Consider the following 128994-nt stretch of genomic DNA (forward strand, 5'->3'; position numbering starts at 1 on the left):
TGCAATTACATAGTTGTCCCGAATGGGTGCGTTGTGTTTAATATAAGAAGATAAATAACATCGATATGAAAAGCAAATAGGAAGAGATAAAAACAATGTAAAAAATTTAGTAACTGAAATATTGATGTCATTGTCAGCTTTGTCTTCATCGTTTAAAGGACAAATAGTTTGGAAAGTAGAATAGATACAGAAAAAACAGGAATCGGTCTTCTATTTTACTGTACTATGCATGTATTACTTTACTATGCATGTATCTGCGTTTAAGTCATCCTATAAAAATAATAAATGTCATGAAACGAAGATAAAACATGGATACAAAAGTACGAGTTTTCCCAAGAAATATTGATCAATGAGCCTCAAATGTGAGTGAGTAAATACAATTTCAGACGATCATTGTTTTTACGTGTGTTTTTGAGTCACGTTGTATACATAACATCTATGACGGGTGTCTTGTTTGAATGACACATCACCCTGCTCCTGGCCCTCATCCTCACCTTCATCCTAACACACACACACACACTCTCCACCCACCTCTCCACCTCTCTCTCTCTCTCTCCCCCCCACACACACACGCATACATTCAGACTGAGGACCACGTTGTTTTACTTCCATTGTTTAAATCCTATCATAACAATAGAACTCTTCTGAGGACGTGATGATTCTTTTCAAATGACGTCTGAGGACGTGGAATTCCCGGTCTTTTCAATCCTCATTCAGATTACAAAAACAAGTGTGTACACATCAGCTCTTTTCGTGTCATGCTAAGTGCCTGATTCGTCCAATTATATATCTAATAAATGTCCTTATTTAACTATGAGAGGTTAATATCTCTTACCTATCTCTATGCCTTATCTATACAAAGTTTATAACCATTGCAAAATCCAACAATTTACTTCATCTTTAAACAGAGATCATTACTGACCTGAAGAAGAAACGTAAGATAAATAACAAATAAATAAAATAACAACTTTGAGTAAGTGAAACCATGTTATGACGGTGTCCTCGGGTATACACAACACATAAAGAATAATAAACTTCTCATAAAACATTCACGTCTAGATCAAAACTTGGCTTAAAACTTGGCTTAAACCCTGTCGTAATCCGCGCCCCATGAGACTGTGTCTTTGGGTTTCACAGCTACAAATATTAAAATGCCAATGTTGACAAGTTTCTTGCCTCTAGTCACGTTTTAAAAACAGTGGGAATATAAAAGGGCAAAAAGAACAGGGCTTTCGTCACCTCTTTAAACTCCGTGTAACGTAGAATTACAGTAATTGCCTTCAATTTTCTTACGGCTGTCTTTATAGGTGAGTAAAGTAAAGCTTTTAATTCCAAGACCAGTTGTTAAGTGAACGTCCAGTGATGCATAAACGAGGACGTAATTGTTAGTACTCTCGTCAAGACATGTGTGGGCCCTAGTTCTATTTAAGTGAACGACGAGAAACTGTTTTATGAATGAGACCTCTCAATAGGGGAAAATAAGTTTATTTACTTGACGTTTAAGGAGATTGCAAAAAGAATAATAGAATGAAATTATAAAATCTTTTGATATATATATATATATATATATATATATATATATATAAACATATATATGAACATATATATATAAACATATAAATGTATTTATATATATATATATATATATATATATATATATATACATATATATATATATATACATATATATACATATATATATATATTATATATATTATGTATGTATGTATGTATGTATGTATATATATATATACATATATATATTTATATATATATATATATATATATATATATATATATATATATATATATATATATATATATATATATATATATATATACATATATATATATTCCATCTGCAATGAGACTTCCCTTTTGTCAATCAAATTAATTGACTATATCTGTAGCTCTTTTGTTTATTATCTACATAATCTGTTTCTGTCCTCTTATCCCATATGGTCAGATTTGACAGAACTGATATCAAACGGAGTGTTTTAATGTGATTGCAAAAAACATACGCACCATTATGAATTGAATACTCATCATGTGAAACACTCGGTCAAGACAATTGGTCATATCTCGAAATGATGAACTTTCAAGATAAATAAGCCATCAGAAATTTAAAGGAGCTTTCCGCCCGTAACACAAATAATTAAATGTTTTTACTTTGTGAACAATACAGTTCGCGTACATGTCTGTGTACACTGGGTTGGCTTATAACTCAGCATATTTTCATTTATGCCACTAAAAAATTAATTTGACTTTTAATTTTTATTAATATAGGCCTATTGAAAATGAATGAAGATTTTAGATCGATATGTCAAATTAACCAATTACCTTGAATTGACTATACCGCTTATACGAAAATGGATTTATGAACCAAAGTTAACATTATAAATTATTTTGTGAAATGATATGTTACACTCCATGTATATAACTCCACAATGTGTGCTTTGTCTGACTAACTGTCCCTGACAATTTGGGGAAATATACTTTGTTTCAACTCAATGCGTTCCTTTAACTTCACCGCGGTCGATCTTAAGAGGTGGAATCTATGAATAATTACCTCCAAGTTTTCTTGACTTGACAACAACAAAGACAATCACATTTAATGACATTAGAAAGAAAGAAAAAAACATGTACCTGAACTAAGGTTTAATTAGATCAAGGTTTCTAAGAGGTTGTTTTTTGTCAAGGTTTCTGATTACATTGTTTGATGGTGCATTGAATGGTAAAGACCTGTATTTGGTAAACCTGTTCATCAGATTATTCGGTAGAATACAAACTGCGCCGTCGAGACATTTATTTAGATTGTTTTATAACCAAATATGGTAAGCAATGTTTCGCTAAGATTCATATTTCAGATAAAGATTCAACCAAGAGAAACAGAAGTACAAATTAACTATCGTTTGGCTGAAAGCAGAATCAGCAGTGACATTTATTTAACAAAACAAATTCCAAATAATGAATTATCTATCTCTAGAGACATTGACTTCAACTGCATGCTAACGCCATCTAGAGGGCAAAAAGGCACAATTTTCCATACATATTTTTGAAATTAGTTTAGCTTATATGCCTACCATTTAAACTTGGTATTATCTTAAAAGAAAGAATACAATAATTATAACACGACAAATATGTACTTAATATGTTCATATTTGCCGTGTTATTGATAAACGCAACCAAGAAATCAGGAGGGAGTGAAATGGAGCTTTCCGGGCTTCTTGAGCTTTGCTTTTAGTTTTCGCTCTGATTCTCACCAATGACTTCTGTTCAAGGGGAGCATGATAGCGTGGGCACGTCCCTGGGGCAATTTTGGCAAAAGTTCGTTTTAAGTCATGATTTAAAGTCGAAATCGTTAGTGAGGTCCTGCCTGCTAATTTCCTCCCGAATTTTAAGGTTAAATTGCCCTATTTTGAATTGTCAATGGTAATGGGCTATATGAGAAAGACGAAAACGCGAACTGAGTCGAAAATTGCTACCATGCATGTTCAGCGATATAAATAACAGGTGGCGCTATAGGGCTTTGAAACAAGGGACGCATTCGCCACCAAAGGGAACATCAGTGCCTTAGTGGCCCGACCCAGCGGGCACGCCAATTCAGAGCCGGTTAGCCAGTTCGCTCCTTAAAGGGAATGTGTAGTTATCCCTATCACCTTATTCCGCCATGAACATGTATGTTATTTGATATGCCTTTCTGTGCTGTGTGGAAATATTTTGTATTTTGTTTGCAACCTCAGTGGGTTGATTTGATTGTTTCCGTTCATGTTGTTGTTGTCAGTTGTTGTTCCTGTTGATGTTGTTCATAAGTTCATTGGTTAAAGTGAATGTCGAACGATGTCGAATTGTTTTTTTTTTTAAGTTAAAATTATTTGATCCAAGATGCAAGAGAAAGGCATACGTCCAGATAATGTCTTCTTCTTCTTTTTTAGCAAATGTGTGATTAACATATGTTTATTTCCCGATATGGCAAAGTATATCACCTTTTTGAAACGTTGAAGGCATTTTAGGCAACGTTTGTCTGTGATATTTCTATTTTGATTGATTTGCTGTTGTATGCGTGTCTCATCTTATCTGAAGGTAATGAATGGTAACAGTAGCCAACAGAGGCGATAGGTAAGAAAATATTTGAATTGAAAACTTCACTTTGAATTAAAATTGCATTAAGGCAATATATATATATATTAGTAAACATTTTTGTGTGTGATATATTCCGAAACCAGTCTCGGATAACCTGACATGATAAAATGTACTTTCTTAGACAAGGATAGAAAGTAATCACGTTTGCTTGAAAAGATCTTAAACTAATGTCCCTGCACTCTAAATCCACCACGACGGCAACCTAATCCGAGCCAAGATATTATGAGCCTAAGCCCATCTTTATGTTTCTACATAACATATTGCGGACTTACATGCATGTACCGGTAGTATACAAGAAGCCCGGCTAACTGCATATGCATCGGCTAATTCATTCCCACAGTCTCATATTGCCCTATTTATGAACGTTTATGTTAACTTTAATCTATTTGATATCTGAATAAGACAAGATGATATATGGCTTATCATACAAACAATATTTTCATCTCTGTAGATGTTGAAATTGTTTGTATACAACAACACGGCGGATTTCTTATTTAAATTTTTTCTCGTTTCGCGATATCCACTCAACCCCCCCCCCCCCTCCTTTCCACCCCACGCCAAAAAACTCCTCATTAATACTTTTCACTTATAAGTACAAAAATACATCTAGAATGGACGAACAACTTCACCAGACGAATGCAAATTAAATCATTTTGTGATACCGTGTAAATAACAAAGGCTTACATATGCGGCTGCCGTTGCCAACGAAAAATGCGCGAAATGATATATTTATCCAATGCTTTGAAATGAATTTAGATTCAATTCCGTGTTTAAATTTTTGACGTCCGTGAATAAAACCATACTTGAAAATGAATTTAATGACCACTTGTCCACATTTCTTTCCACGAAGAGCACGCTTGGACTTTGATTGACTTCACCTTGATCGGGAAACGCGATGTAGCTATACAGTCAAGGGTACTGGCATGACAGCTCTGGGTGTAGGAACGAAGTGCCCGACGTCCAACTTGAAATGTCCAGGAACGTTAAAGGGAATGTCTGCACCTTCAGCCAGTTTGGACAATTTCCTATTGCTAATACCCATCTAAACTGTACTCCAATATCATGCTTCAAAGCACTGGTATTGACAGAACAAACAGTCCCTAACCTTTGATCTGATAGAAACATGATATTCATACTGCTCGTACTGACAATACGAGTGCTCTGAGGCAGGACATGACACTACAGTATAGAACAAATTGTCCCAACTGGGCGGCACCTTATGAAATCATAAGAATAAATCCTACAAGGGTACCTAAACATTAATTAATATCTACCGTATATTAATTAATTACCATTAATTAATATCTACCGTAACAATAATTGGTATGATAATATATGGCGCCAAGGTTAGGAGAATAGATACTTAAAGGAAGAAAAGTTAACGCCACTACAACAGGTGACTGAGCTAACCATTAGTCGTTACCATGGTTCGTCCAGTCACGCCTCCGAAATGGCAAGGGCGGATATGAAGATAGCGTTTCTGAACCCACAGTGCAATCTAAGGGCCTCAGCAATGCGCTAAACTATCAATCAATGCCATCTTTCCTACACTTCTCATTTTTTCTTTATAACATGGTGCACGCGTGGAATGGATATTGGACCGCAGGAAAATGCACTATATGATATATGAACGATAGGATACTAATGTTAAAGGCAGACGTGTATAGTGAGTCTGTATTGGCGCTCCTATTCTAGCATAGTACTCGTAATCATTAGAATTGTACTCATACTAATGGATTTGTACTCGTAGTTTGTATTCGTGCTAGTTTGTAAATCTAGGATACCAATTAGTACAAGAATTTGTACTCGTTCCTTACGCGTAGAGACTGGTACTCGCACTCACAATACGATTATCTCATAGTCATGGATCTGTACTCGTTCTGACAGTCTGTTTGTTTAGATGTGACCTCTCGTACAAGAAACGAACAACACGCTACAATATGACGTAACGTAACGTCTCAAAGCTATGACGTCACAAGAGTACATTCTGACGTTCGATACATTTAAGTGAATGCATTTTTTTTTGTTTTTTTACTTATTTATTTTAGATGATTGTCCGTAATAATCCAAGAGGGCCTTCGATACAGGTGAAAATGATGACAAATGGAGAGCAGGTATTTGTAGGGAAGGGAAGAGAAGGGCATGTAGTTAATGAAGGAAATTGAATTAAGGGAGATATTGGATGGAACTAGAGAGATTCATTAACCATTTAATCTTTGCAGTTGGTCAGTCACGAGGCAATTTTTGTCACTCTCATTCACCATTAATAAAGTTCGGTCAAGTGCACTGCCATACTACGTACAATTTACATGTAAGCTGTGTAGCATATTCTGAACCGTACATACATTGAGTAGCAGAGAACATATTGCATACTTGTTTATATCTACGATCAAACTACAGAGCTTCCCCCATTTTGATATAATAGCAATGTTACGATCTTTTACTGTAACCAGGCAGGAACACAGGGGTGCCCAGTAGTGCAGCAAACTGTCCCCTCCCCCAATTTTTTTTTGCCACCATAATGTGTTTTATAAACTTCACAAGTTACAGAACATTAGTTTTGAGCCCTCTTTAAATTGTTACTGGGAATTTCTAGCTACGTGGTTGAGTAAAGCAACACACAAATCTTGTCATATTTTCAAGAAACGACAATATTTGTAAAATCTACTATACATTTGGAAGTTTTGATATCTGTGACCCTTTAAGAACTCGTCTATTTTAGGCTTCTTTTGTAACGAGCGCATGAGAAAAGAAAAAAAACGACGATCTTTTCTGATAAAAAAAAATAAATGAAATAAATACGTAAGATCTGAAGTATTCTTTTCAAAGGAAACCTGATATACTTCTAGTCGTTCTGCAGTGTGATAGAATTTACGACATCTTATCAACTTTCGTATCTGGAAGGGCTTTATCTTTACAAGATAAGTGATCCTACAGTATATGCTTCTTTACAATACAGGTATCCATCGGTCAACGTAAGAGCTAGCCAGATCAAAGTGACAAGTGCTAAACTGTCTAATGCTTTGTCAGTTTTGTTGTTGTTGTAGTTGTTAAATCTGTCAGAAAATGGCCCGCCTCCGTCTTTAATTTTATTAAAATAATCAAGATTTTCAGAGTTTTGAAGAATTGTTGAAAGAAAGAGGTAAGAGAGTATACGGGAAGTGACAGTTGTTACGTGCGACAGAATGGTGTTTTTGAATTTGTTTGATGCAAACATTTCCAAGAAGGATTGATAATAGCAAAACCAATTCGTGTAGATCTTGACAAAACTATTAAAAATGGCACAAACGGAAGATACGTGAATAAATAAACAAAATCTGAATGTTTGGAACAGAATTGCTCAGATCGGAATATGACGACTGTTTTTATTAGTTTTATCTGAATGAACGGCCCTCGTTCATGTAACCAATGGCACCGTTTCAGGGGACGGAGAGGAAGGGGATCAGCAAGGACACATTGCCACAACCGTGACTCATCGCGGTTACCGCTTGGCAATATTGATATAGTTATTGCATAGTGCGCGTGCGCGCTACATTATTGGCATTACTTGCCAAGTGATCGATACATATACATGACTGGACGTTGAAACTTCGAGTTACATATAGTCTGTGTACATTTGCAGTTTTAGAGGCTAGCTGCGAAGGCAACTTATTCTGAGCCTGTCACAGCGCTCACAGACGCCCTTACTTTGTAGGTACCCACATGACTCCCATACTCCCTGGTGTGTGTCCATCCAAACAATAACACCATGAGCAACCGGAAAGTTCTTTCTAATACTGCAAGCACTCCATCAAACTACAATACTGGGTATTTGCAGGAAAGTTCGGTTCTATAGGTTTAATCTGACATCATACGCCTGAATAAAGGATAACACATTAGTTTGTGTGTCTGTGCACTTGTTTTGTATTCCGACTGAGAACTTGAACAAAGGAATTCCAAGTCCTCGTACGTAATTTGAAAAGAAACACCAAGTCCTCAGAAGAATTCCATTGTTCAGGGTATTGTTAAGGTTAGGGTAAGTGGATTCGAACAATGAAAAAACAAAAACAAAAACAAAGGGGTCCTCAGAGTGTGTCTGGTTACAGTATCCCCTTTATGCACGAATCTATCGTATCACCGATAATGTAACCACTTTTTTTGAAAATGCAATTATTTTTATACATGATTTATAAGGCGACACTTATAAGGTAGAAATAATAGTTATATGATAATCATGGTTAATTTCCTAAACATTCATCCCAGTGATAATTATTCTAGCTAAAAATGTCAAAATACCAACGTATGGCAATGACTTACCTTAATGGAATCGGTGTACTTTTCGCAAGCGCTTTATTGATTTCACTTTCCAAAATCACTTAAAATATAAATACTATAATGTTAAGCATTAACAGTAGTAACACAAAAGTGTATTACTCATGCATGCTAATTCATCCATCAAAATATTTCGTCGTAAAGAGGGTATATTAAGTTGTCCTTAAACTTTCGTGTTCATGGTTCATCTCATTTCTTCATGATAATATTAATCTAACTTATATTTATCTAAAAAAAACATAACTTGACATAACTTAGATTGCTCTACTGAAACATGCAAGATCTTCGAAAATCTTGTAATAAAGTTAGCCCGAAAAAAAAACAGGTAGAAAAACAGAAGAAGGAGAAATGCTGGGAAGCATTCCATTCTCTACAAATATTCCAGATCTTATAAATTAAGACTAAGGGCTGCTCTCGAATCGATAATGAATTCTCTCGTCTCCGGAAACAACTAAAGTGGTTCTAATTTCTCCCAAGCCGCGCTTCCTGCGCGCACTTGGAGCTTTATTGAAGCCGGTTATGATATAACGCCGATAGGACGCGAACGCTAATGAAACGGCGGACTCTGTTACAAATGGAGGTAATTCTGTGCGGTCAAAAGAAATGAATAAATTAAACGCATATTTATTTTGAGGGCGGAGGGGGGGGGGGGGGAGGGGGCGTTCTTTACTTCGAATGTAGATAGGTGACAATGATGTCGATTCAAATACTATTGTTGCTTAGCTTGGTTTCAACAGCTATGTTCATAGAGTAAATGTATGCAGTTCCGTAACGGAGGGAGGGATTCAAACTTGTGTGTTTATAGACATAGGAAGATATAAAGGTTTTAGCCTACCGTGGTATTTCATGTATTGCTTACGGGCCTAGTGGTAAGTAATTTCGACAAATCTCAGAGACTTGATCATGCACATGTAATCAAATGAAATCATCGGACAACGGTTCGTGATCGAAGGCAAGTTTTATTATAAATTTGTTCACGTGATTGAATAGAAGAACAAAACGTAAAAAGACAAGAGAAAGTGATATTTTCGCTCAAGGGCAAAATGCTTATTGTGTCGTTTCTATGGAAACGAACTGCAAATGAGACATTCGCTAGCGTTATATACCTTTCAATTCAATGTTTAAGGTTTTACTCAATTACAAGTTTAAGCGTTTTAGAGCAGTTTAAGGTATGCCAATCTTACAACGCAACATGGGTTAAATATTGACCGCGGATAACAGTCTTCAGAATCTAGACAATTTTTTTTATCTGTGTCATGGTGTATCAGCTATGGCACCAAGTGGTTGTTGTTTTCTTCTTCTGTCCAACAACTCTCCAATAATTGGTAAGTGAATGAAAAGCACACTTAACGAACGAAGTCTTACATAGCCAAATATGAAGACTTGTGTTTCCGGCCCTGGCTAAAACTGTCAATATAGTTGTATTTCCCAATATTTCAGTAAAATATTTTACGGTATCGTGCTGATGGTGTTGTAGCCAGTACGGTACCGAGAACCATAAAAATCTGATATGTCATCTGCTATATTCATAAATTTACAGATTGCCGGGCGGTGGTAGACAATTTGAATTGGTTTCACCGCACGTTAAAGTACACACACGTATTCTGCCATTCCTAAAATTGAATTTCTTGCTAAGGGCCTGTCGTTAATTGACCGTCGATCTATCCCATCGCTTATATAATACCAAAGTTTGTTGCCAGATTAAATAAAATCAGCTTCATAAATACGTTAATTGAATATTTACCCCATTTGAGTGCAGACACTATAGCCATTCCTGAACGGTCGTGAGAATTATTTGCCTACGGCTAAATATTTCATTTATATATATTTGTTGAATCCAACACGGACGGCCCGACGGAGGAAACCTATTGGTTGATGTTTCGCATTTGAAGGGCTTTAATCGTCGTGTTCTGCAAATCCGTAAAACAAAACAGGAAGTGCGTGACATAAAAGATTCGAAATTATCAATTCTTTCCCACTAAATTTAATTTTGAAAATGGCTTGAAGTGGCTTAACAGTATCCACTACAAAGTCATTACCACGGAGGGCGGGAATGGCTCCTTTTGCAGTCCCAGAGGTACACGTGCAGGGAGTTTCCGACCAAAGAGGTGTGACACAGGGGTTTATACAATTATAAAAGGACACATCTAACAGTCAGCTTACAACATGATAACAGCATACAGAGTTGAAGATGTTATCACTCATCAAACGAGAAAACTATAAATGCATAAATGGAAATTTAATAAATGCTATTATAACAAAGATATTAAAAGAAAGACATGGTGTGTAGTCTATTATACATTAGCGATACCCGTACAAGAAAGTTATTGAATTGTTGAGATATCTATAGTACCATTGAACTAAGAGATGGGAGATTAAAATTATGGTATGTTTATTTCGCTTCCAAGAATTGAATATTGTAATTATCATATAATCTTGATACAATCTTACTCGATCGATATTTTTATGAACGATTTCTACCAGAGGTTATTTCACAAAAGTCAGAGCCTGGAGAGGAAAACTCAAAACAGCTTGATCCACTCTCAACCCCAGTCCCCTTACACCAAGACCGTAATCGCCTTACACATAAACTTAGCTAAAAGACCGGAGACGAGAAGTATTGAGTGATCTACAATGTACTGTTTACACGTGTCACATGACCGTAGCCATGATATGTTGTAACAGCATGTGCGCGAGCTTATATAAAAATCAACCAGATGCGACAATTTTGTTTGCTGCATTGTACTTCAATTGCCACGCTTTCAAAACACTCGTATAGTGACCGTATGAGCAGTATGAATGAATATTCTTGTTTTTTATCAGATAAAAGTTAGGAACTGTTTGTACTGTCAATATTAGTGCTTCAGAACATAAATGAGAGTACAGCATAAAGTGGTATTAGCAGTAAAAAAGATTCTCAATTGGTTGATCGGCATTGCTAGAATAATGAATATGCAGTATGAAGAATATTCATCAAGAATAAGCAATATCCAGCCAGTTGGGACAATTTTCTAATGCTAATACCTCTCTAAACTGTACTCCAATAGCATGTTCTCAAAGCACAGGTATTGACAGTACAAACACTTCCTGACCCTGATCTGATAGAAACTTGATATTCATACTGCTCGTACTGACAATACGAGTGCTCTGAAGTGGGATATGACACTACAGTATAGCAAAAACTGTCCCAACTGGGTGAAATATCGTACACTCACACATAATTGAATATCGATTCCTGATAATTCAAGATTGGGAACCAAACTGGACTGTATACTAGCATATCGACCGCGTATAAAATCTTAGGAGTCGTAAATTTCTCAAAGTCATCGTACCGAAGTGAAAAAGGCATTAAATTAAATAACGCATGCGCATATTTACCTTATTCAAGTTGAGATTATCAGGTGTTTTTACGTGGCAACCATTATTATGGTGTAAGGGGGGGGGGGCGATTGGGAAACTGACACGCGAAAACATCACCTTTAACGACACAGTCCCGACGTAAGAGTGCTGGGGTTTAGTGTGGATCAGTTGTCTTTTGGTTTTCGTCATCAGGCTCCATCTTGCCATGACTTTCCTTATAAAAGCACCACATTTAACGACAACAGATAAACAGTGATGTGTACAAGATTTCAAAGGTGGGTGGGTGGATGGGATCAAAATTCAAAATTTCTCCCGACTGATCTAGATAAGGGCTGATCCTTTGTGTAAGGGCCAGAGGCGAATGAAGGATTTTTATAGAGGAGGGGGATTGGGGTCATTGGAACCGAATGTTGGGTTGGGGGGGGGGGGGAGGGTGTCATCTCCCAGAGAAAAATAAAAATATTAAAGATCAAATGGGGACTTGTGAAGGATACCTAGATTATAGTTTAAATCTATTTGACTACCTCTAAACGCAAAAGAATGCTCATAAATAATAATAAATTCAAAATAGTAGGTAGGCGAGCTGAATCTTAATAGGAGGGCCAGGTGCAAAGGATTTCATAGAGAAAGGAGCGCTACTCTGGGGACAATAAAGCCGTACCCTCTGTAAGGGGTCTGTTCCCCACCCCCTCAGAAAAAAATAATGGTTTAGACGACAATTAGAGCATTCTGAAGCATGTTTAGGCTACAATGTCTAAAAGTAGCCCTAATCGCAAGGTTTTCTTTATAAATAATGTGTGTGAGGTTGAAAAATGAAGGGGGGGGGGGGGGGGCTTACACCCGTAGCAGTTGTCCAGTTCTTCCCCGGCTGAATGAAAAATCACCCGACTGAACCACTATCCCTCGACTGACTGACGATGTATCTATTCTTAATATTATGTTGGATTTAAAGGCATTACATGTTGTTCTTATCTTTTCTACTATTGTTTCTATCCAACACGTGGAACATTTCATCATGCGTATATATATATATATATATATATATACATATAAATATATATATATATTAATATATATATATATATATATATATATATATATATATATATATATATATATATATATATTAATATATATATATATATATATATATATATATATATATATATATATATACGCATGATGAAATGTTCCACGTGTTGGATAGAAACAATAGTAGAAAAGATAAGAACAACATGTAATGCCTTTAAATCCAACATAATATTAAGAATAGATACAACTACACGCTACACAAATTGTCGGACACCCTGGTCCTTCGTCAGGTGTAAAAAGAGTGATTGAAATCACATCAGTCTACCGTAAGCCCCCAGACTGCTCAAAGTGCTTGAACCCTGAAAGGAAAGCCATATCCCTATTGAGACAGTGTGGACGCACTTTAAGGATCAATTCGACTTCCTTCAGCTTCTCTTATTATGGTCAGAATAGATTACCCAGGATTATGGCAAACTTTAGACAGTCGATATTGTGTTGTGGAAGATTAAAATGTTCAGCCACTGGAAAACTGGTTTGGTTGAGTCTGTGCTTTTGTAATTATTAAGTCGTATACGAAAAGGAGTGGAAGTTTTGCCAATATACTGTATGTCAGGACAGAGAACACATGTGATAAGATATATCACAAAGGGAGTGTCACAGTTGTATTGGCCTGGATGTTGTCCTTATCTTTTCTACTGTTATTTCTATCCAACACGTGGAACATTACATCAAGCGTACATACTCATTTCTCGATGCCGTACCATTCCACGCCAGAAGAACGCAGGAGGGAAGTCTCATTAAATTGACCCAAACACGGTCTGACATCCACTTTTTGTCCAACTGCAAACGTGGATCTCATTCCTCGAGGACTTCGATTGAAGAACACATTATCTGCTGGGCATGATTCTAAAGCCGCTTCTATCTGTAAGATGGCGTCACAGAAACTACGCAATCTGGCATTCAAGAACGCTTACAAGAAACAGAAAAGAAGTACTGAAAGAACTGAACAGGGTAAGGAATACCTCTCCCGGTCAATTACCGATCAAACGCGAATGACCCAAGTTCATTCCTTCCTCTCCACAGCATATACCAACTAAAACTCAAGACATGCTTTCGGATTAAGAACAAGAAACTTACCGCCCTGATAAACGAAGACCCACTTCTTGGAGATCTCAAACGACGGAGACATCATTGTGCCACAAAGTCTACAATTGATCCTCCGGAGCCATCGCGGGCACCCAACCGTCAACTGAACAAGTCTTCAAACACAGTTAACCTGTCCGCACACACCATTACGAAATCACAAAGGGAAGTCCTTGAAAAGGGGTTGGCATTTTGTCCTACCTACAAACTTAATGACATTGAGCTATGTCAAGACACTATGTCATTCTGTCGCCGTATCCGTCTAACGGAGTCGGCTAAAGATGCACCCTAGACAATGGGGGATCAGCCACTAATCCAATCGAAACCAAAATCCAGATTGTGGACTCCACCGGATTGACGTAACCGCTACATCGACCTCTATATCAACTCGGTTATAGGTCACACCGCGACAAATTCCTATGCTCCATTTCCGAGAAGAATATACAATCTCGACCTAACCTCAATAAATCGCAGCACATGGCACTCCAAACCGTGAAGAACAATATCGGCATTGTGGTGAAACTAACTGACAAGGGAGGAGCCATTGTCATACAAGATCGCGACGACTACACATCGGAGGCACAAAGGCAACTATGCAACGACACTTACTACCTGCAACTCAACTCAGACCCAACAGTAAACCATCACAACGAATTTAACCGCATAATCTCAACCTTTCCTGAACGGCTCCGCCAAACCATCGAACATCTCACACCCAAAGCTCATCACCCGGTTGCTTCCATCTATGCTCCCCAAAATCCACAAAATGTAGTCAATACCTGGATCCTCTGAATCGACCGTCACCATGCACACCAATGACAAAGAAATTCCACCCGGACACTCTATTGTTTCTGGTAGAGGTACCCTCGCTGAGGATATTTCTGGCCTCATCGATAGCCATCTACAACCACTAATGGGAAACATACCTAGTTTCGTCAAGGATACGACGGATTTTCTCCGGAAACTATCCACCCTACCCACCAGACTCCCGGTCCATACGTTACTTGTCACACTCGACGTATCTGCCCTATATACTATTATTCCGCACGATGAGGGGGTACGGGCATGCAATAAATACTTATCTGAGGGCAACCACCACAACACTGAGGAGATCGCCCTACTTATATACTTTATCCGCAGACACAATGTGTTTGCGTTCATGGACAGATTGCACATTCAGGCTAAGGGGACAGCCATAGAGTCAAAGATGGCTCCAGCGTATGCTAATCTATTTATGGCTGATTTGAATCTAGATTTCTCGATAGTTCTAATCTTCTACCACTCCTGTACCTACGTTACATTGACGATATCTTTGTTATTTGGTCACATTGGGAATAGTCTCTCGATGCGTTTGTAGATAACCTCAATCTATTCCACCCCTCCAGTAAATTCACCATTGAGAAATCCAAATCTCATGTTGCCTTTCTGGACACTCTGGTCACTCTATCTAACGGTCAGATTAACACGTCTGTATATTCTAAACCCACTGACCATCACACATATCTCGACTTTCATAGTTTTCACCCAATTGATATTAAAGAGGCCATTGCCTTTAGCCAAATACATCGCTACAAACGCACCTGTTCTGATCCCTTACAATTTCGTAGTCAATCAACCCGCCTTAATTGGTCACTTTCTTCCTTGCAATTATCCCTACAAATTATTGAAGAGAACCCTTAATATGGTCTGTAGAATTCCCAGGGAGAAATTGCTTCAAAATCAACATAGGAAGGTGGAAGAGCATCGTATTCCATTTGTCGTTACGCACAGCGATCAGGTCGATCCATTCATTAGGCTATAGTCAAAAATGAATGGAACACGTTGAACTTGGGAGACAATATGGGTGACATTTCATTAACCTCCCTGCAGTTGCTAGAAGACAACCTCCGTAGTTGAATTCGAGATATCTGAAATTGAATTCGAGATATCTGCAATTCTATTTCAGATATCTGAAAATTGAATTCGAGATATCTGAAATTCTATTTCAGATATCTGAAATAGAATTGCAGATATCTCGAATTCAATTTCAGATATCTCGAATTCAATTTCAGATATCTGAAATTCTCTGGTATTTCGAGATATCTGAAATTGATTTTAAGATATCTGCAATTATTTGTAGATATTTGAAATAAATTGGAGATATCTGTAATTTAATTTGAGATATCTGAAATTATTACGAGATATCTGAAATTCCTTATTAAGTGTTAAAACGGCTTTCCATACGGCCGTGCATGCATCATTTTCTCTATATTTGTAAAAAAAGATATTGTTTTCAAAAGCAAGACCCATTTATGCTAAATTTGATATTATATCCACATTCGTTTATGGTAACATATTTACAACAATTTACTTATATTATTAATGTTTTTTGTATTTCTGTAATATATGTAAAAATCCGATTACCCAGGACGCATACGTCATTATGAGGTCCAAATTACACACTTTCTTGTTACTTATTGGCCAAATATTCATTTACTTTTTGCAATGTTTGTATTCCATCCTTTGATGTTACACACTTTACATTCAGTGATACGGTATCTGTATAGTAAGCAAAATAAGAAGAAGCGAAAGTTCCCTTCAGCGTTAGCCTCCAAATATTTTGAGAAAATTGATTAAATTTGGAAAAGGGCTGAATGCCATGAAAGATCTGTACTGTGCCTTTTTATAATTTTATATTTGTTTGTTCTTTGTTTTAGTGTATGAATAGGTCTATTACCATCTCCTGCATTGTTTTTAGTTTCAAGGTATATACGAAAGACCAATTACTGAAGGAGAATCATGTCAAAACAAAGTATTTTAGATGTAATGGGTTGATTAATTACTCTGCAAGCAGAAAAGCAAAAACCGAAAAGAAAGAGAAAATTAAGTCGGTTGATAACATTTGACAGGGACTGTCATGTAAATCTAAATGTCACACCAATAAAACTGACATTAATTGCTAAAAATCAAGGTCGTCAAAAAATATGGAAAAACGGGGTATTTATTAGCCTTAGTCTAATTATTAATAACATGTTTTGGGAAGCATGGAAGTAGGTCGAATAAATGACTATTATCCAATATCCCATAATACTGGTAGCCTAAATTTGGTAGACCTCTTTATGAAATAATTTAATATACCATTTATATGGAAAGCAAATTAAGTTTTTTTTTAATGTTATAGGGAAAATAAGTTTTTTTGCGGTAAACATAATGAATATGAGATATGTTACCTGACTGTCACGGATTCTTTGTAGAGAGCAGTCGACAAGGGCGTAAAGAAGGACAAAGAGAGTATATGAGTTTTCAATGTGAAATATAATTATAAACAACAACAAAATTAATAACAGTTAGAATCATCATTCTATATATTATCTTAAGGTTTACGTCTATTTCTTATTTACTCTATATGGTTTCATTCAGTGTCATCGTCTTCACTTGGCCTCAATAGTTTTCTTCTTGGTTTTGGTTCTAGAATGTCTCAATATGAGCGTCGGCTTTCGGCCTTAGTATTTACGTTCTCTTACTTTCTTTGTTTCTCGTTGAGCAGTATATTTCTTCCCCCTTGCCTCTGTAAAGGTACCAAAGCAACCAATTTAATGCGTAAAGTAATGAGTCACTGTTATCTCAATGACGGTGGATATATACTGATTTTCTTTCTTTTGAACTAAAATTTTATCTAAGTTTTGTATAATTAAACAAGAGCAACTTTTTTTTGTGCTCGGTTCAAGCCCGAGACAGAAAAATGAAAGAGCACGTGGCTATACGGTGCTTCTTATACTTATCCTGCTGAATTCCGATACTCTGTTATAAATACATCATTATGTAATGCTTAAGGATGCACAAAACCATGGCTAAATAATTCTAAGTTAGCATCCAATTAACTCAACACGCAAAGCAATCAATAAGATACTTATGGGGGTTTCCTAGATCGTGTTGTGACAATGATGTTGCAGCTAACGTCACAGCGTGTGCTATATATATTTTCTTTTTTTGTTTATAAACTATATCTTACTTTGGAAATTCATTGACTTACACAAGTCAATGTATATATACTTGATTCCTCTTTGTTTATAAAGTTGGAATCACATCTAGTTATCTCGCCATCGTATGTGCTTTCACGAAATCTGATTAGCTTTTCGACGTATAAACGCTCAGCAGATTCGTAACGCGATATACAGATCCATAGGGTGTGGGGCTATTTCCCCAAGCCCCACCACCTCCATCCCCTCCACCCCTCCACCCCCTTCACCCGCTCCACCTCACCCATCAACCCCCGCCTTCCACTTCACACAACATTTCAAGGGTATTTCTTAAGAAAAAATCGCGGTTAGATCTATAACTAAAGACTTATTTTATAGTATAAATATGCTTCCAAAATAACTGTTCGAAGTTTGTCTGGGCGGATTCTCCTACACCCCTTCGTGACAGTGGGCATCAACAACTGCACCCTCTTAAAAATATATAAGATTTACAAAATTTGAAAAAGAAATTAAAAACAGTTCTTCTTGATACACGATGCTATGATGATGTGGTTTTGACCCCCCCCCCCCCCAAAAAAAAAAAAAAAAAACACGGCATGTTTCCAGCATTTCTGCTAAGCAATCAACTATACAGTAGCCGGTACTAAGTAAATACTTAATGCTTTAAAAGATTTCTTTTAATGAAAGCTATCAAAATAAACGGTAAACGTCTCAAAAACGGGAGATCATGTGACGTAAACAGATGACGTCACAAAACGCGTAAAGACAAAAGTCAAACACAGAACTGCACTTTTGAAGCGTAAAATAGTTATTAAATTGATGAAATAATGTTCTTGAATTAAAAACAAAATTACCTGTCATAGTTGATGGAATACTCGCGTCACATATTGGCCATATCGATAAATCAAAGCGAACATTCCATGCAGTCAGTTTTAGCGCAACCGGTTAATGATTTATTCAATAAAATATAAAATATGGACAATGAAATCTGAAAGTTTGATCGATTTAAGAACGACTTGATTGGACTATAAATTCATAAATTCATAATTCAGCGGATTGTTCTAAAATTAACTTATTTACCACCCCCACTAAAACTAAAATTAAACTATAATCATTATGGATTGATAACGTGCGTAAGATATAACATATTACAAGCCTATTTGATAATAAGAAACTTCTTGCTATTTCTTCTGATATCATCATTTATCGACACTTTTATTATAAAAACATAAAAAAAAAAATCCTCAACAAAACCTCCCCAGAGAGGATGCTCTTTGTTTAAAACAATATCTTTATTATTCTAATTCTTGAAAATTCTTGATAAATTTAACACTTTATTGATTACCGCCTGTCATATCTGTCGAGAGTTTGAAGTTTAAATTTAAAGTTTTTTTTTTAATAATTTCATTATTAACTCTTTTAGATCGTCCTTGTAGATATAACAAAATCACACATTCTCTTCCATTAGGTTCTTGTATAGTTAGGCAGATCTAACGGTAAGTATCATTGTAAAAATACCACACCAAGAAGACAATACAAAAGAAAACAATAGAAAACAAAAGAAGAAAATAGAAAACAAAGAAGACAATAGATAACAAAGAAAACAAAAAACAATATAATCAAAAGAAAACAACAGTAAACAAAGGAAAACAATAGAAAACGAAGAAGACAATATAATCAAAAGAAAACGACAGTAAACAAAGAAGACAATGCAAAATAGTACAAAAGAAGACAGAAGCAAAAGAAGACAATAGAAAACAAAGAAGAGATGACAAAGACATTCAACAATACCTTTAGTGTTCAAAACTTTACCAATAAAGGAAATTAATATTTCTTCGCCTCTTCATTGTGCTACATCAAAGCTAACTTTAAGTTATCATTCTAAAGTCGTATACATTATATTCAAGTATACTGTTTTGTTTTTATAGCGGCGATGAATACATGCGGTAAACTCAGTTACATATATCGTGGTTGACCCATATTTTTTTTTGGCTAGCCTATGTTACACGATAGAGGGTTTTTTAATGATGAACGGTACACTAATGAAGTAGGTCTTAATTATTTTTTATTATTATTTTGAACGTTAATTATTTACGGGATACAAGAAAATGATTTATGTTAAACTTTCAGCATGAAATGTAAACGTTCGACTCATGTATAAGTTTGAGACGATAACCTTGAAAAAAATCATCGGAAATGGACGCATTCATTACCATAGCAACAAAAGACTTATAAAAAGATTCTGTTAGGAAACTAGGGTAGTTTAATGTTTCATCTGTAGGTCAGAAAAAAAGACCCAGTACTTTTTTATTTATTTCTATGTCAGCGAAGAGGATCACGAATTGTAGAATTTTCCACTATTATTTTAAATTAAATTAACTGAGTCGTTACGGTAATGGTTGGAAGAACCCTGCAATTAAAATCCCACAATTTCGTAGCAAACTTTTCGTTTTTTATATTTTGTTTTATCAAGTGCAATGAATAATAGAGTGGCAGATTCGAGTAGCGTTTGATACACTCTGTAGATAATTTATTTATAGTGTGGCATAGTCAAAATATATATATAGATAATTGAAAGATATCATACTCGTGTCGATATTAGTCAAGACGAAATTATATTAGTCACGTCAGTTCGATATTAGTCGAGTCAATATGAGTCGAGTTGTGGCGACTAAATTGTGAGTTTATTCAAAAGTTGGGGTGAGTGCCTATACCGAGTTTATATTTAAGTGTTTAGTGTAGTGAGTATTAAGATAAACAAAACCCTGTAAATTTCAGGTGAAATGTTGACGTAATATTACTTTGGCACATAACAGTGTTTTATTGATAAAATAAGAGGAAAATAATAGGAATAAACAGGAAAACAGTTAGCATGTGCATTCATCGTTAAATAACGATTTCGAATTACGACTACAGATTCGACTGAAGGGGGCAAGTAGGGAGGGGAGGGGGGGGGGGGGTGGGCTAGGGCTGGAAATAAGAGTGTATCAAATTGTTTAATAGCCCAGGCTTCATCTTGGGTGAATTTTCTTAAAAAGTACAGATTGGATACTCGCGGTCTCCAATCGATTCTTAAGAAAATGATGGGTTTCCAGTCTATGAATTATGTTATTAAATGTATAGACACAGATCGAACAGATTGTACGTAGGAAACTGTTCTAAATGGAGGAGGAGGTGATATTGAATAGAATACCAAGGACGTGAATTCATGACTATACTAAGGTACCCGTTAAAAACGTCACACTGTTCCATCACAAACTGCTGTTAACTTACGTCTTCGCGCAGGCGTCCGGGCTGACGGTATTCGTATCCGTAAAATACGATCTTTTAACAGTCTAGCAATAAAGTAGATATAGAATTTATATTTTGCAATTTCGGTTCATTTTTGTAAACTTTCTGTAAGCCAAAACGAATAGTTGATTTAAAAGTATTTACCCCCTAAAATATTCATGATCTCTCTGTCCTTATTTGTTGCTGTCAACTTCTTGTTCTTCTGCTAGCGATGTTTATTTTCTGTTCGACTGTAACTCAAAATTTAGAAAGATTTATTACCATAGGGTAATATGTAACAGTACCGTAAAACTCTATGATATATTTTTATAGGCACGCTTCCAAGAAACCTTTCACCATTACGTTTTCAATTTAACTTGTGCATTAACCGACCTTAACGTTCACCATATAAACACTAGAGTAACGTCAACCATTACGTCAGCGACTACTGTGACGTCATCTTATTGTGAATTTACGTCGAAACAAAATTCCTAGGTAAGGGTGACTTATTCTAAATGAAAAAAAAAACAATTTACTCCTCGTTGAAAACGGTCATTACTCTTTTCTTAAAAGTCATTAAAGTGATTTAATTCAGTTCTGATCTTGTAACCTGATTAATTTATTGCAAATTAACCGAAAGTCGTTTCTTGGAAAAAATCTAATGTCAAAAGTTTAATTGCGAATGATTCTCTTTCGTTAGGATAAGAGTGGGCTTGAAAGATAATGTCTGCTAAACCATTCATGCTCGATTAAAAAAAATCATCTCTTTAACTCATGTACTCTAGTTTACAAAAAAGTTTGGTTGTAGGTTTATCAGTACTGTACTTTGATAGTTAGCCGCTCTGTGACCTTACCTTATAACACAATGATGAAGATATACTAGTACATTATATCACCTTTTTGTGTTTATTATGCTAATTACCCATCTCTGGCATGATGCCAATTAATTAATTTGCGTAATGGTATTATATCATGGTTTTAGATTTTTGGTGAAATCCCCTCTCCTTTAATATAGATATAGCTAATAACCAAGGGGGAATTGTTCCCTCCCCTCCGCCCTCCCCCCCCCCCCCCATCCCCCACACACACAAGATCAAAGTAGCAACAACAGAAAAGAACAAGAAATATCTTAAAATGCTAAATGGGGCTTTTAAATAAATTCCAATAAATTGAAGTTCTCTCAAATGTATTTTTTTGCTTAAATTACACATATTATTTGTGGAAAATTCACAGCTGAAGTCCCCAAAAGCCCACAAAAGAGCAAAGTAGCAACAACAGGAAAGATCAAGAAATATCTTAAAATGCTTTATATAGGGCTTTTAATGAAATTCCAATAAAATTGAATTGTTCTCTCAAATGTATTTTTTGCTTAAATTACACATCTGAAAAGTGAAAATTCCACAGCTGAAATCCCCAGAAGCCCCACCAGGGCTTATAATTAATTCCGTAGAAGTATTACTGCCCTCCCTCTCTGCCATAAAGTTTCGTGCTTCAAACTCGTTACGAGAGAACAAGAACAAGTTGCTGTTTCCGAGGGCTCACCCCCACCCCACCCCCTGGAGCCACTTGGGCTATCACCAGAGTAATTCCTCTTTATGACATACATTTATATGCTTCAAAATCTCTTGCAGAGGCCAAGAACTAGCTACAAATACTGCACTCCTGACCTCCTAGTAAATAACACTGTACACAAGCGAGAATACTTCCTATACTCATCTGAGTTAACAGCTGTAATTATTAAACAAATTGTCACTTTTTTGGTTAAATTAAGTTTTAAACTTTACTAGGCCAGTCACTACAGTCGGTCTCAAAAACGCTAAATCGGTCTCAAAATCGATCTACTGAATCGCCCCCCCCCCCCACCCCTACCCTCTTGAACGACTTGAGATTTTGTCAGGGTGTAAGCTAGCTGCCGAATTTGTTGAAATAACTGGCCAATCGGATAGCATCGACCAAATGACAAAATATGGTATGGTACTGATCTAACATCTGGAGAAAGACACACAGAAAGCGGCGTGGTAATATCACGTTTCCCAGTACCAGACACCAAACATAAATGGTTCAATTTGGAAGGTTAACCTGGTTGATTCTTTACACAGTTAACCGGTTACTGAAAAAAACAACCGAAGGATGCTTGCCCCCTCTTTTTAAAAATTTAAATTTAAAATGCATAGCAAGAGCTAAGCTTAGCTAATCTATGAATGAAATCAGTATCTGAAAAGGAAAGTGCATAATTGTTATCATGTGCATTTCTGTTTTTTTCAGGTGAAAAACAAAAACGAAAAACGTACACGTTATAGAGTTAGATAATCCACGAAATAAATTCACGGAGACTGTCCCTGTAGTATACCCATGCAATACTCAGTTAACTAAAAGTAGTCAAAAGTGATCAAGAATGGTCGCAATTTATAACTGAAAACAGTAGCTGAAGAGAAAGAGAAAAGAGAGGAAAAGAGAGAGAGAGAGGTGGGTGGAGAGAGGGGAGAGGGAGGGGAAGGGGGTTGGAGGGGGATGAAGATAGGGAGACTGCAGGATAGCGCGGATTGAGGGTGTGGATAGTACACGTTTAGACGTGTGCATTGAGATGTGCGTCAGTTGATCAGTGGAGAATGTTTTTTTCTTCTTCGAATCACTTTTCGCCAGATTACTGCATAATGAATATTCAGATGACACGACTACTTACAAAACTTCCCTGAAGTACAAGAAGAGTACCTAGAAGCATTCAGTCTTCTAACTTTTCCTACAAAAAACAACAAAAAGTTAGAAAAAAATGACAGAAACGGAGACATTTGTTTAAGTAATCATAATTGACAGTCAAGTTTACCTAGGGTATATATTTCCATTTCAGAACGGGTTGTTCACCCATGTATTGATACAAGACATGCAGACGTATTTTTTTTTTAAAGGGGGGGGGGGAAAGAAAGTATTTTGTTTCTTTACACGACAGATATTCAAAAGTAAACAGTTATGGCATCAGCTGGTCTACGTCATAGTCACGTGATACCAGTCGAACTGGATCTCTCAGTAAATTTCAACATATTGACGTAAGTTCAGTATCAGCTCTATGATTAATTTCAGCTATTAATATTAAATTCCGTAGGTTTCTAATGACAAGGTAGGGATGGTAGCGACTTCACTCCTTGCAATGTACACGATATGAGCCATATTATGTGTCCTTCTCCGCGTCAGTAATCAAATATCTTCGATACGATCCTGTTACGACGTAACGCAATTACGGGTGTGTTGGCGATATCGTTGCTAGTCAATCCGGCCTGGTTAAATTTAATTAGCGGATTAAAATGACAAGTGCTTTGTTTGGAAGGTTCATTGCTTGCTGGGATGTATTAATTGTTTTCTTTTTCTTCTTCAAGTGTGTGTGTGGGTTTTTTTTTGTATTTTTTTTCCTTTTCCGTAAGCAAAGTTATCATGTATAGTGTCAAAATCTGTCTTTAATGCAATTATTTATTTTTAACTGGAAAGCCAAGAAAAGGAAGTTTTCTATTGAAGACCAAAAGAAAAAACCCATTAGGCTAACTGTAGTGATTTCTGCATATATAAGTTACGACAGGGCATGTGACTTGATATGAAATTGATATGTCATTTTACGTCATAACATGTCTTCAGCCGTTTGAAACGAAACACTAATTAACAACATCAAGAGTTTCACTGTATCATTATTTCATAAAGATCTCGAAAGAAAACTTTCCTTTCCTTTATCTTTAATGAAGAAGTTACATTACTATGTGGCCTATACCAACAAAAAAAAGTTAGGCAACTTAGGCCTGACAAATAGCAGCGGTGCAATAATATCAAAAGGCAGACTATTTTGAAACATGTACCATTCCAGGGGCGTGTTTCTTATGGCGCCGAGGATGGGAGTTGAAAGTGTTAAACTGTTATTAGACATGCTGAAAGTACAGGGTATACCACCTTTCAGAAAAGGCCTAATAGGTTCGGACGGACAATGTCTCCAGCAGCTGAATTATTTTCAATGATATTTGGGTTTTCTAGTAGCGATTTTCAAGCACAAAAATGTTTATTTTAGAAAGAGGAATTGCTATGAACTTTAATTGTAAGCAAATTATTGGGAGGAGGGGGGGGGGGTGTGGCGAAAATTGGGTGAGGCGGGGTTAAAAACGCTTACGTCCTCAACTACGAAACAGTTTTCCCTTTTATTTCTTTAACGTTATCGTTACAAATGGATCTGTCTCTACCAAAAGTCATGGAAACTTTACTTTTTAGAACAGTTTGTGTAAGGTGTAAAATGATTTCCAAGTGCATTCATTATCTGGTCTGTATGGCGATACGATTAAAAATATTCTTCCAAGACAGATATTTTGGAAGAGAGGCAATGTCACATCTTTGAACTGATGAACTTTGAACACTGTCTAGACTTGTAGATAGTCCGTACTACTCGTATTATAGTTACTTGTACTCGGAGTCATGGGTTTGTACTCGGTACAGCTTGGAAATCTAAGGTACCAGGTAGTACAGTAATGTGTACCCGTACTCGCGTTAAGAGACTGGTACTCGAACTAGACATAAATAAGGGGAATTCTTCTTGTACTCATACTCATGCTATTGTACACATACTCATACTATTGTACTCACACTATTGTACTCGTATTCATGCTGTTGTACTCCTATTCATGCTTTTGTATTCATACTCATGCTGTTGTACTCGTATTCATGATGTTGTACTCATATTCATGCTGTTGTATTTATACTCGTGCTGTTGTTCTCAACACCCTCAATCAGCTAAAACAATCTGATTCCATTTGGGAGATAACAGTTTTTAATGTTCCTTCATATAAAATATACGAAGACCTGAAATACGACAAATTCGTGGCACATATAATGAAATTTTCTCATTTTTTGTAATTTATTAAGCCCATTATTTAAATATTGAGAATAGTTTTTGCAAATTTTTGAACCTTAAATATTAAGTTAATAACATTACCCATAGTTTCAGTGGCAACTCATCCAATGCTTTATATTACTAGATTTACAAAAGAAAAATAACAGGTTTCCAAATTCTTTTGGCACTATGACATCCCGATTTGATAAAAAGGCGAGAAAGTTATTTTAAACGTTTGTTCTTTCATTATGGTTAGTAGTTAATAAATTCATTACCGAATTTTTAGCTGCAACTTTTTATGTTCATTAACATCAAAAGCGATATAAGACACCTGAAGGTGATCCTCTTAAAGAGGAAACATTATTACATAAGATTGTATGTATCCTTTAACCCACTGTTGTCATTTCTTTCTGTTCAAATTTCATTGGCCGTAGGAAATGTATGTATGTGTGTATGTATATATATATATATATATATATGTGTGTATGTACGTATGTGTGTATGTATGTACGTATGATTACATATAAATTAAACCCAGTTCTCTTCAGTCTTCTCTTTTATAAATATTTGATGATATGAATAAATAACTGTCTTTAAACTTCAAAATGCTTTTTTTTTTTCATTTTCACATGAGTGTCAAAATAAAGATGATTAACTTCTGTAAATCTCTATAAAAAAGACACAGTTGCAAGTAAGAGGATTTCAGCATTTTATAATACTCCCATACAGTCAATAACATATATCTCTTTTCCTTCTAGGAGGATTATAATTATTACTATCATTTTTTTTGTTTATAATTCGTCACCTCCTTAAATATTTGAAGATAATGGGTAACTTTACTCGGTATGACAGTGCCTCCAGGTACACCAAAGCCTCATAAATTAATTAGATAGATCCACATGAGAACAATAATGTTATATTTTGCTTTTCATATAATAATCTTACACCTTAGGCAAAATCGGATTGTCGTATTGTCTCACTTTGTTTATTGCCCAAAAAATATGTTCGATTTCACTGCGGATTATCCACCGTTTTTTAACCAACAAGACATACGCAATTGAACTTCACATTTCGTTTTGGATCGACACGATTGACATGTAAATTTTCTTCAATATTAACTCGTGCATTAAGAAGGAATACACATTTCAGCTGTACTTGTCTCATAGTGCCAAAGCAATACAATGCTTCTTTTAATATAGAATCATTTTTTTTTTCTACATATAAATTGAAACTGATTTCATTTCTGTCAAATTTACATTCAGGTTTCTTAAGGTTACTATGTGTACTTCCTCGTTACCAATTCTTACAAAAATGACCCCAGTAAAATGGTCCAAACTCGGGTGTCACATGATGATTATTTCCTTGGTTGATTTACTGTTCACCTAGTCATAGGACGATGTCTTGGCGCCCTGTAAACACGTGCTTTGTTGTTACCATAGCAACTATCTTAATCTGTGTGTTACTACATGTGTATCATAAATGATCATCACTAACATCCTGCATGAGATGCTCATTTATTAAGACTTTGGGGCGTTTGATAATCTGCTTGAGTGACTCAGCTTTACTCTCAATTTATCTGCTTGATGTAAAAAGGTCCCCCCAAAATCACTAATGGGGAAGGTTATGAAATGTTAATTTTGCTGAGTAAGGAGCATGTGACCTGTGATGAAATGTGAGCTATAGCTACAGCTACATACTATTGCAATTAAAATTAAAAATTAAAAGGAGAAAATCAAATAGAAGAAGAAGAAAAAGAAGAGAAGACAAGCAAAACACAAGTCATACTTGTGATGTACTTCACTAAAATGACGTATAGAATGGTGGATTACATATCAGTATGGTATAGCCCAAATGGAAATATCCCCCACCACCCCTCCCCTCTCGCTTTTCCCTCCTCTTTCCGATTCTCCCCCATCCTTTTTTGGAGGTCGACAGAGAAGGTCTAGTTACCTTTATAGATTGTCATTCCCATATTTCTACCTCTCCTTCAGAAAGCTTAAGCTGAACCAATGATATATTATTTATAAACGATATGCATGTCTGCAAGGTGTGTGTGTGCACTTCTGATGTATTCAGACTTAAGACTTAAACAAAGGAATTCATTTGGAAAGAATCACCACGTCCTCAGAAGACTTCCCTTGTTAAAGGGAATTGTTAAGATGAAAGGAACGTGAATTTGAACAATGGAATAACAATGGGGTCCTCAGTCTGAATGTAAAACACACCTGTGGGTGATGACGTGTGTATGTCGTGAAATGAATACATATAACCATTGAAAACATATATCTTTCCCGACATGTATTTAACTGTGCAGATTTGTGTTAAAAGCAAAAATTCAAATATTTATTGTTATTGGAATCATGCCGTATATTGTGTACTCATCGATCATTTTAAGAATAGATATAATTGTCCGTAATCTTAGTCATAAGGCCTACAAGCAAGAAAATATGCGATCGATGAATATATAATGTACACACCTGGCAACAGATTTTCTCCATCAGAACGTGACAAAAGCGAGTTTCTTTTAAAGAGAGAGAGTTTGCAATAGATTTAGTCATCTTTTCGCATGATATTCACACACCAGCGAGTTTTATGAAGGTGACAATCGTTTCTATGACAACTTGTGACACAAGATATCCCATTATAGCTTCCTTCGCGTATTTTTTTTTGTGTAGACCACAATCTAAACCGGCCTTCTGAGATATAGCTTATATACGAATAACTCTCTAGTGTCGCATAGAAATATGCTAACCAGAACTTACAACTTACTACACAAATGCAAAGATGTGTGACAACTTTGTACACACACTGAATTATAGTTCAACTACTGTGCTATATTTGTATATGATATAGTGTAGGCACATTCGCTATACTCAGTTATTATGTTAGGCTAGGTGTTGATCAGAGCCTGTTCAATGGTTAATATCTTGTGATATTCATTAGACTTCGTAAGCTTTGAAACAATTGAAAAAAGTACAATTCTTCTTCAAGTTTCTTTATCCCCTTTGCTAAGACAATAGAACTTTTTAATTTTTTCCTCGAGATTTAGTAATATCGTCTTTTCCAGTGGAAACCATATAATCTTTCACTACACTTACGGCGGACTAATTATTTTCTTAAATATAATAGCTAGTAAACTTGGTGTAAGTGTCAGCGACAGCGATTCAACTTTTCTGTTGTATAATATCAATACCTTCGGGATGTTGAGAAGCATTAAACGTGAAGATAGTCGATTTTTGTTTTTTAATCTCGATAAATGTTTGTGTAGAAAGTAACGAGTAAGTAAAGTTCATGTTAGGTTGTAGTAATTGGCCATTTATGTCTACTTGTATTCAAATAATGTGGTAGCATTCACTTTAGAAAAATGACGATGGGGGAAATTAATAACGTAAACGTGGCGTATCAGCTATTTCAGTAAGCTCAGGCCTATATAGGCCTATCTCTTTTGTTTGCTAACCCTTCAGACAGAATAACGTCCCCCTTCCTCACCCCTTAAACCCAGGTGCCTCGCCTGTAGTACTTTATGCATTACTTTATCCCATGAGAGATAACTAGCGATGTACATACGAAAGTATTCCTATGACGTTCTTATTTACAAAATGTATAAACACAGATCTTGTAGAAATGCGCACGCACAGCATTGTTTATTGTGATTAAACAGTATTAGTACATACGTACCTGTGTGCGTGGTTTGTCTCAAGGATTTTACTGTACAGGAAGACATATAACAATGCAGTGACGTAAATTACTGCATAAAACATGAATATATAGCGTACAACTGGTACATGATGTACTGTATATTTAATTGTGCCAATTACATACTTAGATAGATACATGTGTGCACGAGTGCAGTAAATGCTACGCATGCGCATGTCTATGAAATATAATTGGGTAATTAATCTCCAATCGATAACCCGAAGACTTACTGCAGACAAATATCGCTCCCGCTCGTACCTCCTATTGAAAAGAGACAGAAAATAAAACATCCGAAAATCTACAACTTTTTTAATCAACGCAAACTAAAAGTACCTGGCTCTGTGTGTTCGTAAAAATTTTTTCATCATTTTACAACTCAAGATACCCGGTTATATTTGAAACAATGATCTTTAACCAAACATGTCTAAAACAATTGCACTGCAACTGATCCTTGCCCTATGGCATATTGATATAAGACAACGGGAGAGATTAGGGGCGCAACCACGTTGACTTTAGCCCCCCTCCCACAGAACAAATTCAACCCCCTTCCCACTGACTGACAGAATATTACCCCCCCCCCCCTCCTTAATGTATCAGTAACTACAGTCCAAACAGGGTAACATGTTTATAACCTACAATCTAGACAGTTGAATTTTTTTTTTTAAATTGTACCACCCTTTTGAATCTCAGCGTCCTCCATTTTCAAATAAAAATGTCTCAAATGGGAGGGGGAACATTATCACATACTATCTTAACAAATTCCCTATTACAAAATGCTAATTGCGCTTCTGATTGTGTTTTTAACTTATGACTGCTAACATAAAGGTAAGTGCCCCTTTTTGGGTGAGAGGTTATCGCTGAAATGTATACGCGTTTAACAATGTTGCACTATAGTTACAATACTGCATACCTCATAAAACCTGGATACATACGTAGTTATACTTGTAACTGTATAAAATGACGCGCAACCAGCCATAACTTTAACTGACCGCTGAAAAGGTTGACTCCCACGTGACTTTATTACAATATTACAAATCCGTGAGTGATATGATAAATTACGGTCTTAAATTTCGGCCAAGGGAGAGCGGAATCCCATTTAATATTTTGATCCGTTTGATAATTACTACTTGATTTAGAGAGATTTGGAAGACTGAATTCACATTGGTCACAAGCTTTTTACTAGACTGAAAACAATATACTAAATCAAAATAGAGAAAAACAATTAACTTCTTGAAGTTGTGTTGATGGGGGGGGGGGGGGGGAGTAATAGAAAATAAACCGTCGATGTCGTCACAGTTTCTCCATTAAGTTGAAGCATGTTATTGTCTCTTGGTTTGACGTCATACTTCGCGGTATGTATCTGCTTCCTACTTACTCCCACTGTTAAACGGCAAAAAGTTGGAAAATCTCATAATTTAACCTCCACCGACTGCCGCTTTGTAGTACTAATACGTTGGTCGCATAATAATTTCTAGAACATTTCTGTCGATCACGATTTTGCAATTTCCGTACAAATTTACGGTACCATTTTCAAGTTATAGACTGTATACCATTCAACAGAAATATGATTTTCAGTCAGTTAGTCTTTACTTTGTTTATTAACGATGATTACTTTTTATGGTTTACTTTGTATTTAATATAACAATAATTATTATCATTAAACAGTGACGAAGAAGCATCTTCTTTCGGATATTTCAAAATTCCAATCTTGATTGCAAATTCATGTTCAACGATTGTGGCGAACCACATTATTCAGATATTCTTAGGGTTCATGTGGTTGTGTTTGCGTGACATCAAGGTCAACACTAAACCCACATCTCTGGATTGTAATTAAATAATTAATACCTAATTATAGCTTTATGAATGATATGTTGGAAATAAATAATAAAAAAATTGATCAGTCCTTCGTTGTCGGTATCAACAATAACAAGGTTAACAATTGTTCCTGAACACGTCCATGATATTATGTTAATTAAAAAAATCATTTGGAAAGTATATGTTCTTCTTGCAACTTCAAAATAATTGATATAATTTCAACATTAAATATAAAAATTAATTAGTTTCTGGTATAATCGCTGAATCATAAAGCCGAATTATATAATAATTAGATTGAATAATATATCTTCTATGCATTTTGTTTTAATGATAAAAACTTTTTTATTTCAAGTATTGACGTTGATTAATAGGCTTTAAATATTACGTTGGATATATATATATATATATATATATATATATATATTAACATGGTTGACACGTCATATGACACCAATCGCTCAACACTTTCTTCTTATGTAGGAACTAATAGGTATATCTCTGATAAAGATTTCCTAACCACAGTTGCTACTTCATTCAACAACTTCTTTCTCAGAATCATCACCACATGCAGGAGCGTCAAAAGTGTGTGATTCACGTTGATCTCTTTTAGCTCAGAAGCACTTTGTAGACGACAAAGAGATCAAATACATCAATAACGAATGATTCAAAACCAATACTTGAAACGAAGAGGGGAGAAATCGAGTTTCAGAAAAGAAGAGAAAAGAAAAAAGTGTATGCTAAAAGTCAGTCGGCAGTAAGAGGAGATGAGAAATACAAGTTCGTTGAATGTTGATGTATGTGCATAAAACTAAGGTTACTTCACTGTAATGTATTGTTGTTATAATACTTAAATTGTTGATTAATTGACAGAAACGAAACGAGTATCGGATTACAAGAAGACAATATTTGATCTAGATTCAGTTTCTTCTCGGTATATATTGAGTGGCTTAGTACTGTGTCACGTGACACTCGAATAATTCCTCACTGCTTTGCATTATCGTGACTGCATGTAAAACTGAATTCATTGTTTCAAAGGTTAGAAACAAATAGATCAAAATTAAAGTAGGTTATTATTCTTGTTTTCTATGGAGTGGGAGGGGGAGGTTCGGGTATTTTTTATAAAGCATTTTGCGTCAACTCAAATATTTGACGTTCTGCCAGACTTGCGTACTATATTAAATGCTAATTGATATCACCTTTCATTTTTCATCCGCTCAGTTTTAATAGAACTATCGACACCCCTCGCTAAGGCAAGTTTGGAGAGGAACAAGTCTACTTTTTATAGGATATAATGCCGGGGGAGTCAGTGCTTTTCCCTATGTTCATGGAAATGCATTTTCTATCGGATATACCCTAACAATTTTGCCTATAATTATCATAATTAAGGTGTCATTTTTTTCTAAACTAATGAATATTCATATCCATAGGTAAAATCTATTGAATTATTAATGAACGTTCTGTTCGTACTTTCCACGTCACGCTTTGCATCACTTATATTGACGTGAACTCAGTGAATGTTTTGTTTCATGTCAACGTTATTTCCGCCACAATGTCAAGGAATCTCTCAACATACACGATAGAAACAGAACCCATATTAGGTATGTCTGATGTCAATATGGTTCAACAATTTAAACTATAGTAATTCTACTGTAGAAGTGTACTTTCTATATGCCTATCCATCTATACGTGATTCAATGACGTATGCTTAATCGTCAAATTCTATACATTTATAGTAAATGCGTCGTCAGAGTGAATTTTAGTCTATATAATTATATTGTCGGCTATAGAATTATGAAAACAAAATATCTGAGTTATGACGTCACAGTAAACCAACAGTTGAAATACAATCATTTCAATCAACGTATTAGATCGATCATTCATTGTCGATGGTTCTGCTTCATATCACGTGATCCAATAACGTATGATCCAATGTAGAAAGATAGATTATTTATTCTAGATTTGTAAAGACCAACCAGTAGACTGATTTTTACGCCTCTCATGGAGCAACGTCGATAGGTGGTACAAAAGGGGAGACCATAATATTATTTTCATACTTTAAAGTGAGAATTAAAGGAGAGAAGAGGTAGACCGAGACAACATTCTTACCTTTATGATTCATTGTGATGAGCAACCACTCAAAAAACATAAATAAAAACAGTTCTGTTTGGGAGGTATCACGGCTCTATTCAGAAAAACACCTCAGTGCCGTTAAGTTTTCATTTGCGCTGTCTTCTTCTCCCCTCCCCGTTCCTTTCCTCTCCCTGTGCCTTCCTCCCTGTTCCTAACCCCCCCTTCTCTGAGGTGTAGTTAAATATGCCAAGGCTTGTGTAAAGGTTGGCAATAAATGAAAGGCACAACTGTACTTTATTCTTTAAGAAAAGTCACCCAAAATACAGCCTGGCCACGAAAATCAAACGACTTAACAGATCCACTATCAACCCCAGTCCTCTTGCATCGAGACTGACCCGCGTGACCAAGACGGTGTTAGGTAAAGTGTCTTATTTCACAAGTCCCTTGAAGGCAGTAGAGTAGTATATACCTTTAAAAAAGGCACTTATAGGATAGAACCTGGGCACGAAAAAAAACCCGACTGATCAGCTCTCAATCCCAAGCAGTCCCCTTGCATCGAGACTGTGACTGTCTGATCATCAGGTGTGTATCACTAGGGAGTTGTTATGGAACTTCAACTCCCTGGTATCACAGTTCCCCTACAAGGGGAACATAAGGCTACACGTGATCATAGCCAAAAGGCTTGTTGGAGAGACATTGTGCACTATAATACTTCATATGTAAGCAAAAAGAGCAGTAACCTTTACTTCACATTGAATCCCTCGAGACATGAAGGTAACACGTCATAAGTGTTGTTACTTTTTCTTTGTATTATGCCGACACATTTTTTTCCCTTTCGGCATTCCAAAGGATTGTTCAAGAACCATTAGTTCAGTTCAGTTAGTATATTTCGCATATACATAGACATACAAAACCAGTGCAGTAATGGTATATGCAGGATACTAGAAAAACATAAAATGTTTATCAAAGCTAGTAACCCTACAGAAAAAGAAAGAAAATAACAGAACAAAGTAAGGAAGAAAAACAAAATGTACAAAACAAACTCAATCACGGTACTTGGAAGTTAGATAACTCTTTAGTTGATACCTAAATGAAGCACATGATTTCGAATGTCTAATACCAGTTGGGAGATTATTCCATATTTTATAACAGTAGTTGCTTAGCAGAAACTTTCCATGTTTAGAGCGGTGTCTATAGTGACAGAGAATAGTACATTTGTTCTCGTGACGTTTGGGATATCTGACCCAAATCTTGGCAGTACAATATTTCGAAAGACACGAGGCAGTGCATTGTTAACGTATTTGTACACATTTTGAAAATATGAACAGCGTTGACTTTGAGGACACCAAGAGTACTGTGCAGAGTATAGTAGGAACACGTCAGTGGTTGAACGGGCGAGGTGGGGGGGGGGGTGAGGGGGATCTTGTTTTCCCTTTGGGAGGTAGTAATCAGCTGACCACGGATCTGTCGACATTTGAGAATCGGTGGGTGGTAGAACGAAAGAGTATTACACCATCCCGAAAAGATCAAGATGATTTTCTTTAGACATCAATTAGCTCGTTTAAATAAACTATACAAGCGAGCATGCGTTTACACTCTCAATCTCTGTGTTTACGCAAAAGTGACAAGGGCAAGAAACTGGTGATATCCGAGTCGTGTCATCCGAACGTTCACACTACAAACTTGATCGCTCTTGCCGCGGGGGAGGGCGGGGGGGGGGGTCAGGATCTCAGAACACGTTTACGTTTGACAGATCCCCCTTATACGTTCTCCAATGTGAACAAGGTCTCGGTCTGTATCATATTAAGATTTGATGTCTAAAATGATGCGACGTTATTCCATTGCGATATGGATTTCAACAAAATGGAAATGATAAATAACATATAGTTGAAGAAAAAATGCTATGATAGATGGCTAATTTAAAATGGTATTAATCATTTTACAAGGCAGTCAAACGTCATACAGTAAGTGTCAACATCACGATTTAATGTGTTCTTCTCACAATCACACTCACACACAAACATACCTTTTATATGAGATATATGTTATTAAACAGGGGAACTGCATAACTTACAGAGAGAGGTTCTGTGATTTGTCATGCGATTTTGCTTAAAGAATATAAATGAGTTGTAGACGTGTAGGTCACACATTGTCCAGGCCTCATATCGCATTTACGAATAAAATATTATATATAAATAAGTCAGTAAATAAATATATAAATGACAGCGGTGTATTGTAAGAACGGATTTTGGTTACTATCAATCCGTTTGTCGTTTTAACTTAAAGTGGGGGAACTTGGTTTGAGATACACTGAATACATTATTGAGTTTACACGATACAGTTTTAGCTGTATACTAGGCCACTTTTAACTGTTTTTTGATTTATTTCCAAACTCTTGCAAACTTTGATCATGAACACGTCAAATTGGAACTTAATATAATTTTCTAACGTCATTAGTAATGACGATATCAGAAATGTAGTAACAAAAAACATATTATTTGATTATAATTGGTTATATATTAAATAAAACTTTTTATTGTTATCTAGAGCAATTTTTCCTGCCAATGTTTCAACCGAGGGGAAGGAATTTTTTTATTTTTCAATGAATGTTACGCATGGGCTATTAAACCGACCAATGAGTGTAGAGATGTAAGTCGGCCTTAATTTTGGTTGCCTTATTTCGCCCTCGTATCATTCGTTATAGTATAACCGTCAAAAGTTGACGAAGAACTGTATAATTGTACGAAATATTAATCTTGAAATTAATTTTCGAGTATATATCATCAATTTCATAAATTGTCAATATAGTGAACGCAAGCGAGGATAAATAGAGCGTGTAATTGGCTGCTGATATTAAAGATTCAATGTAACAAATACAAGATATATGTATGACGGCCATTTCGACAATTTCACCGTATGATTTGAAATGTGTGCGTTTTCTTGAATAATTCATACATTCATGTTAATATTACGTGAATTACAACCTTTCGGGAGACCCAAATCCTAAATGTTTTGTTGGAGTGTTGTTTATATGATGAAAATGACGTCTGTGTAGTTCTGGATTAGAATCGATGAATCCAGACCCTGATGGAGAGGAGTGGTGGATGGGCGGGGGGGGGGGGTGAAATCTTAGGGCGGGGAGAGGATGATCATGGTCAATCTCTCTTCGAATTATGTCTAAGAGGTCAGTGGTAAGGCGGACATATAAGATGTACTTTATTTGGCAGTCCATTTTGTTTCTTTTTTAAGAATATTCACCCGAGATAGAAACTTGGCATAGAAACCAAACAACTTGATCCACTCTCAACTCCTCTCCTTATACATCGAGACTGTTACCGTATGTTTCAATGTAATGTTACGTTAACTAAGTAATTATGAGTGATTTAGACAGGGAATAGATACTACGTATATTCGGGTTAACTTTAAGGATTGGTTCAGTTGTCATAACTGTTTATGTTATACGAAAGAGGACAATATAAGAAACACAATGGTGGAAAAACTGTTCAAATATCTTTTTCGGTTAAAGAGATATTCAAGTGTAAAGTTTTATCAGATTGTGTAGAAACTGCTGAAATCTGACTAGCCGTGATGTCACATCCTCACATTCCTGAAAAGTCTTTGTTTTTTTCCTAAATATTTTGTGAGATTTCATGACTTTCAACCAAAAGATATGTCAGGAGATTTCATATTTGTCAAAGGAAGTAATTGAGATTAAACATCTGAAGAATTTTTGATTATATTATTTTCAAATGGTTTAAAAAATGTAAATAATTTTTAAAGAAATATATTCACACATGTTAAGGAAGTGAGGATGTGACATCACACCCTCACAGTTAGTGTTTCTACACCAGTCATTTTCAAAGAAATTTTGATATCTTCAAAGTGCCATATCTCCTAAACAGAGCATGCTATCATGGTAGTTTCTTCACTGTTCTATTTGTCTTTTTGTGCTCTTTCATACAAAATAGACATGTCAAACACCTGAACCAATCCTTTAAGGTACAGGAGCAGAGGGAACCTGGCGTGTGAGCCGCTAACCTTCGTAGCAGGTGTGGATATGTACCATATAACGGATGCAGCTAACCAGTGCGGGAGTAATACACGTCCGCTGTACGGGCAACTGAGCCGCTCGATTGTAACACCATGGAAATGTCAAAATGTTAAGATCTGTGTCGGGTTTTTTTTGCTGCAAATTCATCATTTTGCTGGAAACTGTTGAAATCTTGCTATTCTGATGCCAGCGTAAATGATCATTTAGTTACAATTGTTAAAATGACGAGATTAATGAAAATATCGATTTATCATCATTTCACTACAATGGTTAATATGATGACTTTCTTATATGGGGGCTAGCGTTATTCATAATTTAGTTGCAAAATATTGGATTGACGAGATATATAAGAGAGTGATCCAAATTGCTAAGTTGTACACATTCCTCGCTTATTAGATTTAAGGAATTTGTCATTTTGTGGCAAACTGGTAAATATATTAACTGGACAATCAAGCATTTTTTGTTGTTGAAAATTGTTACATTTATGAATGGATCTTAACATTTTGACGCCACCTCTAAGTTACCGTACAAACACGTACAAAAAGATCAACAATAAAAATTTACATATAAGTGTGCGGTTAACATAACAATAACACTAACATATACTTAACTTACCAATAAAAATATCTTTATATAGACAGACAGACATATAAACAAACAGACATAAAGATAGATAGATAGGTAGTTAGGCAGGTAGATAGGTAGATAGGTAGATAGATGGATGGATGGATGGAAGGATGGATGGATTGATGGATGGATGGATGGATGGGTGGGTGGGTGGGTGGGTGTGTGGATGCATAGATTGATAGGCGGGTGGATGGGTGGGTGGGTGGATGGATGGATGGATGGAAGGATGGATGGATGGATGAATGGATCTTTAGTTGGATGGATGGATGGATAGATAGATATATGGATGGATGGCTAGATGGATGGATGGATGGATGGATAGATGGATGGATATATATATAAATGGATGGATAGATAGATAGACAGACAGACAGACAGACGGACAGACAGACAGATAGACAGATAGACAGATAGACAGATAGACAGATAGACAGATAGACAGATAGATAGATAGATAGATAGATAGATAGATAGATAGATAGATAGATAGATAGATAGATAGATAGATAGATAGATAGATAGATAGATAGATAGATAGATAGATAGATAGATAGATAGATAGATAGATAGATAGATAGATAGATAGATAGATAGATAGATAGATAGATAGATAGATAGATAGATAGATAGATAGATAGATAGATAGATAGATAGATAGATAGATAGATAGATAGATAGATAGATAGATAGATAGATTGATTGATTGATTTAGCCCGCTAAAGTTTATGTTTCGTCACATTGATATTCAAGTCGGAGTACTTTAACTGTGAAATAATATTGTAGTCCCCTCCCAGACCTGTGTAGACCTAATTATCAGTTTTATAGCTAAAAAGTACCCCAGAATACCCCATTTCATGTTTAAATTCCAGAGACCACCCCCCCACCACAGGAGATTCCTCATCAGAGCCATAACCTCTCCTTTTTGAAGTCATGGATTCACCCCTGTAAGCCAACCTGTGCATTATATTCTATATGGGATACAAACAGCCACGCATATCGTATTTCAGTATATTGAATATGCCAATATGCCAATGCACTTTGTTAACGTAATTGGCTAAGGTTTTAGACCATTTTACAATTCAATTTTTCACAGTACTACACATCTGTGCCGTTGAAAGTTAATATCGTAAGCTAAATATAGATTTCTGTTTTAAATGGATACTAAAAATATGAACCGCCTACACCACCACATCGATTACAATTTATTTGCAATTGGGGAGGGAAAAATGCATCCCAAAGTCCCTCAGCATGCTCTCTTTGGGTTTAATTGAACTTACTGGTTCCGTTTCATTAGATTAAATCGCAAAACCATACCGTATGAAAACTCCTACATGTTTACGAGTACGGTTAGTATGCATGAGTACGTAGTAATGAATAAGTATAAGTACGAGAAGCGAGTACAAGGCTCGAAGCCGCGAATACAAGTAGAATTATCCTGGTATGAGTACGAGAACCGAGTACAAGGCTCGAAGCCGCGAATACAAGTAGAAATATCCTGGTATGAGTACGAGAACCGAGTAAAAGGCTCGAAGCCGCGAATACAATTAGAATTATGCTGGTATGAGTACGAGAACCGAGTACAAGGCTCGAAGCCACGAGTGCAAGTAGAATTACCCTGGTATAAGTTCGAGAACCGAGTACAAGGCTCGAAGCCGCAAATACAAGTAGAATTATCCTGGTATGAGTACGAGAAGCGAGTACAAGGCTCGAAGCCGCGAATACAAGTAGAATTATCCTGGTATGAGTACGAGAACCGAGTACAAGGCTCGAAGCCGCGAGTGCAAGTAAAATTATCCTGGTATAAGTACGAGAACCGAGTACAAGGCTCGAAGCCGCGAGTGCAAGTAGAATTACCCTGGTATAAGTTCGAGAAGCGAGTACAAGGCTCGAAGCCGCAAATACAAGTAGAATTATCCTGGTATGAGTACGAGAAGCGAGTACAAGGCTCGAAGCCGCGAATACAAGTAAAATTATCCTGGTATAAGTACGAGAACCGAGTACAAGGCTCGAAGCCGCGAGTACAAGTAAAATTATCCTGGTATAAGTACGAGAACCGAGTACAAGGCTCGAAGCAGCGACTGCAAGTAGAATTATCCTGGTATAAGTACGAAAACCGAGTACAAGGCTCGAAGCCGCGAATACAAGTAGAATTATCCTGGTATGAGTACGAGACCGAGTACAAGGCTCGAAGTCGCGAGTGCAAGTAGAATTATCCAGGTATGAGTACGAGAACCGAGTACATATAGGCTCGAAGCCGCGAATACACGAATACTAGGTCATACACTATAGTAACTATACGGTATCTATATTAGTTTCCAACTGCCCACTACTTGGAGTGACCTATTCATTATTCCTTAACTAAATGACGGCAATGAGAATAAATAGTTATTTATGCCATATTTCCCCGGAGCCCCTAATTCACACTGGGCGCCCCAGGGGTGTAGTCCCCTGACCCATCTCTCGTCAAGCCTGTACAGAATATGAGTACCAGTGTCCTATGGGCCAGGGTTAGATTACAACTGTAATATTTGTACTGAGGAAGGAGGGCGTTATGTCGTCGAGGGCAGGGGTCTGAGAATTTGTGTTAAAACAGAGGGTGCTTAGATTCAAATTGGTGTTATATTTTGTTATTTTTGGAAATTGTTGGACTCCCTAGGTTGCACCACACATACATGTTATACATTTATGTAGGCTATCGTACACTTGAATCCCCCCCTCCCCAGTGCATACACACACAGAGCAGTTTACATGGCTGCGCAACTACTACGGACTCTGGTTTATGGTAACAACAAACTCCGCCCGACGCATATATGCAAAGTATAGAATATACACACTCAGACTACATCTCCGTCATGTGAGTAAGCCTACTGTGTATGGTTTATTGTTCATGCTCGTTTCAAATGTAGCACTAGACAGCATCTCTCAAGGTTGAGTGATTTTCCAAAGCTTGTAAACGTATACAATTTGATCATTGTATCTGGCAACCGGGCGGTACGTGACATTTTCACCATAAGAAGAAACGCCGAACTTACCTTTAAACTGTAGACATGATACATATTCCAGCCATGGAATTAGTGGTCGGTCGAGTACACTGCCTATAGCACATATATCAAATATTTATTTTATTTTAAGGTTAAATTTAAATGGAATGAGCAGCAGTGAGCGCAAGCAAAAACTTAGGTTCAACATTTGTTCTGAAGTCTCAAAAATGTACACCGAGAAGCTTAAGCCGTTATTGGCCAAACCTAATTTATCTTCAAAAGAAGACATTGGTTCAGGTAGCCTATGTATGAAGTTGTGGTTTCCATGCATGCATATAGCCATGGTATTGAATATGTTTATACATTCCGCGTAACAGTTACATCATACATACGCTGACCTCAGCAGACCTAAACTGAAATATCCCCCTCTTTTATATCATTTGTAAGTCATTTACCAGGTAAACAAGGACTGGGGGTTTTTAAAGCATAGATGGTTATTTGGCTGAATGTCGCCGACAGGTATTTCTCACCTTTCGTCTAATTTCATTTGGCTATTTGACATACAAATCATGCTGTTAGCTAGCCATTTGCCGGGATGATGGTCGCTGTTGTTGTATCGAGTTATACGGTCGGCAGGCATGTTAGGTCAAAACAGTATCTGCATAGTATAAATATGATTTTATGAGGAAAACATGTCAATTTTCTTTGGGAGGGGGGAGGAGAGAGAGAGGATGAATGCATCTCACAACATCAGAGAGAATTATAACATCATGCCAATTACGCTGTATAACCTTCCTATACTCCATTCTGTCTGTTTTTACTTTAAAGTATTTTATATCCACTGAAGAAAAAAAAATAGTGGCATTTTGATCAATCAGAGGACATTGAAAGCTATAAGCAAACATGGTAAATGTATCATATATCACGGATAAATCAACAAGATCAAAGTTTTCAAAATCAAAACTTTGAAGAACATCCGCAACGTTATGACGTCACTTTCTGGAGTAAAGGAAAGTTTCAGGCAGTCGAAATAGGTTAAGTTCATCCAACCGTGTCTCGATTTACGGACAAGCTAATTGGATTGTGTTTTCAACTAACATCGTAAGATCATTAAGATAAACATTACATGTTCTGCCCCGGGAATATGCCTTTAAAATATACGATTGACAACTTAATAATGCTCTTAGAAATTGTGCTTCGCAGTAACAATTAACGGCAATTTAAATAGGTATCAAATAACCAATATGAATCTTAATCACGTATTATAACGGACGTGATTGGTCGACAGAAGCGTCGGATTAATGTCGTTGCCATAGTAATGGAGATTTAAGACGCGCTGTCAACCAGAACTCAGAATGAAATTCATATTGTTTCTCATTACATCGTAAATTTAAACGTTTGAATTTTCGAAAACAAACTGATATATTACTAGAATGGGATGGCGCCGATGTCCTTCGACTCTTGTAGAATGAATATTAAAATGATTACTGCTAATTAAGAAAAGATTTCCCTTTCAGTTTGTTGTAGGTCTAAATAAACGAGGTCTGGCAGTGGCGGCACCAGAAAATCCAAAGTTTGTGGGAGGGGGCCATGCAAACATTTTGGAAGTATAAAAACGCAGCTACATAAAGTGCACTTCAAGGGAAAATTTACGGGGCTAGTGAACACGTCATAACCCCCCTCTCCCATCCCCCAAGTGGTTGGTTCATGGTGTACAAAATTTTAATTTATGCAAATATTAAAGTTGTGACAAACCTTTAATGTGATATAAACACGCCTGTACATTCACCATTTTTTCAAGAGGTTTGTTGATCGATTTCGAGGCCGCGGGAGATACATCTGCTACATTAATAGTATATTGGCAAGGACAAGTACTTGCGATATTTAATGGGACGACATAGGTGGGTAGGGGGCACAGTTGAACATTCCCCACTCCTGGTCTGTGCAAAACCTCAAAACGTCACAGACATGCTTCTTTTTCCTTTATTATAAAATGTAATAAGTGTCTCGTTGTGAAATGCTGGAGTTCAATTTTGTTGGAAAGTGTTGAGATAACTTTATGCTTTACCCCTCAAAGCAAAGGTCCAACTACCGTCTTTGTTTGTTTCGCCACCCCTAACCCCCCCCCCCCTTGAGCCTTCTGGGTATATGATTTAAAAAGTAGCAAGGGATAATAGTCAAGGTATTACTACATGTCCTGGCACTATTGTGAAAGGACAATGTATTGTTCTTATATAATTTTACCTGAGTGCATTTTTAATTCATCATTTCGCAAGATGAAGGTGGTATCAAACCGGGATGTTTGTACACTAAGCTAACTGGTGATCCTGAAACTTCGGATATGCTACCTTGCTGGACTACCACATGTAGTAGGCTGCAATTACCCTGTAAGCAAAACTGTTATCGAGCCATTTTTTCCACTCTTTACTTTACTAGACTCCCCCTCAGGAGAGATTGAAGACCAAAGAAGAATCACAGACCTGGCTTCATTTCATTAAAGATTTAACCTTTTTTCAGTTGTCAACATATCATTCTTTTTTGAATTGTATTACAAACTGATTGAATTGTAAACATATCGTTGATTCGGAACTGAACAGCATAGTACAGACATTGTTAATCAGCCGAGACAATTTTTGGCAATTACTAAATCCAAAGCAAACATGACATGAAAATTAGTCTTAGGCCCTGCACCATCCAAACAATCCATTTCTAAATATGTTGGAGATGGACAGGCAGGTATTTTACCTTGCCTACTGTAACCACATCAAATTACAAACACCCTGTTTTTCATTCAATACAACCACAAAAGTGACATGGAGGTAACCCTGTGAGAGATTCAGCTTTAATAATAAACACATATAAGTCAATTATACAAACTAATAACAATATTAATAACATTAATTGAATTGTAGTAAACAGGAAAATTTATCTCTAACTGACCTGACCAACAGTAACATAATTTTTTGGACAATAAAGTGCGTTTACGAGGCTATGGATTTGATCCGAGCTCCACATTTAACTGAAGAGTTATATGCAATATATATATATATTTGTATATCTATTGTAAACAGTTAAATAATGAATGGAACATTTTTTCGGAAATCAGCAAATTTTGATCCGAATTAAACTTCATATCAAATTTTATCTCGCAGCAAATTCCATTTGTTTTCAGATTCAGTTTCATTACGGTATCAATTTTCATCTAAATAGAAGCAAGTATCTTAATTTATCTCTCGAGGCCTAGGGCCCTAGGGGGTATATTACAATACTGTCCTCTACACCGATTCTTATATTGCAAGTTGAGTTAGGTTAAGTAGGCACCACTGATATGAATAGAAGTTGAAGATAATTGTTGATAAATACAAACGGTAACGTAAGACCTATCTATTCAGCTTATATTTTGATCGCTTGCCTCTATAAAGTTTTTGTTTGTAGAATTTGGTCCTTAATAAATGTGATCACCATGTGATCACCACCACCATCATCAGTACCATCATCATCACTATAATTAAATTTAAAGATCTGCTATGACATTAATGCAATAAATTTTATAATTTGTATTCTTTTTAATAAATGGAAATTTGGAAACTAATTAATTATTGTACAAGAACATATCTGCTGTTATATTCAGAAAGACAAAAAATAATAATGATAATAATATCTGATTGATTCAATGTCAGTCTGTAAGACTAAAATGAATAACAACATTTAAAATAAATAAAATAAATGATTTTTAATATGATCAATACTTTCACTTGCCATGTCAGTATCAAACCCAATCTAGTAACGTCCATTACAACCGCAGAGAAGATGACATTCAAAATGTGCAACCTTCTTTCTAATTTCTCATTCGACTCAAACTGGAGATTATTTGACAATATCCAGCCCACCCCAAATTGAGCTCACTACATCATAAAACCATCAAAACCTATGTTATCATTCAATACTCCATTTATACCATATCTTTTAAAATCCTGAAGACTTTTCACATTTGGACCGTAACCAAATACTCAAATATTTTTAACACAGATATCATAACCAGAGACTTCTACATAAAATTACTTGATGTAATTCGCCTCAGATTTTTATATCTCTTTGGTATAGTAGCTCTTTTATCAAATTGCACGATAAAAATAATATATATATACTTATATGTAGAACATAGTACTCACTATTTGTGAAGATAACTTTTGCAGGGAATCCTGTCATTTAACTTTATGTCATTTATGTCCCTTAACTTCCCCTTGTGTGTCTATTTCAACATAAAAAAGGGTAAAAAAGAAAATACAAACGGACAGCATTCTGTTAAGAGAGTCCCCATAAAGATTTGTTGTCACTTCCAGCTACATTCACATGCGATCATGATTTAGAAACAAGCCTTCATAAATGCTCTATGCGAGAAGCTTAATGATTCCGTCCTCGCCCCTTTTTTTACTACTTCTATACAGGAGATATCTTATCCAAAATACTTAAGGGTAAATTGCTGACAAGAAAATGGGAAAATCCCGGAAAAAAAAAAGTGAAGAGACATATTTAATCAGATTCAAAAAAACTTAAAGGATATTTATCAGGTTCTCACAGGAGATACTCGAAAAGTTGTTTTTATTAAACAGGTACCCCACTAAGATTGAGCCAAGTTCCAACAAGATTCACATTTTTTCACGATTTAGAATCTTGCCTTCATAAAATCCATCCGGGAAACCTGTTTAACAATTACACTTTTCTTCTACCTACCTTTTCCTGTGGAAGCTTCTTCAATAATAAAAGCTAAATTGATGATATGTTGTCATTATTTTATGTATTTGATAGACTAGCAAAAGTTAGTTCCTGTCGTTGTTTTTTTTTTCCATTTTGAAAACAAAAATTATAAAGTCTGTGAAAGAAAAAAGGAAAGAAAATCATATCAATATTGAAAAATATTGAAAAACAAAATAAAACCTCAATTTAAATTTAAATTAAAAGAAAATCGAATCAAGATTATTTTAAGTAAACAAAATCTGATACGCCAATCGTTGTTGTTATATATATCAATTTTATTTTCTGAATGGCTTCTCCACCTTTCATATTACAATATGCGCATCACTATGGCTCAAGTTTTCTTCCTAGCTATTTTTGATACAGCATTTTTGCTAAACTTTTTGCCCATGTACTCCAACCTTTGGTGTAATATTTAACTACTATTTTCCAGTACCAATGTCCAAGTGTGATGTACTCTCGAGTGTAAATGGTTCAGAGTACCAGGGTCAATCCCTTGGACTATGAACTGGTACACTTAAATACACGTAGTTATACTAGTCCCCTCATCACAAGCATTAATTGGTGCTCATTTCGACAGGGTAACATCCACTTGGCCAGTGCTAGCATACAAAACTTTCTCATAGGAGACAGGACAGTGGGAGAACCCCCTCCCCATGCAAGACAGACATTTGTTCTCCAACCCAACATAATATTTCAGATGTGTATGACTAAGGGCTTGGTATCGAGTGCAGGTTGAGAGGCAGTGAGGGTGCACAGTTGGTGTCCAGCTCTGACTCTAGAACCTGGCTCTGACACTCAAGCTAATCTACTGTAGTTACCTCAGTTGAATATTTACTGTGAAACCAACTTCAACTCACCTTCAGAGTTGCAATGAGTTGGTCTACAGGTGGACGATCATCGGATGAAGTGCTACAATGAACGAATACAAAGTTTCCATCTTTGTCCAAAATGAAGTCTCCCCCAATCTGCAAATACAAAAATTTGAACAAAAGGTCGATACAAAGTGTTCAAATTCAGTATTGAATAACTTTACAAAATGTTCACACATGACAGGTTTTGCTCAAAGCAGGATTCATGGTTTTTATCCCAGTTTGAGATGGTATGGCAGCTTTTCTGCATTATAACAAAAAATCTGATATAACAAACAAAATGGTGTCTTTCAGTTCTTTCAAAAGGTTTTGTGTTTATGAGCAAAATGGATAAATTTTCAAAATGGTCCACAAAATAAGGACCACTATTTTAATCACTGTGATATCACAAATGAAATCACCTTGAATTTTAACTGTTTGAGAAACTTTACAGGGTAGAAATACTTTCGTTTACCTGTAACGGATCATCGGTATGGTAAATTCGATTAGGCTTTGGACCCGTGGCCCATAACTCAGCATAGGGAAAGATGGCTTTCATATTCCAGGATTTCGAAGCTGACCTTTGAAGTCCGACTGAGGAGTAAATCTAAAAACAAGAGCATCAATGATGCAGTATCTCAATACTGGAAGTTTTAATTTTTATTCCTAATTTCAAATCTTTGCTCTGTCTCTACAATTATCAATATCAATCATGGTACAACAAATATATAACTTGCATTTTTGCCACGAATAGTCTCTGCAGGTTACACTTTATCCTGCTAGTCTTGCCTTTAGCGCTCATTGCCTGTTAGTCGAAAGAACGACGTTGCAAGGTTTAGTAATGTCATAGAATATTTAAGAACTTGTTTTTTATGTGGTATCCTTCATCTTAGGTCCAGGGATGTAAGTGCAGCCAAAAAAAAAACCGGAAAACTATTCGGAGACCCCGGGTGAATGCCGTCCTAACACATCCTACTCCTAGCTCTGACTACTTACACACTATCGTTATGTTAGGCTAGCTCAGAAGTATTAGCGCTAACACATCTTACCCCTAGTTCTTACTACTTACACACTATCGTTATGTTAGGCTACCTCAAAGTTACGAATACGTCGCAGCGAACTACGGAATAAAAAACAGTCTCACATTCGAATGCGATCACAAATATCGACTTTCATATGCGTATCCCGTAGATTTCCGCCGCTCACAAATATCACAAGCGTTAATTCCGAAAGTTATGTCGAGCACCAGCAGTTACGAAGATATTAATTAGCAGTCCAATCAACGTGAATTAGGCAAGGTTTTTCAAAGAACAGAAATGAGTTATGGCGATTTGAAGTTCGCACGTACGCAACGATATTCACATGGCACTAGTACAGTGCAATGCGATGATGCGAAACAGGAATGGTATTTTGATTGATCGATGAGTGAAAGTTGAAGTTAGCTTGCTGCAACGGGCCAGGCATTTTTGCCGCGTTGTGTCTTTGATATTCGAACAATTTTGTGGAACTTTATTGGAATAAAAAAAAACCGGATTTCCGTAAAAATACGGAAGACTTACATCCCTGTAGGTCAGTCTCAGTTGGACTTTTTGGTCATATAGTTTGACGTCAATGACAACAGCCAAATTAGAAGAGGCGAGCAACTCGACCATATTCTTGATGCCTGCCTTGAGAGCTAGGCCTATTGACCTACTGTATGTTACTGTAGACTGTAGTGGTGACTACCATCAAAACTGTGTCCACTTCTAGATATCAAAACAACCCACGTTTTTCCGCGTACCTAACTACAGAACAGAAAATTGTTCGCGAGGGTAGCCATTTTCGTATATCTAACATGTAGCTGTTATGAGTCATAGCCAATCTGCTACAAAACAGACTTGGGGGCGGGGCTTAATCATCAAAAACGGACCTTTTTACTAAAAGTAGGGGCGGCAGCTCAGTGTTGTTTTAAGAAAGAAAAATCATTTAAACATCAAATCAAGCAAATAAAAGCCATTAGATGTCATATACACGTAGTAAAATTCTTATTAATACCTACCTGTAAACAACAAATGAAAGTTTAAAATTTTAATAAAATATATAATACATAGGACCCTATCTTAGACGATACCACTGTTGAAAGACAGTTCTATTCTATTCTCTTTCATAAAACATAAGTTTTGGAGCGTGTGCAAAACAGGTCTGTCAAAGTGTGTTTTCAGTCCAAATTGGCCCGATTTGGACATAAATCGGTGAAAAAGTCACAGAATGAGATACAATTCTGGAATAAAAAATAGTAACTTTTGTTGGTCTATATGATATATTCTTGCTCTGGAAATTCCAGAGAAAAAGAACTTTGTTTGAAGACGCTGAAAAATTTTTAAGAGAAGAGAAAGTCCCACTTACTGTTACAATATCTCTATACATGTAATGTATTGAGATAACAATGCAAAAAATATTATGAAAAAATACATGTATGAATGAAACAAAAGTTGGAAAATTTTCAAAATGTAAAACATAGCTTGGGAAGTTATTTATGGACAAAACACAAAATATTTCCATATTCATAGTGCAGGCGACTTAATATACATGGGGATAAATTGTCACTTTCTCCCAGATTTGGATGATGATAGAAAAAATTTTTTTTTTTTCCGTCTGGTTCCAGTGAATGAGGGAATAGAAGGAAGTAATCATTAAAGGACATATTAATGTCCCATAACTATTCCATAGGTTGGAATAACATTATTCCAACACATTTTGTTGCCCAAACTGAGGATATTACAAATGAAAATATTTGGAACAAATTATATGTCACATGTTGTAATACTTCAGACTCTATTTAGATAATAGAAGATGCATGCAGATTGCTTGTCCACTCACTTGTAACCTCCCGATTAGATTACATTAATTCCCTTTTGCAGTCTGTGCCTTTAAGGCATTGAAGACTCGCCCCAAACCGCGTGCCGCGCTCTGAAAAAGTTAACTTTCCGTTGCTTGCAAGTAAAGTTTTCTTCTTGTCGCTACAAAATGCAGTCAGTAATGAAACGTGATACCTTGTTATCTTTTATCTAGACCTGAGATGTCCATCGCTGCTATATACACTGTGTTGTGGGTATTGACCGTAGCTGTATGTATTGACTGTACACTAGTGTCTAATTACCGATGGTTGTAAGCTGTGTGTATTTTCTGGGATCGATGGTGGTGTCTAACACTTCTGTTACACCTCATTCGAAACTAGGTCAGATTACCGGCATGAGACGTTTCTTTGTGCACGAGTCTTCACGCCCTTTAATCATCATTGGTCGTATCCAGCTCATACAAAACACAAACGCTGCCCTGATTACTAGAGATAAACACTATGACCATATCACCACAATATCTAAGAATCTGCATTGGCTTCCTGTTAAGTACCAAATCCAATTCAACATATTGTTCCCTATGTACATAGAATTTCCTCATTTGGTTCCGGAGTACCTAATTGATATGATTAAGAAGCATCGCCTTAAACTCACTCTTAGATCCTCCAACCAATCCCTGTTTGATGTACCTGTTAGTCGGACAAAGTATTCCTGAGACCAGGGATTATGTGTGGCAGCATCAAAACTGTGTACCACAAAATATTAGGGATGCTAACTTGTTATCTACTTTTTGGGCTAAATTTAAATTGTATTTATTTCAGATAGCCTATTTAGTCTGTTTCGTCCAGTAATTTGTTCTCATTGTAAAGCGCTTTAGAGCATATCTTGACTGATCAGAGCGCTATATAAATTAGGTATTATTATTATTATTATTATTATATACAAAAGATCCTTCAACTAAATGATTTGTGAAAGGAAATGAAACTTAGTTTCTTGCTTCATGTCAGCTCTTAAAGAAGAACAAATTGAGGTTTCCCAGTACAATTCTTATCCAAACAAACGAAGAATAAATATTGCATCTGACAAGAAATACAACAAAAAAGAGGAAATTTCTGTAACCAATTAAGGCAATAATTTTCCCTGCCTGGAGACAAACTGTCTCCATCAGTCCCGAAGCATTTTCATCATAGAATAGTCAAAAACTATTTCCAAGGTTGTAGATGATATGAAATAATATAAAACAATAATCCCTTATGTCATTTCCCACCACCACCCCCTCCAAAAGTAAGAAAATTAAAAACAAAAAAAATATTTTGGAAAAAAATTTGAGACAGAATATTAATTAACTTTTAATTATTGGCTATTAAGTCTTTGGTTTCTATTAAATGATATTCTCTTAATTCTGATACATAAGATTTTTAAATTAATGACTAAGGCTCCTCGATTTATCTGTGTATATTTTCTGTCAGCTTAGAGCCATATTTGCATTTTCCTTTCTTTTTCTTTTCTCAAATGACAAATTTTAAAATTGAGAGAATGCAACTGTTTTCAGATAAAATACTTATAATGAGTTGCAATCTGACATCTGCGATAGAATGAACAAATAGACAACAATTGATGAATCAAAACAACAGCATAGAAAAATCTTAATTAAACATATGTCAAGTTTTGTGTCAATTTTTTTAAATTAAATTTAGAAACAGATGAAAACAAAGATAAATTACTTGCTATAATAGTTGCTATAATACTGTAGTTTGGAACTGCCATTACTCATGAATAGATTATTAATAAATAATGTGATTAGACATTATATTAAAGCCTCTCTGTAACAAATGTACTGTAAGCAGTTGGATCACATGTCCAACTGAAGGCAAGCATTCAGCAGGTATATACTATGTAATCATCAGTTATAGGGTGGTGGGGCAAATTTTTAATAATTTTTTCTTGTTGCCCTTAGCACAACCAGGCCTTACATATTGGTTGTCTGAAAAACAAATTTGGATGTCCACAAATGTAGCAACATAACAATATTTAACTAAGTACTGTATACACTATAGGAGAGATCTGTAGGTTGGTGAATAGAACAACCAGGACTGGGGGAGGGGGCAGGGGGAGGGATACCAACTTATCATTTTAAACTATATGTCGGTATTCAAGTGCTGTGCAGTCTGAATTTGGTGTCCAACAGACAATTTCCGCAGCTGATTTTGGCTGTATGAACAAAAATTTGGTCGTCTTGGATGACCGGACAACCATTAAAACTTTGACCTGGGGTGACTTTCGGCAGCACTTTGTATATATGTCATAGTCAAAGGGAAAAAACAAATTGAATGTTATAGGTGTCCTGGTATTCAAGATAAACGGCTTTATAATAAGCTAAAAGCTAGCTGGGATGCTCCTTTAAGGCTAACTTGATGATGATCATGTCTCCACAGTGCAGGCCTGGTGTTAATGTTACTCCATTCATAGTCCAATTAACAAAACCAAATCAACTCAACATCCTCAGATGACAATCTCTCTATTGATAAAGTTTAATCATTTTAAACTTCTTATGTGATGCTATAATGTTATTATGTTTAAATGCTATGATGTTATTATGTTTAAATGCTATGATGTTATTATGGCATAAAATCATCCTTTTACTGGTAGTCAAACTACCAAGCTCAATTAATAGACTGATGGGTCACCCACTGGTCCAACTCACACTTTGTCAGCTTTGCATAATTAGTCCAGAGCTACAATACTGAAAATTAATTCATATTGTTTTCTTCAAAGAAGTATTGCGCAAAAATCTGATGAACAACACAAAACAACACAATTAACAAATGAAATTTATTTTGTGTTAAACTGAGATGATTCCATAACTTTAGAAATTAAAGGTTTTTTCTTCTCCTCCTCCTTTTTATTTTAGTTTGGTATTTTTATTTTATATTATTTATTTATTTTTTTTTAGTTTGGTAATTTTTTTTATTTTTTTTATGTTTTTAGTTTGGTATTTTTATTTTAGTTTGGTATTTTTATTTTTAGTTTGGTATTTTTATTTTTAGTTTGGTATTTTTATTTTCGTTTGGTATTGTGTCCCTGGATTGTTCAATGTTGCTGCCTGCCTTCATATGATAGACACTTAACCTAAACCAGCTGGAGATAACTTTAAAATAGTTTTTTATCTTAATGACACATTAAAAACCTTTCAACAATGTTTCATATATCAGTACTTTATGAATCAAAATTCATGTGCATTGAAGGGGTAATGGTCCCAACAAAGTACATGAACTCAAAAAGTTTCCTCTTAAAGTACAGTAGTAGTAGATCTGTTGCTCACCTGTTGTTGACAGAGTGTGTTCACTCAAGTTTGAAGTCAAACATTGCATGAAACTATTAGCAACGGTATCGATAGAGACGTACCTAGCTATTAAAACCGCTCGGACTAAATATACAAATCATCGCAATAAACACTCCGATTACACTGTGAAGAGCAGCTACCATAAAACTGTATCAGGTAGTTTGGTCTATGTTTATTGAAACGGTGCTAAAACATAGGGATACCCTTGGGGGGAAAGCTCTGGAACACCGAAAGAATAAAGAGATTGATAAGGAGTGTGCAGGGAACTCAAACTGAGACAATAAACTATTGGTAATTGAAAGACTCTCTCTTAAGGAGCATAAACTCTTTAACAAAGGAAGCTGTGATTGCTTGCTGCTGATTGACTGAGTTTCCAAGGGAAAAATAAAAATTGCGTTTTCATGGCTGTAAAACATTGTCAAGATGAAATAAAAACTCTGGCATCATTCAACAGTGCAGAGAAAATGTATTTGGCTAATTTTTGAAAAAAAGTTTACATACAAGTACTGCTTTGGGAGAACCCTGGGGCAGTTTGTTCAACGACCAATTATGCAGGCACTACATTAGAATATTAGCTTATATATGGGATACATTCCTGGCATCAACATTCATTACATTCAAGAGGTATTTTAGCCATTATAACCCTTTGAAAAGTTAGTGCTGAAGTTTACTTGTAAGCAGCAGATGTCAGCAACATTGGTCAAAGTTAATTTTTACCTTCAGACAAACATTAACATCGCAATAATGCTTGGAGAGCAATCATTATCTTTCTAGCAGATTGAAAACCACAGCTTTGATAAGGACAATACCAAAGTAGCCTATCCTGGACTCCAATTGGCAGCAAATCAATACAGCACAATTATTAAGAAAGGGAATGATGCCAAAACATGACAAATGTTTACTGGAATTTTCAGTCATTTCCTGGCTATAAGTCTCATTAAGACTGTTACAACAGATTTAATTACCATCCTTGTAATTAAATAAAACTTTAATCTCCAATATTCACATCCCTCCTATGTCATTTCATTTCGACGTGTTAACGACAACTGAGTAAAAGCATTGTGCTTGTCCATCTCAGCTGGGAGACAAGAATTGAAAGAGTAAAGTGCTAGGGTAGAGGGGCAAGGGGGGGGGTTTGGGAGAGACTAGGGTGGATGGATATATGAGCAGGCTCTTAGTTTGCTTGAAGAAAAAAATACTCTTTAGAGGAAGATTAAATTCCTCTTATTAACTCACCTCTCGTTTTTCGTCGCTAAGAACATCAAATTTACAGCCCGTTGCGTCGATCCATTGTCTGACTCCATCAGGTGGACCAAAGGATATCACGACTAACTTACAGTTGAGTCCTTTGAGCACATCTGCCTGCTCCTGTAGAGCAGACATGTGCTTTTGTCACGGCCGTCAGGAAAAATGCCGGAGAAGGATCAAGAGGATGCTGTTCTCCCCTGTCAGGAAGTCGGACAAAGTGGTTTGTCTGGAACAAGAGAGAGTTATTCCCAGTTTAAGACTCCATTCTGCTCAAACTACCTTCAGATTGACTTTTTCATGTTTTGACTATATTTCATTTCTTCATTTTGAACTGAACATGCAAGTTTAAAATAGCCGTCTGAATTATTCTGCCCGAACAGGTTTCCAAAACTACCAAGAACTTGTTTGTAATAGGAAACAGACTTTTGATGATTCATTAAACTAAACTTCTGCTTGTTCACCAGAATAGCTGTTTTATTATAAATGTTCGGAACTACTATTTGGCTGTACAATTACACTATGGCATGATAAACACAGGTCAGTCTAATGTACATGGCAATACACACACCTCCACCAAAGACCAATGGGTCTAATACTTCATGTTATGCATCCACACACCAAGTATGTGAAATATCAACGATTCCTACCTTGAGATATCATGTTTAAAGATTTTCAAAGTTTGACCACTGGTGACCAAGATGACCTTTGACCATCACTAAAAAGAACTGAGTTTTTATACTCAATATAACGAATCCCACATGCCAAGTATGAAAAGTGTCCATGTTTCCTAACTTGAGATATCATGTTTACAAGGTTTTCAATATTTGAGTCAGATCAGGAGCTGCCATTTGTCCAATTCCTGATGTCATAGAGTCACTTCCAGGTAAAAATGTTTGTATTCTTTATTATTGTTACTCAGTTTTCTAAATGAGGACAAATTTTTCCACTAAAATCAATGTCAATTTGTTACTAATATGCAGAACTTTGATATTTCAAAAAGACAATCCCGGACACTACACCTAATAAGGAAAACATGTGACAGAGAAAATGAAGAAACACGTTAAATTCCCAATCATGAGAAGGTTTTTGATGTCATCGTCTTTCATACATATGGAGGAACATGAAAGCAATAATATCTTAAAAATGGAAGATGATTTTGTAAGCTTTTTCGTGGAGTCGTTTTTCATTGCTTCCTTGTCATATTTGACAAATTGAACATCTGTAGAACTACCTATGACAAATGTGAACTCTATCAATACTGTAAGACCTGGTCTAACTGTTTGAGCTTGACCATAAATAACCTGTTTGCCTGCTGCATGTCAGACTAGGTGACAGACCATAACTGACCACAGCGAATTTCATTCTCTATTTAATTAGATCCTGTCCTCCATAAACCAACCTATTCCAAAAGTATGAAATTAATTACTTTTCTGTTCGACCATCAACTAGGATCACATCAACTGGACCTTTGGAGCCTACTTTCACCTGAGTGACCGCTGAAGGATTTGTTGCCATCCTCTGATCACAATGGAACAATGATTCATTCCATTCATCCTGAAAAAAAAGGATGACTTTTTTGTTACCTTGTAAAGATAATTATAACTAAGATTGATGAACTGTCAAAAATGTACAACATGTAAAAGGAATGACAGTGGAGGTTTTTGTCTGCTGTAGGATGCAAATGAAAATGATGAGCTACCCTTGGAGACATGGTTATCACCCTCCTAAACAAATGAAATTCCAGATTTTTCTAGACCAGAGGATGTTCTACTTCGTATTCTACGCACTTCTGAGGACCCATGTTTAGGCTACCATCTACAACTTAGTACTTAAATGACTGTAAAATGAATGCTTACCACGTATAAATTGAAAGAGCCATGACCCCTAACATGGCATGTCATAGCCTTAACTTTGCCATCTCTAAGCAGTGATGTGCCCAGGATTTCCTGAGTGCCTGGTATACTGATCGCCGATTATTGAAGGTGCTCAGATGCCAAATGCTGGCACTTGTGTAGCTTGTGTAGTACTAGTTTTGCTAACAATTTACATTTTTTAATTTTTTATTAGTGAAATATATTACGTACCTGGTTAAAGTTATTAGTTTGTTTCAAAGAGATTTTACAAGGGACCGATTGAGATCCGTAAGTTATTTTTCTCGCATGCGTAACTGATGCATTATTAGTCTGCATGATTTTGGCATAGGCTAGGCCCAATTTATGTTGAATATATTGTTAGGAATGTCGGGATTTTAGATGAAAATAGTTCTGGGCGGGATTCACGATTTTTAAGACAGTGCTGGGCGGTGCCGCCCAGCGTGGGCACATCCCTGTCTAAGTGAAGGTACGACAGATAATTACAGATTGATTGCAGGTGTCCTAGTCTGCCCATAGTATTCTACATTGTTATCTCATCACTTCCATAGGGAGAATGATATATTGTAGTTCCTTTGCCAGTTGGGCCATACAGAGCTATACCAGTTGCCATAGCCACAGTTGCCATGGTAATGGCAATTTATCCTGAGTAGCTACTCCCATGATTGGGTACCCACCCCAGGGTGACAGGAGGACGTTTATGACTGAGGGAGGGGTCAAAATGTGGGAACAAAAGTCAAAGGGTCACACAAAATCTTTTCCTAAACGGTTGGACGGATTTTCTTCAAACTTGATGGGAAGCTACCCCAGGGTGAACCCTTGTGTCTCACAGACTCCCCCCTCCTCCCTCTGGAATAAAATGTCGAATAAAAAATTTTTTGCTTTAAATCCTAGGGGAAACATTGATCTGACATAGAGCATAGAGGGTATGCTGGAAATGTCAAGTAGTGCTTCTTGATTGTTAGATTGTGTAGCTGATAATAAATTTGTTTATTTAAATCAGTGTTTGGTGGCGATGAGATATGCAACTCTGTGGATTGTCCACATGTTGTTTTTGGCTGTCCTAGCAGTAATGTTCTGCCCTGCAATGCCTTCATTATGCCAGGAGTTCTTGATTAATTTTCTACGAGTACCAGAGAGAAACATTGGTGGTAGCAACGAGGGAAAGAGTACTAAGATCTGACTATATCCTAAATTGAAAAATGATCAGTGCAAGATTATGGGTTGGACTGAAATCTATTGTAGGCCACACTTGGCCCACATGCCATCTCTTGATAGCCCTCCCCGATACCCTTCCCTAAGTTCCCTTTCTGTTTTATGAATTGTGCATCATATTTCAAAGAAACGGTATCTTGGTTTAATTGCCATGTTAATAACACTCAGTGTTGATAATTATTCTTTAAGCAAACTGATACAACTATAATAGCCTCGTGGTGTGGGCTTTTTTTTTAACATGTTAATTAAGTACTTTGAATGTATTACCCTTTCTATTACATTTAATACACCATACATGGTGTAAATGAACCTTAATAATGTTAATAAACCTTACACCTTGTTGATGAAAGTACTTTACCTCCAACTCTAGCAGTTCGTCAAAGCAATCTCGTACATCGGGATCATGAAAAAACTTTTCAAACAATGATTCAAAAGCACTTCTGGTCCAAACTTTCAAACTGGAATGAATTAAGAGAAAAGTAATGAGTTACTATCATGAGTTAGCTTAACTATGATATTTGGTTAAGTTACCAAATTCTGTTACCCCCTCACATACCCCCCCCCCAAAAAAAAAAGTGGTTCATATATGCGAACATAAGAGCAGTGTGTGCATCAGACTGAATTGAGAACGCCTTCAGAAATGTCTCAAACAAAAGAGAATGTTACTTAACACAGTGTATCCACATAACACGTAGACAATATTCCATGTTTTGATACATAGTGGGATATAAGCTTTAACATGTTAAATATTGTTTTTGTGTATCTACAGATGGAACCTTTGGATTTCGCCAAAAGCTACTCCATTAACTTTTCCCCCCTGTAACACAGGACATCCACATGCTTCACACCAGATCAGCCTAAGTTTTTGCCTTATTGAGGTAATCCTATCCAAGGTTTTCGCATGTATGTTTTAGGTCAAAACTATGCATTTTGCAGTAATTGTCTCCAAACTTGAAAAGTGTCTGGCACAATTGTTTACAAATCTGCAAGCTAGGTTCACTTTTGCATATGTTGAGCACACCATTTATCTTTGGGAATTCTCCATCCCCCCCTTCCCACTTCAATCAATATCCTTCTCCTATGGCAACATAACTCACTCTTTGAAGACCGTTCCATATGCCCTGATTAGTGGACCACCAGTGGAACCAAGGAGGTCATTGAGATCTGTAAGAGATAAATACAGTAGTTAGGTCACGATCAGATCATACATGATAAAACCAATACTGAAGTGAGGGTTTGAGGGGGTACAGTACTTTAAAAAATCAGATATATATATATTCCTGTACATAATTGACCTCCACTATATGCAATTATAGTATAAAGGAAGAACGAAAATCAATCAATCTTTTTTTTGGGGGAACAAGGTCCTCACAGAGTGACCACTGTGGCCAAGCAGCAAGGTTGTTCATATGAAACCTATGCATTTGCTTTACATTGAAAAATTTGTCGTTTTTTACTTTGATGGCTTTTGTTGACCTCAAATGACCTTTAATTGACTTTCACAAATGACGGCTGTATCCACGCACACCATTTAATGTGGATATACATCAAGTACCAAGTACATCCAACTAGTAACTACCTTTTTTGTTTCGCTCTCTTATCTTGTGTTTACAACTTTTCGGGGCTGAACATCTTTTGCCCTTTGATCTCCCTGAAAACTGCAGTACATCATATCGGAGCATTATCTTTACAGCTCTAGTGTTACTTGTTTACAAGGTTTTATACTTATACTGTACTTCTGTTGACCTCAATGAACAACAATATAGTTTGGGCACTCACTAACCATATTTGGATCCACATACCTAGGTTAGGAGGATGTTATTAAAACAATCATGCACTTTTTGAGTTATAATGTTTACAATTAAGCCAAAGCATCACATACACATACACTGTAAACAAATGCCATCACCATCCAATAGATTCATTTTTGCCTCTGCCAAAGAATACAAACCAGAAAGCCAAATTGCTTAGTGATTCCTTTGCCACAGTTCATATGTGAATTATTTTTTGCAATACTGCAAATTTATATCAAATATTAAAACCATTGCTGAATTTGCATGATCAGCTGGGTTATTGCTCTCATGTGGACCATTTTACATCCAACCTTTAGGTTTGGAGTTACAGGGTTTAGAAACTTTTCAGAGTTAGACTTTGACCAAGTGATAAATAAAAAAAAACGTATATAAAGTGAATACATCATGTACTATTTGAGTTACTGGCAAAGGGTAGCCCTTACAAACAAGCTTGTGATTATAACTCATGAACTTTGAACTTCTTAACATCCCCATCAGGGCCCTTCTCACTTTTGATAGTCCCTTACCACAGCCAACAACTTGAAGTGAACCGGCTCCCCCCCCCCTCCCCCGCAAAAAAAAAAGTATGCTCGGATAGCAACAAAGTTCTTGTAATCACTGGAGGTGCAGGTTCAACTGAAAAAAACACGGGTTTTCACACATACGCCAGCACCATCTCATAGATTCAGTTTTGCCTCCGCCAAAGAATTTTCTAAAGATAATGTGCCATTGGTGTTCTATGAAAATTAAAAGTTTCATCGAAGTGCTCACACGCCTGCTACTTTACCTACCCTTTGTTATTTTGCCATGAACATTTTTCAAAACTATGTCGAAGCACTGACATCAATGATCTAATTAGGGTACAACACGGCAGTGCGTACTCCTGTGCATAAATCTTGATTGCCACCCAGTCACAAAATATTCTGTTGGCAATACTGTTTATAAATCGTGGTTGCAACACCCAGATCTTGGAATTCTTCATCAAAACTCATTCAAAACTCATTCACACCAGCTTAATTAAAATTAAGGATACATTTCAACATTTCATAAGATTGTAAGAATTTGACAAATTTATTAACACATATCATAGCCTTGCTCTGACAAGTGTCTGTTGTCTTAATTAGTAAATATGCAGAAGAAATGCCTGCAGTATGTCCAATAAATGACAACAGAACAAATGTGCAGCATGTATACCAGTAGGGAGTGTTTGTGTTATAATAAATATATATGTGTATATATATACTGTATATATGTATGTATATATGTATGTATATAGACCATATAGGTCACATGGTGACATTCCTGTCCAGGGACTGGCAGACCTCCTGGAAGGTTAAAGGAGTAGAGTGGTACAATATACTGGATAGGGCTAAAGGATATAGATTAGAAATCTCAGGTTTAGCAATAATTTTCAGAGGTAAAGTGACCCTTTCTATAAAAATTCATGAGTATCAGATTTTGGTACTGTACAGAAGGGCAAGATCACTTGGCTTGCCCTCTTTTTGCCCGCCAGGCCCATCTTTCAACCGACTTTCACTGCCCTTGCGCTCTTCCAACCGACGTATCAGAACAAAAATGACATTTTCTTCTATATTCGCAGTTACGTAAGAATTCGACCTTATTGATATCCGGCTCCACTGACAACTATGGACCAAGCCAAATTAGCAAGTGCTTCGTGTTTGAAATAATTCATAACCAAACTGATTTAAGGAATCAAATTGCATCTATAATCTTTGCAGCTATTGAAAAGATACTTGCATATTTTGGAGTACTTTCAATTATAGAGGTTTTTCCAGGTGTTGTAACATTTACTCTCACAGGGGCGCCTCCAGAAGCACTCTGCATTCTAACGATGGGTTACACAGGTTTTATCAAATGTTTTTCCCTCATATGTTGTCAATGTGGGTGACCACGGTGTATAGTTTGAAGGTCTGAATATGCGATGCTTACAACTTGACTTTGATTGCGTAAAATTCTCTGGAATCTTTCCAAGCATTTTTGTACATGCAAGTCATGTCAGCAGGTTATGTTCAGTCTTGTGCTGTGTGCACATGTGCAATACAGTGCTAGACTAGTGAACTTTACTTTACCATGTGGCAGAGAAAGTTGGCAGTTTTGCATGTAGGATTTTATAGCCCTGAATTCCTGGAGTTACATTTCTTTCTCGCAAGTTTCCATACTGGATACCTAGTATCAGCAACCTGCTAATTCCATGGAGATGTTTTCCTGTCTTCAATGTTGAAAATGATGGAATGCTTAATTCTGAGCTCAGAGGAAAGCTAAGACCATGGAGCCTCCAGGGGCTTCACACTCACATATGTACCCCTTAGCCAATAATAGGGGGAAAATAGGAAAAAGTGCATAACAAATTGTTTTCAGGTACTTGTTTTCAGGTACTTGTACCGGACACAGAACCCAGATAATTTAAAATACTCCTCTGTAATTGCCTTTTCAAAAGGTTTAAGATATTTTCTTCTGTTCCAGGGAAAGAGACATTTTTGGAGCTAGGATACACCTTATTTAATATTTAATTCTGTTTGGATCCAGGTCCCAGTAATTTGTTGTTTATATTTTTTTTTCAAAAGTCCTATGCTATCCATCATGCTATGTATTGTAGTCCTGAGTAACAGTTAGTCCTAGCCTAGGCTACATTTGGACTAAAAGTTATTCAAGAATACGCTTAGTCAATGGTTAAAAATAAGCCTATAGATAAACAGCATGTTTCACCACGATACGCGTTATATGTGGCAAGTTAAATTGTGTAAATCGAAGACTGTTTGCAATGCTGCACTGTGGTAGGCTGACCAGCAACAATTTGTAATGTCCTTTGGTTAATTATTAGGCATGGAAGTGCAGAAATTCTTGTACTGAAAATTGATGTTCAAATTTGGTCCTCATGAACGTATCTTCCAATGTGAAATTATGTCATGGGATGAAGAACAAGTCAATGGTGTAATGACTGGGTAAGACTAGTAGTAGTACGAGAAATCTTTTTCTTACAAAGTGGCTATTCTTACGACTAGTTGTAAGAATAATTTCCGACTACGCATGCGCAGTTGCTATTTTCATGACCAGGAGTACTATTTTTACGACGAGGAGTAACAATAATTTGCGGTTAGGGTTAGGGTAAGGGTTAGGATTGAGGTTTAGGGTTATGTTTAGGGTTAGGGTTACCCCTTCTACATGGCAGTTGCTTTATTTACTTTACTGCACTTGAATTTGCCTTTGTCGTAAGAATAGTTTATAAATAATTGTTACGACTCGTCGTAAGAATAGCCACGGCCTTTTTCTTATGCCTACAGTATATACAGTCAAGTTAGACCTAGATCGGCCTAGGCCAGGTCATTGGAAATAATCTGTATATCAAATAGGTTCAACAACGTATACTAACGGCACGCTCCATACCCTTTTCTTTATCTTCTCTATTTCGTCTGCTCCCATCTTGTAACGTTGATTTCAATGTTTGAAATGAATCAAGGAGTTGTGCTTGATTAACATTGGTCGAAGCTGCGGCCTCGTCAACCTGAGCCATTTCAATTTATGACCGGGCTGAAGCTGGCCAACAGATCTCTGACAGATCGCTGAAAAATTAACACCGACTACCTCGAATACAGTAGGGTATTGAATTCATGCAGGTTGCACAGATAATTGAGCATTCCAAGGAAGCAAAGGAAGGTATCTCGAAAAAAACGTCGTCGCTAAAGTTCAACACTGTAGTCGCGGAGCTTGGCTGTTTGGGTCAAAGGCTGACCGCAAATTGTGTGAAATATGCGAAAAATGTTGTTAACAGCACAAACGTTACCATGCGAAGTGAGATGCTTTTGTGAACGAAGGGACAGGGGAAATAGACAGAATTGGCGAAGTTTTTTAGTCTGTTAATGTTAAGGAACTAAATGAAGGCACAAACTGTACCTCATTCTTAAGGCTCAATTACTCAATTGACAAGTGAAGTTTTTATTGATGTTATATATTCTTTGTCTGTTTGCACGTAGGAGATCGGAAAATAAACTCCTAGGTTAAACGTATCACAAAAAAATTAGATTAGTGTACCCGAGAGGTTAAACTTCGGAAAATAACCCTAAACTAACCTGCTTTATTGATTTTGGGGAGATTTTGTGAGTCATCACCATTCTTTTTTATGCTTGGATATTAAAGAGGATGAAATAAACTACTGATGGTCTTAAAAATCATGAGGATTGAATGTGATTTAAGGTATTTTATAAAATCGCAATGCAAAAATATTACACTACAGAGCGAAAACAGGTAATTTGACAACCCCAATGTTTTGCTAAATATAACCCCGTGATAATTTTTGTGCCATCAAATGACCACCATCAATATATGCAGAGGACATTATTCTTTCATTTTCATAACGTTTCATGACAATCGAAGGGGGTCTACTCTCAGCAGCAGGCGGATTCCGGCAGTGCCCTCATCGGTTCAATGCAAAATACTACACTAAAGAGCGATAAAAGCAAAAATGACAACCCCATTAATTGCTCAATTTCACCCCGTGATAATTTTTGTGCCATCAAATGACTATCATAAATGAATGGAGGGGACACTATTCTTTCATTTTTCATGACTTTTCATGACAATCGAAGTGGATCTACTATCAGCAGCAGGCGGATTCCGGCAGCGCCCTCATCGGCTCAATGCAAAAATGCTACACTAATGAGCGAAAACTGTAAAACTGACAACCCCAATTATTTGCTCAATTTACTACCGTGATAATTTTTGTGCCATCAAATAACCACCTTAAATGAATGAAAGGGACATTATTCTTTCATGTTTATGACATTTTATGACAATCGAATTCGGTCTACTATCAGCAGCAGGCGGATTCCGGCAGCGCCCTCATAAGCTCAATGCAAAAATGATACACTAAACAGCGAAAACAGCCAAAATGACAACCCTAATTAATTGCTCAATTTAACCCGGCCCGTGATAATTTTTGTGCCATCAAATAACCACCTTAAATGAATGTAAGAGACATTATTCTTTCATGTCCATGACATTTTATGACAATCAAAGTGGGTCTACTATCAGCAGCAGGCGGATTCCGGCAGCGCCCTCATCGGTTCAATGCAAATTACTACACTAAAGAGCGAAAACAGCAAAACTGACAACCCCAATTATTTGCTCAATTAAACCCCGTGATAATTTTTGTGCCATCAAATAACCACCTTAAATGAATGTAAGAGACATTATTCTTTCATGTTCATGACATTTTATGACAATCAAAGTGGGTCTACTATCAGCAGCAGGCGGATTCCGGCAGCGCCCTCATCGACTCAATGCAAAAATACTACACTAAAGAGCGAAAACAGCAAAACTGACAACCCCAATTAATTGCTCAATTTAACCCGGCCCGTGATAATTTTTGTGCCATCAAATAACCACCTTAAATGAATGTAAGCGACATTATTCTTTTATGTTCATGACATTTTATGACAATCGAAGTGGGTCTACTATCAGCAGCAGGCGGATTCCGGCAGCGCCCTCATCGGTTCAATGCAAAAATACTACACTAAAGAGCGAAAACAGCAATAATGGCAACCCCAATTAATTGCTCAATTTAACCCGGCCAGTGATAATTTTTGTGCCATCAAATGACCACCATGAAAGAATACAAGAGACACAATTCTTTCTTTTTCATGACGTTTCATCACAATAGAAGTGTGTCTTCTATCAGCAGCAGGCGGATTCCGGCAGCGCCCTCATCGGCTCAATGCAAAAATTCTACACTAAACAACTAAAACAGCAAAAATGACAGCCCCAATTAATTGCTCAATTAAACCCCGTGATAATTTTTGTGCCATCAAATGACCACCATCAATATATGCAGAGGACATTATTCTTTCAATTTCATGACATTTCATGACAATCGAAGTGGGTCTACCATCAGCAGCAGGCGGATTCCGGCAGCGCCCAAAATATAATATAAGTGAGTGGTATAGAAATGCTTTTTTTTCTAGCTATTCGGTTTTCAAAACTATTCAGCTTTGAAATATGCAAAATATCTGGTTCTGACCAGATCATAACGTTGTGTCATTGGGCAAGGCAAAATCTCCATTGCCTCTCTTCACCCAGGTATATAAATGGGGACTTGCGAGGTAACTTGTTAATACAGTTGCGTGCGCCGGTTTGTGGCTGAACCCATATGTACTGTGGGAACTTCTCCGAGGTGACAAGTAGATAGGTGGTGTGACGAGTTACCAGTGACCAGGGCTTAAGTTGTTACGTCGTGTGACGGGGCCTTGGCCTTGAACAAGACTGTTAAGGCCCGGTCACACTACAGCGATATTTTATCGGAATACGGTCCGATTTTTCCGATTTTAGGCCGAAGAGTGAGGTTTGTGGCAGTGAATGTAATGAATGCAGTGGAATATTCGAATACCTACTCCAAAACTGAGGGGTTCTGGAACGGACTACATTCTGAAGTGACGTCACATCGAAAAACGATAAAAATCGGAAGAGAAATCGGATAGCTATCCGATAAAAGGAAACAGAGTCAATATCAAAAGTTAGGAGAGGGCTATTCCACATCGGAATGGCTCAACAGATAGCAAATCAGGTCCTTTATCACTGTGGCTAGAAGACCCGAACGAAAAACAGGCTGTTTCGATTCCTCCGGGAAAATCGGATAGTATTCCGATAAAAAATCGGTATAGTGTGACCGGGCCTTTAACCTTTAACTTTAATTTGGCAGTGATGACGTCGGCTCCTGTATGCAGGCCAAAATAATCAGTACTTTTCACTGATGAGGAATGAAATCCCTGTTTAACATTGCCGAAATGAATGAAGAAGAATAATTTGCATAAACAAGAATGTAGCTATGTTACTTATGGAAAGGGACACTTCTTAGGTCATTTAGTTTACAGAAATTGGGTGTTTGGATTCTGGGATTGGAGGGGGGGGGGATTCGTGAGGATGGGTCAGTAGGTATACAAATTACACACAAACATACGTATAATGACCACACAATCATAAGCAAGAGTTGCAATGTGTAAACGCTATACTGTTGCTAACGTCTTCAGATTTGCGAGAGAGAGAGAGAGGGGGGGGGGGGTGTCTGGGGGAGGGGAATGGCGGTGTATAGAAATAATATATGATGAAGAATGGAAAAAGACCGCGCTACTTTCCCGCTGTGCAAGCCATGCATTAATCAGTTCATTTCCATATATATATATATATATATATATATATATATATATATATATATATATATATATATATATATATATATATATTCTATATCCTAAAAGCCAACATTTAACAATCGCTATATGATCTCACTATAAAAGCCTCAATTGAAAAGCGACACTTCCTGCGTCATCACCTTTCAGTGACCTTATACTGCCAAAAATAATGCATCCTTGTATCTAATGTTAAAAATAATCACTAATAACAAAGAATGCGCTAATCAGTGTATCAATTGGATTTTAAACTGCCTGGCGAAATATAAAGTATAATCATAAACACCAGAGGGAAACTAATTAAAAAAAAAGAAAGGAAGAAGGTGTATCTGATATAATAAGAAAAGAACTGTATGTTTATATGTATATATATATATATATATATATAAATGAAAATCGTAATGAGTTGGAAAATCAAGAACAGTGAAAAAACTTTCAGCCTCCACCGGGATTCGAATCACGGGCCTGTATGCGGACACCCTAACCACTAGGCTATGGACGCTGATTGTATGTCCAGAGCTTCGAAACCGGTAAGGAAGGTCGTAATTCCACTGTAGGTGTTTGTCACCTGTATCGAACAATACTAGTTCTGTTTTTGGTGAAATATTTTGCCTTACTCTAGAGAAAAACAATATATATATATATAGGCTATATATATATAGGCTATATATATATAGGCTATATATATATAGGCTATATATATATAGGCTATATATATATATATATATTTAAAAATAATAAAAAGTAAGATTTAGCAACAGCTGGGTACTTTACTACTCTACTCGGTTTAATTTCACGATTCTTTTTTTATCGCAGAGTACGCTTGTGTAATACAATAACAGAGATATATCAATCATATACATGCATGCAACAAAGCAAAGATTAATGAAAGAATAGGATGATAAGAGAAGGGTGAAAAGAGGCAGAGTCGTCAGTGTGTTTATTTATGAATCTTTTTAGCAATCAATAAACGATGTTTAATAGAGATTCAAAATGATGCATGAGTGATTGCTAAAACTTATTAAAAATATGATATCCGATCACTCATCCGTTGACAATATAACCGTTATATCATTAAAGATATAGATCAGGGTAAAGACAAAATCACACCTGCATATATCACACTGAGTGTGAAATGAAAAGCTGTATTTTGAGCATATATATGGTTAAGTTAAATTTTGTTAGATTCTGACCAAGTCTCAGTTTAGTTGCACATAATTTGTTACCCCATAATATCTCACTAAGTAATCGGTATGGTTGTCACGTCACCGCTGAATCATTGTGTAATCATTGTGTAATCAATTCAAAGCTTTGCCAAAGATAGAATCATTTTGCATTTAAGTCACCTTACATTAAACAAAGTTTTCTCAAAGTAGAGGGCGAAGTCTTAGACACCTCCCCCAGGACAGCATTCCCGGCACGGGGTGACAATAGGAAGAATCCGCCACGGGTGCCAGCTATTCTAGATACGCCACTGGATTTACCATATTGTTATAGATATAGTTTCTTTTCTTGTTCCTTTATACTCTTGTTGGCTATAACTTGGAGTATTCCTATTCATTGGAGTCAAAAGGTTACCGACCTACAACAGGCTCATTTTTTTCCGTTGACACAATGGATGTAAACGTAATCATGCAAGGTATAACGGCCATGGCACCATTTCTTTTCTATTTACCCGTTGTGATACATCTGGTATCAATGAAGGCGTTAACGTTGGTCAAGACGATAATGAAATGAGGACCAGAAAGGGGGAGGGGGTGACTGACCAGTCGGCCAATCGGAGATGGGCACACAGCAATGGGGGGGGGGTGGTGGGGGGGGGGGGGTGGGGAGGTTATTAGCCGCCAAATCAAATCCGATATTCAGTAAGTGTAGTACAATATTTGTTCCATAGTTCTATCTATGCGTGTTGTTATCACTAAGAGAGTAAACGAAAGAAATAAAACGTCTACAAGCTTTTAATGCATAAAAGAATATATATTTTTTAGCTTCACTCACATCCAAGCAGGTTTGGTTATTATTTAAGGATGAATTTAGTCTTAATACGTCATATTGACTGTCCAAGAAATAGGAATGAGTTGAGTGTCGGTAATGTTTCTGTATATAGTCTGGTTTGCGAGTTATTAATCTTTAAAGTATGCTCAAGTCCTGGAATGCTCCTTTAAGGATAATTCGATGATGACGTCAGTTCCTCAGTGTAGGCCTAAATGTTAATCCATTGTTTAACAAGAGCACAACGGGCACTATGGTTCCTTGCTTAAATGGAATATTAAAGTGTTGTAATACATGAACCAGCTATTAACCAACAACTGTATTCCATGTTTGGTTACAATCCGATTTAAGGTTGTGTAGTTACTGGAATTTTAATATTTTGGCCTCTCTCCAAACAAGAGCTCAAAGGGCACAATGGTTCCTTGCTTAGTGGAATATTAAAGCGTTGTATGTCCTCACCTAATATCATAATATTTATGCCCACGTGTACCATGTATTAACCAAACACTGTATTCCATATTTGGGTACAATCTGATTTAAGTTTTTGGCGTTATTGGAATTTGAAATTTTGTCCCCTCCCAAATACTTTGGCTCAATAAAATTTGCGTCTAAATGGCCCCAAAAATAGTTGACCCAAATAATGTGGCTAAAAGACATTGCCCCCTCCCGCAATATTGAATCCCAAACACTGTGGACCCCAAAATATTGGGCCCCACAAATTCGTGCCGGAATGCATTTGAGGTGTAAATAAAACATTTGGGCCCACTCAGCCCAAATATGGGCTCAGGAGTTTTTGGGGCCCAGATGGCCTGCATGTACCAGCTATTAACCAACAAAGGTCTCAAGTTATTACAATGTAATTTTTTTACGTTTGACTCCATAACCTCATTAATTTTCATAAGGTCAGTGCTAAAAACGATAGGGCACACCTCACTATAATACATCCACAGATATCCAACACTACGTACGTTGTTGAGTTATCGTGAATCAAAGCAAGTGTTACAGACGCACACACACACGCCAACCTGACTGCATAGGTTCCTTTGCTTCCAGCAAGAAACCAAAAATGGCAAATAACTCAACCAAAATATTGTTCCTGTAACTTCATATGAACAGCAGAGCACCATTGGTCGACATTCAACACTATTTGTCACTGATAAACTGTTAATGTTAATTTAAACAAATATTTCAGGCTATAGATCTTGTTTTCCTATTGAGTTTTGTGTTGCATCTGAGAAACTGAACTAAGGGATAGTGTGTTAAACTATGTAGTCCAGCCGCTTTACTTGATAGGCCTCGGATGTACTGAAGGTTGTTTCTCAAATATTAAAAGTTGTAACGAAGTACATCCTGCGGTGATAACAGAACTGTTTAGCGGTCTATATACCAAAATTAATTTGGTGCTCTCAGTCAACCTTCAAGTTCTTTTCTGATGTTCGTGCACGCCATTGAATATTATGTCTCTTCATAATGATCTCGTTAATGACTGTAAAAATGATAGTTGGAAATTTAGAACCAGTGGGCCTTATACATTTTTACAATAAAGTTGCATTCAGAACTTGGGATTAATCTAGTCACTTTGTCCTGGGAGAGGATGCGAGGAGGGGATGGGGCTATGGGCAGTGTCGTAACTAGGCCAGTGCAGCTGGTGTGGACTCATTTTGCAAGGGCCCTTTGGTATGACCGATAACCGCCTGAAGATAAGTGTTTAAAATCAGACTATTTATTTGTTTTCTTAAGCAATGTTCAGTTCGTTAAGTTCTCTCACGATAACCATCAAATTACGAATTCAAACCAAAACCTGTCCTCAACAGAGAAAGCCTAAAAGTGTCATATCTAGATGTCAAGAGGTGACAAGTTTAGAAAGTTCTCAGCCAAAACCCAAACCATGAGTGGGCTTACTAGGTGAATGCAGACTCTCCTCTGTTGGCCCATTTCTATTGCTGCACCAAGGGTAGACTGCTCCCTGCAGCTCCACTGGTAGGACTGGGCCAGGGAGTAGGGGGGAGGAGAAGCGGGGGGGGGGGGTTGATTGCATGTCACCTGTTTATATCTGGTTATGCTTCTGGTCGAGTTGGCATATAGTACAGAGTTGTAATGAGACACCTCATCCTAAGTACAAGTAATTATCAGAGATTTTCCTGGCACCAGTTTAATCATAGACTCAAGTCACTGTGTTAGTTCTATGGGAAATTGTTTTACAATCTTCTTGGATTCGCTAACTACCTGACTGTTTTGTGACTTAAGTGTGGCTGTTTACAACACTGGCGTAATTACCGCAGCACTCTGCCCCTGATGATGACTCCCGGAAATGGATGGAACGAGTGACCAAAGAACATAGAGAGAATTAGTGTTGATAATTATCACGCTATGTTTATTCGATGAATCTTGCACTAATTAACAAATAGATAAATACATATATCTACATATAAATACATATATATATATACATATATACATATATATATATATACATATATATATATATATATACATATATATATATATATATATATATATATATATATATATATATATATATATATATATATATGTATATCCAGTAAGGATTATAATATCTTAAATGAAAAAAATGCTGCACAGTGAAACATTAACCAACTGCTTTAAAGCCTGGACTGTAGATACAGCAAACTGATGGACAATATAGTGAAGATATATATGCTGCAGATGTGACCATTAAACCAACAATGAAACAATACGGTGAATTCTCATTCTAAACAAACAAATGTATTATCACTAGTCTTATATCCTTTACATAACCCAACCGATGTAATCAGTTTAACAACTTCACATAATCATTACCCAACTGATTTAATCATAAACTGTTTACCTATCTTACATAATCACCATTATCATATACATGTAATCATACACTGTTTACCCCTTTCGTAATCATCCTTACCAAACTGATGTAATCATAAACTGTTTACCTCTATTCTGTAATCATCCTTACCCAACTGATGTAATCATAAACTGTTTACCAATCCTATGTAATCATCTTTATCAAACTGATGCTACCATAAACTGTTTACCTCCCTTCGGTAAGCATCCTTACCAAGCTGATGTAATCATAAACTGTTTACCAATCTCATGCAATCATCCTTACCAAACTGATGTAATCATAAACTGTTTACCTCCTTTCTGTATAATCATCGTTACCAAACTGATGTAAACATAAACTGTTTTCCAATCTTATGTAATCATCCTTACCAAACTGATGTAATCATAAACTGTTTACCTTCTTTCTGTATAATCATCCTTACCAAACTGATGTAATCATAAACTGTTTACCAATCTTATGTAATCATCTTTACCAAACTGATGTAATCATAAACTGTTTACCTCCTTTCTGTATAATCATCGTTACCAAACTGATGTAATCATAAACTTTTTACCAATCTTTTGTAATCATCCTTACCAAACTGATGTAAACATAAACTGTTTACCAATCTTATGTAATCATCCTTACTAAACTGATATAATCATAAACTGTTTACCAATCTTATGTAATCATCCTTACCAATCAGATGTTATCATACACAGTTTACCAATCTTACATAATCACCATTATCATAGACATGTAATCATACAGTGTCTAGCTCCCTTCGTTATCATTATTACCAAACTAATGTAATCATACACAGTTTACCAATCTTATGAAGTACCTAAAGAAGCCCTAATAATCATTGCCTGCTTACCGTGTTTACACAAATTAACTTTGAACTATTCTCAACATCACCTAAACGGATGGTTACCATAAATTCATTTTCATTGAGCTAATCTCAACATGACCTAAACCGATGGTTACAATGAATGCATTATCATTCCTACCCATCCAGTTTGACTATTTCACAATTAATAGGTTACTTCTCAATGGGGTTCTCCAGCCATCCCCATGAGCCAACAGAGGGTGCTGTCACAAGATCTTACCTAGTTTCCTGAACTTGACAAGCTGCAGTCTCAGACTGTACATCACATCGGTACTGTGAGCTTATCACTAATAGTATATATACACAACTTCCTTTTAGTTATTGAAGTAGACAGGTTTTTGAAACATTTATTCAAAGTAAGAAGTCAAACTAATTGTTTAAACACCTTAACTTGTTGCATTTTAAATTCCTTTTTTTTAAACCTTGAACTAGTCAATTACCAAGCATGTGTGTATCCAAGCTTATCTGGCGAGTGCGAACGTGATACCTTGATTCAGGAATAATATCACAGTCCCCTTTGTCAAAATGCAAGAGAGCCCTTTCCTCTGCTGGAAAGTCTCTACCAATCAATTCTCAATAAACATCGAACATTAATATGTACATAGTAATTCAAATGGAATACAGAGAGTCAAGACCATAAATAAATTCTGTGTAAAACACTGTTATGCAATATACTGTTTGGGTAGACTATGCATAAAGGCTAGGAAAATATTACAGTGCATTTGATTCAGCAATACAACCTTTTAAGATGTATTTTTTTGTGAGAAATGCATGTTGAAAATTCCAATAGGCTATCCCATCCACCCCATAACGTGATATGGGTAACTACTCTTATTGAGAACAAGTATCTGAACATATACCTGTGCAAACAATATTAGTATATATATTATTTCAGGACTGATAGCAATACATAAGAATGTGTGTGTGTCTGCACTTGTTTTGTATTCTGACTAAGGGCTTGAACAAAGGAATTGCGAGTCTTCAGACGGTAAGAATCACCAGGTCCTCAGAAAAGACGGGTCTTATCTTCATTTGTGTGTATTTGATGTAAAAATCACCTCCAGGTAGAAGATACCAGTATATCCTTGATAGAGCATCATCTGCTGCCATATAGTTACCATTGAGGTTAGATGCTGCACAGTTCGTGTACCACCAGGCACCATGGTGACTATCAGCACAGTTTCGACTGACTATATCATTGTCCTTGTCAAAGGTACTGAAGGCAGAGTTAAGATGAGAACTCAAAGCAAGACCACCAGGTAAACCTCCATTTATGTCTGTGAATTAAACAAATAAAGATATTCCCTTAAACTAAAATCCATCACAATTAAGGGACCTAATCACAATATAGACACATTAAACAATTAGTAAATATGATTGGATATATGTTGCATCTGTAGAGTGATATCTCTACATATCACTACACAACAGAACATTAATGCTCAATCTCTGTGACAGTCTACATCACATATCACTGTGGTATTTGAGTTATGTTATATCTCAGCATGTGACTGGTAGGAAGTTGTGCTCGTCTTTGTGTGATGACTCAGCATGTCACTGTAAGAGCATTATGCTTGGTCTACTGTCTTATCATATCACTGTCAGTCATAATGCTTGGTTTATGAGCTGTCGGTAAAGATGCTAGGATTATGTGATGTCTTAGCATATCACTGTATGTCGTTATGCTTGGTTTATGTGATGTCTTAGCATATCACTGTCTGTCGTTATGCTTGGTTTATGTGATGTCTTAGCATATCACTGTATGTCGTTATGCTTGGTTTATGTGATGTCCTATCATATCACTGTATGTCGTTATGCTTGGTTTATGTGATGTCTTAGCATATCACTTTCTGTCATGCTTGGTTTATATGATGTATAAGCATATCACTGTCAGTCATAATGCTTGGTTTATGTGTTGTCTTATCATATCACTGTCTGTCGTTATGCTTGGCTTCTGTGTTGTCTTATCATATCACTGTCATTCATTTTGCTTGGCTTATGTGATGTCTAAGCATATCACTGGCTGTCGTTATGCTTGGTTTATGTGATGTCTGAGCATATCTCTGTCAGGCATAATGCTTGGTTTATGTGTTGTCTTATCATATCACTATATGTAGTTATGTTGGTTTATGAGATGTCTGAGCATATCTCTGTCAGTCAGTATGCTTGGTTTATGTGATGTCTTATAATATCACTGTCATTCATTTTGCTTGGTTTATGTGATGTCTTATCATATCACTGTCATTCATTTTGCTTGGCTTATGTAATGTCTTAGCATATCACTGTATGTCGTTCTGCTTGGTTTATGTGATGTCTTAGCATATCACTGTCAGTAATTATATGTGATCTATGTGATATCTCACAGCTCGTAACAATTATCTTTAATAGTTTTTTTTTAACTGTAATTTTATATTTAAACATATTAATTAACCCAGGAACCATAGTGTAAGTTAATTCAATAACTGTTCATCCTGCTCCTTAGGACTAGTATAGACCAGCAGACAGCTATTTACCTTACTAATCATATTTTAATTATTACAATGATAGCAAATGATTTCTCACTGAATTATCTGGATTTTAATGCCTTGTTAATGCAGCAATGTAACAGGAAGGAATACTCTCAAGCAAACATAGTGTTGACTTTGTGGGCACCCACTCTGGAGTGAAGATAGCAGCAGTCATGAGCTTGGTTAATCCAATATCTGTCAAAGGTTTGCTCCTACAAACTATAAGGCAGCAATTAATAGGATCATAGCTGATTGATGCATTAGCTGAAATTGAAACGACCAACCCAGCTCCCACCCTTTTTAATTTCAACAAGCTAATGATGCCGCTGGGCAATTCCGTAAAGTCGGACGTACATTTCGGACAGTTTGTTCATCCATATCTCAATGGCTATATATAGGAGATAACTTTTCATTTGGGTTTTATGGAACATCTACCTTGTACTATTCTTATATGGAGTTTCATTCCTTGTCCTTCTAAATAAACTACAAAAGTACTCAAAAAACTCCCTGTGACGGACGTCCCCAGAGAAAGTGACTTTTTCAGATCGTAATTTTCTTTTGAAAATTTCTGTGAATTGGGATGGGATGCAATTTAAAACTACTATACATGTTATGAAGAAGACTCTTAACTACACATATCAGTAAACAAGCAGTTGAAACCTTTATCACTTCCCTGCAATATATTAAAAAAAATCCTCTGTGACGGACGTACAAATTTTTGTGGCGGACGTACACGTGTGAAATTATATAGTAAATGTACGTCCGTCACAAACAAAAGTGCTACTTGGTATCCCTGAAATTTTAATTTGTGACAGAGCTTCACCCAGAGTTTCCATTGTTGACAGATGTACACAATAATGCAGCTCATTTACTTGTGGCTAATGGAACAACTTAGGTAAAAGTAATAGTGAAAAGAAGGTTTACCCTCTCACAAAATTTCTATTCTATTGGAAATCCATATTTCACTTCAAGTTTTATGCAAATCATCAATGGTAAGCTCATTTAAAATTTTGTGTGCATCATTTCAAACAATACAGATGTTAGACCCATAGGGAGTTGAAGTTCTCTAGTAGGTCAGAATGATGGGTCTTCATTAACATTAAGATGGTATGAGCACCAATCCATTTTTCTTTCACTTTTCTTCACACCCTGTTTATTTACTTGACATTTTTTTTCTTAATTAAAATACATGTACTGCAAGCTTCTGTATGGATGATATACTGTAACAGCACATTTCAGCAAACAAGAAATTCAGAACTTCAGATGTGTGATACATTGTGTTGTATTGCTTTAGGAGCTCTTAGGCTGTGTTCACATTGGATCCCCTGTTCTTAGTCCTGTGTTGACAATTCAACCGCAAATATGTTTCCAAAACACTTGAACTCATGCTCCAGCTCTGATTTCCCACTCTGGGTCAATGAAGAGGAAGTTACAATATTTGTATGGTGACTCTCACAAAAGTGCAAATGCACAGAGTGTATGGCAAATTTCTAATAAAGATGAGTGTCACTAACTTCTGCATGCAATGTATATAGATTCAAGATTGAGGTGAAAGTGGGAGAAACAAGTCAGTGTTATAACACTGTTATAACAAGTGAAGTCAGTGTTAACCAGGGTGTGCATACTACAAATAGCTTTTCAGCAGTATTGCTGAATAGCTATGAGCATTTACTGGCAATAGTTCTTAAATATCTCATGTCAACATACAGAGATACAGCGGCACACCCTTGGTTAGTATAGCAACTATGAAACATTTATAAAGGTAATACACACAAACACTGTGAAGTTAAGGAAGAACCATCTGGTAACTCTGTCCACCAACTTAAAAATATGAGCAAATGTGGTTCAAAATTAACTTTTCTTCCACATAATGATACCTTAAACCCAACACAAAAGGTAATGAACCTAAAGCAAATGTAGAACAAATTACATCAAAACAATATTATGCATACTACAGCACTTAACAAAATACTAACAATTGCAATAACAGTTCTTGATGACTCTCAGACAATCTTCCTTCTAAAACTGATTTACAGTATTTACTAAAAACTAGTTGAACACAGTGTAATATATACAGTATGTTGGATATCGAAAGGAAACCTCATGGTCAGAGGGAAGGATAAATGGCAGAACTACAAGAAACAATGTTGTACACAAACAAATAGTTTGTAGCTAATAGTTCCATATACAATGTCCATGCATGGTTAGTTTGCCTAATAGTGAGTGGAACAGGCATGGTGTTATGTAGTTTGTTTGCCTTGACTTCGGTCACCTTGGTCCCCGAGTGTTCACACTCTGGAACTGATATCCCCCAGAACAGGGGACCAACATGTCACGGTCTGACCCTGAGAAGGATAGTATTTACACTAGGATGTTGATCTCGACCAGGGGATATGATTCGGTCGGATCCCCTCTGTGTGTTTTCTAATGTGAACAAGGCTTTTAGATGAAAGTTTAAATATCAATGTAGACAATAGCATACTGAACATGTGGTTCAATACCATGCCATTTCTTTGACATCTTGCCAAGTGCTAACCAATAACACAAATATATATGCTAGTTGACACTGAAGTATGCAATGTTTGCATACCACTACATTTATGCTAATGAAGCAACCACAAAACTACCTAATATCTGTGTTAATGACTGAATGGGTTTGATTATTAAATTCAGAGGTAATGTAGTGATAAACATGTTAAAATACATTGTTTATCTAAACAAAAATAATGTGACGGACGTACGCGTGACGGACGTACGTGACGGACGTACGAAAATACGTACGTCTGTCACAGCATTTTCTGAAAAAATAAAATCCTAGGGATTAAAGGCACATTATGTAATTATTGAGTGTTCAAAATGTGCATTGAATTGTAGATGTCTTGAAATCTGGGTACTTACTTCTGTATGAAATTGAAAAAAAATGTGATTTTTCTGTGCGGACGTACACATGACAATTTACATTTGTAAAAAAAGTTGTTCTCAGAAAACTGAAAATCCCTGCAACTTTATCTGTTTGTAATTTGAATCTACTTATTATATCACTTTAGCAAATCCAAGAATATGTATTCCTCTGGAGATACACAGGCAAAAATAGGCATTTTGTTTTGGGGTGATTTTTGTGAAACAAATTTGAGATTTTTTCGGTTGACTAATACACACCTTATTCTGCCTATAAACAATGTGTTCTATGAAAATTAGCTACATATTATGAAACTCCATAGTTTTAGCTTTCATCTAATACCCTACATGTAATGATTCAACGTGTTTTAAGTTTTGGTGAAAAGGGTTACTAGTTTACGGAACTGCCCCGCTGTTAAAACAAGTTCCCCTAAAAAGTGTCATATTTAAAAAAATGTTCACAAAGGGAACAAGTAGCCTACAATAGAGTAATGAATTGAAAGGTTTGCTTAGACTTGTAGACTTCACGGCATGGTTCAGACGCGGAAATGGATTTCATTTTACCTATAATAAGGCTTAAATTATTATCATGTGTAATAAAGAAACATGACATAGACCCGTTACTACAAAACTGGACATTTCACTATGTGTTAATGTGTGAAAATGTTTGTTAATGTATTTATGACCTCCGTAAAATTCTTACATTCTCACCTGTAATTTACCCTTCTGTCAGTGGCATGGGATTCTGGGGTTATTATCCGAAACAGTACTCGACAACCTTTGAGGCCCACATGCCAGGATCTTTCCATGAAGGTTGGGCCAGTTCCCACCAGACACCCCCCCCCCCACCATCACTCAGAATAGATGCTCAGAAAGCTACAGTAGTTTGGAGTATGGACTTGATGTTTAGTAAAAAAAGAAAAAAAAATTAAGATAAATCTTCTAACGTCTAGAAAAAAACAGCGAACCCACCAAAACTGATTTTTGTGACCCACAAGTCTTAATTTCATGATTTTCATCATCTTCTTTCCAGTAAATACTCGGTAAGTTTGGTAAAGGTGAGGCAACACCTTAAAACCAGGACGCAAAAATGTATTGACGTTTCCAATGTGGTAATTGGCTGTATTTTTAGGAAATCTAATACATGAAGCCTTTCTTAGGATATCATGCTAACAATTAGGCCTCAGATTCCACACATTGTTTTTCACTGACATGAAAAGACCACTACATTAGACTAACTAACCTAGAATGTGTGTGACGTTGTACCTGAACTGACTTAAATTGCAAAGTGAATTTCACCTTCTACCATAGTTGATTGTACACACACCAGGACAGAAAACTGTTTAACTGATGTCTGTGTGCGTAATGTAGACAATTAGACCACTGTTGGATATTGTTGCTTAAATATATTAACTCTATCCCATTACAAATAATGGAATCTTATATATTGTCAAATTTCCACAGTCTTCATTTGGAAGAGAAACATTCTGAAAGATTTTGGGCTCAGCTCTGGTTTGTGTTGAAATGCCCAATTCCTCATTTCCCCATTTTTGATTACTTCAACAAATCTAAAATGACCTCATTATCTGAGAGAAAGAGCCTACTATTGTGACAGACAGATTGATTTTGTAATTAACTCTAAATCTATATCAAGTGAGCAACTCTGACATTCCCCAATTTATAGAACCTGTAATTAAACACTGTAATAAACCACAAGTGGACTGGAACTGTAGGTTCAAAATTAGTAAAGAAAATTAAGATTCAAAGGAAGATGCAAAGACCAATGGACTTAGACTTACCGTCCATCCTCCTCCATCAGTCATACTATACATATAAAACATATCGTCTATACTGTTGGATGTCATACTAGACTTACCGTCCATCCTCCTCCATCAGTCATATTATACATACATACAACATATCGTCTATACTATAGGATGTTATACTAGACTTGCCGTTCATCCTCCTCCATCAGTCATATTATACATATACAACATATCGTCTATACTATAGGATGTCATCCTAGACTTACCGTCCATCCTCCTCCATCAGTCATATTATACATACATACAACATATCGTCTATACTATAGGATGTCATACTAGACTTACCGTTCATCCTCCTCCATCAGTCATATTATACATACATACAACATATCGTCTATACTATAGGATGTCATACTAGACTTACCGTCCATCCTCCTCCATCAGTCATACTATACATATAAAACATATCGTCTATACTGTTGGATGTCATACTAGACTTACCGTCCATCCTCTTCCATCAGTCATATTATACATACATACAACATATCGTCTATACTATAGGATGTTATACTAGACTTACCGTTCATCCTCCTCCATCAGTCATATTATACATATACAACATATCGTCTATACTATAGGATGTCATCCTAGACTTACCGTCCATCCTCCTCCATCAGTCATATTATACATACATACAACATATCGTCTATACTATAGGATGTCATACTAGACTTACCGTTCATCCTCCTCCATCAGTCATATTATACATACATACAACATATCGTCTATACTATAGGATGTCATACTAGACTTACCGTCCATCCTCCTCCATCAGTCATACTATACATATACAACATATCGTCTATACTGTTGGATGTCATACTAGACTTACCGTCCATCCTCCTCCATCAGTCATTTTATACATACATACAACATATCGTCTATACTATAGGATGTCATACTAGACTTACCGTTCATCCTCCTCCATCAGTCATATTATACATACATACAACATATCGTCTATACTATAGGATGTCATCCTAGACTTACCGTTCATCCTCCTCCATCAGTCATATTATACATACATACAACATATCGTCTATACTATAGGATGTCATACTAGACTTACCGTCCATCCTCCTCCATCAGTCATATTATACATATACAACATATCGTCTATACTGTTGGATGTCATACTAGACTTACCGTCCATCCTCCTCCATCAGTCATATTATACATACATACAACATATCGTCTATACTATAGGATGTCATACTAGACTTACCGTTCATCCTCCTCCATCAGTCATATTATACATACATACAACATATCGTCTATACTATAGGATGTCATACTAGACTTACCGTCCATCCTCCTCCATCAGTCATACTATACATATACAACATATCGTCTATACTGTTGGATGTCATACTAGACTTACCGTCCATCCTCCTCCATCAGTCATATTATACATACATACAACATATCGTCTATACTATAGGATGTCATACTAGACTTACCGTCCATCCTCCTCCATCAGTCATACTATACATATACAACATATCGTCTATACTATAGGATGTCATCCTAGACTTACCGTCCATCCTCCTCCATCAGTCATATTATACATACATACAACATATCGTCTATACTATAGGATGTCATACTAGACTTACCGTTCATCCTCCTCCATCAGTCATATTATACATACATACAACATATCGTCTATACTATAGGATGTCATACTAGACTTACCGTCCATCCTCCTCCATCAGTCATACTATACATATACAACATATCGTCTATACTGTTGGATGTCATACTAGACTTACCGTCCATCCTCCTCCATCAGTCATATTATACATACATACAACATATCGTCTATACTATAGGATTTCATACTAGACTTACCGTTCATCCTCCTCCATCAGTCATATTATACATACATACAACATATCGTCTATACTATAGGATGTCATACTAGACTTACCGTTCATCCTCCTCCATCAGTCATATTATACATACATACAACATATCGTCTATACTATAGGATGTCATACTAGACTTACCGTCCATCCTCCTCCATCAGTCATACTATACATATACAACATATCGTCTATACTGTTGGATGTCATACTAGACTTACCGTCCATCCTCCTCCATCAGTCATATTATACATACATACAACATATCGTCTATACTATAGGATGTCATACTAGACTTACCGTTCATCCTCTTCCATCAGTCATATTATACATATACAACATATCGTCTATACTATAGGATGTTATACTAGACTTACCGTCCATGGAGCTCCATCAGTCATATTATACATACATACAACATATCGTCTATACTGTTGGATGTCATACTAGACTTACCGTCCATCCTCCTCCATCAGTCATATTATACATATACAACATATCGTCTATACTATAGGATGTCATACTAGACTTACCGTCCATGGAGCTCCATCAGTCATATTATACATACATACAACATATCGTCTATACTGTTGGATGTCATACTAGACTTACCGTCCATCCTCCTCCATCAGTCATACTATACATATACAACATATCGTCTATACTGTTGGATGTCACACTAGACTTACCGTGCATCCTCCTCCATCAGTCATATTATACATACATACAACATATCGTCTATACTATAGGATGTCATACTAGACTTACCGTCCATCCTCCTCCATCAGTCATATTATACATACATACAACATATCGTCTATACTATAGGATGTCATCCTAGACTTACCGTTCATCCTCCTCCATCAGTCATATTATACATACATACAACATATCGTCTATACTATAGGATGTCATACTAGACTTACCGTTCATCCTCCTCCATCAGTCATATTATACATACATACAACATATCGTCTATACTATAGGATGTCATACTAGACTTACCGTCCATCCTCCTCCATCAGTCGTACTATACATATACAACATATCGTCTATACTGTTGGATGTCATACTAGACTTACCGTCCATCCTCCTCCATCAGTCATATTATACATACATACAACATATCGTCTATACTATAGGATGTCATACTAGACTTACCGTTCATCCTCCTCCATCAGTCATATTATACATATACAACATATCGTCTATACTATAGGATGTCATCCTAGACTTACCGTCCATCCTCCTCCATCAGTCATATCATACATACATACAACATATCGTCTATACTATAGGATGTCATACTAGACTTACCGTTCATCCTCTTCCATCAGTCATATTATACATATACAACATATCGTCTATACTATAGGATGTTATACTAGACTTACCGTCCATGGAGCTCCATCAGTCATATTATACATACATACAACATATCGTCTATACTGTTGGATGTCATACTAGACTTACCGTCCATCCTCCTCCATCAGTCATATTATACATATACAACATATCGTCTATACTATAGGATGTTATACTAGACTTACCGTCCATGGAGCTCCATCAGTCATATTATACATACATACAACATATCGTCTATACTGTTGGATGTCATACTAGACTTACCGTCCATCCTCCTCCATCAGTCATATTATACATACATACAACATATCGTCTATACTATAGGATGTCATACTAGACTTACCGTCCATCCTCCTCCATCAGTCATATTATACATACATACACATATCGTCTATACTGTTGGATGTCATACTAGACTTACCGCCCATCCTCCTCCATCAGTCATATTATACATATACAACATATCGTCTATACTATAGGATGTCATACAATACTTATTGTCCATCCTCCTCCGTCACTCATATTATACATGTGGGCAGTTCCGTAAACTAGTTCCGTGATCAGAAAAATGGTTAATTTTTATTTTTTTAAAAATCGATTAACTTTAGTTATGGAGCCTACTGGCATGTCTGCGTAGCACCACATTAAGGTAGAAAGGTTCCTGTTTCACGTGGTATACCTCTACCATCGGTAACAAAAATGATTTCTTGACCAAAAGTGGCCTTAAAGTGTTAACCCCGATACGGACATCTCTAAACGCGCTGTATAGGCCTATACGTAATGTGTAACGATCAGAAAACTGTTAAATTTTTATTTTTCTCCAAAATCGATTAACTTTAATTATGGAGCCTACTGGCAAGTCCGGTTAGCATCACATTAAAGTAGAAAGGTTCATCTTTCACGTGGTATACCTCTACTATCGGTAACAAAAATGATTTCTTGACCAAAAGTGGCCTTAAAGTTTTAACCCCGATACGGACATCTCAAAACGCGCTGTATATACGTATAGTGTGTAATGATCAGAAAAATGGTTAATTTTTATTTTTTTCAGAATCGATTAACTTTAGTTATGGAGCCTACTAGGATGTCCGGTTAGCACCATATTAAAGTAGAAAGGTTCCTTTTTCACGTGGTATGCCTCTTTTATCGGTAACAAATATGATTTCTTGACCAAAAGTGACCTTAAAGTTTTAACCCCGATACAGACCCTTCTCTAAACGCGCTGTATATACGTAATGTGTAATGATCAGAAAAATGGTTAATTTTTTTTTTAATAATCGATTAACTTTAGTTATTGAGCTTACTGGCATGTCCGGTTAGCATCACATATAAGTAGACAGGTTCATCTTTCACGTGGTATACCTCTACTGTCGGTAACAAAAATGATTTCTTGACCAAAAATGGCCTTAAAGTTTAACCCCGATACGGATATCTCTAAACGCGCTCTATATACGAAATGTGTAATGATCAGAAAAGTGGTTAGTTTTTATTTTTTTTCAAAATCGATTAACTTTAGTTATGGAGCCTACTGGCATGTCCGGTTAGCATCACATATAAGTAGACAGGTTCATCTTTCACGTGGTATACCTCTACTATCGGTAACAAAAATGATTTCTTGACCAAAAGTGGCCTTAAAGTTTTAACCCTGAAACGGACATCTCTAACACGCTGTATATACGTAATATGTAATGATCAGAAAACTGTTTTATTTTTTTTTTTTACCAAAAGTGGCCTTGAAGTTTCTATCAGTAACAAAGCCGATTTTTTATCCATCTTTAAAATATATCGGTAACAACACTCTGAATTATGATTGTTGTATGTCATCCTTTCAATATTCCTTATTTTTATTCCACCTCTACAGTGTATACTTTGCAATATACCAGTCTTATGAGAGGCTCCAAGAAGAAAAGATATGTCATGAAATCGAAAGGGGAAAAACCCAGGAAAGTGAACCGTTTTGAGTGGGGTTTACACTCAAAAGTGGAAAACTGACAACATTTTAATATTTCATGTTTTAATTGTTATAAAATATTGAAAAGAATCCGAATTCTTGCAATAAACGTAGTCATTGTGTGAATACAAACCACCGATTTGTTTTCTTATTTGATTGTCATTGTTCTCTCCTGTTCTAATGTTAATGAATCGTGTAATTTTACAGAAAATTAATGTAGACAGTTTCCTTAGCTCAATCTTGCTGGTCGATGTTTTTCAATAATGAACTTTCCCTGTTCGGCTGTAGAAAATTACCTGAAAGAATGGAAAATGTCATTAGAGACATTTCTACTTTGCAATATAGTTTTAGCTGTTTCGGTTTATAAAAGAAGTCTGTAATCTAACAAACGACCTGTTCCTATAACAAAATATTGTAATCTAACAAGCGACCTGGTCTTAAAACAAAATATTGTATCTGATGAACGGAAATTGTTCACTAACAGTACACGTTGGCAGGCAGAGTCCACGCTCTCTGTTATTAGCTTATATTTCAAGACTCTGACATTTGGTGGTTTAAAATTACTTTGTTCATGTTAATGAGAAGGTCTGGTTGGTACTACAGTAATAACAAATACTCTTACGCCTGATATCGCTCTATTTTCGAAACAAAACAAAACATCGTAAAAAACCCATACAGGTCTACCGGTAAATTATATAAATACCAAAATTACTCCCAAACATGAAGTAGGCATAGTTTGGAGTTTACGTATACTATGCCTTTTGCATTCTATTCTATAAGAAGACCTAAACATGTTTATCATTTACCACTTACACTAATACATGTGATGAAACTAAAATCATTCTTTTTCCCGCCATAATTTAACAACCTTGAAAGTCCGCAGCATACACTACAGAATGCCATATGTATCAAAAATGTCCAAAACTATATAAGCATGTCCAAAATAATATAAGCATGTCCAAAAAAATATAAGCATGTCCAAAAAAATATAAGCATGTCCAAATTTATATAAACATATCGAAACTAATATAAGTATGTCCAAAAATAATATGAGCATGCCCAAAATAATATGAGAGTGTCGAAAAATTATATGAACATGTCGAATGATACTGCTAACTTCAACTTTATAGTGAACATTTTGGCATTTGAATTCACGCCATCTGTTGCAAAATATCCAAAAAAATATAAACATGTCCAAATTTATATAAACATGTCGAAACCAATATGAGTATGTCCAAAAATAATAAGAGCATGTCCAAAATAATATAAGAGTGTCGAAAGACTATATGAGCATGTCCAAAATATAAAATAAGTGTTGAAAAATAATACAAAAGTCTCGAGCGTAACTGCTCGATTCAACTTTGTAATGAACAGTCAGGCGTTTGAATTTACGCCAAATGTTCCAAATATCAAACTTTTTATTTTGGTATGCTGAAAACAAATACACCATATCCAGCGTAACGTAAGACGATATACAGTTCATCCATTACCGTATTAGTGTGTGTGTTTATATTTTAATGATATTTCGATCAAGAACGATTTTATTTTCGAGGAAATATTAGTTGAGTTGTTTCGTAGCGCAAGTGGTCAAACGGGCCCCAAGGTGCTCTAACTATCAGTGAGTTTAATACGAAGAACCACTGTGTCCAACACTCCACGCGGTTTAATCAATAATATGTAGTTGGCGGGTTCTTTCCACGTTTCCATCTTGAAATTTAGTTAGAAGGTGAGAGTGAGGATTAAACGTTGAATACCCTAACCTAGGCTTACTGTTTTTTAATTCTGGGCTAGTGTCCTACTAGGCTACTTCGCCTGGTAACCGTAATTAAGTGTCACAATTCTCCGTTAAAAAGGTTACACAGTATAGTAGTTCATTTTCACTGTCAACGTACGCATGTGTGATAACTACTGTACTTGTTAGAACGTTGTTAGCGCATGTGCATGTTGTACGTACTTTCGCACGTGAACTTCTTTGCCTTTCGCATCAATATATGAATAATCTCAGCACCTCTAGGCAGGGCGAAACCACTCACATTACGAAGGGATCTGAAAAGGAAAAATGTTAGGTGATGGTCTTGTTTTTACATATTTTGAATTATTTGCGTCACAAAAACAGAAGACTGTTTAATATTATAATGTCGCAATGATAAATATTGTGTCAGTTGATACAGATTAACTCCAAAGAAGGTATTGTTAGCTGAATTTTTTTTTTCGACATACCAATATAAAAGTTCGATATTTGGAACACATGGCGTGACTTCAAACGCCAAAATGTTCACAACAAAGTTTAAGTTAGCAGTTACACTCGAGACTTTTCTATTATTTTTCGACACTCTCATATTATTTTGGGCGTGCTCATATTATATTTGGACATACTTATATGTGTTTGGATATGCGCATATTATTTTGGACATGCTCATATTAGTATGGACATGTCTATATAAATTTGGACATGCTCATATTAGTTTGGACATGCTTATATTATTTTGGATATTTTGCAACATATGGCGTAACTTAAAACGCCAAAATGTTCAATACAAAATTGAATTAAGCAGTTATATTTGTACCTCTTGTATTATTTTTCGACACTCTTTTAATATTTTGGACATGCTCATATAGTCTTTCGACACTCTCATATTATTTTGGACATGCTCTTATTATTTTTGGACATACTCATATTAGTTTCGACATGTTTATATAAATTTGGACATGCTTATATTATTTTGGACATGCTTATATTTTTTTGGACATTTTTGAAACATATGGCATTCCGTAATACACAGTAATGCAATCGTATACAAGATTGTATTTTTGTAACTTGAAGATTCCCCCCAAAAAGTGTTTGTCCTTCCGGTATCAACATAAATCATGAGAGCCAGCTGACTAGTGAATGAACGTGAAGGCAAACGTGAAAACTCACTTCATCGATCACTTCAGCGCTATACATAGCCTAGCATACTTCAAATATTAATGTGGCTGTTCAGCGTCCGATGAAACAACTTAACTAAATTATAGGTAAGTCAAATACGTATTTGTAGCAATTTGTATGTCACATTCTAAAAGAGTTGTAACCTTTTACATTTCAAACATACAACGATTAGGGTGAGTGGGTAAAGATAAGGAAAGCGAGAGGCGGAGAGAAGGGGTGGGGTCAAACCCATTCAATGTGTGGAGGAATGGGTGTGTCTGTGGATGGGTGCACGTGGCCAATGTTATGCCAGAAACACATTTTAGTAGATTTGTATTAACATGGTATTAGCGACTTAGCTACCCCGCCCCGTATACACGTTTCAACTCACTTGTAATTTAGCCTTAAAATATAGATAGACGCACAAATATCACCATCCTTTAGTGTGATATAGTGGTGTGTGCCATAGTCGTTAAGTGTAAGTTAAATGATGTAAGATAATTGCGGTCAAACTTTGGTCGAAATGTAATGTTCTCACTAAGGGGAAGGAGTGTGGTGGATTTGAATTAACATGCTATTAGCGACTGGCACTGCAAGTATGGTCCCATCTAGTCTAGTCACACCTTAAACGATATGACAAATTTCGTCTAACTTACTTGAAGTATATATTGATGGGAAGGTGCTCTAGGGCAGAAGTGTAGCTAATGGGTGGCCTAGGGTGGGATGTTTGGGGTGGGGCAACCGTACAAACATTTTCGACCGGGTACCCTTGGTCACCACAAAAATGGAGAGCATATTTCGAGACCGAATGAAGATTCTTTATCAGAATAGCCTGTCGCATATACTCAAACGAAGCAATTGATGAAATTAACAACCGTAAACCCGTATTTCTTACATCATACTGACTCAATCTAATACATTATGTTCCAACTTAAAAGATGGCAAGGACTCACCAGGGGTTACGTGTTCATTCCTCTCGATTTCAGTCATGCAAGGGGAGCGTATAGGCTCAACTTCGTGCTGGCGGGAGTGGGACTGGCAGAATGGAACAGATAGCTCGATGGGATGTGGAGCTAGATTGCGTCCACGAAAATGGCCAAAAGGGATCAGCGGCAAGCAGAATTCTTCTCGTCTCTATTTTCCCCATGAAAACGAAAAAAAAGACCGGTAAGAGTGAAAATTCTATTTTATTTTCAGACACATTGTAATAGCAATTCCAGCCATAAAGTTCATTTGATAAAAACAGACCAAAGAAAAAGACCTTACAACCAAGAAAAAGACCTTATAACCAGACACCGGTGGTAAAGTAACTTTGAAACATGCTATTTAAAGCACTGCTATCTACCAAAAGTAAAATAGATTATCTGAACCTAACCATCAAGTATCTTATATTTAAATGACCATATTTTAATAATAATTTCGGTGGGGTAGGAGTGGACCCTTGTTGACCCCCCTGGCCACGGGGGGGGGGGTCTAGAGGCAGTATCAATCGGGGGTTGTGAAATGAAACCCCAATTGCGAAAGATTTAACCTCCATACCGGGAGTGATCCTCGGGCATTTCATTAAAGTTTAATATATTCTACACGGCAACTACTATATATGTTCTCTGTACCTAAAAAATGTTTGCATTATGCAAAATTTCCCTTTTAACATAACAAGAAATTGAGTGAATGGGGCTACGTTCAGACTAGGGTGTCCTACTGGGAACGGCAGTTTCAATAATGATACGTTTTTACATGCACACAAGAAGGGTATCCCTGTGGTTCATACCCCTATTCCCCTCCTCAACTTGATTTTAAATTCGTGATATGGCAATCGTGACGACCAATGCTGGTGGTGCATGCAATCGGCGTGAAATGAAATAAACAACCGCCGTCAAGATATTACATGACATGTTGAGATGTTGATGGAACATTGAATCTGTCATTGCGTTATCAAATCAACATTGTGGATTATTTTGTAATTTATTAGATTTCCTACCTCTTTGGAGATTCCCAGTTAAGGAGCCTCGTCGACGGGAATCTTATAGAATATGGATGTTTGCCGCTTGCAATGGGAGTGAATTGCACTCCAGGAGGAAGATGCTGCCATGTCAGAGACGAAATGGTATCCTTCACACCTCCAAAATCACCAGATATAGTAATACTCATGGCCGGCACAAACAACATCCATAAGAGGTTTGGATGTAGGTAAAAATATACGACATTCGCTGAGGCCATGGAAGAGTTTCAGCAGCTCATCGCTGCTGGATGTGAAATGTTCCCTTCCACAAAGGTAAAACACTAAAACACATAAATATATGGGCTTACATGTAAGTAGCGGAGTAATAGTAGCAACTAGCAGAGTACTATGGGTGATAATACAAATTCAATGTGTAACATGAACCCTTGAGAAGTATCGCAATAAGTGTTACTTTTAATCCCGATAACAGCCGAACAGAGTTTTTCTGAAGTTGAATTAAAATTAGTGAGGTAAAGTTAAGGTAAGTTACCATATGATATTTAGACTAAAAAAATAATAAGCTTTGAAGGTAGTAAATAAACATATCTATCAACGGAAGATAGGATTTTAAAATAAACATGCGCGATTTTGCATAGAAATCCAAAGAATGTTTTCAAGAATGTCATGCAGTAACATCTTCCCTTCTTCTACGACCAAATAACCCTAGTAGCACTATTCTGTAAAGATCACTATGAGGTCGTTCGGACCGGCTGAGACCCCCAATTTATGATATGGAGCTAGGGGACCCTTCCCCATAGACCTTTCTCATAGGTCTTCCTCACCCTATACCTTCAGACATCAAATCCCGCCAATGTCCAAAGTCAGGGAGAAATGCCATTAGATGAAAGAGTACACGCGGGTTCGAAGATTAATAACGACATACATTCATCAAAAAGTTTAAAATTGCTTCAGTACATTTATGCAAAGACTAAATACTTTTATTATTTTACAAATTTTTGTTTCCTTTTAGATAGCTGCTGTTAGTATTATACCACGATTAGACAGAGAGCTAGTTAAAGACGACATAAACCACATAAAAGAAACGGCTCACCCAACAAACATACACCAAAGGCAATGGAATGAATTAAACACTTCTTATTCAGCTAAACCGTTTGACATCACACATGAAAAGAAAACGGACCAGAGCAATAACAGTGACCACGTTTTACAAACAAACCAAAAACACTTCCCAATGGTTGGTAACGACACCGTGGAAACAGAAAATTTAGCTATACCGTTTGACATCAGACATGAAAAGAAAACGGACCAGAGCAATAACAGTGAACACGTTTTACAAACAAACCAAAAACACGTCTCAATGGTTGGTAACGACCCCGTGGAAACAGAAAATTCAGATACACCTAGTGATTTTGGACACGAGCCTACCATCAACCAGATTCATAACATTGAACAAGTCTTACATGCCCATGAAACAGATACAACGCTAGATGTACACGACTGCGACGACAGAAATGACGCAATAACAAAAAGTACTCACATGGCCCTTAAATATAAAGATGTAGTAATACACGAACATAAAAGTAAATTTTTGACAGCCCATAAAGTCCCCAAAATGACGACATTTCAATTTCCTAAGGTTATATGGCATCAACTAATACGAACAAAAAAAGGAAGATGTCTTGGTAGCGGAGAATGGGAATCTGCTTTTATGGAGAGATTAAAACAATCCAATCCTTATTGTGCCATTATGTTTAAATGGCACAAGGTGTCGACAGCTCGTGTAAGGCATTGCAAAGGGCCACTCTTTTCTGCAGTTTGCAAGTGTGCCTTTATAGACTGTAGTATATCTGTGAGACTTATTTTAAAGCAAAACTTTACATGTAACGTATGCAATGGGTGAACTATTTAGTAGACCCCACAAAATTTTGATTGTCGTAATAGAGGGCGCAAGGACAGTTTCTGTTACAACTCGTTGCTGTCCGATCAATCATAACGATCAGCGTACTTGTTTCTCTTCCCCCTTTATAGGTGAGTACAAGGGCGTAGGAACCGTGGGGGCTGGGGGGTGCCAGCCCCCCCAGTGAAAAATATGGGGGGCGGAAGTATCGTTCCGCCCCCGCTCCGCAAGTCAGAAAACCCCTTTTTCATTTCCAAATGAGAAAAAAATCTCATTTGAAGCACCAACTTGCATCTAAGGCCAGATGAAAATGCAAAATTCTTTACAAAATGGAGTGGGTGTTGAAGTGTGCTATATTGCACCAAATTGCATCTGAGGCCACCTGGAAATGCAAAAAAAATCAAAAAAATCCAAAGGGGAGGGGGACCCCTCCACTTAGACACCTCCCCCAGGCCGGCCATCAGTCTTCAGCCCCCCACTCAAAAGTACCTTCCTACGCCACTGGGTGAGTAGATGCATAAATTAGACTTATATTACCTGCTTAACTGATTCACATGTGTATTATATATTATTCTAAATGAGTACCAGTAGTTTGGTAGCAGGATGTCAGATTTCACCGAGCTATCGGACTAAAATATGATAAAATAATAACATTAGCCTAAGGTTATCTATGTATGTTAGGATGGCACACAACGTAGTCGTCATGGCCATCATTTAGTGCAAAAGGCGACACATTCGTCACCGTAATTCATTCATTTTTAGTATGTCGTGTGTATTGAGATGTCATTTCTAGTGTTTTATGAAGCATCAAGCATTTTTACGGTGCCATTATTAGCCATTTATAACTTGGATGAGTCCACTTAGTGTGAATTTGGTAAATGCATTCCTAAGCTTTTGAGTGTCACGCAACTAGGAAATGCTGGGCGTGTACACAGTGTTCTTATAGACCTGGGCATGGGAATTACTCCAGGGACCGACTCAAAAGCTGAGGAGCTTTGTGTATGTACAGTACACACATTATTCGGGATCAGGGACCATCTCAACAGTTGTTTATATTCAGTAATTCAGTATTCACTCATCAATGATTCTTCAGGGATCAGCTGAACAACTGTAGTCATATTTTTGTGTGCATGAAGTGTACACATGGATGATATTCCAGGGATCATCTTGACAATTATATCATCAGTCATTTATTCATTTTCGTATATAGTTGCATATTAATAATAATAAGTTAAATTTAATTGTTTTGAGAGTTACGAGCATGTGGCTTGTAAAGCAGTTCAATACAACTCGTTGCTGTCCGATCAATCATAACGATCAGCGTTCTTGTTTCTCTTCGCCCCTTTATAGCCGGATGAGCCGCCTGGCCCCTCATTACCCCAGCCCCACCGAACACCTCTGGGCATGCAACATTTATATTACACCGGTAAAATGAGACACGGGGAAAATGAATTACATGCCAGACCAATCAGAGGCCCAGATCGCCGAGACTACCGTAGTTTATTTTAACTAGGAGTCAAAACCTTACAAACTTCACATAAACCGTCTCGATACAATGGAACAAAAGGTGTACGAGTCTGGCAATAGGGACTCGTCTGGTCAGTCTGAGCACGTGTTTCAGAAAATATCAAGTGAGACAAACACTCAACGACGACTTGATATTGACGAGCTCCGTAGCCTGCAGTGCCTTCGACGGAGGCAAATTTTGACATCACCCCCAGAATATAGAATCAAAGGTTTTATACATCAAATTTCCTCGGAACCCTTTTACACAATGTTTTACTGAGGCAGGTGTTCGAATGTGGCATGATCTGTGCTCACGTGACACAGTATTTTGGGATGCCATCGGAGGCTGCGTTAATTCTTCGTTAGCATCAAGCAGAGTGTTGTACTATGAACTGTGCGTTAGAAGTATAAAGCCTAGAAGAACTACTCTTCCAGTTAGTATTTTAGTTTCATGCAGTCATAGTCTCCCGACAATCATCAATTGGTTAAATGTTTTCAGGTATCACGAGAAACATTTATACGGCCATTCAAATATTGCACGTCCACGACAAATAAATCAGTAGTGACAGAGCCTGGGTGTTTTTACTGGCAGCTCTAAATGTTTTTAATCAAGAGTCGCTTGCTGATTTTTACAACAGAGCATGGAAAATTGTTTGCGGCAAGGCAACTAATGCAGACAAGAAAATGACCATACCACATGCATGCTGTAGTCACTTCATGAAAAATGCTAAGGATTTATGTAAACAACATTACAAGGGTAAATATAGATTTGGGATGTACTGTATAAGTATGTTGTTAAATGCAAATACCATTGCTGAATTTGCCCTCATTTTATACAGTTTAGCCGTTGTATTACAACACATAGACTTGTCGCCAAGGGTTAATAAGTCTTCCGATTACCTTTCACATAAAATTTCTATGATTGGCAAAGATAATGATTTCAGTGATGATCAGGTTGATTTCTTGGACTCGTACAACGAGGATGTGATTGAAAATGACTATTTTGGTGATTTCACAGAGGAAGATTATTTAACCAGAGCAAAATCACCCTTTGCGTCATTTTTTCGTGATGTTATAAATAATGCGTCAGTTAATGATATACAAGAACAAATGTATGATCCTAATCCATTTTACTCTCCTATACTTATAAAAGAATTGGAGACTGTTTTATTACCGTCAGCTGCTTTTTGGTCTGGGTTACTTCTCGGTGACTTGAACCGACATACTAATATAGATGTAGATTATCAGAAACGTTCGTAAAGTTTCGGTACCACGAACAATTGGTCATGCTGAATCGAGAATGAAAGTTCTTAAATCTAATCAGCTGAGTGATCGCAACATGAAAATAATTGATGAATTTCTTTCTGTTTATTACCAAGACTTGATTGGAATACAGAGACGATACAGTAATCAGATGATAAGTTCATACAAAACTAAGAGAAAACATAACACAAAGACAGTCGAAGAGTCATGGCAGAAGAACCATCGTCATACACAAGAAGGGGTATTTCAAAAGGCCCCTCGATATAACCCTGTTTCGATATGTAACAAAACAAGCAAGGGAAACGACAAAAAGGTTAATTTAGACAACCATGTAAAACAGTTTATTGACGGACACTGTAATGCAAGTACAATTGAAAATGCATTAAATAACTGCTGGTTTAATTCAACTATCCAATGCTTTGCACGTCTGTCTTGTATACGTCGTTTGCTAAGTAAGAATACAAATTTGTCTTTCTTAAAACAATTGTTCACAAATGAGATGTCCATAGTTTTACTCGAGTTTTGTAAAGTTCTAATCAATAATAAACACGCAATCATTGAAATGGGTCAGATCAAATCACTTCTGGTAATGATTTGTATTGAAAGTAAATTTAAGCTAGGATCTGAAAATGATACGGGAGAATTCTTCCAGTTGGCATTGGTACCTGTGCTGAAATGCCTCAATGCTGTTAGCACAGTATGTATGAAATAAATAAAATATAAAAGTTGTGGTTCGTCACGTAAATCATTTCACAAGAAAACTGTTTATTTGTTAATGTATCAGAAGAGATGGAAATATCACATATTTTGTCGGTGGAGGATCTGTTGCAGAGTTATTTTAAGGAGGAAAATGTTACTTCGATTTTTAATAACCGTCATTGCATGGTCCTTCCAACTGAAAACAATTTCAAATGTAAGTTTTCTCTGTACGAGGCGCCGGAGGTGCTGGTAATCATAACAAACAGGTACTTGGTGACAAACCAGAAAATACATAGACAGATTCAAATTCCAGAGTTTATTAATCTGGATTCAATTAAAAGCGGAAACAATGGTCAATATCAATTGCATTCAGTGATTCAGCATCATGGGGAATCATCTAAATCAGGGCATTTCACTTGTGTTGTTAAAGAAGGCGGCAGGTATGTTGTAATAGATGATTCTGTTTGTCGTATATATTCAGCACGTGAGACATCATCAAATGCATATATTATGTTCTATGAACTATGTGATTCATGTCAAAGTGTCAATCAAACTACGGTTAGTGAGAGTTACTCAGCAAAGATTCCTGTCCTGGTCCATCAGGATCCACTAGTACCCTATAAAAAATGATGAAAAATATGTTTCAAATATTTGTTTACACAAAACTGCAAACAAGTCGCGTAACGATAGGCCTACTATAGAAGATGACGAATGTGTTAATATGTATGTTACGGAAGTATCTCAAAACGAAAGCATCGTTCCAACGCTTAAATTTTGTTTTCGATCTATCACTGATTCGGCAACATGCAATGATGAAAACATGTCATTAGAGGATGTTGCAAATGTGCTTTCACATAAGTTCAGAAATTATATTACTGCTTACTCTCTCTCTCTAACACTGGGTGTTGCATTTGTAATACGTGTACATGTTTATTAACGAAATTGAAATATTGCATTGTTGTAGGTAACTTTTGTGATTCGTCAATGGTTCAGGAACATATTTTACGGATTGTAGACAAGGAAAAATGTAAACATCCGGAATATATTCAGAAGAGTTATCTTCTACTTTGTCCAGATTATATCCAAGTAGTTTACTCTTCTTCAGACTATAAGGTAGTGGCTGATAACTTTTACCTCCGGCAGGAAAATGTGATGGATAAACAAACAACATTTCAACGAGTGCAATATCGTATCATATTTGTTGCAAGCTATGATTTGATGACACGAAAGGTTTCATTTAATGAAACTTTTAGTAGAAATGTAGTGACTAGTAAGCGATTAATCTGTTGGTACAAACGCAATAAAAATATTCCTTGTTATATTGAGAAATTTAATTTGCGTGAATATTTAACAACATGCATTGAATTAGCAGGTGATTATATAAACTTTAGTGTGCTTACAGTAAAGCAGCTTACAAATGAAAGTTTATTGAAACAAGGGGAAGAACTGCTACTATCTCCTACATTATGGTTGTCTTGTAATGTCATCAATTCATACCTTACACTTTTATCTAAGAATTGCAAATCAAGAGCTCTTATTCTCCCACTGATATTCACCAACAAATGTCTGAAGAGGAGTTAACAATGAATAACTGCGTTAGAGCTTGTATAACGACCGGATTGCTGACAAACAATTTATACCAGCATTACGACATCATTTTATCCCCATATTGTGCAGATGAACAACATTGGGTATTATTCATTTACAAAGTGCCATCTACTTTGCATGTCGATGTATTAGACCCCATGGGTTGTGCTTTGCCAGTGAATACAGAACGTGCACTTGGTCGTTTCATGGTCATAATTGCCTGCCACCTTTTTGCGAGGAGTTTAAAACGACCACATTATTTTGATAGATCATATACTCTTCTGCATAAATGCTTTCAGTATCCAACTCAATTAGATGGGTGGAATTGTGGAGTTCATATCTGTATCGCCAGTAAATGCATACTTTTCAATAACGCATTTAATTTTAAAAATAACCAAACTTCCATGACAAACCTGAGAAGAATAATGTATAAAGAAATACAAGAGAATAGAGTGATTCTTTAAATATTATATGTGGATTATTTTGCTGGCAGTACCGATGTAAAAATTTTTCATAGACTGCAATTTCTTGCGTATCTAGTTGAATGCTGTTGATGAGAATAACACGGGAAAGGATAATATAGCACTACTCAGCAACCGATCAATATAAGTAACCTTAAAATTAATTTTCATCCAAATTGTTTTACATTGTCATTTCACTTGTCTGATAATTTTTATTATGTCTTAATTTTTGTTAGGACATTTTCTGTAACGTTGTATCTTGTGGAATGAAGATTAAGCAGTTGCCATTGCAATTGGTTTTATTATCAGTTTCCCGAATAATACAGCAAACGGACCAGGTAATAAGTATATTGTTCCATATATGATGGTTCATGTAGCATGTTTGATATAATGGAGTGTTTGTTGGTTAGCTGTGTGCATATACGCTTGCAAAGAGTTGAGTTGGGAGAGGAAGATTTCATCCTTCATATATTGATGTAACAGTATGTTAAATTCAGTAAAAGAAATGTGCACGTTCATTAGAGAGTATTGTTGAAATTATTAATGCAATATACCAAGAAACGCTAAACGTAATTCCCTTAACTTTAGAGAGGGTCAATAGTGAGTTAAGACTGACTTAAACAGTGGCGTAGCTAAGAATTTGTTTATGCGAGGGTGGTGGGTGGGGCTAAATCGCTTCATGAGTGTGGTGGGGGGGGGGGTGAGTTTTACCAACTACACTCTTTGTGAGGGCCAACTTGTGAGCTGTTCTTTTGAGATGTGGTGCTATAAAGTCTAAATTATGAAGTGTTTGCGTTTTATATGGAGTATAATTATTCCAATAGTGTGGGGAGTTTGGAGGGGTGTGGGTGCATGCCCTTGGCAACCGATCCCCATTGGAGATATGCTACTGGATGTAATTAAGTGTGAATATAGGGTTTGCCATGTCTCATAGAGAGTCTGTGTAACTTATTAGACGTTTTATTGTTGTGATAATATTACAAATTATACTTTTACAAAGAGGTAATGAGAAGAGAGATTAATATCGTCAGTCATTCTTTAGAACCTCAAGATCATAGGAATGCAAGATGATCGTATTAAAGTATCCGATCGTATGTTAAATGTACAATGTATTCCACACAGACTTCATGTTGGTTGTGGTCTTATGGTACGATGTGAAGGTTTTCTTGTCATGCTGCAAGAAGGTAAATAACTAACTTCTTTTGAAAGAAAATACAGTACGAAGAAAGTTTATCAATTTTGTTTGCTTACATATTTTGTCTATATAGTCTGATATTTCGGTACGGGTGGAGCACAGAAGATTTGCTACAAAGAGAAGCTAAGAAGCACAAATATTCAGTTTGTTCCGACAAGAAGGACAAAATTAAACCATAAACAAATACAATCGAGAAATCACTTTTGTTACCGATAGTAGAGGTATACCACGTAAAAGATGAACCAGTCTACTTTAATGTGATGCTATCCATAACTAAAGTTAATCGATTTTGAAGGGGAAAAAAATTGGGATCATTACACGTTACGTATATACAGCGCGTTTAGAGAAGGGTCTGTATCGGGGTTAAAACTTTAAGGTCACTTTTGGTCAAGAAATCATTTTTGTTACCGGTAGTAGAGGCATATCACGTGGAAGATGAACCGGTCTACTTTAATGTGGTGCTAACCAGACATGCCAGTAGGCTCCATAACTAAAGTTAATCGATTTTGAAGGGGAAAAAAATTAACCATTTTTCTGATCATTACACGTTACGTATATACAGCGCTTTTAGAGATGTCCGTATCGGGGTTAAAACTTTAAGGTCACTTTTGGTCAAGAAATCATTTTGTTACCGATAGTAGAGGTATACCACGTGAAAGATGAACCTGTCTACTTTAATGTGGTGCTAACCGGACATGCCAGTACCATAACTAAAGTTAATTGATTCTGTAAAAAATAAAAATTAAAGAGTTTTCTGATCATTACACATTACGTATATACAGTGCGTTTAGAGATGTCCGTATCGGGGTTAAAACTTGAAGGCCATTTTTGGTTAAGAAATCATTTCTGTTACCGGTAGTAGAGGTATATCACGTGAAAGATGAATCTGTCTTCTTTAATGTGATGTTAACCGGACATCCTAGTAGGCTCCATCACTAAAGTTAATCGATTTTGAAGGGGAAAAAGAAATCATTTTTTTGGATCATTTTGTTACCGATAGTAGAGATATACCACGTAAAAGAGGAAACTTTCTACTTTAATGTGGTGCTAACATCCTAGTAGGCTCCATAGATAAAATAAATTGATTTTGAAAAAAACCTTTCTTATTTATGCACTCATGGGCGGCGATCACGGGGGGGACGGGGGGGACATGTCCCCCCCAATATTTTAGGTGGGGGGGATATAATATCTAATATCCCCCCCAATATTTGGTGACATAGTTTTTTTTTAAGCATATGTTTTGTATTTTTTTATGATATCGCTAGTAATTTCAAAATAGAAAATGCTTAGATGCAACTTATAAGGCCTGGGAAGTGCCATTTCCAACGATCTGGGAGGCATTTTCGGCCAAAATTTTCTTTTGCGCTTCGCGCCAACTTATGGTGGCGCTACGCTTAGAAAGTCTGGGTACAAGCTTTGCCCCTCCCTTGGCAAATTCCTCGCAAGGCGCCTGTCTAACCGTTATTATTTATTTATTACTATATATGACCGAAAGTAGTTTTTACTCTTTTTTTCGAAATGAATAACTAGACGGACCGCATCCGTAATGAAATTTGGTTTGCCTCTTGTGTATGAGTATAAGTACGTACAATCATATATATGATCCACATCGATATGGGTTCACTGGGTTTCCAATTTGGCCTGTTTCCTACAAGATTTCTAACCGCAGGTGCGTAGCCAAGGGAGGGGGGCGAAAGGTGGAGACCGCCCCTCCCCCTCGAGCATATTTTTTGGGTATTTTATATGATATCGAAGTTTTATATATATAGTAGCCGTTATAAGAGTTTTTAATATTTGTACACCAATAATTTATCTGTGTCTGAATTTTCAAAAGTTCCTTGACCAACATTCTTAATCATACTTCCCTCTACTGTAATTTTGACCGGTTTGTTAGGGATTGAGGGGGGTTTTCTATATTGGTTGTCCATAGATGAAATTTTGTGCAACATTATGGGTATGTTTGAAGTGAATTTATTATTCAAATTCTGGACACATAATGGGCTTAAAACCTTGAAAAGTGGGGCTGACGGGTATTGTGGGGCGTTACGTAGAATTACCTACAAAAGCAATGATCCACTGGAGATGCAATGAGGTCGAACATGATGTGTGACTGGTGAAAACCTTGAAAAAAAGGTATGAATGGAAAAAAAAACTATTAGGAAAAACTTGGTTCTCAGGCAAAAGTGTACATCTGGTTGGTCATTTTCAAGCCCGAGAAGTGCCATTTCCGGTGATCTGGGGGGCTATCAAAACCAGAAATTTTCTTGTACGCTGCGCGCCAACCAATGGTGGCGCTCCGCTTTGATAGTAATTCGCCTGCATCCAAGCAAATGTCCCCCCCAATATTTGAAACAGATCGCCGCCCCTGTATGCACTAATTGAACAACACACTCGACCGCAGCGTCAGTTATAACAAACACACACGACCGCAGTTGTAGTACTGTGTGTCATGTCTTACTGTCCTTATTTTCTTAGTGGCTGCTGTTAGTGTCTGCTCTTAGTGGCTGCTACCTTCAATGAGGCCTGTAGTGTCTATCACTGCAACTACATATGTATAACACAGTAGGCGACTTAAGGGAACACAGGGAGTTAATTACCGTACACCAACAAAACAAGAGGGCTATCTACTGTCTTTGCGTGACGTTAGGGTGGTATGGTGATTACCAAGGGCGGCGGTTTGTTTCAAATATTGGGGGGGGGGGGGGACATCTGCTTGGGTGCAGGCGCGTAGCAACTACATCCCCATAATTGTTCGCGCGCTTCGTGATACTTTGTATATATACCAAATTTCATTACGGATGCGGTCCGTCTCATGGGCGCAGATCAGTCTTGGATAATGGTGGGGACGCGCATCTGTTCTCTGATACTATCTACGCGACCATTGGTTCGCGCGTAGCGTACAAGATTTTTTTTGCAAATATACCTCCCAGATCGCCGGAAATAAAACTTCCCAGACCCAATAATGCTCCAAAACCTCCTTAAATTTGAGATCTCATGGCTTAGAAACTTAAGTTGGGGGAAACACATGGGCGTCTGCAGAAAAAAAAAATCAGGGGACAAATAATCCAAGTAGACTTTTGTATACGATTGGTCTGGGTCCTCCCCCAGAAAACAATTATAGACTGCCGCAAGTGCCATTTCCTTCCAAAATTTAACAACTGTGGATAAATGTAATAAAGTGAGAACTGCTGAATGTCATTTTGCACAATGTTGGATCAAACTGCGCCAAAGTTCAATACAGGGAAATTAGCAATGCAGCGTTTGGGCAAGACAAATTGGTGGGACACGGTATATTATGTCCCCACCACAGAAAAAGTTGTAAAGAAAATAAGTAAAACCTACTCTCGGTGAAAGTCTGTGTCGTTTTTTGGTGATATTTAGTGACAAATCCTGACACGGTTAGACATGCGCGTAGCTAGGAATTTGCCAAGGGAGAGAGGGGTGAAGCTCACAGGCAAACTTTCTAAGCGTGGCCCCACTATGAGTTGGCGCCAAGCGTATACGGAAAATTTGGCCTAAAATGCCTCCCAGATCGCTGGAAATGGCACTTCCCAGGTCTTGAAAGTTGCATCAAAGCATTTTCTATTTTGAAATTCAGCGATATCATAAAAAAATATGCTCTTACAGACAAAAAAAAAACTATGCCACCAAATATGGGGGGGGGGGGGATAGTAGATAATATATCCCCACCTAAAATATTGGGGGGGGGGGACATGTCCCCCCGTTCCCCCATGATCGCCGCCCATGGTGATTACAGTGAACCAATGCATATAGCTCTGTATCTATAGGTCTAACAATACAGGCTAACCATATAGTTGACAATTTGGCAATGGTCGCAAAGAAAGAAGCTCAAGTGTACTTGTAAGCATGAATCCTTCCTTCTTCCCTTGCATACCTAACATCTACATTTACTGTACCTTAATTGTCAGTCGAGCCAGTTGTTTCACTGCTAGTAGTTTGCTCTGGGGTGGTCTCCACAGGTGTGCTTGAGTACAGACTGGTAGCTATCAGTAGGTCAAAATAAATGTGAAAGAAAATAAAATACTGATTAAGAGCTTTAAAAGTTGTTATTGGAAAGGTTTGAAAGAGCAGGTATATATGTATATATACCAGTACAGACAATGAACAGTTTTAACCAATTATGCAAAGTTATAAATGGAGAAATAATTTTGCATGACACATGTGACCTAGCTTAACGAGGACGTCTTCACGCATCGTTAATATATGTAGTTCAAATGCGCAGGGGTCAGTTGAAAGACTATATGGGTCTTTACCACTATTGAAAATTAGGTCATAACAGTGCAGTAGTGTTAGGTCATGTCGGTCAGTCGGGTCACGTTGTCAGTCGGGTCACGTCGGTCAGTGTGGTCATTGTCGGTCAGTCGGGTCACGTCGGTCAGTCGGGGCAGTGAGCAGCTAGCTTAAAGGATGGCTTTAGGTACAGAATTAATGTTGATATGTTGTACACTATTTAAAAATGTATATATCTCTATCAATCAAGGTTGTAATTCAATTGCACAGTGGTAATCATCTGAGTCTCATTAATTTAAGTAGCTGGACTATGTAGTCTAACATGCAGAGACCATTGTTAAGTCAGCTCATGTTGCGATGCAATACAAAAACGTGATAAAACACATGTACAATGTTGTGGCCTCTAATAATACGTAGTGTAACTAACAAGGAGTTAGAGTTTGTCATGGCAAAAATGGTGTTTAATAAAAACAACAAAGGATGCCATGCTGTTTTTATAAACACATTTCAGATCCAAACAGTGTAACAAAAATCAATAAAAGACAATGTGGCAATGGTCGCAAAGAAAGAAGCTCAAGTGAACTAGTAAGCATGAATCCTTCCTTCTTCCCTTGCATACCTAACATCTACATTTACTGTACCTTCCCTGACAGTCGAGCCAGTTGTTTCACTGTTACACTGAAAACTTAAATTGGTTCACCGACTAACATAACGTTAGTCCATCTGGTGCCTCTCCAGACTAACATAGCCTTAGTCAGTTGCTATACCGACTAATTTATTCCTTAGTCAGTTGGATTTCTTAGTCGGTCATCTTTGTCCGTCAGCTTAGTCGATCAACAATTTCTTAGTCGATAAATGTATATTAGTCAGTTACATTAGTTCGTGACATTAGTCGGTCTTTACCGACTAATTTATATGGGCCACCGACTAGTTTATAGCAGGTTTTACATTAGTCAGGATGGTGCCTCTCCCGACTAACCTTTCTTAGTCTGTATCGACTGACTAGTTGCACTGACTAGAATCACTGAAAGAATTAAACCCGACTAGTTTCACTGACTAGCATCACTGAAAGAAAAGAGAGCAGAAGAAACACAAATAATGTGTACGTTGGCAGTATTTATTTCTGATAAAACTTCTGATGTCTACAAAGGCTGACTTTCGACAGATAGAGAAGAAATCACTGTAAACAAAAATCTGAAAATATGATTTTATTCCAACAAAGTTAAGACAAGTTAATGGATCAAACATGAATCGCAAAAGTATAGCACTGCACAATAATGCAAAGTTGAATCTTGGGCAAGGGTTCCTCATGACTTTCGTTTTAAAGTGGTACCCCAAATCGACACCAGTTAAGTCTTCACGAACGAAGAGTGTTTCTCTTAACTACAAATGACCTCCCACTTGTCTTCAGGAAGCCAAAATCTGCGCCATTATTGACCTGTGAACAGAAAATATGATATACGTGTAAGCACAGATACAGATATAGCACATGATAACTCACATTATCATAAACATACATTTACATTAAAATTTTATAACATATTGGGAGGTATACATTTAAATCTAGGTCCCTCAAATTATAAGCCAGGAATAGCAGCTTTACCAAATAATTATAAGCTTTGCACAGCATAACACCAAGTTATTTTTCAAAGCTTAATAATTATGTTAATCATGTTAACAATGATCCTAATAGACCGGGAGCCCAGAGGGTTTGGTTAGCTGGGAAGGTAACCAATTGCCTTGTACATCACAATGTTCACAGTGCATTCCTGTATATGAAACCAGACGACTGGCAAACCGACTGTGGTGGGTGTGGCTGGGAGAACAATTTTAAAGTCACCTGATAGCTAACCTAGATCAGTTTTCATGGTAACACATCAAAGTAAGTACAATGTGTCAGGTATGGCCCCAAGAGCAACAAATGGCCATTGCCAGTAATTATAGGTGGTGGGGTACCCCTGCCAGTGATCTACAATTGACCCCTCAAGGCTGACCTAGGTCAGCTCATGAGGTAACCACTTAAAACCTACTGGAAAATGTTGGTTAGGACTTCAGATACAAGGGATGGGCATTGCCAGTACTTTTTATTGGTGAGGTACCCCTGCCAGTAGACCCCCAATATGCCCATCCCCAATTGACCTATAGATGAGCTCATGATGTAACCAGTTGAAAACTACTGGAAAATGGTATCACTTCATATGTAAGGGATGGGCATTTCCAGTAATTTATATTGGGGGGTGGGGTGTACCCCTGCCAGTAGACCCCCAAAATGCCCATTCCCTCATTAACCTAGGTCAGCTCATGAGATAACCAGTTGAAAAATTACTGTAAAATGATAGGTATCACTTCATATGTAAGGGATGGGCATTTCCAGTCATTTACATTGGTGGGGTAACCCTGCCAGTAGACCCCCAAAATGCCCATCCCCCATTGACCTAGATTAGCTCATGAGGTAACTAGTTGAAAACTACTGTAAAATGATTGGCAGGACTCTATATGTAAGGGATGGGCATTTCCAGTAATTTATATTAGTGGGGTACCCCTGCCAGTAGACCCCCGAAATGCCCCCCCCCCCCCCTCATTGATCTAGGTCAGCTCATGATTTAACCAGTTGAAAACTACTGGAAAATGATTGACAGGATTCTATATGTAAGGGATGGGCGGACTCTGGCAGTGGTGGCCCACCAATATAAAATACTGGAAATGCCCATCCTTACAAATGAAGTGATACCTATCATTTTCCTGTAGGTTTCAACTGGTCAAATCATGAGCTCACCTAGGTCAATGAGGGGATGGGCATATTGGGGGTCTACTGGCAGGGGTACCCCACCAATAAAAAGTACTGGCAATGCCCATCCCTTGTATCTGAAGTCCTAACCAACATTTTCCAGTAGGTTTCAAGTGGTTACCTCATGAGCTGACCTAGGTCAGCCGTGAGGGGTCAATTGTTGATCACTGGCAGGGGTACCCCACCACCAATAATTACTGGCGATGGCCATTTGTTGCTCTTGGGGCCATACCTGACACATTGTTCTTACTTTGACGTGGTTACCATGAAAGCTGATCTAGGTTAGCTATTAGGTGACTTTAAAATTGCTCTCCCAGCCACATCCACCACAGTCGGTTTGCCAGTCGTCAGGTTTCATATACAGGAATGCATTGTGAACATTGTGATGTACCAGGTAATTGGTTACCTTCCCAGCTAACCAAACCCTCTGGACTCCCGCTCTACAGATCAATGAAAATTTGACCAAACTTATGAAGCTTGCACGTAAATGATATACTAGACTGTTTTTTTTTTAAACAGGTTATGAAAAGTATCTTTAATATCATTAAACAGTTGGGTACAATAGTTAAACTCACTCTTCCATCTTTTTTTCTCTATGGTACTTGTTCCTTTGCTTTTTGGACTCTTGGATAAACTCTTTTGTTCTGCGAAGGGTACCAATATATCATCTTAAAACATGTCTTTAAGCCATATATAACACAGTTCTCCTCTTCTGTTGTTGCCTCCACACTGGTGTCGTACATCACAGGAAACCTCACCCTTGACTTAGATATTTGGCTTTTCAATTCCTGCTGGAAAAAAGAAACAGCAAAGTATTCATCATTTGAAAAAAAAAAATTAAATAAAGTTGTCACCACAAAGTTATGTGAGATTTGCTTCCACTATAGTCTCAAAAAACAATCCCAAAGTTTGAAGCAGACTGTATAAAGCTGAAAATTTGAACGAGAGTGTCATCACCATTGCAACCAGAATCAAATACCCAGAATACAGAGATAATAAAACATGGGCTAAATCTTTGTTTGTTTTTATGATCTTTAAAATATAAAATTTTAGAAACAGAAATGCACTGAGCCAACTTATTTATAGGCCTAATCGTTTTTAGTTGTTATTTTGCTTGCTCACATAACAAGTCTGTTTAGACCTAGGCTAGAGGAGAATCAGTACTTTGTTACACTAAGTTTGTCTTTCGGTCGTTTTGATTTAGTCTTACTAGTAGTACTAAAGTACATAATGGACCGGCGAAGACTAGAGAATACCCAGAGTTTTAGCAACTGCGTTAAACTGTATCATCTGATCTATTATTTTACGTCAATGAGTTTCATTTAATCTAGGATCAAAAAGAGAAAACTAATTAATCTTAACCTTTAAACTTTGCTACTAAACAGATATGCTTGAATTACAAATAAATGTCAAAAAAAAACATCATAATCTACCAATCGATGCATATACATATACATAAACAGAATAATTTGAATTCGCGCAAGTGAACCCTGCACTACATTGGACAGAAAAAAAACGTGCAATTAGACCAAACTAAACATACTAAATTTTCCGTTACTTCTACATAAAATATCAATACAAATACAGCAACTTACTCTTTTGGCAGTATACTAAAAGCACATGTTATAATAACTTCAGACTATCAAGCTTTCCTGAGAAAAAACGGTTAATACTTCTTACAGTTAACAAGTCGACCGTGAAGGAATGTCGCAATTGTTTCCTAGCGTGACCGGAAAATAAATACTAAAAAATGATAAATGAAAAGGTTAAATAGAACTGAAGCGTGCATCCTGACTGCTCGCAACATATAATACCGTTGACTAGCCAACATAATTTGTTCAGCCTACTGTGACTGTACGTTTGAAGGTCTAGCCTTGCTTATTCAATACCACAAAGCCTACCCATTTAGATTCACATGGGAAAATTACAGGAAATCTTTACCAAATGAGTGTAGACTTCAAATAAACTATTGAGACTTATAGTTCCAGCATTTGTTTGGGAATAAATTAGAAGATTATGTGCCACTGTTCAATCTAGCCCAATACACACATAACACATTGTTAATTGGTGTTTAGAATGCACACTTTAGTGTTGAGAATGCACTGCAGTACCCAGTAGAAGCCTATAGGCTACTCACTGTCATTGCACTTGTGTATTGCGAAACGCCAGCGTGACAACGGTAGCGTTACACTACAGTACTAGTGCCAGTGGCCTAACAATTTACTTTAATTTTACCTTCAAGTTAAAGGAATAACAGGTGGGCCGATGATGGCAGTTAATACCTCCATTCTTCTAAAGACCTTCTTGGGTGATTTACGGTTGAAAGTTGCTTAGAGTGATCGTATGAAACTATGCCAAGTCCAGCAAGCTGCCGTTGCCTCTCGGTTTCCAAATTGAAGTGAATCGAAGTGGGTTAAAATACATTAGTCCGTCGACACCGACTAAGCTACGATTATGGCGTAAATCGGGTGTCCGTATCGTTCTTAGTCCATGGGTTAAAATACCTTAGTCCGTCGCCACCGACTAAGCTGCGATTATATTTTCCTTAGTCAGTGTAAACTGACTAAGAAGCAGCGATGAAACGAAGATTTTTGCTAGTACGTGTGCATTGACTAACGTTACAGACTAATTTAACGTTAGTCCGTGGCAATATTGACTAGTTTATTTTTTCAGTGTAGTAGTTTGCTTTTGGGTGGTTTCCACAGGTTTGCTTGAGTACAGATTGGTAGCTATCAGTAGGTCGAAATAAATGTGACAGGAAATAAAATACTGATTAAGAGCTTTAAAAACTGTTATTGGAAAGGTTTGAAAGAGCAGGTTTGTGGCCTGTTGGATATTGACATGAAAGTATATATATATATATACCAGTACAGACATTGAACACTTTTGATTTGATTTGATTTGATTTTCCACAGATAATAAATATATACATGTGGATGGAAGTCCTCTAAAAAGCCAATTCAGGCTTAACAAGGTAAAGGACTCGAAAGAAAGAAAGAAAAATACATATAAACATAAATGAAAATATAATTAATGTCTTAATAACGAATAATTAATAACATACAATATAAACGATGTATCAATACTGAGAAATTACTTCTTTTTTTAGCGTTTTTCTAAATGTTTCTTTAGATGGTTTAGATTTTATAGTAGCAGTTCGATCATTCCATGTCCTCATAGCACGATTCGTATGGAATGTTGTATTACATAAGTTGTGGTGTGCTTGACCGGCACTTCTAGTGCGGTGACTATGTATGGCGCTGTTAATAGAAAAGAAGCCATGGAAGGCTGCAGGAAGTAAGCCATTCCAAGCACTGTAAAAGAATGTGGCTACAACAATATCGCTAAATTTTAATAAGTTGAACAATTTGAAAAGTGAGCTGGTGTGTTCACGATATTCAGAATGAGTTATATGACGAATGAGTTTCTTCTTTAGGATTTCAAGAGGGTGAAGATAAACATTATGGGTGACAGACCAAATTATAGAGCAGTATGAAAAATGGGGGAAAACTAATGTTTGGTAAAACATTCTAAGAATCTTCTGAGGAAAATAGTGTTTCAACTTAGAAATGATACCAACATTTTTCGCCACGGTGTTTGCAAAATATGTTTTAACCAATGCAAAGGTATAAAAGGAGAAATTAGTTTTAATGACACAAGTGATCTAACTTAACGAGGACGTCTTCACTCATCATTACATGTAGTTTAGACCTAAACATACAGGGGTCAGTTGAAAGACAATATGGTTCTTAACCACTATTGAAAATTAGGTCATAACAGTAGAGTTGGGTCAGGTCACGTCAGTCAGTCGGGTCACGTCGGTCAGTAGGGTCATTGTCTGTCAGTGGGGTCACTTCGGTCAGTCGGGTCAGTGGCTAGCTTACTTAAAGGATGGCTTTAGGTACAGAATTAATGTTGATATGTTGTAGACTATTTAAACATGTATATATTTCTATCAGTCAACGTTGTAATTCAATTGCACAGTGGTAATCATCTGAGTCTCATTAATTTAAGTGGCTGGACTATGTAGTCTAACATGCAGAGACCATTGTTAAGTCAGCTCATGTTGTGATGCAATACAAACACGTGATTAAACATATGTACAATGTTGTGGCCTCTAATAGTAACTTACAAGGAGTTAGAGTTTGTCATGGCAAAAATGGTGTTTAATAAAGACAACCAAGGATGCCATGCTGTTTTTATAAACACATTTCAGATCCAAAAAGTGTAACACAAATCAATAAAAGACAATGTGGCAATGGTTTCTAAGAAAGAGGCTCAGGTGTACTTATTAGCATGAATCCTTCCTTCTTCCCTTGCATACCTAACATCTACATTTACTGTACCTTCCCTGGAAGTCGAGCCAGTTGTTTCACTGCTAGTAGTTTGCTTTGGGGTGGTCTCCACAGGTGTGCTTGAGTACAGATTGGTAGCTATCAGTAGGTCAAAATAAATGTGAAAGAAAATAAAATACTGATTAAGAGCTTTAAAAGTTATTATTGGAAAGGTTTGAAAGAGCAGGTATATATGTATATATACCAGTACAGACATTGAACAGTTTTAACCAATTATGCAAAGTTATAAATGAAGAAATAATTTTGCATGACACATGTAACCTAGCTTAACGAGGACGTCTTCACGCATCGTTAATATATGTAGTTCAAATGTGCAGGGGTCAGTTGAAAGACTATATGGGTCTTTACCACTATTGAAAATTGGGTCATAACAGTACAGTAGTGTTAGGTCATGTCGGTCAGTCGGGTCACGTCGTCAGTCGGGTCACGTCGGTCAGTGGGGTCATTGCCGGTCAGTCGGGTCACGTCGGTCAGTCGGGGCAGTGAGCAGCTAGCTTAAAGGATGGCTTTAGGTACAGAATTAATGTTGATATGTTGTAGACTATTTAAACATGTATATATTTCTATCAGTCAAGGTTGTAATTCCATTGCATAGTGGTAATCATCTGAGTCTCATTAATTTAAGTGGCTGGACTATGTAGTCTAACATGCAGAGACCATTGTTAAGTCAGCTCATGTTGCGATTCAATACAAAAACGTGATAAACCACATGAATTGTGGCCTCTAATAATACTTAGTGTAACTTACAAGGAGTTAGAGTTTGTCATGGCAAAAACGGTGTTTAATAAAAACTACAAAGGATGCCATGCTGTTTTTATAAACACATACAATAATTTGTCTCAAAAGAGATAATTGTTGCCATGAATTAGCAAAGACAATACAAATTAGGCCTAGGTGTTCAGTATGTACGTATGAAAGGTACATCATAATATGATCACAAACGAGTCATATATATGTGCTCAAAGTGATGCAAAAGAGAAGCAATGTTGTGGCCTCAAATGATATGAAGAATGACTTACAAGGTGTATAGATGTTTGTCAAGGCAAAAATGTGATCTAATAATATCAACCAAGGATACAATGTTGTTTATATGAAGTCAAAGAACATGTTTTGGTCCAAAATATTAACATTTAAGCCAGCACTGAGGAAGCAATGTCATCATCAATTTAGCTTTAACTGCGTTTTCCATAGCTTTTAAAGCGTACCTTTATCTTATATAGCCAACCACCTTGGAAATCGGAATAGCCAAAGAAACATCACAGTACTAGCCTAAAACTGTTTCCTTTTTCTATAACTTTTTCAAGATTAAAGGTCTGTTCGAAGTCATCTTTCCACTGACCCAACAGTCTTTCGTAGTTTTTGATATTTTCCTTACATCATTATGATTTAACGTCGTCACAAAAAACACAAAATATACTTTTCATCCTGAACTAACCTTATCAGATCAACCTCCAAAGGTGTAAACAACATTTCGATAAAGGCAACTAGGCAGTTGATTTGAGGGAAACTTGTCTCAAAAGAAGCTCAATGTGAGCTTGTAAAAGCCTCCAATAGTCTGTTACATACAACTTCAAAATTTCACTTTGACCTCAACATAAACGTTTATAATCACCGATATTACCTTGCTCTTCGTTTGATTCGGAAATCTTGTCTTGACGGTTTGTGCATTTAAAGTGCCCCCGAACTCGAGAATCGTCAGCTGTTTAGATGAAACGAAACCAAAACTGAAATTGATAATGTGAGGGAGATTTTAATTTGGCAAACTTCATCAGAATACAAAGAAAACTTCGCTCAAAAACCAGGTGAACAAGCTGACATTCAAATGTATTATGGATGACATCAACACTTCCAGTTTAAAAACGATCGAACCTGATCAGTGTTCCACTACACAACATAGTACTCAGACTTTATAAACCAACACATCAAAAGCATAGACTATGACCTTATATATAGGATAAACATGACTTTTCGCTCCCAAGTTTCATGAATGAGAAATCATTCTTCCAGAGTGTCCAGGAAGATCGCTCTTTTGAGTAGTGAATTTCACTAGATGGCAATGATATAACTTCAAATCTAAACTCGAAACTTAATATTGAATTATTTTTTTCGGTCTTCTCTGTCCTGTTTGTATTTTATGTTTATTTGTTTTTAAATTGAATGCGTTTGAAACGTTCAAGTTGTGTGTAAAATTGCATTATTGTATACACATATACCCATAGACGCCGGTCTTAAATGCAGCTTAATCGAAGAAACTATAAATGCTTCATTTTGAAAACGGTGGAAATATAAATCGATTTGTAAAAAGGCATCCACTTTTGCTTATTTTTGTGATACTTTCTCCTCAGGCACTTTCATCGCGAAAATAAAATCTAACTAAACCTATTATGTACGTATAACTAAGAGATGACGGTTATTTTCATCATGAATATGAGATATACGATTTTCAGTTGCTCGATTGCCATTGATGAAGAAAAAAAATAATTCATGAATATGGTTTCGAATGACCATTTATTGCAGTAGAATCCAACGAAAGATGAAAAGCCAAGGAGAAGTAATGACACAATTTTTAGCTTTCATCAGTTAGTTTTATGCATACGCCTATAACGGATCTGAGCGGCTCTTAGCTAAACGTATATTTGAAAACCAGATTTAGTAGACCTGAAATAGGCAAGTGAGACGAAATGCAAATTTAATCAAGTAAAAATCATTAGATATATTTCGAGACGTGTTTGACAGCATTAAAGCAGTGTAGTGACATATATATGGTAGTATAATTAAACATGGTGGATATTACAGAATCATTGTGGATCGAGGGTTTAAGCCAAACAGGGTAACCTTGCCTCCACCCACCTTTCCACTCAGATTGAATTATAAGCTAGATAAAAAGACCCCATATTAACTAATTTGAAGCAATGAGAAAAAAGTCCAATCTGCATGGGTCTCAAGCTCCAGATTTTTGTTACTATTTAAGAATGATGTTGGCATACATGTAAAGACAGTAATGCAAATATGAATGGATAATGCTTGGATAAAACAGAGAGCAATGTTGGCCTACTGTAGAACAGACATAACCAAAGAATTATTCCACTGATAAGTGCATATACATGATGAGTGATAGTCATTGCATTTATTTTGTTTTGTATAGACACTTCTGGATAAATGCATGGTGCCTGCGGGCTCCTGGCGTAGTCTGGACCCAGTGTACGTGTGACCATGGTGGAGTTTAAGATGGCAAGATTATCCTTCAGCCTGCGGATATTAAATCTGGTTGTGTTCAGCCGTGCATGACACGACCCCTTTTTTACCTAACAAGCCTAGTCCAGTGTGTCAGTTTACAATGAAGGTATAACATGGTCTTCCAATTGAAGGTTGTGATGAAGGGTATAGCATTGTCTTCCTTAAAAATGTAATATATTGTAATTGCCTGTCTTCATAATCCATGAGAGAAGGGAGATTAGCCTTTTGGGGGGGGGGGGCAGGCGCGTAGCCAGGAATTTGCCAAGGGAGGGGCGAAACTGAGATTTGACAATGCAAACTATCTAAGCGTAGCGCCACCATGGTTGGCGCGAAGCTTACAAGAAAATTTTGGCTGTAAATGCCTCCCAGATCGCTGGAAATGGCACTTCCCAGGCCTTGTAAGTTGCATCTTAGCATTTTCTCTTTTGAAAATACTAGCGATATCATAAAAACATTAAAACAAATTAAAAAATATGCTCAAGGGCCAGAGTGGCTTCAAACCAAAGTAACTGTAAACAACTGATATTGTATCTACATTCGAAGATGAAGTTTGAGGATTCCCTGGACAGGGTTAAAAGTGGCGCAAAATGAAAACAAGCACTGCATGCAGCGACCACAAAATAGGGCAAACTGTTACCCGCGTTGTGGACTCGAAGGTAAGGTGATGTAGTACCAAACCAGTGCAAGTTGAAGACTTTTATAGATGTTACAGTGTCTTATGGATCTCAGACAACAAAACTACCAAGGAGGTGTAAGAGCCACATTACAAAACAATCTTTACAAAGGAAGCATTTAGCCTAACTTATATGTTCATACACAGTGGCGGGCACAGGACCTAAATCCTAATCTCAATATGCCACCGAATGCAGCATTTGACGCTTTTAAGGATTTTTTTAGGACGAGGAGGTGGGGGGGGGGATAACCCCAGACTCCTTCAATCGAGTCGATGTCAAAGACATCTGTGCTACCCCCCCCCCCCCGTTAATTGTATTTTGGCTCTTATGCTTCGGAGGAGGATGAAGAGCCATGAAGTAAACAGGAACTGTTTTTCCAGAATCTTTGCTTTGAATATAAGTCTAGCCTAATATTATGTGTAACGAAAAGAATATTGTTTATACCAAGAATGACAGTTTATCAGATGGTAAAATCAGATCTGTTTGCAATTTGATGCCGATTTGGGGACCTCTTGGATGAATCTATGGAGTGGAACGTATGGTTGAGACATGGGCGTCAATCCAGGGGGGGGGACGGGGGGACACGTCCCCCCCACATTTCGATGGATGGGGGAAACAATATCAAATGTCCCCCCACACATTTGGAAAAAGAGTAGTGTCGTGGCTCTATTTGGTTACGTCTTACACATCTTAGGATTCATATCCTCGAATATCACTCAATGTTGCTGAATCGAGAATTCCACCCAGATCTCGTGAGTTGGTACCCTGAGCTCTCCAACAATCTTTAGCTTAGTCTGCCTTTATTTCGAGGCCAGTTCCATTCGTCGTCGGTTGAAGGATATAGACAAATATTCAAGTTGATGAATCCAGTGGTACGGGCTATGTTTGATGAAGTCGAAGCTCTCTTGCGGTTGCTCCTCGTCTCCTCCGCCAGTTCGACGGAAGCCGAGAGATTTTTTAGTGCTTTGAGGCGTTTGAAGACAAGGCTACGGAGCACCATGACTCAACAGAGGCTGAACCATGTGATCGTGTTCCATATTCACCGCGCAGGGACGTCGTTAGAGGGCGTGTGGGTGTGTCTCACCCCCAAGCCATGGTAAAACTGACGCTAGTTGGAAAATTGGAGTGCAACAGTCGGAATTTCCGGCTGTCGCACTCTAGTTTATCTAGGCCTTTTCATATAATTTTTTTTAAATTTCGGTCAAAATTGACCTTTAACCTGTCATATTTACCACGTTTTCCTTGCCACTTTGGGAAATTGTTTCTCGCGATTCTTATACTCCACCGTACAAAACTTCTTATGATTTTGTATACTTCAAGAAAATGCCCAATAGAACTACCGTCATAGGCGTAGGAGCCCAATTTGTTTTGTTGGGGCGGGGGGGGGGGTGGGTTGTAACGACTTGCCCGGAAAATATAACCAAAATTTTTCGCCCGCTACGCGCGCATCACGCATGATCATGTGCATATCATACAGGCATGCATCGGTTTTTACACCGCATGCAAATAGCATACAATCGTTTTCCGTCTTATTACCCTTCCGTATTGGTGATAATTGTTGGGTAATAATAATATCAGTATAACAACTGAAAAACACATTGTAAATTATCCAAAAAGCTATCAGCATATTGCCCAAATTTCACAAAAATATTTGGTTGGGGTGGGGGGGGGGGGGCAATAAGTTTTTTAAATGAGTGCCAGTGGGTACAAATGTATCTCAACAAGTTCGTAACAGAAGTGCAGTCGCGAAAGATTGGGTTTTCTGACTGACACTGACCGTATCGTTGACGAGTAGCGGGAGGGTGGGGGGTACAAAGCAGCAGATGGAATTTTCTGGCTTCAAAACCGATTTTCAGCCACTACACCCCCCCCCCCCAATCATCAGGCCTTAGCGACGTCCCTGGGTACATGGTGGTTACATAGTACGCTCCGACCAGAATTCACCCGATAACCAGATGCAAATCCACCTAGCAACCGAGGTAACTTGCTTGAGGACTCTAACGAACAACCACTGATTTATTTTCATGCCTTCATCACTTTAGCCACCACTCACATGGGACCTATTCTAAGTCTGACGATACATGCGCATGTGTGAGGTCCTGAAAACATAATAAAAGTTGTTTGTCTTGCTATCCTTGTTTTCAAATTTCATGTAAATGTATTCTCGTAGACCTAGCAACCTGGTTTAACATGCTGGCGCCAAATTTGCGCTAAGCTCGCTATACGAACTCGGATATGGGCTGTGCCTTACTAGTTAGTTACTTAAATTATTAATAATGGCGTATGGGGAAATGCACCATTTTGTGGTATGACTCCCAGGACAGAAAGTCGAGAATCTCACATGCAGTCGCGGCGGATAGCTTCCTTCGCCTATATGTCCGGGGAAATTTTGGGACATCGTTCCTATAGACCAGGGGTGGGCAACCCGCGGGCCACATGCGGCCCGCCAGTGATTTTTTTGCGGCCCGTGAGATGTCTCAAGAAAAAGAAAAAATCAATCTATTTTACATCATCACCAAAAGCGAGCTAGCTGCTTAGAATATATCTGCACTTATGATGCTGTCAGGTTGGTCTATTATCACCATTAATTATCAACAGGACTGTATTGACATTATGGTTTTGTGAATACAGATAAAGTACACACACCTATTGCTTGAACGTCCTCGGAATCAAAGGTTTGAAATCCGCAGCAGGCCGTTGGTTAGGTGCGGCCCTGTCAATCTTTCACTCCTAAAATCTGGCCCATTCATTCAAAAGGTTGCCCACCCCTGCAATGGGCCTATATCTGAGGCCCTGGGGTCAGTGGCGTCGTGCCCATTGGGGCCCGGGGGGCACAGGCCCCCCCCAAAAAAAAATCAAAGGTGTCATAACATTTTGTCATAATTTAAAAAAAAGGTGTTTTCGAAATCGAAAAGTAGACTAAATATTCAATTGCTCTTTGATGGTCGTTGCGGATTTTCCACACACCTCAAAGACCACATATCGGGATTAGTAATGCCATTACCTTTGAATATGTTTGTCCTAAGCTCGCGTTTGATACAGTCTCAATTAACTTGGAAAATAATCACTTCGTTATGGCGCGTTTTACCTTAGGTTTCGCTACTTTCACTTTTTCTGCCCATGTTTTCAAACGGCATGGCTTTTTCTTCACCCAGTCACCACTTCTCACGGGCATGGGCGGCAAGGGCGGCGGAACCGGGCGGGGGGGCACAGGGGTCACGTGCCCCACTTTTCCCCAGGTTAAAAATGTGCCCATTTTCTACATAAAAATTGAGGTGTCTCAAAAGTTAGCAAGAGGCCAGGGAACCAGAATGAACGCTCGGGAAGGGCTTTTTTTCCGGCCATCTGAGGGGTTTGTAAAACCAAAAATTTTCTACTACGCTCTGCGCCAACTGATGGTGGCGCTCCGCTCAGATAGTCGTGCATACAACTTTGCAACTCCTGGCTACGCCTCTGACTCTTAGTGAATTTCTGTGGGTCAAACTCAAAGCTATTTTGAATGAAACAAATTTGTTAAGATATTAACAAGAAATAAACTCTAATTCGGAAGATTCCTACATTAGCAATTAGCATGATTTCGCCTCATTTTGTCTCAAAAGAAAACTTGTTCCTTGTTTCCCAATTTTCACATTGGACATTGCAGTGCTAGTATGCATATTTTCCTTGAGAGGGGGGGGGTGCGTTGATGGAGTGATGTGTGTACACAAATAAGATAATACAATAAGAGTTGTAAAGGGTACTAAATAAAAGGCTGCATCAGTCCAATCGAATTGCTGCAAAGTGCCCTTTGATGTCGGTGCCCCCCAGATTAAAAGTGCTTCCGCCGCCCTACACGGGCGGTGATCATGGATCAGCCAACACGAAAATGTTTCGATATCTTAAGGCGCTTCTGGGAGGCGAGGAATTGGTAAACTTAGGAATAAATTGCGATTACTTCCTTCGAGAATATTTCCCAAAATAAAAAATTGCCGGAAATTTTTATCAATTTTAGGGGTGTTGCTTTCTGCCATAATGCACGGGAAGTGCCGTTTCTTGCAATCTGAGGGGTCTGCCATAAGAAAAATTTTCTTGTACGCTGCGCGCCAACCGATGGTCGCGCTCCGCTTAGATAGTACTTACGGCCGGAATACTCGAATCGATTCCGTCCCCCCCCCCCCCACGTTTCAAATCGGATTGACGCCCCTGGGTTGAGAATTGTAATGGTTTTGCTAAAGCCTATAGGCAAAGCTATATTGAGTGGACTGATCGAACAACATGAAATGTTTGATATCAATGCTCTTTGGGAGAATTTGAAAACTTCAGCTAATATTTCTCTTAAATTGGTATGCCCCTACAAAATTTTCTCCGCCCCCAGAAAAAAACCCTGCTTGGCCGGACTTTTTATTTTCCTACTGCTAATGAAATTTAAAAAACGCGAAATTTTTCATTTTTTGGCGCCTAACTGGCAACGCTGGCTTATATTCGTACAGCCCAATTGGGCTGGAAGTATAGCATGTAACAATTCACCTTTGCTTTTATAAGGAGATCACGGGTATGACCCTGGGGTCGTTGAAGGAAACTCTCATGTAGGGGGTCTGGAGGTCCGGACCCAGAAGAAGAAAAGATAAATTTGACATTATGCATTTCTGAGGTAAATACTTGTGGCAATAAATTAGGTCTAAACTTATGTCGACACGGTTGTTATATTACAGAACACTTTTTTGATTGTACATTCATGGATACTCACGACCATATCATTATTAAAAATTATGCATGTAATGTAAAATTATGCCTACCTTGAGACCTTCCTCCAAGAAGCAACATGACAGCAATCAGAAGATGAATAAGAAAAGGTGATCGACACTGCTTTAATCCTCCTTTCTCCATTTTGAACAAATCCAGAAGCGGAAAGGGAAAAACAATCTAAGTTTATCAAATGTGTCTTTTCCTGTGGTAAATTGGTATATATCATATATGTATGTCTTGCCGTCTCTGTGATACTAATGAAGATTTAATGAGTTTTCCAGTACTTATTACCATCTTCATAGAGTGATATCCAACAAAGACACACATGTAGTGACTTTTCATTGGTCATTATAGTGGCTGACGTATGTAATGTTTCATGCATATACAAGATCAACGATTGTGATTATACAATGTGAAAGTTATGTACAAATTTCGTGTTCAAATCATATCAAATATCAAGTTGTAACTCTGGAAGCCGCTGAGTGGTCGATTGGTAGACGATACCTATACAATATGAATATTCAATGAAAGTTGCTTACTCTCAATTGGCTGTTTGTCCCTCCAACACCCAGTTAGACTGTGACAGCTCGTTAGATGTCAAGGGTTAATTATCTTCTTTCATATGACACGTTTTAAGAAAAATTTGTTGTTGCTATGCAAAGCAAAGTCACATATTCCATACCTTTCGAGGTTTCTGCATTCTCCGATTGATCAATTTTCCTACTCCTCGGGTACCAAGTTTCTCTTGAAAAGAGGACAAAGAATGTAAATGACGTTTTCAAAAAACATTTGTATCCGCGTACTTCGTGAAGGGTTTCAGAGATGTTGTGATGATCCTTCATGGTAGCCTATATATGAAAGACTTCTGGTGACCATTGAGCATCCATATGGCAGTAATGCCGTTTATAAATCACAACAATATTAGTGTATCAGGAGAACTTGAGTTGTCATCAGACCCAGATCAGCCCTTTATTGTTCTACAGCTAATAGGCAGGGGTGCAACAACTGTTTTGTAGGCCTACTTTGGAGGGGGGGGGGGGATACGATGTTAAAGTTTACATAAGATACAGTAATACTGAACATTGAAAACCAATATGAGTTCACCGTAGTTTTGTTACACTCGTAGCCCCAGTCCCCTGACAAGCAAGAGATGTTTGTTCACGAGGGTAAAACCAAACTACTGTGACTGTGACTATTTGTGATCATACCGGTCTTACGTCAAAGCAGGAACTTGCTACAGACATCTTGGTCAAAGTTACTATCACGAATCACTTGCAGAGGGAATAGATACTACACATGATCACGTTATACTGTTAAATGTTTACTGGTGATCATGATCATAGCCAATATGCTTACAGGTATATGTAGCAGCGCATGCACAGGTGGAAGCCGGAGGGAGAGGGAGAGGGGAGGGGGCTCTAGAATTCTTCCGACTGATTTAGGTAGGGGGCATAAAACGGGAACAGTGCTGGCACTTGATCTTAGCCAAAAGTTATGATAATCTCCAAGATCCTGAGCACAACTCCTTTACAAAGGGAACAGTTCTTTTCCGTGCTTATTCAAGGGCATATACACGAGAGCGACAGCTAGTTCGAGGTGAAAGTCTTCTGTGAACGTCTACGTCACAATGGTATTATACATTATTAACTGGGGAGATGAATAAAGGGCTGTGCGGATCTGACAATGAGACACATTGACCGTACACAATATATTGTGTAACCACTGTAATAGGATCCAATCGACAAATATGATTGGTTCAATATCAATTTGAATATTCATATTATCGAAAATGATCAATTTAACGTCATTGACGGAGATATCATCAAGATCAGTGTAAAAAACAGAGAGATCAAATAATTACATATGCACAACTAGTCGTGTACACGGGCAAATGTTAGTTAACATTGTAGAAATAATATCATTGTTTTGCATCTAATCCCCCTTACTAAACACATTTCTGAAAGCGGAGTTATTGGTCGCCCATCTCTTTAGATTCGTCCCAAAAAACGGACTTCGGCCCACCTTTCGGGCCCGCCAACCCTCTCAAAATTGCAATTCGTAACACAGGTTACAGTCTGTATGGTGTCATATCAACATAGGCGGCCTTAATTAAACTTAAATTCTCTTATTCTTGAAATAGGGGAGGGGGGTTGTCTTTACCCCCTGGTCTTTATACAATTATTGAATTATCTAGTTCCAATATTATTTAAACATGTTAACTTCAAAAAATTATGAATTATATAAATAACTAAATCCATATCTCGATAGGCATGCTCAATATACCATACCAAAACAATATCATCGAGGGGGAGGGGATGGGATGGGGGGGGGTGGATAGAGGGGAAGTCTGGTGGACAACGGCTCAGTCCTCATGAGATATTAATCGGTCGTTGGCTGGTATGTTGGACGATTGTTGGTCTTTAAATATGTAGATTCTCGTGTTTGGTCGTCTACTGGTGATAATGTTATCCAAAATTGTGTACCGACCTTAACTATCAGTCAGCTAGCTAAACCGTTACGATATTCTCTTGTTATTGAACAATAACGAAAATTAATATAAACTCAACACCAAAATTGGCTTTTTAGGGAGTGTTTCATTTTTAACAAAAGGACTAATAAACTATTGATGGCGATATATGGTTTTCTTCTTTTCAAATTTAGAGACATCTATTTCGCAGAGAAAAGATTTATATTGATAAGTTCTTTGCATATTAACAAGTAATGTTTTTCTTTTAATCTTGTAACGGTGGCCCTGAGGAGACGTCCGAGTTGTAGAAAATTGTCAAATTATCAAGTTGGTGATTTGCATGTATATTTGTTTACATTTACAAAAAACAACTCGATATTTGTCGAGTTGACACGTTACGATAACATGACATTTGAAGAAAATTGTCAATTCGTAAATTGTCGAGCTGTGGCGTTAGATATGTAAAACTTGACAAACACGTCAATAAACAAGATAAGTGATGACTCGTCAAGTTACAGTTAACATGACATCTTGACATTACATATCAAATTGTCGCGATATCGCGTAACTCATACCAGGGAATTGTTCCTTGCTTATACTTTACACGATAGGACTATATACAACTCATTTGTCCTCTCAGAACCACCGTACTTCTCAGAATCACTTGTGGAAAAAAAAATAGAAAGCGGTGGCAATGACATTTATGTATTCATATACCTCTATTGTGTTTGAATGTAGCTTAAAACAGTTGAACGTCAAATTTATAGAAAACTATACTATTAAATGAAAGCTCTAAATTAATTTCTAGTAAAAAAGGGCAACTTAGTGTGTGTTAATGATCGCCACAAACTGTCGTAAAATATTCCATATTAATAAAAAATAAAAAATTAATCAGAATTTGTTATTGATATTTTTTGGAGGTTGTTATGGCGACGGATTTCATTTTCACTGATACTCCAGTCGGCGATAGATAACAAAATTTATAAAAACACAAAAATATGAAACTATTCCAGGTGAATGATTATTTTGGACTGATGAAAGAGGAATAAATTATAAATTTCCAGTTGAAGTTTGAATTAATTTCCTAGGCAACGTTTATCAGTTAACATCAAATTGATAGGACCAGAAGTGAACTTGAAGCAAGCAGATGTGATGTCAGACGTACAATGATAAATTTGTTTCGGGTATATGTTGTTGTTGTTGTTGAAAGTTACAACAAAAAAACTTTAAATTGTGCTGCATTTGAAAACGATTTCATCACAGTCATTGGGATTATTGTGAACTTCACATCACTTAGGGGTAAATTTGGATCCCCTATCTAACCCAATTTTAAACAACAAAGTGAATTATACAAAGGAGAAAACAAAACCTTTGATGTTTTCAATTTACATGTTAGTCCTAGTCAAAGGCTTCTTGTCAGTATGTAGAATCAAATTATGAAAGGAACAAGCAGCCGCTTCTTTGTGGTAAAAAAAGGTTAATTATTAAATTTTAAATATTTTGGGTGTATATTTCGGCAATGTGATGTCCCTTCTAAAATTCCGTACATATGCAGCCCCTAAATTTGTTATTGTGATCTGCAACTGGTGGAGGTGGGGGGGGGGGTGCCCCAAACTTCCATCGTATTTTAAGTTGGAACTCGCTCGGAAGAATTTTAAATTTTTAAAATGTTTAAGTGGTCTACTACCTAGGTTCTCAACCTTTTTCTATCCATGGACCCCTTGAGATAAACAGAAATGTTTGGAGGACCCCCGGACAGTGACCGCCGGCCTGGGGGAGGGGTATTAGGGGACACTCTAAATTCATAATGGTCAAATAGTTGACCATAGTTCATAGTCACTATGATTTGGTCCATTTGGACCACAGTGTGGTCAATATGTGGGGGCTTGACTGAAGATATGGTCATTTGAAAACTTCCCATAATGCAATACATCACACTTACAGGTACCGACCACTGATCTGTAACAGTTAGTGTACAGATCAGTGTTACCGACGGATCGTAGATTCTGCCAAGTATGTAGTTGCGAAAGGGATTATTGCTTTCTCCAAAGAGATCTTCGTTAACTTTGGGGCAATCAAATACTCCTTCAGCAATCTAGAATTTAGCATAGCCATGCCTTTCAAAATTTCTTTTGTTGATCGAGGATTGAATTTCGATGAGTTCCTCCGCATCAGGAACATCCACCCTTAATTTTTCACGGACCCCCTGTGGACCACTTTGCCCTCACGGACCCCCAAATCAATTTTACGGATCCCCTAGGGGTCCGCGGACCCCAGGCTGAGTAACCTGGGTCTACTAGATATATCCTTGACTATTAGCAGTGCATTTTTTGAACAGCATATCAAAATTAATTCTGTGCATAAAGTTACTCTTGAAACTAATGAACTATAAGAAGTCCAGCAAGTTTAATTGAAGAGCATAAACTGTTCAAATGATCACTTCCAAAAAAGAAAAAGAAAAAAAAAGGCAAACTTAAAAGTGGTATAGAAACACCTCCTGCACTGAAAACAGTTTCTGTTGTAAAATTATCAAAAGTAATTTCATGCCTCATGTCAATAACAGTTATCGCAACAGTTTGAGGACAAATTCATGCGTTATCGTGTTCAAATTGAGACAGAACAAGTTTTAAAGTAAACCTTTGTACATATAATAAGCAAACAACAATATTCGGTCCCAATCCTGATAACAGTTATGAGGGTCACCTGATTACTTTGGTTGATTTGATGCGAAATTCCCTCTCAAAGAAAACAAATCGAGAGAATTCGAATATTTTATTCTCGATTGTTCACCTTGAGATATTATACTATACGTAGAATATCAGTGGGCAGGACCAGCCCTTCCCCTCAACAGGCAGAATATTGCAGAAAAATATCTTAGTATGACGGTATATATACAGGGGCGTATCCAGGATTTTCCAATAGGGGGGGCGCCAGGCATGAATGATCGCCGTCCTGGGGGATGGGTCTAAGTGGAGGGGTGTACAATTTTTGCTTTCAAAGAAGGGCTGAAATGCCAAATGGTGTCATATGCATGGGCAGCGATCCGTACTTCCGAGTGGGGGGGGGGGGGATATGACCTTGTTGACTATCTAAGCGTAACGCCACCATGAGTTGGCGCGAAGCGTACAAAAAAATTTTGGGATTAACAAACCCTCTAGATGGCCGGAAACGGCACTTCCCGAGGTTTCCAAGCGGCATATACCCAGCTTTAAAATAGGGATGTCATGTCCGAAATATATCATAATCAGGATCCAAAATACTTTTTTTTTTAATTTCGGGTGTTATTTTGGGAAAATTGCCCCTGTCAATCTTGTTTCAGGCGCAACGTTAGAATGTTCGAGAGCTCTGTTATATTATTCGATGAAGAAAATGGCCTCATGCAGGCTATTATAGGCCTATACACATGCAATACACAATTACACATAGTTACATTCCTAGGTACCGATTGCTAGGGCATCCAGGTGAAACGTGTATTAAGCATTACCCTGGTTACATGAGATTCTCAGCTGTTCGAGGGAACATGTACGTGTGTAGGCCTACTATAGGGACTATATGAATACTATGAGGGTGCATATATGTACTATATCAATACCGTGGGCGCAATAATACATTTTGTTGTTATAGGGCCAATGAAGCCTACAGTCAACTATTTTTGCTTTATAAAGACGCTCTATTTGAAAAGATCGCACTGCGTTTATGGTAGGCGAGAAGCTAAAAAAGAGCCGTACATTAACGAAGATTCATAAATGTAGGCATGAAAATATTCTTATCCCTGGCATTTGGTGGGGGGGGGGGGGAGGATATGGTGCATTACATCCCCTCCACCCATTTTCATGGGGGGATATATCCCCCCCTCCACCCAGGATCGCCGCCCATGGCCATATGTGATCCATTTTCGACCTTAATAATAAGCAACATTTCCAGTAAATATGGACACAAAATGCACAATTTAGTATGGCTGGCATGTCATTTAGTGTTTATAGTGATAATACAAACACAATTACCATCTATGTTTCTAAAACTATTATGCCGCCGAACTTCGCCAGAACCTTATTTTGGCAAACAAAAAATAAAGCATACGGGAGGGGGGGGGGGGTTGAGCGATCACCGACATCTCACATAAAGGTCGTCATCAATTTTTTTTTTTTTTTTTTTGCTAAACTTTTTTTTTTTTGGTGACGGCCAATAGGGGGGGCGCGCGCCTGTTGCGCCCCCCCTGGATACGCCCCTGTATATATATATAAATAAACAACATGCATATGCGGTAAAACCTAAACAGGTGGGAAATACTTCAACATTGTTTCAAAACTTTCAAACTATAACTCTATTTTGAATCTAAGAACACACGGTCACCCTTTTGCCGAAATTTCTCACACCCTTCTTCTTACACCCACCACTGCGCGACTTAGTATATTACACACCCCCCCTCCCCGCTCCCCACCGTACAAGGAATGTGTTTACGCCCGTCAGACAAGATACTCATGCTTACCATCTAGTAGTTCACAGGTTCTATATATATACATCCGTGGCACACAATCCTTTCAAATATTCGCCAAATTTCTGATGCACGTGAAGGGCTAATAAACAATTGAAACTAAAGTAAATAGCTCTCTTCGTGTATCCACGAAGGCCTATTTATTAACTTAACGAAGGTTTTTTTTAATGATATTTCTGATATAAATGTTGGTTAATGTTTACGATGGTTAAACCGAACGGCTTACACAGCGAAAAACACAATGAACGTTTAATGCCCGTTACCAAGGAAATATGTTGTTAAACTGTGAACGAAGGAAATCATTGCAAATTGTTAGCTGCATTGTATTTAAAGCCACATGCACCAGACTACCATTTGGTATCATTTTTCTTGCGGAAGATTGTATCGTTGCAAGGAACTTTGTAGTGACGACTCAAATTCTACCTTTTCCTAAGGCTTGAGTAATTCTTATATCTCAAGTGACAATATCTCTGTGTAGACTTTATCATTATTACTGTAACAAGAAGAAGTATGAAGCTTTCTAGAGCTACCATTATCAAGCTGTTGGTGGTTCATCTTGTAACTACTGCTTTGACGAAAGATGAGCATATTTCTTAATTTGTTTTATTTTTAATCGAAATTTCGTACCTCAGCAGCCGGGCCTAAACTACCCAGAAGTCATAGGTTGCAAAATGTATAAAAACATATATTGGTTGAAAATATGACAGAAAACGAGCAGTAAATACAAAAAAAAAACAATACTATACAATAAGCTTAAAAGTTGACTTCAAATGGAGCAAAACATAAAGTAAGAACCCCCCCCCCCCCCAAAAAAAAAAAATGAAATAAAAACAGGTGAGGAGACAAACAACAATAAGATAAAATTAAAAGAGTCATATCATATCCTTAATTAAAACGGTTTATGGTTGCAGCACTCTTAACATTGGTTCCATTCTTTGGCCCTAATATAAGGAAACCGTCTTTTATTAAATTCGGTTCCCTCAACCGAAGAAAAAAAAAGCAGCAAAAACAATATTCAACCTACAATCCCTACAAATACACACACACATTTATATATATATATATATGTATATATATATATATATATATATATATATATATATATATATATATATATATATATAAATGTGTGTGTGTATTTGTAGGGAGTGTAGGTTGATTATCGACAGATAAACCAAAACAATTCCTTTACAACTACGACGGAATCGGATTAAAATAATCCGACGCGGATTAAAATAATCCGAATTTCTAATACTTCTGCTCTATTCAGCAGAAATCAGTAAGTCGCTTTGCCTTTACAACCATGCCGACATCTTCTCTTTAAAACAGTTTCAATTCCTGCTACTCCTTGTCACTTTCGGTGATCATGCACTGAAGAAGAGCTAGTTTTGCTCGAAAGCTCTGCAAAAACCAAACATTGGCTGTTTTACTTCCAATCACTTACCTAATTCAATTATTGTATCTCACTCGAGATCCAGCCTTTCTCTTAATGCAGCATAGTTGTTTAACAGTTTTTCCGTTATTCCTATATATATATATATATATATATATATATATATATAAATTATACCCTTAATAATTAAACAGGAAACTAGACTGCTTTATTTTACTCACAGCTGAAGTCGCTGGTTATCGTGGTACCTTCAAATGTAGGAACCCGAGAGAGGAGAAAGGTAGGGTAATATTTTAATTGGTTTTCATAAACTGACACAAAGTGTTAATGCAGGCGTCACACTGTCGCGAAATTGACACCAGATGGCCATACGAATATGGAATTTTGAATTTCGCACGAAGATGGCCCCGAACTTGGTCAACAGCCAATCAACAGCCGAAGCAAGTACGATGCCTACAGAAAGCCACACGATGGCACCCGAACCACACACGAAGGCAACACGAAGATGTGCATTTCTATATAAGTAGTTTACCCGCAGGACACACGAATGCCACACGAAGGCCACACGATGGCTTCACGACGACGTATTGATAAGTACATTGTCGAATGCTAGAAAGGCAAATAGCAGGAAATGACAAAGTGAAATAAAAAAAATGCTTTGTTATTGTAAGAGGAGGTGCTGGCCCTGTAAGAAGTGCTCATCATGTTCTCTGAGGTACATCAAAAGAAGCAATGCTTCTGCTTTCTTTTTCCTGGTTGTCTCATCACCAAAGTATGCCATTCTGCAGGAACTGAATTGTGGTTAGTTGTGATTGTGATTGTAGCTTTCGGAGTTACACACGCCTCTACTCTGTAGAGTTGCTTAGGACTGACTGAGGAAGATTCTTTGAGGCTGGCCTTTATATGTCCACGTTACCATGACACCTGGGAAAAGCTTGAGGTTCACAAATTCGGCTGTCTTCGCCGACACCGTGGTCCCATCCCGATGTCATCGTACTATAATACGATGGTTACTCGACGGCATTGCGAGGGCTTCACGTATTCGTGTTACCTTCATAAGATAATCGGGCAGCTTCTTGTTTCCTTCGTATTGTCTTCGTGAGGCGAAAATGCCCGATGGCACCGATGATCACACGGAGTAAAAAAGAAGATGACACGATTTGATAAGATGCCCTCACGATGGCCTTACGAAGGGCAAAATGGACACACGAATTCAACATGAAAATGAACCTTCGCAAGGTCTTCGGGCAATTTGTTGGCATGCCAAAGATTTTGCCACCACTCACGAAGTTGCTGCCAGAGCCTGAAAAACTCCACCGGAGGTCATACGATGGCTTAAGATGCCCTCACGAATGGCCCGATGTTTTTACGATCAGAGCCGAATTTGAACATTTTCTTTATCGTGTGTCCATCTGATGTCAACTTCGGGACAGTGTGACGCCAGCATAATGGAAAGTATAATTTTAATGTGATTATATTTTAATACATATATATGTATATATATATATTGTTTTGGTTGAGCTAGTTAGAATCATGTTTGATCTCTAGAGTAAGGCAAAATATGTCACCAAAAACAGCACTATAGTATTGTTCGATACAGGTGACAAACGCCTACAGTGGAATTACGACCTTCCTTACCGGTTTCGAGCCTCTGGACTTATACAATCAGCGTCCCCCAACTCGAAGAGTTGGTCAAGGTCTTCTGTACAGTAACATCACTACTTATGCTTCAAATAATGGTTTCTTGTCAAGGTATTCCGTAGTTTCGCGAGGTGTCTGTCGAGCCCTTATCTCTTAATCACTTATACTGAAATATTAAACTCATTAAATAAGACTAATACTCTCATCAATGAGATAGATATTTCTATCATATCAAGTATCAAATTTGTTTTCTAGCGTGTCAGGGCTTACTATTAGGCGTTTCTCATTGGTCCTTTTGTTAAGCTCTACAGAGTTGTTAAGCTTTGTTAAGTTTTCAGAGTTTTTGACAATTGACAATGCATAATCTTCGCGAGTTCCCGATGATCGAAAATGCATACACACATACATACCCTGATTACTTTACTTTGTTCAATATTTGAATTTGTAAAAGTTCTATAAAGTATCTCGGTATATCTTTTTCTCGCAACATGCGGAAGACCTTTTCCGTTTGAATTATGTCCCCAAACATGATTCTAACCAACTCGAAGTCATTTGTGATCCTAAAGTCGGATCTCGAAAGAGATACTTTGAACAGACTTTTGTTCATGAAATGGAGTTAAACGACAAAGGCAAATGAATATATATATTTGAAAACGTAATGAGTTGTAAAATCCAGAACAGTGAAAAAACTTCCAGCATCCACCGGGATTCGAACCCGGGCCTCCCGCTTTATATGCGGATACCCTAACCACTAGGCTGATTGTATGTCCAGAGGTTCGAAACCGGTAAGGAAGGCCGAAATTCCACTGTAGGCCTTTATCACCTGCATCGAACAATACAAGTTTATATATTTATATATAATATATGTATTTATTTCAAAAAAATATTCTATATAACTTTAACTTTTTTCCTGGTCATGTTTTACT

At 37.1% G+C, this 128994-nt stretch overlaps 2 protein-coding genes and 2 long non-coding RNA genes across 8 annotated transcripts; 1 reads left to right on the forward strand and 3 right to left on the reverse strand.

The window, feature by feature from the left end:
* Nucleotides 1-43801: 43801 nt before the first annotated feature.
* On the reverse strand, nt 43802-62852 carry LOC139971840 (uncharacterized). Its single transcript, XM_071978611.1, has 8 exons — nt 62635-62852; nt 58534-58600; nt 57795-57894; nt 55777-55904; nt 54339-54576; nt 47398-47529; nt 46932-47039; nt 43802-46189 (listed from the first exon to the last, which is right to left on the reverse strand). The coding sequence occupies exons 1-8, from the start codon at nt 62759-62761 to the stop codon at nt 46181-46183; spliced, it is 909 nt and encodes a 302-aa protein (XP_071834712.1). The 5' UTR covers nt 62762-62852; the 3' UTR covers nt 43802-46180.
* Nucleotides 47536-51031, forward strand: LOC139971841 (uncharacterized). The gene is made up of 2 exons (XR_011794508.1): nt 47536-47815; nt 48492-51031. It is a non-coding gene; the product is annotated as an uncharacterized lncRNA (long non-coding RNA).
* Nucleotides 62853-71146: 8294 nt separating the features above from the next.
* On the reverse strand, nt 71147-118342 carry LOC139971842 (uncharacterized). Of its 5 annotated transcripts, none has more exons than XR_011794511.1 (6): nt 118123-118342; nt 111058-111135; nt 109428-109514; nt 101960-102046; nt 72091-73428; nt 71147-71679 (listed from the first exon to the last, which is right to left on the reverse strand). XR_011794511.1 is itself a non-coding variant. In XM_071978612.1 (5 exons), exons 1-4 carry the CDS (start codon nt 118211-118213, stop codon nt 101961-101963), a joined length of 342 nt encoding a protein of 113 aa, XP_071834713.1. In that variant the 5' UTR covers nt 118214-118342; the 3' UTR covers nt 71147-73428; nt 101960. The 5 variants fall into 5 exon arrangements, 2 of the variants coding, with proteins under 2 accessions (XP_071834713.1, XP_071834715.1); XR_011794510.1 differs by having other exon boundaries at nt 71837-73428; XR_011794509.1 differs by having other exon boundaries at nt 71147-71528; nt 71569-73428.
* LOC139971843 (uncharacterized) lies at nt 103105-106997 on the reverse strand. The gene is made up of 3 exons (XR_011794512.1): nt 106677-106997; nt 105657-105872; nt 103105-103731 (listed from the first exon to the last, which is right to left on the reverse strand). It is a non-coding gene; the product is annotated as an uncharacterized lncRNA (long non-coding RNA).
* Nucleotides 118343-128994: the final 10652 nt, after the last annotated feature.

This window comes from Apostichopus japonicus, chromosome 8 (genome assembly GCF_037975245.1).
Source record: "Apostichopus japonicus isolate 1M-3 chromosome 8, ASM3797524v1, whole genome shotgun sequence".
NCBI classification, from domain to species: domain Eukaryota; kingdom Metazoa; phylum Echinodermata; class Holothuroidea; order Aspidochirotida; family Stichopodidae; genus Apostichopus; species Apostichopus japonicus.

Coding starts and splice junctions, on each gene's coding strand:
- LOC139971842 (XM_071978612.1), bottom strand. CDS start 118,213: ATGGAGAAAGGAGGATTAAAGCAGTGTCGATCACCTTTTCTTATTCAT. Junction 111,136..118,122: donor TCTTGGAGGAAGGTCTCAAG/GTAGGCATAATT, acceptor TCATCTAAACAG/CTGACGATTCTCGAGTTCGG. Junction 102,047..109,427: donor TGGCTCGACTTCCAGGGAAG/GTACAGTAAATG, acceptor ACCTACTGATAG/CTACCAGTCTGTACTCAAGC.